This window comes from Patiria miniata, unplaced genomic scaffold, assembly GCF_015706575.1.
Source record: "Patiria miniata isolate m_02_andy unplaced genomic scaffold, ASM1570657v1 HiC_scaffold_7, whole genome shotgun sequence".
Taxonomy (NCBI): domain Eukaryota; kingdom Metazoa; phylum Echinodermata; class Asteroidea; order Valvatida; family Asterinidae; genus Patiria; species Patiria miniata.
The window spans coordinates 48,106,154-48,250,332 of NW_024037074.1; the positions used below are offsets into that span (position 1 = coordinate 48,106,154).

Below are 144,179 nucleotides of genomic sequence, written 5' to 3' on the forward strand. Positions count from 1 at the left end.
CTCTTGCGTTATTTCTTAAATGTTTTCTTGCGTATGTCTGACTAAACGCTTACCGTAATCAAAGGGCCCATGCAAAGTAAGTTTTAAATGCAAACATTTAAAATACATCTTTGTGTCACATTTAACCTTATTTGCAAGTTTAATTTTCCATTTTGAAAGGTGTTTTGGTGCCTTTTCTGTTTCTATGCTATTAATGCAAAGTTTCATATTCATTTGAAAACATATAATGGCATTTCAGCACAAAAAGTTGCTAGAATTTTGGATATTTTGCTGTCAGAATTTTTGGATGAATGAAATGAAAGAAAAACCCCTAAACTGAATAGTGTCTTCCTGAAATGACATCACAATTACAACGCGCTCATACGTAGTCCGGAAAAGCATATACCTCTGGTTCTTTTCAGAACCATTCTCTTAGTTGAGAAATTATTCGCACATGGTGTTTCCGCAAACCTTTCATTATTTAGTATCTTCACCATGCAAAGCCTCAAATCTTAAAAAAGCATGGACACTTTTAAATGTTTAAAAAAGTGCACTTTTGCAATAAGATTTAACAACAAAATGTTGTCAAATGTGTAGTTTCCTTACATTTCACAGTAGTAAAGAGTTGCACAAAAAAATCCTGAGAAATATTCATTGCACCATACCCTTTAATTAAGAAAGAAAGGTATCTACGGATTGAAGACATCAAATATGATTTTAATACGCTAAGGAATACGGACACGTATATGAAGTCCTAAAAGATGTTTGACAAAATGTGTAATATGTTTGCCCATTAATGAAAACGAATGAACAATGCGATGCTTTTAATATGAATGCATCTTTGATAGGGACGAGTGAAGCTTAAAGGTGATAGAATGCTCGGATAGTGAAATTGAATGATTCCTTTTTATTGTCGAGTGCCCATCTGCGTGATCTTTCAATTTCAATCTAACTCGAATGAGCCAGGCGTTAAATTGAATGAAAACTTGGTGAAAGTGGCCGGGAAAACCTATATTAATTATATTAAAAAAAATAATAATAATAAAAAAATAACCAAACAAATCGCCAACCTTTACAGAATTATATACATCAACATGCCTAGGCCTACCACCACAGTATATGCTTTGACTTATGAAAACTGTAGGAAATGACAAATTCGTTTTTAATTTTTTTTAATTTTTTTTTATTCACTTCTCAATTCACGCCCATCTCTCTTAACCCCCCACATTTTCTCTGCCAAACCTCTTCCCTAGTCAACATTCGTTCCCCAACCCATTCCCTGAATATAGTTTTTAAGTACATTTTCTGGTGTTTTATGTTCATTGTAGTTTTAGTCCAGTCTTCACACAAAATTAAGCGTTGTGATAATTCAAGAAGGTATGATTAATACCAGCTGTTCAGATAATTGCACTAGGTTGGATTACTCTTACAACTACGATGTTCCAACTCAATCATTAAAACACAGTATTTGTGTTTAATACTACATTGTACAATGTTTGAACTTTACCGTTATATCCAGTATTACAGTTCGGTAAAAGAAAAGACGGCAATATTTTTCGGTCAGCTAGCTCAGTAAGTCTTAAAGTTATGTACGTCACATTGACGTGACACGACAATTTGGAGGTTACCACTAGAGCAAGAGGCTACCGCACAATGTTGACGCTTGAAGACAGACATCACGCCACGTAGGCAGGCATCACGCCGCGCATGGTGTCCGTACTCGGAGCAGGACCACACACCTGCAGAAGCACAGAAAGAACAGTAAAAAGGACTGAGTACATTGTTCAGGGTACAGAGCTCAGAATGAGGATTACAGAGTCCGGAGTTCTTGGGGAGGAGTTGTTGGGCATCTTTTTGGGCAGTTGATGGGCCGTGGTTGGGCAGTTGTACAGCAGTTTTTTGGCCGTTGTTGGTCAATCAACGTTGTTGGGCAGTGACAAAAAGAACAGTGAAGAGGACAGAGTAAATGGTGAAGAATGAAGTGTACGAAGTACAGATGGAAGTTAAGAGTACAGGTTGAGAATCAAGAGTATAAAGTGATTTACAGAGGGTGAGGGGTCAGAGAACAAAGTTTAGAGTTCAGAGTACAGAGCTCAAGAGTTCTTGGGACAATTGTTGGGTATTTGATTGGCAGTAAAATAGGAAGTGGTTGGACGGTTGATGGGAAGATGTTTGAGTGTTTTGGGGCATTCATTGGGTAACTACCCAGTTATTGGGCAATTGTTGGGGAGTTCTTGGGGCATTTAGTGTTCTGTTTTTGGGCAGTTGATGGGAAATGGATGGGCAGTTGTCATGGGGAGTTGTTGAGCAGTTAACGGGCAGTTGTTGGGCATTTACTGGGCAGCTGTTGGGCCGTCGTGGGCTGTTCTTGGGCAGTTGATGGTCTGTTCTTGGGGACTTCTTGGGCAATAGTTGGGCCGTTGTTGGGCAATTGTTGGGTTGTAAATGGGAAGTGGTAGGGCAATTCTTGGGCAGTTGATTGAGCAGTTATTGGGCAGTTGAGATGGGCATTCAATGGGATAGTGGGGCAATTGAAGAGCAGTTGGACAGTTGTTGGGCGGTTTATGGGCAGTTGTTGGGCTTTTTTTGGGCAGTTGTTGGGCCGTTATTGGTAAGTTGTTGGACAGTTGATTGGGAGTTTTGCACCACTAACTCCGGCAAACTCCGGCATTCAGTACTCCGTACTCCTCATTCTGAACCACCTTTCTGCACAGTGCACTCAGTGGCTTTTGCTCTCCTCAATCCGAGCACTGTACTTTTGTTCTGCAATCTCTGTTATTCCTCCGACACAGTGTACACCTCACACAGTACTTTGTTCTCGCAACTCCACCTACCCCAACAACTACCTATAAATTTTCAAACAAGTGACCAAACAACTTCCCAACATATCAGCAACTGCCCAACTACGGCCGATCAATTGTTCAGCATCTATCCAACAACACCTGCCCACCGACCCAACTTCCCATTAACCTGCCCAACCTCCCAGAGTGAATAGTGTAGAATGAATTGTACATTGTGAAGTGTGAACTGCCCAACAATTGCCAATCAACTTCCCATCAACGGCCAAACGGCCCAACAACTACCCATCAACTGCCCATCAACTTTGTTCAACAACTGTCAAAAAAAACCAACTTCCCAACTGCCCTTCAAATGCCCAACACGTGCCAAACAACTTCCCATGAACTCCCAACAACGGCCCTTCAATTTGCCCAATACCTGCCCAAAGCCCAATACCTGCCCAAACCTGCCCAACAACTTCCCAATCAACGGCCCAATACCTGCTCAACGACTGCCCAATACATGCCTATGAGTTGCCCAACACCTGCCCATCAACGGCCCTTTAATTGCCCATCTTCCCATCAACTGCGCAACAACTGCCTTACAACTGCCCAACACCTGCCCAACAACTTCCCATCAACTGCCCAACAACGGCCCAACAACTGCCCATGAACTGCGTTACAACTGCCAATCAACGTCCCAACACCTGCCCAACATTTTTCAATCAACTGCCCAACAACGGCCCTTCATTTGCCCTACACCTGCCCAACAACTTCCCATCAACTGCCCATCAACGGCACAATACCTGCCCAAACCAACAACGGCCCTTCAATTGCCCAACAACATCCCATCAACTGCCCAACAACGGCCCAACAACTGCCCATCAACGGCCCATGAACTGCATTACAATTGCCAATCAACGTCCCAACACCTGCCCAACATCTTTCCATCAACTGCCCAACAACATCCTATGGGTTGCCCAACAACTTGCCAACAACTTCCCATCAACTTCCCAACAACTGCCCTACACCTGCCCAACACCTGCCCATCAACGGCCCAACACCTGCCCAACAACGGCCCAACACCTGCCCAACAACTTCCCATCAACTACCCAACATATATATATACTGCCCAACACCTGCCAATCAAATTCCCACCAACTCCCAGCAACTGCGCAACAACTGCCCATAAAATTGTGTTAAAATTTGAAAATGTTGTCAAACTGTTGGTCCCCAAGCAAGATTTACTGCCGAACAATTGCCAATCAACTTCCCATCAACGGCCAAATGGCCCAACAACTACCCATTAACTGCCCATCAACTTTGTTCAACAACTGTCCAAAAAAAAAACTTCCCAACTGCCAAACAACTGTCCATCAACTGCCCTTCAAATGCCCAACACGCAGTTGGGAAGTTTCCCATCAACTTCCCATCAACGGCCCAATACCTGCCCAAACCTGCTCAACAACTGCCTATGAGTTGCCCAACACCTGCCCATCAACGGCCCTTTAATTGCCCATCTTCCCATCAACTGCGCAACAACTGCCTAACAACTGCCTAACACCTGCCCAACAACTACCCATCAACTGCCCAACAACGGCCCAACAACTGCCCATGAACTGCGTTACAACTGCCAATCAACATCCCAACACCTGCCCCAACATCTTTCCATCAACTGCCCAACAACGGCCCTTCAATTGCCCAACACCTGCCCAACAACTTCCCATCAACTGCCCAACAACGGCCCATGAACTGCCCAACAATTTACATTTGATTGGCAATTGCCAAACAAATTCCAATCAACTCCAAGCAACTGCGCAACAACTGCCCATCAATTAACTGCCCAACACCCGCCCATCAACGGAACAATACCTGCCCAAACCTGCCCAAACCAACAACGGCCCTTCAATTGCCCAACAACTTTCCATCAACTGCGCAACAACTGCCTAACAACTGCCCAACACCTGCCCAACAACTTCCCATCAACTGCCCAACAACGGCCAAACAACTACCCAACATCTGCCCATCAACGGCCAATGAACTGCGTTACAACTGCCAATCAACGGCCCAACACCTGCCCAACAACTTCCCATCAACTGCCCAACAACTTCCCATCAACTGCCCAACAACGGCCCAACATCTGCCCATCAACGGCCCATGAACTGCGTTACAACTGCCAATCAACGGCCCAACACCTGCCAACAACTTCCCATCAACTGCCCAACAACGGCCCAACAACTGCCCAACATCTGCCCATCAACGTCCCATGAACTGCCTAACAACTGCCAATCAACGGCCTAACACCTGCCCAACAACTGCCCTACACCTGCCCAACACCTGCCCAGCAACTGCCCATCAACGGCCCAACACCTGCCCAACAACTTCCCATCAACTGCTGAACACCTGCCCAACGACTTCCCATCAACTTTCCATCAACTGCCCAACATATATACTGCCCAACACCTGCCAATCAAATTCCCACCAACTCCCCGCAACTGCGCAACAACTGCCCATAAACTGCTCCAAAACTGCCCGAACAGCGGCCCATGATCTGCCCAACAACTTCCCAACAGTTGCCGATCAGCTTCCCATCAACTGCGCAACAACTGCTCCAAAACTGCCCCGTCAACTCCCAAACTGCCCATCAAGTGCCCAACAACTGCCCCACAACTGCCCAACAAAATCAACTTCCTTTGGGGAGTTGATGCCCAATAAATGCCCAACAAGTGCCCAACAAACTGCCCCTGTGATAGTCTCCACTGTAGTCGTTGGTCCATGCAACTTTAGGGTTTGTTCCCTTATAATTATCCAATTATTGTGCTAAAAATCGTTTTGAAATGTTTAATACTTTCCTTGAAATTGGATATTTTTCCAATTTCAACGAAAAGCCTGGTTATGTGCATTATTAAAAGTTGTAAAACCGACGTTTGCAATACCTGTCAGTCTTTTCAAGCCTAGGTTACTAATCCATTATGTGTTTGCAGTAAAAATGTGCAAACGCGAAGTCACGCCGAGTCACACTAATGGATATGCTAATATGCGCGTCGTCATTATTGCCCCAATATCGGCCAACCTGAAAACCATGCATGTGAGTTTGTGGCAAACAGTTTAGCTGAAATGCGGAATATAGTTAGTGTTCAACTACTCGTGAAATAACAACTTGTGGGGATTCCTAGAAATTTAGATATATACATATATTTGGGGGACTTTTCGATCGATTTCTACACGACTTTATAATTTCAGCTTTACCAGTTACCAGTATTAACGTTTTGTCATTAAATGAAGGCGATTTTTTCCACTGACATGAAGTTTAGATTTTCTTGTTCGTTTTAATTGAACATTTCAATCATACTGAGCATATTTTTCGAGAAACACAAATTTCAAAAAGCCGTGTGTTTTGGGGGGCATGAATTTCATTGCTCTGTCTGTAAATCAGATTAACTTTGTCTAACAAAGCTAAGGCCCCCACAACCAAATGGCTGAGTGAGGTTGAGCCAGCGGTGGCGGAACTAATGGATATGGCCTGAGTCGATTTGACAGAGTTGGTTTCTACGGCGAGCTCTTGCAGCAAGAAGCTAATAAGCAAGTGTTACCGTAAGCTGCTTGTTTCAATGGAGCTTTGGCAAAAAGGACCGTACCTTGATCACACGTTGATAATAAACAAATGAGTAATAAACATTCGGAAAAAACGTTTTCTGTCTTTATTTAAACCATAATGACCTTGACCTTTGGCCCAAGGGGTCCAAACGTGTCAGGTAGAAACGGGATCTTTCCAGAAGGAAAGATCCCCAGACTACCTCCCCCCCAAAAAAACAGCAGTTGGTATGATAAGTCTTGTTTGTAATTATTGTGGGAAAACTGTGAATGAACGAATGAATGACTGATTGGTTTATTAAAGCAACTACATTGTTGCGCGAAGGCCAAATTGGATATTGAATTTAAAATAAAAACATAATATAATAAACATATTTAATAAATCATTGACAACAAAATTTAAAATAAACTAATAAAAAAAACCCACATAACTAACTAAGTTACAGTTTAAAAAGGGTGGAGAAAAAGAAAACACGTATAAAACAGTAAATACTCTACCAAAAAATTACACGTTTGAGCGATTAAAATTCGTACATGTCCTGATTTGGTTAAAAAATGTTTAAAAAAATAAAAAAAAATTTAAACCAATGTTTAAAGCGTTGTTGTTGAAACCCCTCAGCCAGAGTCAAGTTATCATCCGGAAACCATTAACCTAACTCACCACTGTGACCTTGACTTTGGGACCCCCCAAACCAACCTCGACTTGCCTGATCCCAAGGGCAACCCCTACTGAAGTTAGAAACCAAAATCTAATTTCTAATTCAAGTTATCATCCGGAAACTAAGCTGCCCGGAACGACGGACATACGGACGCCGCCGTAGGCGATGACAATACCCCTCCAGCCTCTCGACTGAGGGGTAAAAATACAATGTTAAATGGTTTTAACCATAATGACCTTTGCCTTATTTTATGGGGTCCAAACTCATTCAGTTACTCTAAGCTTCCACTAGCAAGCTGCCTATCAAGGTTCATGACATTCATCCAACATGAGTTATCACTATGATGCATTACACGCAAGTACACCAACAGACAAGGCGGGGCATACACAATTGTGAAATCCCTTTATTTTTTTTTTTTTTTTTTAAATACCATGGCAAGTGCATTGCCTAATATGGCGATTAGGTATTTGCGTTATTTGACGTATTTTATTCTTGAAACATGACCAAGCCAGAACGGAATTGAATTGGACTGAGCACGGGAGTTGGGAAGGCACAATGTGTCTTCGAGGATACACGTTTAAGATCTTAACTTATGATTCCAGACTTGAAATTACAACTCCAAAATTTAGAGAGATATTTGTCAATTTGTCAGTCTCTTGTAATGTAAACTGAGCTCAAAAGGACATTGAGGCGTGTTAAGACTTGGCGAATGAGCAATTCCTGTCGGAGTGTTTCGCTGTCGGAATGTAAATTTACTTTATTTAGCAATTTAATCGCAAAGAAAATAAAAATCACAAACAGTCAACTACTGAGGCAACACACATTTTCCCTTTTAATTCTCATACATGCAAGACATTTTAAACTTTTTGTTATCATGTTTACATCACTGCTATAAAACAAAACAAAAGCAACCAAATGATAAAGTTAAGAAATTACACAATTAAAACAGTGAGAATTGTATAATAAAGTGTCAGGTAGTTGTTACTAAGGCCGCATTCACAAAACTGCTCAGCAAGTAGATCACTGTTAACAAAATAAAAATCGTTGATAAATAAAATCCAGTCAATAATAGTTGGGAATAAATGTGCAAAGCAATTTGTCTTTGAACTCCAAAAGGGAGAGAATAATGAACTATTTACACACACAAACTAATAATATCAAATACAGATTGTGAAATTATACTGACTTCGTTTTAATTCAGAGTAATTGTTTTAACTGAAAAAGTCCCCTCTAAAAACATTTTTAAAATAAGTATCACAAAAATAATTCAGAAAAAAAAATTGAAAAAAAGAAGGAAGTAAAGTACTATCAATAACTACTACAAGTGACCATGGCGATTAAAAATATAGAAACATTCTTAATTCCAGAATCGACAAAGAAAGTTTACAATCACGTTACTACAACACAGCCACAGTATTTTAAGGTTTACTTTGATTAAAAAGGGATTGTCTCGTGGAAGGACATGACCGAGGAACACATCTGCTCAAATGTGGAAACCAAAACTTCTAACTCGATGCAGAAAACAGACCTTTAGTTAATGGATTTGTAAAAATAGCCCTTCGCAAATTCAAGACGAATCCTGAACATATAGAAACATAGAGGGTCCTTTTAGCAAACAATTCCGTCGGGTTATCTGTTCTTGAAAGAATGAAAACAGTTACGTCCACTTTATGACATTTCACACTACGAAGACCTCACTTAAATCTGCTGAAGCGTGCCGGACTCAGAACTACTGGTTAAAAAAACCTTACTTCTAGCCTTCAAATTTATTAACACATTTACTGGTGAGATATTCAATAAAAGTCGAGGAGATACCTTGGTTAGAATATTATTTGCCAGAGCAGGAGAATAAACTTGACCAGTTTCCACACATAAAAAACCTCTGTACAAGCTGATCATAGAGACATATAAAGCACTCTGACAAATTACTGATGTCCAACAACAAGTACAGTACTGTGGCAAAGTTCCAGTTGAAGAAGGTCCCTCCTCAATGAAACTCCTGTTTTCCTGCTGATGTTGTGTACTTTAACTATCCATCTGGAAATGAATAAAAAATGCAATAAGACATAATTAAAATTGTTTAAATAAGACAAGGGGGGGGGGGAGTGTCTGCACACCATCTGACTACGGGGTTTGCAGGACTGTAAAATAGACCCAAAATTGCGTATGCCAGACAAATCAAGATTTGCTATTAAAGCATTTTGTGGACCTTGAACTTGAGGGTCCGTAAAGCAAAAGGTTGGCCATTGTGCAATCGAGTAGTGTGTACAAATTAAAATTTGATAAAGCAATTAAGGCAAAAAAACCCCCCGTCTTCGGCTTCTGATATGCGCGCGCATCGCCGTAGCTGTTGAGGTCTCAAAATCGCCAAACTCACTGGTTTGACTGGAATCCTGCTGTTGCACAATTTTAAATGTGATTGAGTGTAATAAGCTTATGTTGTCTCTCTGGGCTGCCATATATTTTGCACTGAATTAAGTCGGGCTCTATTATATAATTGTGCGTCTACAAGCCAGACCGAGGGAGCGATGGTCGTGTATCTGGAACGCGTAAACGCTTTTTAATTAGCGCATTTTTTTTTTTTGAAAAGTATATTTTGGTGATTCCACTTACACATCCCTTCTTCAATAACATTTTCTAAAGCATTTAAGAATGACTGGATAATTATGAGGACACAGTAACGATTCAAAACGGCTACTATTAAACTCTAAAATTGCGCGCATTAACCCTGTCTCCAGATATCATATGGTAGTCATCAATACCTTAGTTTTTGATGGGCTTCAAAATCACCACAGTTACTCGATTAAGTCTTTATGGAAAATTATGTGAACAATGATAAAATTGTGATATTAAGGCCAGAAAACAAAAACGGTGAACTTGATCAACTCCACCACGTTCCGGCAGGCTTCGCCTAGTTTTTAGTCCAATTTACGGACACCTAATTTCCCCCCCCCTTTTGTTTTTGTGGGCTAAATATCTAGATGATAGACAATTTGTTCACATGATTTCCCATTTATTTTTGTTAGGGTAACTGTGTCAGTAAGTAATTTTGGGAATTTGAAGCTGAGGTTTCGCAAGACTACTTGATGATATCTGAGGGAAAAGGAATGCGCGCTACTTTAGGGTATGATGGTAGCCATTTTGGATCTTTATGATGTCCTTAAAATCTTTAAGTCTCCGATATGCTCTAGAAAATGTTATTTAAGTAAGGATATGTAAGTAACATCCCCAAAATAAGCTTTTCACAAAATAACAAAAATAAACATCTACCGAATTATGGGAATAAATATATTACACGGCAGGGATTAAGGCTTTATGCAAATTAGGCACCCGTCCCAAAAAAAATTCAGGTGTCACCCCTTCTAAATATCTTCTCTGGGGCTATAAGAATCTATCTGCTAAGTTTGGTGCTTTAAACCAGTCGGTCACGATTCCAACCGTATGCCACCTGACTATATCCAAATTTCACGACGAATGTTCGTGTCGGTCGAGATCGTAAGTGGGTGCAGAATTCTCCTGCCTTTATGGCCTTACTGAGGTCACCTCAAGCTCCACTCTGAAGGATATTTGTGAGAGTTTTAGGGGATCGAAGCGTCATCTGCAACATCAGCCGACAAATTAGAGGAAAAAACACACACAAAACGCATCACCGCACCACTTTTGGGGCAAGCTCCGTACCAGAACCTCAGCCTCACTAAATTAAGCAGTTAAAGCATGAGCAGTCTTTAAAAAAATTCCTGACCAACCTACCCTATTTTGAAATGACATGTTTCAATTCTTCGTGAAATTTGGATAGTCAAGACAAAAATCAGTATATCAACTAAGTCATTTCCAAATTCTCACAACGATATCAGAGATAGTGTAGTCTCAAGCATTTGAGATTGTGTAGTCTCAAGCTATTTAGACTCAGCAGTACAAAATTAATCTGAATAATCATGAGTGTTAAATTAATTTCTGTGACATCACATTAAGGTCATTCCGTGTCAAATCACTTTTTTTTTAAAACTTATGCTGTGAGCCATCAGAACAAACCTCTCATTGTTCTGAGAGTCTGCTAAAACAAAATGTATGCCACTAAGCACAGAATGTAGGGTCCATAGAAAGGCCACACTACCAGAGACCATGATGTGGAGCGTGGGCTCCAGGGTATACCATTGTACCGGATAGCTTAGCGTGAAGTGCCTACATGTAATTTTCTAATTTAACTTTTGTTCCAAATAAACATTTTAATTTCAATGTAGGGACGTACTTATTACATTCAACAACATAAAAACTTGATAAAATACTTTACCTGGATTCAATTAAATGAGAAAATGCGTTAAAAGGGGGTACGTTGGAGATTTTGTAACGCCATGTTGTCCATAAATAATTAATCATTCCAAAGATTGTTTTTCATCACAGGCTAGCAATCCAATTTCAAAAGTCTTTCAAACATCGCTTCCAATGGGCCAGTTGGGCCAACGCCCCAAGCTACGTTTGAGTACAATTTTGCATAAGGTAGTTATTATTTTAATGAGTAAACTTAAAACATGTAAAAAATGATTGATTTAATCATGAAACATGGTATTTCATTTATGCTTAAACACTTTCAACATGTCTTTCAACACCTAATCCACTGCGACTGCAATGAAAGAGTTGCCTGCCCGAACACTTTGCGTTTGCAACTGAACAAACACAATAGCTCTAGTTTACATGTATTTGACATTGTCTAACTCGGTTGTAAATATGTTTACGCGGACGTTGAAGAAACCAATGTTTTGCATTGGTGATTGGTCACCGCGCGCTGTTCCCGAGACACAAAACATGTATGGTACACTGAGAACGACACGAAAAACGTATTCGTACTCCGTCATGTCCGATGTAAACAAGCGTTGTTTTGGTGTCTTTTCTCGGGAACGGCAAGACATTGGGTTGGTTTCCTGTCAACCAGATGTTAGAAATAAGTAAACAATCCAAGGCTAAGTAAACAATCCAAAACATAAAATGTTCGGGGATTTTAGGACCTAGTGCCCTTTTAAGCAATTATTAATTTGAAACTAATGCATCCTTTAGGGATAAACTGATCTCAAAACCCATTTTCTTTACATGTTACGTCCGGTTTGATGAAGACATCAGTTAAAAATATGCATAATAAATACTGATGTAGTTTTTGGTCCACAAAGGTGTGGGCTGATTCTACTAGCGAATCGTAGAGTAGAGTATTGCTACACATGCGTTATTCCCTAGAGGGTGTAAAGCCATTCGCTAAGATTTATTACCCACAGTACTTTGCGGCCTGCCCGCCACCTCTCTCTTTTCTCGAGCGTAAAGGCGCGTAAGCACTCTATGGGTAAGTATTCGTGAGTAGAATGGAACCACACATTTGAGTGTGGGTGTGTGTGTGTGTGTGTGGGGGGGGGGGGGGTTCTACTACGCTCTACTTAAAATCCGTAGAGTATTTCTATATGTAGAATAGCACTGTTTTAGGTAGGTGGGTTCGCGTGCAAGTAGAGCGTAGTAGAACCCCCCCCCCCCCACATACACACACAAATGTGTGGTTCCATTCTACTCGCGAATACTTACCCATAGAGTGCCTACCCGCTTCCCCACTCTCGCGTACGTGTACACACGTACGATGTTGAAGGCGGGCCTCAAGGAAGCGTTAAGCCTTAAGCCAACCAGATTAAACCCACTAAAGTAAACCAGTGGAATCGGCTCTCACCATAAATGAGGTAAGCCGACACTGGTCGGTACTGCGGGACGCCAGCGGAGGAGGAACCGGATCCGGTTGCACCATTGGGACAAATATTCGTGGGCAGCTCGACTCCAGGTAATGGAAAGCAACAAGGTATGAGAGGACACAAAAAAGCAAGCTTGGGAAAAACAAACAAACCAACCAACCAAAAAACCGCATCACCACACCAATTCCGGAACTTTGGTCTGACCAGAGAGCGACTATTCTATTCTTTTGCCTTATGAATACAGCCTGGTGTTCAATGCGGATTGGGCAGCTACCACGTGAGGGCCCCTACAGGATACCAGAGCTTGTCCTCCGGAACAGAGGAGCACTTTAAGTCAGGAACGAAGATATCAGGCGGGAAAATCATCGCTGACTAGCTCTTCCTAACGCCAATGTCCTAGACATATGGTCAGGGTGTGGAGTTCACTCATGCGGCGTGCTATGGCTAACGTCAGGAGGAAGACCCTTTTCAAGGGAACGTTAACAGTAGCGTGGTCCAGAGGTTCAAACGGGGCCAGGCGAAAGCTTGCAAGACCCGCCTAAGATCCAATGATGGTAGTTGTGTCCGTTGGGGGTCATGAAACATGCATGGCTCGTATGAGGTAACCGCCGCAATTGTGGAGCGATAGTTTTTGAAAATGTGAACTGCAAGACCATTTGCAGGGATTGATAAATTGACCTCTTTCATAGCCTTCAGCCTGCATGCGAGTCTGAAACTGGCCAGCAAAAAGGTCTTGCCCTTGAAAAGGAAGGAACTCAAGATGCTTGCGAGAACAGAAATATGGCATCAAGAATTGCTGCCCGTCGTGCCTCAATGTCGTGACGGCAAACTCGAGTAAGCTCACTGAAAACTGCCCGAAGTGAGGTGTCCCGACAGCGAAAGGTTGAGCCCTAGCATGTCGGCTGGAATGGTGGGATCGGTTTGACACCCTGAAACAAGTATTCAGCCTGTGCAAAGCCTCAGGGACACGGCCTGGTAAAGCCGTGTAACGGGAGTGAGCGACCGGCAACGTGTGCTGTGCTTAAAACTCACTCCCGAAAATGTACCAATAACGACCAAAGAACTAGATGTATGTTTGTTGACAAACATATGGCTGTTTCGCTATTGTGTTTTTTATGTCATGTTATAGACTACGGGAGATAATAGATGTGAAGTCGAAAGTTGCAAAATCATGAGGACAAATGGTACAAAGACATATGCTTAAAAATGCAGATTGGATTGAATGTCTATTCTTATCCGATGACGTCATCATGACACGGCTGATATTGTGATCGATATCAATTTGAGGTTTAGGTAGAATCTATATTTGTCAACTGAATGGAACTTGTTGCATGTAGTCATATCAACAGAAATTGTAAACAATTTTGCGAAACCATTTTTCCAATCATAGGTATTTAGCCTCCAAAATATGCAACTTTACTATGACGTCATATGTCACGTGATGACGTCATCATGACGCCACTACAATGTTCATCTATAACGCATCCCGGTCTAGGTACAAACCAACTTTTAACCAAATCAGTCATGTAGTTCAGGAGATATATGCCGTTAAAATATGTTTATTGACTATGACATCATATGTCACGTGATGACGTCATCATGACATCATTTTTTGAACCAAATCGGACCTGTAATTCTTGTAATACCGGCCTTCAAAATATGTATTTTTACGATGACGTCACTTTAATTTTCATCTATAACACATCCCGGTCTAGGTACATACCAACTTTCAACCCCATCGGACTTGTAGTTCAGGAAATATAGGCCTTCAAAATATGTTTCTTATATGACGTCATATGTCACGTGATGACGTCATCATGGCGTCAAGTTAATTTTCATCTATAAGACATCCCGGTCTAGGTACATACCAACTTTCAACCCAATCGGACCTGTAGTTCTGGAGATATATAGCCCAATCTGTCAGGTCTAGCCGAATTCTGCTAGAAAATGATCACAACAGAAAAATCGCATATAATGTGACGTCACGTGACTCATGATGACGGCACGATGAAGTCAATGTTCGGCATTCGTCCCGTACGGGGTCAATCGTCTTCATACTATCCTCACGCGCTATGCACATATGCATGTAAAAATACAGCGCGAACAGCGACCTCACGCGGCCACTATTTTTATGCAAATCAGTTGGAGACGATCTCGAGCCTTGGTTCAATCGTCTATGTGAGGTTTTGGGGGTGGTGCTCATTATGTTCATAGCCTTAGCTGACCTTAAATGTCGTTTTCTTATTGGTCGATCGTTGCGTGGAAACTTGCATAGTGAAACGTGGCACCATACATAATCCATACACGTACACTGCACACGGCACCAATGCACAAAAACTGTGGTTCCTGTCACGTCCGCAAAAGGCGGAATAGCTGCAAATAATTTGATGACGTCCGGATTTACCAAGGTGTGATTGGACACTCCACATATTAGCCCCGCCTACATTATCTGTATTCGCATACGAGGTCGTGCGCTGGAAATCTAGCGCAAAGTAAAGAAAAACATAAGCTTTGGCCGACGATTAAACCAAGGCTCGATATCGTCTCCAACTGATTTGCATAAAAATAGTGGCTGCGTGAGGTCGCTGTTCGCGCTGTATTTTTACATGCATGTGCATAGCGCGTGAGGATATATGCCGACGATTGACCGCGTACGGGACGAATAACGACGAGAGCATTGACCAAGGCTACTTACATGTACCTTGGTCACATGGAACGTTCATTGACACATTAGTGTTTTCTGTAGGTTTTATATGAATTAATCCCTAAATCCCTATGATCTCAGAATAAATACAAGATTTCTATTGTTTAAGCCACTGTGACCTTGACCCTTGACCTTTCGACCCCCAATGCGATAGGCCTATTTGGATTACCAAGAATGATCCACAATCCAAATTTGTAGTTCACATGTAAATTATTTCTCAAGTTATCGCACTGACAAAATTTCTTGTTTTAGCCACTGTGACCTTGACCCTTGACCTTTTGGCCCCAAATGCAATAGGCTTCTTAGGATTGCCAAGGACAATCCACAAACCAAATTTGAAGTTCATATGTAAAGTATTTCTCAAGTTATTGCACTGACAATATTTGTCCAGACACACCCACCCAAGGACAAGGCGGAAACAGTATACCCCTTCGGCTTCGCTGCGGGGGCATAAACATTGTGTATATACCTGTTACCTAACAAACCAAATACAGAAGGGATTTTGAATTTTGAATGCTGCGTTCGTGAGATACGGCTTAAAGGTTAAAAAATTCGAAAATTCATATAAAATCGCACGACTGCGTCATCATGACATCACCTCATTTTTTAACTATAACACATCCCAGTTTACCGACACACCGAGCTTCAATCCAATTGGACTTACTGTTCTGTAGATATAGGACTTCAAAATATGCATGTTTGTGATGACGTCATGTGTCCCATGATGACGTCATCATAACAACACCTGTCAGTGTACATATTTTTTATTGTGGTCTTGATGTGCACCAAGTTTGACGTTAATCCAATGAAACAAAGTGTACAATTTTGTAAATGTAATAAAATTTTAAATTTTTAACAAATCATAAAAAATCAACCGATGACGTCATGGTGACGTCATTTCAGATTTTGCATACTTGTGACACCATCTACCTATCCACTAAGTTTCATGACGATTGGGCCTTCCCTTATATGTGTTTTTAAAAAATGACATTTTTAATGATGTCATTGTGACGTCACACTTTTTTTCTAAATTTTGGGCAAACACGTATTACCTAACAAACATAATACAAAAAGAATTTTCAATTTTGCATGTTGCGTTCGTGAGATATGGCTAAAAGCTACAAAAATTCAAAAAATTATATTAAATCGCACGACCTATAACACATCCCGGTCTACCAACATACCGAGTTTCAACCCAATCGGACTTACATTTCTGTAGATATAGGCCTTCAAAATATGCACGTTTGTGATGACGTCACGTGACCCACGATGACGTAATCATGATGTCACTCTTCGAGACACAATTTCACTATAGGGTCTTTACCTGAGATAAGTTTCATTGTAATAGGACTTTGTTTTAGGTCAAAAGTGGGTCACACCACAAACGCCTACAAAGTCAATGGGATTTGGGGTGGACCCAAAAAGATCAGAACAAAAACAAAGGCTTTTCTGCTGCTCAGCGGAAAAGCCAAACAAAAACCTTTTACGAAAACAAAGGCTGTTTCGGCAACCAGCCGAAACAGCCAAAAACAAATCAGGTGTGTTTACAAACACAAATGCCCCGCAACCGTGACTGTTCCCATAACATAACGCCATTCTTTTAACATCGACTTACATGTACATGTACTTGGGTCACATGGAACGTTCATTGACATCATTAGTGTTTTCTGTAGGTTTATATGAATAAATCCCTATGATCTCAGAATAAATACAAGATTTCTATTGTTTTAGACACTGTGACCTTGACCCTTGACATTTTGGCCCCAAATACAATAGGCTTCTTAGGATTACCAAGAACAACCCACAAACCAAATTTGAAAGTTCACATGTAAAGTATTTCTCAAGTTATTGCGCTGACAAAATTTCTTTCGTTTTAGCCACTGCGACCTTGACCCTTGACCTTTTGGGATTGCCAAGAACAATCTACAAACCAAATTTGAATTTCACATGTAAAGTATTTCTAAAGATATCACGCTGACAAAAATTCTTTTGTTTTAGCCACTGTGACCTTGACCCTTGACCTTTCGGTTCCCAATGCAATAGGCTTCTTAGAATTGCCAAGAACAATCCACAAACCAAATTTGAAGTTCACAGGTAAAGTATTTCTCAAGTTACCGCGCTGACAACATTTCTTTCATTTAATCCACTGTGACCTTGACCCTTGGCCTTTCGGCCTTCAATGCAATAGGCTTCTTAGGATTACCAAGAACAATCCACAAACCAAATTTGAAGTTCACATGTAAAGTATTTCTCAAGTTATCGCACTGACAAAATTTCTTTTGTTTTAGCCACTGTGACCTTGACCTTTGACCTTTGGGCCTTCAATGCAATAGGCTTCTTGGGATTACCAAGAACAATCCACAAACCAAATTTGAAGTTCATATTTTAAGTATTTCTCAAGTTATTGCGCTGACAAGATTTGTCCGGACACACACACCCACCAACCCACGTGTGTAAATGCCGGCAATCGTGGACGCCCCATTCTCCCTAATCCTTTTTCCTTTTTAGCGACAGCTCTCATTGGTTTTGTACACCAATGTTTTGGCTGGTTGCTGAAACAGCCCAAAAAAACCCTTAATCTTAACGAAAACAAAGGCTATTTTGGCTTGTTGCCGGAACAGCCAAAAAACACTAAATGTCACAAAAAGTCACTCAACTTGTAGATACAACAACAGAAGACAAAATAGTTGAATAAAACCTTGAACTTAGCTGTAATGAATGGCTGGAGAAAGACAAAGTTTTAGCAAATCGAGAGCTCGGTAAATATACGTCTTTCACGTAGTGCCGCTAAGAAAAAATAGGAAGTATGGCGGGCGGGCCGTAAGGTACTGTGGGTAATAAATCTCAGCGAATGGCTAGGCTCCCTAGGGAATACTCTACGGTTAAGTATAGAGCGCAGTAGAGTCTGGTTGTTTTAATATTCACGTTTCTTTCGGTAATTTGAATGAAGCAACTTTGACCTTCCGTTTACCCCAGAAGTAAAGGTAAAGCGTCAAATCACAATGTGTAACCATGATTCTTTGTTTTGTCCACGAGCTATGATTGAAACAAAAGTCTTTTATTAAACTAAAATTGCTTGTAATTTGATACCTTGGCCCAATTTCATGGCTCTGCGAAAAAATTCCTGCTTACTTCAGCTGAAAATTGTACACTTACAGTAAGCATATTTTATGGGTTAAGCCCGGTTCATACTTCATGCGAAAGCGAATGCGAAGCGAATTTGACGTCATAAAACATTCGTTGCAAAATTCGACCGAGTTGAAATATGTTCAACATATTTCAACTCGGTCGAATTTTGCAACGAATGTTTTATGACGTCAAATTCGCTTCGCATTCGCTTTCGCATGAACTAAATAGAGTATCGTGCTCGTTTTTTTTCATGAGGTTGTAGACTATGCCGTGAGAAACATTTCTTGTTCCCGGACACAAACCGCTTGACCTTTACTTCCGGTGTTTAACCGGAAGTGCAATGAAAACTGAATATAACGCAAAAGCGGAAGCATTTTACTACAGACATATATTATGCAAGTGTTTAGTGCGAAATGCAATCACAAAAAACAGTGTGATGACGTCATCATCCGAAAGAGCGCCCCCTAGTGGCACATTAAATGTGTTTGTTTTCTTTAATCTGAAGAACATCGGTTCCCATTTTACCAAATCGCCCCTTGATATTCTTTGATTAACCACAGATAACTTGGCAAGGTTTCAAATTCATGACGTCATCAGACCGGAAGTTACGTCGATGAGAATTTGAAAACGATCATATTTTAAATTGAATTCTGTCATTTGATACATGTCGTACATGTATATCTTCTTAGCCCAAATAACGATACCAAATCAATTAATGTTAACCTTTTGCTTCCAAATACTAGTGACGTCATGAAACCGGAAGTTAGGTGTTTATTGTCCATATTTCCATACGTTATTTAACTTCACAATAAACATTTATCCACTCCGAACTAAATCAGTATTCACTTCCCGTTTTTTAATAATAACGTCATCAAGCCAGAAATAACTCTTATGTGTACATAAAATGTTTACGGAAATTTAGCACATGGTTAAAGATGCATTTTTAAACAAAATAATTTAGTGTGATGGAAAGGATTTAATTTCGTGATCCTTTGTTGTTACATAAACATATTCATAACTTAACTCGGCAGTGTTTTATGAAAAAATTGCCTACCCGACCACTCTGCGTTTGTAACAAAAAATGCGAACCTCTGGTTTTAACCCTGATTTTGGTAAAAGTAATACCTGAAAATAAAGGTAAGAAAATAAGGGACTTTAATGTTTAAAAATCCTTGAAGTTGCTTCCTGGCGGTGTTAAGGTGTTTTTCAGGGGGAGGGGGGGGGGGGGGGGGAGGGGGAGGGGAAGGGGCAGGAATGGCAATCACAAGCTCCGTTCATAGAAGTGGCCCATGAACATGGATAGCAATATAACGTAAGGCCACAAAAAAAAAACAAAGTTGGTCTCTGGTCGGCTTTTGATCGTGCGCGTCAATTTGTTTCCCCCAACATTTTCCGCGCTAGCTACAACAGCGCCCTCTGTTACTGCACCGCCTCAAATGTTCGTGGGCAGCTCGTACCCAGTAATAGATCCGGTACAAGGTTGATGTTGAACAAATGATAGCAGACCATGGGTACGAAGTTGCTGCCAGCTGATCAACAACAATGGCGGCTAGCCAAGTACGTGTATCAACACGATGACATGCGATGAGCAATTGTGATTGTGAGGCCATCCTAAAATAAAAAAGTGCTTCCTGTCCAGTGGGTGGGGAAAAAAAAAATCCAGTCGGGGGGGGGGGGGGGAGGATTTTGTTTTTTTGTTTGCATGTTTTGTTTTGCCCTTGCAGTCTCAGTGGTAAGCTCTGAACTTCAGCCTTTGCTTATTATTTATAAGGTTATGTTTAAGTCAAAACCGTTTTCTATTCACAGTGTGAATATGTAACAGAAGGTACAAATAATAAACAAAGATAGAAAAATTACAGGTTATAAAAAAATGCACAGGCTATCATGCAGTTTGGGGAAAAAAATTGTGAGTTCATTGGTGTGCAAAGTACACTGAATAAGCACCTGTTAAAAAAAAATGATAGTCTCTTTTTTATCATATAAACCAATAAAATATTTCAATACAATTCTTGTCTGTGTCTCGGGTGGTCTTATTTTATGAAAACAATTCATGTTTTATTTAAACAATTAGCGTTCATGAGTCCAAAATGACGTCTGACACCATAGTGTTTCCGTGTACAAATGTACAAAGTCATGGAGGCCATCACAAAATCCAACATGGCGGCGCCCATAGAACGCACAAGTTTTGAAAACTATTAAAAGTACCGAGTAAAAGCTCCCCCAGCATCGATTACAGCTTGGCACCGCCGGCTCATTGACCACAACAGATTGGCAAGGATCTGATTATCTAGGCCATATCAAATCCGCTGAAGAATTTGGTACAACTCAGCATGATTCCATGGCCGAACTTACAGAGGCGAAATGAGAAAATTGTGTACAACGCTGGCGAGACATATTGTGTAGCAAGCACCGGACTGATGGTGTACTTCCGTATGCACATTGTATGCAGATGGAATTGGTCCATTGCCAGAATTAATATGGCACGCGGTTACACAGCAATAACATGTGCACGCATGTTCCGTGTTGCTAGCTGCATTGTACGTGGAGTGGGATCGGAGCTGCATTTTACCCGTGCCTAGACAGCGAGCCATCTGACCATTGTCTGGGTCGCACTGCGGTGAAAAGTGCGATGGTCCAGGGGAAAAAAATCATAACTTTTTTGTTATGAGCGATAAAAAGCTGATTCAAAAATCATGTTATCGTTTATTTAATGGGGATTCCTATGATATCAAACATTTTGATAAGTTTGGAAAATTAAAAAAATGAAAGTCGTTGGAGTCTGGACTCCGTACCCAGAGTGCAGTGGCGTTGCATTGGCGCAGTTTCGCGGAGCTTTTAGAAAGCATTGGCATGAAAATTCTAGTTTCAATATTTATTAATGGTGGCAGCATTTGACCTGCTAAATATTCATTAAACGGCCCAAAAAAATGGTGCCAAACGGCCCCAAAACAGCACGCCTTTCCCCCATTGGTAGTTTAAATGCCAGCTTAATGATATTCATGACCTCATGAATACATAATGAAGCAATTCAAGATGGCGGTTTCAAATTGTCGTAAAGTGGTGTCGCGAAGCGGTATGTTCCTTCCTCCGTACGTCCATGTCCATGAAGGAGAGGATGTTTAGTGTTGTAAACTTGACTATTACCGACTTAGATAATGACACAAGACACAGCTTTGAACATTTATTTAACATCTGTGATATTTTGAAGTCAAGCTTGATATTGAAAATTGAACAACTGGTGCATAAATACTTTTGCAGGCCAGTTCAGTGTACACACGTACACGTGCAGGGCAGCCGTACATTTGGTAAAATGGCTCCACACAGCACGTGAGTACGAGCACAGGGTCTAGTTTGCGCGCCCCACATCCCTTCCAAAGTCTTCCGTGCATGGTGCATCGAGTCAGTTCTATCATAGAGAGAGCAAGGTTGGTTTGGAATTCACAAGCGATGTGGCATCACTTCGTTGTGTTTTACCACTTTTTTTTTTTTCACCAGACGTCAAAGTAACACTGGAAGAAGAAGGATAAAAAAAAATTAGAGGTCTATGTCTGTTTCCAACAGAACATAGGGCTTTTCCACATTATGTTTGTTTTTTTAAATTGAGGTCATGTTTTTCTGTTGTGTGCATTTACCTTTTGTCTAACAAACCTAATTTAAAAAGAATTTTGATTTTGGAATAATGCATTTGTTAGATACGGCAAAATGTTCAAAATTAAAAAAATATATATATGTAATCACAAGATGACGTCATGATGACGTCACCTCAATATTTATTTGTAACACATCCCGGCCTACCCCCAAACCAAGTTTCAACCCAATCTGACTTACTGTTCATGAGATCTAGGGGCTTAAAATATACAAGTTAACGATGACGTCACCATGTCTAATGATGACGTCATCATAACAATACTTGGCAGTGCTCATTATTTTATTGTGGTTTTAGTCTGTACCAAGTTTGAAAACAATCGGATTAATAAGAGTGTTAAATTTTGTAAGAAGGATAAAATTGGCAATATTAAAAAAATTGTAAAACATCTACCGATGATGTCATCGTGACGTCATTCAAAATTTTGTGTACTAGTATTATTATCTACCCACCCACCAATTTCATGACGATCGAACATTCCCTTATATGTGTTTCAAAAAGCGCATTTTTGATGACGTCATCATGACGTCACACATTTTTCAAAATGTTGTACCTATACCTATTGCCTAACAAACCTAATACAAAAAGAATTTTGAATTTAACATATTGGGTTCGTGAGATATGGCTTAAAGGTCCAAAACTTCAAAAAATCTATATAAAATCACACGATGACGTCATGATGACGTCACCTCAATTTTCGTCTATAACACACGTGACCCATGATGACGTCATCGTGACATCACCCTTCGGGACACAAGTTTCATTAGAATACGAGTTTGTTTTAGGTCCAAAATGCCGCGGTGAATAAACGTGTACAAAGTCTATGGGATTTGGGGGTGGAACAAAAAGAAAAAAAAAAACTAGAGCTATGCCTGTTCGATGAACAGGACACAGGCTTTTCCGCATTTTTAAAATAATACGTGTAAAGAAATACTTTAAAAAAAATACTTTGACACATTTTTGTATTAGGAGAAAATGTAAAAAAGTTGATAAACTAATAAAACTAGAAATGTGTTTGTGGACAAACACTGAGCTGTTTCGACCGTTTTATTAATGACTGCCGTAAAAGAGTTTCATCCAGGTTGAATGGACAAGTACATGCGTATTCCATACAAAAAGTGTCCATCCTATGTAAAAAAAAAACATTTTTCATGACGTCATGATGACAGCACACATTTTTTGAAAATTTTTTGTATCTATCTACGACCTAACAAACCTTTTTGCAAAAAAAGGATTTCGAATTGAGACATGAGTAAAAGGTCCAAAAATTGAATAATTTATATAAAATGACATGATGACATCATCGTGACGTCACTGCAATTTTTGACTATAACACTTCCTGGAATATCTGCATACCGAGATTGAACCCAATCGGACCTCAGGTTCTCTAGATATAGCGACTTAAACTATTCCGGTTTAGGATGATGTCAACTGACACGTGATGACGTCATTATGACGTCATGATTCGACCTCAATCTTCAGATGGTGGTCTAAGTGTGTGCCAGATTTGAAGTTGATCGGACGGTATTTTACATAATTTTTGAAAAAATTTGAAGAAAATATTAAAATTTGAAAAATTCATAAAAAATCAGACGATGATGCCATGATGACGTCACTTCAGTTTTTGAATGCTTTTATCTACACCTACCTACCCACCAAGTCTCATATCGAACACAAAATCACGTTTTTGATGACATCATGATGACGTCAAACATTTTATGAAATTGTGTGCATCTATCTTTCACCTAACAAACATGTTACAAAAAGAATTTTGAATTTACCATGTTCCATTGATGAGATTTGAGTAAAAGGTCCAAAAATTGCATAATTTATGTAAAATCACAAGATGACGTCATCGTAACGTCACTGCAATTTTTGTCTATAACACGTCCCGGAATACTTGCATACCAAGTTTGAACCCAATTGGACCTCCGGTTCTGTAGATATAGGGCCTTAAAGTATGCACCTTTAGGATGACGTCATGTGGCATGTGATGACGTCATGATGACGTCATGATTCCGCATACATCTTCAGATGGTTGTATAAGTGTGTGCCAGGTTTGAAGTCGATCGGACCGTAATTTATATAATTTTTACAAAATTTGCAGAAAATATTAAAATTTGAAAAAATTCATAAAAAATTAGATGATGATGTCATGATGACGTCACTTCAGATTTTGGATGCTGTTATCTATACCTACCTACCCACCAAGTTTCATAACGATCGGACATACCCTTATATGTGAATAAAAAAATCACATTTTTGATGACGTCATGATGACGTCACACATTTAGCGAAATTTTGTGCATCTATCTATGATCTAATAAACCTGTTACAAAAAGAATTTCGAATTTACCACATTCCGTTCATGAGATATGAGTAAAAGGTCCAAAAATTGAATAATTTATATAAAATCACACGATGACGTCATCATGACGTCACTGCAATTTTTGTCTATAACATGTCCCGGAATACTTGCATACCAAGTTTGAACCAAATCGGACTTCCGGTTCTGTAGATATAGGGCCTTAAAGTATGCTCTTTTAGGATGACGTCACGTGACACGTGATGACGTCATGATTCGGCGCACATTAATAATAATGCTACATATTTATCCTTTAATGTTGCTTAATACTTATATAAGGTGTCAACCCAATCAAATTTCTAATTCATTAGATATGCTAATTAGGGTCTTACATTATAACTTCCGGTGACACCGGAAGTAGAGGTCACATGACCCGGACATACCAATTTTTATCTGTAACACTTCCCAGTGTGTATACCTGCCAGGTTTGAGATCAATCGGTCAAATGGTTCTATAGTTATAGGACTGTAAAGATTGCCTCATTAAATATTCATGACATCATAACATCACAATAATTAAGTGCACAGTAATAATGATACAATATAATTATTTGTCAATATAGCTTTGTATTAATGTGAAGTTTCAACCTAATCAGATTAATAATTCATGAAATATGATATAGGGGTCTAAAATTACCACTTCCGGTAAAACCGAAAGTGAAGGTCACGTAACCTTGACATATCAATTTTCATCTATAACACTTCCCTTTCTGTATACCTACCAAATTTGAGATCAATCGTTCAAATAGTTCAATAGTTATAAGGCTGTAAAAATTGAGTCTATCAATACACACATTTGCTATGTACTTGTGAAAATAACCATTTTTGAAGATTCTGTCAGAAATCTGCCAAAAATATCCATTCTGTCAAATATTCTGTCAAACTTGTTTTTTACAAAAAAATTCTGCCAAATTTAGCCGAAATTCGGCTAAAACGGTCACCCTGTTGGTCAGTCCGCTCCCTCATGACCACGTGCGTGTGTGGTGTATGGGAAGCGGGCGATGCCGAATCTGGTCGATGTATACGCACACACTTGCGGCTTGCATTGGTTGAGTCGGCATTTTTTATTTCAACTTGCAAGGTATTTTTTTGCTGACGCCGCGTCGACTGTGTGAACAATTTGACAAGCTGGGAACTTGGCACTGTTGAGGCAAATGTTTACGCTATCATTTAAGGGGCAATTCAACATTATATCTGTACGGATTGATTTATTAGCAATTTTTGAAAAAGGAAAGGTCTTTTCAATGGAACTTCCGGTCTGATGACGTCATACGCCTAAAACTTTGCACACCTCTTAAGTGGGTCAAGGTCATCATATACACCAATATTTAGGCGATTCCGACAAACTTCGCCACAGACATCTATTCAAAATACATTTTTGAAAATTTTCAACCTGTCGCTAGAGGGCGCTCGAAGATAGCATGACGTCATCAGTAGATGATTTGAAGAATACTATCAGCCAAGAGACTAACACCGTTAAAAGCAAGTTCATATCTATTACCACTTTTAAATAATAAGCCACTTCCGGTTTTGGCCTTTTTCGACCGGAAGCAAGGGTCACGTGATTGCACGCACACTGAATGAAATAAAGACCTCAACCTACTCTACCAATTGCCGGCAACAGAATGCTGGGGACGCGTACGGTTGATTTCTTAAGCATTTTTAAATATTAAAAGTGTCACAATTTAATTGCCTATAAATAAACACCGGATGACGTCATCATAACGTCATCATTACACAATGTTGTTTAAATTAGGGTCATTCTTTGGACAAAGATTGGTGTAAATGAATTACTGGCAAAGTGTCGAAAATGCCCTCTGAAAATTGACATTTTTTTTTAAATTTCTGTGTACAAAGTCTATGGGAAAAATTAAATATTCAAAATTCTATAATAAATCACATGATGACATCAGCATGACGAAAAGTTTCAGCGCACATCTTCAGATGGTGGTCTAAGTGTGTGCCAGGTTTGAAGTCGATCGGATTTGAAAAAAAGCCAAAAGTGACTTGTAGAACGAAAACACGTGTTTTCCTATGAGAAAAAAGTCTAAAAAACAAAAGAGAAAAAAAAAATAACAGAAACAAGAGCTGTTTCGGTGTGTACACCGAAACAGCTAAAAATTGGTGATGACGTCATCATGACTTCAACTCAGATTTTGCATACTATTAACACTATCTACCTACCCACAAAGTTTCAAGACAATTGGACTTACCCTTATAAGTGTTTTTAAAACTCACATTTTTGATGACGTCATCATGACGTCACATATTTTTCAAAAAAAAAATTGTGCAGATACCTATTACATAACAAACCTAATACAAAAAGAATTTTGAATTTAGCATGTTTGAAGCCAATCGGATGAGTAATAGTGTTTAATTTTGTAGGCAGAATAAAATTGTAAATATTTTAAAAATCGTTAAAAATCTACCGATGACATCATCGTGACATCATTTCAGATTTTGTGTACAAGTACTGTTATCTACCCACCCACCAAGTTTCATGACGATTGGACCTTCCCTTATATGTGATTTAAAAAAGTGTATTTTTGATGATGTCATAATTACGTCAATCAATTTTCACCATTTTGTGAATATACTTGTTATCTCGCAAACATAATACAAAAAGAATTTTGAATATAACATATTGGGTTCGTGAGATATGGCTTAAAGGTCCAAAACTTCAAAAATCTATATAAAATCACAAGATGACATCATGATGACGTCACGATGACGTCACGATGACGTCACCTCAACTTTTACATATAACACATCCCGGCCTACCTACATACCGAGTTTCAGCCCAATCGGACTTACTGTTCTTTAGATATATGGTCTTAAAGTTTGCATGTTTAAGATGACGTCACGTGACCCATGATAACGTAATCATGACGTCACTCTTCGGGACACAAGCTCACTGTGGGGTCGTTATACAGGGTAAGTTTCATCAGAATACGAGTATGTTTTAGGTCAAAAGTGGCGTGGTTAATAAAACATGTACAAAGTCTATGGGATTTAGTTTAGAATAAAAAGAAAAGGGGGGAAAAAAGAAATATAAAAAATCAGAACAAAAACAATGCTTTTCTTCTTTTAAGCAGAAAAGCAAAAAGAATTAAAAAAATCGGAACAAAAACAATGCTTTTTCCGCTTTTAAGCAGAAAAGCAAAACTTCAAAGTGCAGGCGGCCCGGTGGGTAAAAAAATCCACCTGGCCGCTGGACTGGAAACAATCAATCTTTTTATTTTGGCCTGAACTAAAGCATGTCTCAATACATGAAATATGCCACTTATTTCCGTGTCCGTTGTTTGTGGAGTGAAAAACAAAACAAAACAAAAAAACCACATCGCCGCATCAAGTCTGGAACTTTGGTCTGACCAAAACATTGTCAAAACATCGTCGGAACTTCGTCATGTTTTCCTACTCTTTTGAAGTTTTTGACCAAAAAGGTATTTATGAATGGGAATAGTAATGTGGCAGAGCAGTATTAAACGTCTGCTTTAAAAGTTGGTAGGGCCTGGTCGCCAGTAATGGTCCGAACCCAATTATTTGGACCAGGCACCTACCCGGTTTTAAACCAGACATTTCAAACTGCTCCACCACATTATTATTCTCTTAATATAAGATGAATTAGTAAAAGACTTAATTACAACTTAAAATCATTAGAATCTGTCCCATTTACATGTAAACTGCAGAAACTCACTTACCTGAGCATTGTATGCGTCTAACTGCGCATCTAACTCCTCCGCAGTGGGAGTCGGTCCTTTATTGCCGCCTCGGCCACGCCCTCGGCCACCGCGTCCCCTGAAGCCACCACGCCCCTGGTTACGCCCACCTCTCATGTTATACTGGTTGCGCCTAGCATTTGAAAATGACAAAAAAAACATTCATCACTCACCACAAAAGTGAACTTGATGAGAACAAAATATTACCCTCTTTTAATCATCTGTTAAAATTCAATTGCAATACACCATGGGGTCTTAGACTTGCCAATAAACAAATATTTTTCATGGCCACATGTCAACTAACCCTCCTCCAACTCTTCCCCGTTGTATCCTTCCCTGGTTTCCTGTCCTCTGGGTTGGTGGTCTCATCTGTTGTTCATACTCAAGTGGTGACGTAACCAGCTCAATGTTCATGGGGCTACCTGCAAAGAAGATGATTAAAAAGAAAAGGGCGGTGATCCTACGTTGTTTATTATTAGGCCCAAATACTGCAGTTTTTGGTCTTGTGCAATGCACATGACCATCGAAAATTCCACTGGAATTTCTGTGATTTGTTTTACTTTTATTGGCGAGGCATGTACCTTTAGTTCATCGCCGTTATAATTATGTGTGCAAAGGGTGTGTATCCAGTTCGTACATGGGGGTACTTAAACTTAAACATGGGTATTGCACACGGTGAAGCATTGCAACTTGAGTGTTTAGCCAATGGACTGATTGGCTTGTAATCAGCAGTGCATGCACGTGTATGACAAAGTCACTTACGAATGCGAAAAGCCCTATGTTCTGTTCGAACTGTTCCACTTTTCCCATAGGTTTTGTACACGTTTATATTCTACAAGCCACTTTGGGAATTATTTTAAATCCGATCAACTTTAAACCTGGCATATAATCATTAACCATTATCTGAAGATGTATGCCGAAACCTTTCGTCATCGTGATGTCATCAGGGGTTACGTGACATCAATTTAACTGTTCATTTTTCACAGTCTTATAACTATAGAACTATTGGACTGATTTATCTCAAACTCAGTAGGTACATGTACATAGATGAAAATTGGTATTCCAAGGTCATGTGACCCCTACTTCCGGTGTTACCCAAAGTGTTAATTTCAGACCCTTATTATCATATCTCATGAATTATAAATCTGATCGGGTTGATAAGGCCAAACAAAAAAAATGGTGTGTTTATGGTAACCCGAACGATCTGGAATTTGTATGGCCAAATTGCCGACCTCAAACTTTTTATTGCCATTTTGAAGGTTGATATTAATAATTCTTAAATGAACAAATTTCAAACATTTCAAGTAGCCTACTTTCAATTATTTGCCACGAACATAAACCATTTTCCACACTTGAAACTGACCATGATTTGACACAAACATACCTGTGTTAAACGTGCGAAAATCACGACGATCTCAAAACTTGAATTCTCAAACTACATAAAGTACGATTATTTTTGCACAAATGCATCGGGGTGAACTAGTGCGCCTGGCTGACGGACGGCAGGGCTCTCCCCACATACAAACATGCGTATTGTGTATTGGCCCGATATGCTGGAATTGCGGCCCGATACGCCGACAAAAATGCTGATCACATTTTTCAGCCCCCGATACGCACAATATAATTATTATACACGCCATTAAAATGCACAAAAATCCTGTTTTTCTGATGCATGTGTGATCAAAATGCACACGATGACGGGTTCTGTCGACCCCCAGCATCCAGGTCTAGCAGCGCATACAGCATGGTACACTGGTTCCCTTCGCGTGCTAACGGAATCAATGCTATGATGAAGAAACAGAACCAGCGACTACAACCTATACATACATCGTACCATGATATGATGATGTAGTGCAATCGGCCGAAGTTGGATTGTAAAAATACCAAACAAACATCGATGGAGAAAGAGAATTTCTGTGAATTAATTCACAGAACGTGATCTTTATTTTCTGTGTATGTGTTTTCCATTAAAATGACGAGATTGCAAAGCTCGAACCTGTGGCCAAACATCGTAGCGTGTTTCTGTAGTAGTGCAAGATTTTCGGCCACGTGGGATGGGCCGTACACAGTGCAGTATAATGCACGGCGCGATGTATGGCCGGCGAGACTGAATGTTGGCGGTGCCAGCAGCGGTGATGTCATTAAGCATATAGTGGAATCACCGACCTCAAATATATTTTTAATTAGGTGAGGCAAGTTTTAATCACTTTTGATAACCAGTCTTGATAATTTTCATGGCGCAATTGAAAATAATCAAGGTACAAAATAAACATGATTCCTTGCTCTAATATTATATGATGCTCCATTACTCAGCACCCCAAAAAAATTGGCGAAATAATTTTTCCGACCTACCAACGCTAATTTGAAAGGTATGTAATCGGAAGCAAATGTGATTTTTTTTCTTCACCTTAATTTCTTAATTTGAATTTTACTTGTAATCCATACTTTTCTAGTTCAGAGCTTTAAACAGGTTGTGAAATGTTTTTTTTTTTAAAGTTAACAATTTGGTTTTTTTTTCTTTAATTACAAAAATATTAGGGGCCTACAAGATCTCCTCTGAATTTTAAGGAAAAATCTGGAGTTAAAGAATCCCCAGATTTGCTCTAAAATGCACCAGAGAGCTTCCAAAGTTCAAAATTTTTAGGGGCCCTTAAGCGGGCCCCAAACCCCACGCCATGGCTTTGCAGGTTGTTGAATCACAGCAAAACTTCCCCCACAGGTTTGAAAAATCCTGGGGAGAACCCTGGGATGATACGAATTAATTTGGAATGAAATATATCGATTGAATATCTTGAATGCTTGCATAATTGAATAATGTTTTTATACAATTTTTTTTTGCGAAAGAACACGCATGGGCATGCAGAACTGAAATGAAAAAAAAAAATTACAAAATAAAATTATTTCCCTACCTACCTACCTGGATTTTTTTTCAGGCCGTTACCGTAAACACACCATTCTTTGTTTGGCCTAACTAATAAAAGTAAGAAGCAACATTCAAAGATTAATATGTTGCATTATTATTACTGAGCAGTTTATTATTCTCATGACGTCATAAATATTTAATGAGGCAATATTGTGACCGCCATATCTCCACAATACAATAAGTTATGATTACAGTTCTTTGCACATTTCCTCATATTGGACTGAAAATGCACCTCCTGGAATGTCAAGGTCATGCGACCCTTACTTCCGGTTGTACCAGAAGTGTACTTTTTAAAGGTATTGGTAATAATTTCAATTTTTTTAGATACTTTTTTTTGGAAAAATCATTTGATCATTTTGTTTACGGTCCAACAGACAATCAAAATTGGGAACAGCTCTGTGGTTGTTCACAACCACAATCTCTAGTTTCTTTTTTTTCCCCCCACTTTTATCATACGTTTTGTACACGTTTTCATTCTACAAGCCACTTTGGGAACTTATAAAAATACGATGAACTTTAAACTTTGCATAGTCATTAGCCATCATCTGAAGACGTACATGTATGCCGAACAATTTTGTCATCATGATGTCATCAGGGGTCAAGTGACATCAATTTAAAGGTTCATTTTTTACAGTCTTATAACTATAGAACTAATGGACTGAATTATCTCAAGTTGGCAGGTATACCAAAAAAAAAAAACAAAAAAAACAAAACCCAAATGTCGGGACCAAAACAATTCACATAGGGATGTTTGTGAATTGTTTTCATTTTGCTGAAAGACCACTTATATGTACCTTCCATGGACAGAAGTTTAAAACGGTGCTTATGTTTAAAATTCCAAAACTTGAAAAGTACATGAGTGATTTGAATGATTCTTGTACTAAAAGAAAGCTTATGATTGGGATTGTAACTTTCATATCCTAGATTTTGAAAGTGCTACACAGACCTTCACTAAACAAACTAATCCCGACATTTGGGTTCAGGTTTTTTTTTTACTCACGGTCCTGCTGTATAGACAGTGTTATAGATGAAAATTGATATGACGTCGTCATCATGACGTCATTATACATGTATGTTGCATCTAGGCCTACTCGTATATATCTTGAGATCGGTTTGGCCTCAAACGCTACATATACAGGGTGGACAAAAAAAAAATAAAACCCATAAAAAATCTGATAAAATGTGATGAAAACGATCTTTTACAAGAAAAATCAGTTCATACATAAGGATGTGCATAATCAATATTTTTCTTGCTTTAAATTTATGATAAAATACATGTACATGTAACTTTTTATGGTCAAAAGCTCAAATCCCTCAACATGTGCCCACGGGGTCATCGCCATTAAAACTGTGATTTTATTAGGAAATTTAGGGAGCCTCTGATTGTCTTAAAACTTGATGGGTAGTAAGTTATGTGAATATCATCACTTAATTTTATTCAACTGAAACTCTCTAGGCATTTTTGCTAGGATGTAACCTAAATCCTGCAACATCCTCCAACTGCCTCCATGTAAAAATTGCATACAACCTCAAACCTGCAAAATCCTCCATTATTTCTTGAATGTGGTCCTTGGAGGGGTGACCACTGCCTCAATCCTGCAAAATCCTCCAGCAATCACTGTCAATATATTGAGGCAGAGCTAGTGACATTCTGGAGCAGTGTGGATGATATGAAGTGTAATCTGGGCCTAAATTATGCATGGCTGAGCATGAACACCAGTGTCAAGACACAGTGCAACCTCCGAAATCAGCAACACATTTGTGCCATTTTGCCTCAATCCTGCAAAATCCTCCATTTTGCAAAGAGGATTTTGGAAGATTCAGGAAGGTTAGGGTTAAAGTGTTCCATGTTTCAATAAAAAAATGTTTACAATGTTTTGAATGATTTTGAAATAAAATATATTCATAGGTCTTCAAAAATCAAAAATCAATAAACAACCTCAGGCAAAAGCAAGTTGCACTGTCCATTAAGAACAATCAACAAATTCTAGTTAAATTTAGCGTGCTATTACAACTCCAGATAACTGCTGTCATTTTCTTGGTCTCATAATAACCAGTTGATAAAAGACAAGATCACAATTACTTATTTCAGAAGTAGTTATTTCCCATCTGCTAGTTAAGGCTGTGCATCGGAACCGGGTAACTGTTGATGTCAGGAACTGGTTCCGGATTATGGGATGGGGGCCCGTAACCAACTTTACAAATTACGTAATAACTTCTCAGAAAAAGGTTTAGAATGTCAATTGTGGGAAATTTTCAAAATGCAAACAAGGCTACAAGAGAAAACAAAACACATTTCATGCATATGAAGCTCGCGTACGTTGCAGTTTACATAGTACATTATAAAACTAAAGCTCAGTGTACACTATTTTGGGGTTGGGTTTCTTTTACGGGTTCCCGTGTTTTTCTTCAATCGGGTACCCGGTTTCCATGCTACAGGTACAAGTATATACACACCCCTACAACTGGTAGTTCTAAACACAATACATACATGTACCAGTAGTTAATGTTGATACATGTATTATGTCCCCTATCGTCATAAACCTATGCAAACATACATTCTGAGCCAAGTTGTCCTTTGAGTCAAAATCAGTCAGGTGACTGTTTGTAAACTCTTTGGAATTCCATGCATATAACACCACGATTGACTTGTAATGATTGTTTAAGTAACTAGCTATGGGAATGATTTGACAACCTGTGACTCATAGAACAGTTGTTTATGTTGAAATTTGCATGTTGAAATTTGCAATTTTTTACTGTCTGTGACTGTTTAAACAGTAGGAGGGTTAAAGCATCTTATTAGGGCTCGCACACACGCTGGTTGCAACTGGTGATCATTTTGTGTACAAAATGAACGCCCGCAACAAACACGTTAACAGCGTCGCCCAATGATTTTGTTTTAAAAAGTCAGATTTTTCATTTCTCATTTCAAAGTTAAATTTTAATATATTCCTCGTAATTTGGAAAATAGTTGAATCATGTAATGCACTTACATATTTCCCATTTTGATAAGGATTGATGTTGAAATTACACTGGTTTTTGCTGTTTGAAAAGTCTTACTTTATCTCCGAGTACGACAAATGTTGGGAGCACAACATGTTACGTTCACGGGCCATGCGGCGACATGACAGACCGATCTGTGTTCAAGATCGACGGCAAGAATCTTCTGCCCTGGTGACTGTGTTTAACTCGGTCGCGATGGTAGTATCGTATTGCAGACATCAAGAAGCTTATGAAAAGTCCATGATTACTGTGACCATGACCCTCGACATTTCGGCCCCAAATACAATAGGCCTTTGAGGATTGCCAAGAACAATCCACAAACCAAATTTGAAGTTCACATGTAAAGTATTTCTAAAGTTATCACGCTGACAAAAATTCCTTTGTTTTGGCCACTGTGACCTTGACTCTTGATCTTTCGGCCCCCAATGCAATAGTCTTCAGAGGATTGCCAAGAACAATCAACAAACCAAATGTGAAGTTAACATGTAAAGTATGTCTCAAGTTATCGCGCTAACAAAATTTCTTTTGTTTTAGCCACTGTGACCTTGACCCTTGATCTTTTGGCCCCAAATGTAATAGGCTTCTTAGGATTACCAAGAACAATCCACAAACCAAATTTGAAGTTCATATGTTAAGTATTTCTAAAGTAATCGCGCTGACAAGATTTGTCCGGACACACACACCCACCCACCCACGGAAGAACAAGAGGGAAACAGTATGCCCCTTCGGCTTCGCCACGGGGCATAATTAGTAACATTATCAAAGCTTGAATTTCCTTTTTTTTAAGCTGTCAAAATACCATTTTATTTTAGAGTTATAGACAAATTTGTATCGCTATGGATTTTCATCATGGCGCCTTTTGTCGGACATCGCATCCTGTGTCAAAAGACCGATAGTCAAGCTTGATTGAGTTAAAATTAGTTCACCAGCTGATCGTTAAATGTAGACACAAAAACACTAATGTTCGTGTTTGAGCACACGATAATGAATCAGGTAACTAAGAAAATAGAGGTTTCCGGAGCACAAATTTAGGCAATTGTGTAACTTTATGACACCTCTATCTAACGACCTTCCGACTTGTTTGAATGGCAAGGCGCAGTAAAGTGTTGCGGTTGTGCCCAGCGGGCAAAGATGATGTAAACGAAAACAGAAAATTATCACGTTTGAGATCAAGTGCAGCCGAATCATTGTCATGTGATGCGTATTTAACGTGATGCATATCCTACACTAGTCTGAGTATCACCCGTTATCCACGGAGCCAAGTCTCCTGTATAACGTCTGATATGTCAAAGCATGCAGATTTATGCGATCTCGTGCCTCAGCCAATCAGAGTCGACTTTACTAAATCGTGACGTCATTTTATTCCCAAATCAGGACTAAAACTGTGATTGGTCAATTCGAATGCATTGTTTTGTAATACAACACAGCCGGGCACGTTTTGCGTAACATAATACAGAGCGCGTGACCACAGCCTTTGTTGCTGTGTCTGTTTTTTTTAAATCCATGTCTATGACGTGCCAACAGTGAATGACCGAAGACCCTATATAGAAAGCGCCCGCTGATTGGTCAAAATCTAAAGATCAAGATGCGGTCGTCTTGCATAATTAACCAGCAAATCTGCTCAAACGTAATAGGCCATGGCTTTCGACATGGTCTATTACATAGACTAATCCTACACTGGTTCCCCTCTATAATCAGTACGGTCAGAATTTCTTAGTGGATACCAGTTGAAATCGATCTCGAAAGACATTCGCTATCAGCGATCATGTTGTGAACACTGGGACAACTACAGTAACGTCACTGCGCCTTGCCATTGAACGGGAAATTTCACTTTTCGCCCACATCGTAAGTAAACCTTAGTACCTCGATCTTAATCATTGATCTCCCCTTGTATCTCAAGTGGTGTACCGGTACATGTACCTAATTATTTTGTGGCCGTTTTGAGGGTTAAATCTGATGTTTACGCCGTTTGACATGTGTGCGTGTACGTATCATAAACTGTGGCATTTGAGAGGCCCATGTGGTGTTGCTTAATTCATTGGTCTATTTGACTCACTTTTTGAAAATGTAAGAAGGATGAAACTTTATAGTATTATTGTTCTGCAGCTTTCAGAATATTCCAATTTAAATTGTGCCAATTTTGGTTGAAATCAGTTGTGGCTAATTACGCATACTAATGAGATTTGCACCAAAAATTGGATAAAACAACCAAAAATTAAGGAATCTTTGTTTTATAACCTAAATGTATTTCTTACTACCAAAATTATTTTTGTTTATTTTTTTTGTCAAATTTGGGCATTCAGAATTGGACTTGTGACATTTATGCATTTTAATGAGCTATATTTGTCCATTTTGGCCAAAATTAGCTTAAAAAGTAGGTTTTTTTCTAGATTTTTGGACCAATAAAAAGACAACCCAAAAATATTTCAAAAACATACAAGACTTTCTAGACACCATGTTTTCCCACTCCTTTTTGCCATTAATTAGCAAACCTACAAGAATAACCAGCTCAACAGCCACTCTAATCGACAATATCTGTACAAACATCCCACCTCCTCCTAAATCAATCAAACTAAAGAATAAGTTGTATCGCAAATTCATAACTAATCGTAGTGAAATCAATCGACTAATCTATACCAGATACAAAAATATCCTCACTAATGTACTGCGGACTGCAAAGAAAAACTACTTTAGCCTTCAGTTCAATAATGAGAAAAAAATTTCAGGAACACTTGGAAAATTATTAATAAAGTGCTTAATAAAAAATCGAAGTCAAATAGTACTACGTCAATCTTGATCAACAGGAACTGTACTGGAAACCCAGCTGAAATTGCGGATCATTTTAACGATTATTTTTCAAATATCGGGTCTAATTTAGCCAAAAATATTCCTCCATGTACTACTAAATATACAAATTTCCTAACTGACCCCAATCCTAACTCAATTTTCTTTTATCCTGCAACTAGCCAAGAAGTGAACAATGTCATATCCAATCTTGATGAGCAAAGCAGTGGCCATGATTCTATCACATCGTTTGTCATTAAAAATACGGCTCCCAACATACCGGTACTTCAGCCCCTCATTTATATAATTAACCTTTCACTATCATCCGGTACTGTCTCAATTAACAATGTAACCTCGTCTCAGTGCACCCTTACTTGTGGAGTTTCTCAAGGTTCTATTCTGGGACCTCTACTTTTTCTTATTTACATTAATGACTTCACTAGGTTTTCTAATCTCTTGTCATACATTTTATTTGCTGATGACTCAAATTTATTTTACAGTCAAAGATATTGATGTACTAATTAATATTGTAAATTCCGAATTAATTAAAGTATCGGACTGGATCAAGTCCAACAGATTACCTCTAAACCTAAAGAAACCAAGTGTATGTTATTTAGCCGCATTCTCCAACAATTACCAAGAATTATTGCTATTGATAACGCAATGATTTCTGAAACTACTAAATTTTTAGGTATACTCGTTGATAGTAAGTTGTCATGGAAATATCACATTGACCATTTATGTAAAATTGTCTCAAGAAATATAGGTGTTATTAATAGAATAAAAACATTTATTCCCCATTATATTTTGTTTACCTTGTATAATACTCTAGTTTTATCCTACTTAAACTATAGAATACTAGCCTGGGGAAACGCATCCCGGTGTCACCTAAACAGACTCCTTGTACTCCAGAAGAAGGCTTTGCGTATTATAAACAATGCAAATTTCCGAGCCCTTAGTGATCCCCTGTTCTATTCTCACAAATCATTAAATATATGATCTTTACACCTTTCAGCTCGGTATCTTTATGCACCAAATATCTCAGAATGTTATTCCATGTTGTCTTGCATCGGTTTTCACTAGAAACATCGCCACTCATTCTCATGCAACCCGACAATCTGCCCATTATCATCTCCCAAATGTCCGTACCACACTTGCCGAAAAAGCCATTCCCTTCCAAGGTCCCAAGCTATGGAACTCCCTCCAGCGGCCCTTGCAAAATACCAAATCTGATATCATATTAAAAAAACTTCAAGCAATTCCTTTTAAATAAATACGCCTAAGCCTTGTTCACTATTTATCTTGTCATAGTTTAATATATGCTCCAATTAATTCGTGACCATTTCATTCTAATAAAATCATCGACATGTACGTATTCTTTCTTTTCACTTTATAATGAAATCGATTTTCTCTTGTTTAGTTCAACTTTGAGTCTTCTTCACTATTTACATGTAACTCTTAGCTACTGATCAGAGGTTCTTCTTGATTGTGTTAATGATTTTGTTCTATCATCATTTTTACATACATATTATTGTAATTTATTTTCATTTATTCCGGTTTGCCTTCCATCCCCATTGTCTTGTTTCGTTCATGTTTGTTGTGTTTATAATCCATTTGTCTGTGTATATAATCATGCCAATTATCGGGGTCCATACCCACAAGCTAAGCTTTCTTATGGATTCCACATCTCTATTACATGTATTTTATTATCTGCTTATTATCTTGTACTCGTGTGAATCATACTGGCCATAACTTTGGATTGCACTGGTCAATTGTGGCCATTTTATCATCATTTGTTTTCTTTTTTTGGGTGGGCTTTACAATGAAAGCAATTTCGTAAACAAATAAAACCTTAAAAAAAAAAAAGTTCACTACCCCTTATGTTATAACAGCACTGCCATGTGTCATGGGGGACACTTGCCCCCGCACCTCTTTTTGAGCCAACCCCTGACCTGACTTTTGAAATATATTAAGTATTTAACAATCTAAAAACATAAAATGTCAGATATTTCAGGAATATCAAAGGACAATGTGTAGTTTTAAAAAGACATGCTTGGAAAGCAACTAAAGTGGCTAGGAATTGACTTAGATTGCACCACAGACCATCTATAGGCCTTTTCACACTATCTCCGTTTCGAACCGTGTTGAAACCTACCCGGATCCAACCCGGTTCAGCCCGAGTATTTTTCGACACGGATCGGAGAGACGCGACGTTCACACTGTCCTTTACGGGAACGGCCGCTACGTGAACCGTGTAACGTTCAATCCGGCTACGGCCCCTGTGAATTCACACTACAAATTCTCGACACGGATCGCATTCGGCACAGGGCGCTGCGATGATTTTCTCAATCCCATAATGCATTGCGACGCACGAGGCTTACGGACAGGCCGGTGTGCAGCGTGAATTTACTACTCTGTGCAATACGGACTCATTGGTAGTATTGCGCATGCCTATTGGGAGAAGGACCTGTCACGTGAAAGGGTTTGACCAATAATAAGAGAGTAAACGAATCCGATTTGGGAGTCCGATTTTTGTACGACACCAGCGCAGCTGTGTGCAATATTTCCAAAATGGCTCCGGTCATTTCGTTAGACGATTCGTTCTATTTAACATTAGAAATGTACATTTTGGGGGTACATTTTGCGGACCTAATACAAGCCCAGACTCGGTAAAGGATGCTCCATACACCGATACATTATTCGATGATAATTAGGGAGCGATTGTTTTGGGATCGGTGTTTGTGACGGCGATAGTGGTGGAGGGAAATATTATGCTTGGCGTGTCAGATTTTCGGTAAAATGTCGGCCTCAACTCAACACGGATCGGCCGTGAGTGACTCAACCCGGGGCGGTTCACACTGTCATTTTCGACACGGTTCACGCCGAAAAATGCAATTTCGATCCGGGTTGAGATTTTCAACCCTGGTCCCTCCCAGGGTTGATTTCGATCCGGCTAGAGCACTCTACCCGGGTCGGAACCGGGTTGAAACTTTAGAAGTGGGAAAAGGGTTGAAAAAAATCTCGTGGTTGGAACCGGTTCCAACCCGGAGATTTTGGACAGTGTGAAAAGGCCTTATAATCCAAACCTTTCTGTGGCCTTGAGATACAAAAATGGCTTTAAATGAAAAAAAAATGTTTCTATTCCTTCTTACCATCTAAGGGTACATTATTATACTGCTTCATGGCTTTGATGGCATCTGCTTTCCTCTGAAAGACCACATCAGCTGTGCCTTGACTTCTGCCTGATTGGTCGTAGTGGACAGCCCCATGAAGTAAGACCCCAAAATCTCCAAATAATTCCTGCATTAATACAAATAAAGAGATATATTTACTGGACGTTTGGATTGTTTTTGTTCCAAAATTCAGGGTGATCAGGCATGAAACTATTTCATTGGCCATTATCCATTTCAGTTTTGGATGTTTCTGTTAAAACAGAAAAAGTATGATGTAATTAGCTGTTTCGGCAGACACCGAAACGGCTCAAGTTTTTGTTAAGTTTTTTTTTCTTTTGGGCTTTTTCAACATTTTGAGAAAAAAAAAATTCCATAAAGATAAAAAATAGTATCAAACACTTTCGATCACCAGTGAGCAATTTTACACAGGGCCGAGTTAAAAGGGTTAAAAGTGCATTTTCAATGGCCTATATCTAGAGAACTACAAGTTGGATTGGCTTGAGGTGTACATACCTTATACATAGACAGGGACGTGTTAAAGATGAAAATTGAAGTGACGTCATGTGAGTTATTATAGCTTTTTGAATTTTTGAACCGTAAAGCCATATCTCACAAATGCAACATGCTAAATTAAAAATTCTTTTTGTATTTTTGTTAGGATATAGATAGGCCTAGATGCATGAAATTTTGAAAATGTGTGACGTCATGTTAACATCATCAAACATGTGATTTTTCAAAACACATCTTCATGAAATTTGGTGAGAAGTTCGATAATGTTAAAAATATGCAAAATCAACTTTACTTTGAGCATCAGAGCACTCCCTGACCTCATGACAATCAGAACCCTGTATCCATGAACCGAATGATCAAATTCCAGACTCGGGCACAGGACGCGTGATCAAAGTTTTGGAGATGTGCTTAGCGGCAACTGTTCTAAGCTTAGGTCGCCAAATAATTCCGACATGATTGATATGGCCAATTGGAGAAATGGCAAAAGGACAATTCTAGAGATCTTTACCACTCATGAGCAATAAATCAAGCATTGCTTTAGCACGAGTCTGAAACTCAACAATTTGGTGTACATCATTACCTCTGAGAATAGATTGTATATTCATGCGATTGAAATCACCTAAAATCAAAATAGCATTATCCGGATACAATGTTCGTAAACGGTCCATACTGTTCAACAGATGCTCCGTTAATTGAGTTTGACGAGGAGGGTTCGTTGTTATACACTGCACAAACAGCAACTGCCGATAGATCTTGGGAGGTGTTTAGGTCTTATTTTGACCCACACACATTCCAACCCGTCTGGTACGTCAATAACATCCAGCTTGGCTATAAAGGACATGTCATTGTTGACATAGATGGCGGCGACTCCTCCACGTTGACCTTCTCGACATTTGGAGGAGAAATTGAAGTTGGATATTTGAATTTGATTCTCAGGGATATCTCTGGAGAACCATGATTCAGTTATTACCCCGACATCAACTTTATTTTGCTGGAAGACTACTGCTGCTTCGTCAAGTTTATTGACAAGAGATTGAGCATTTGTCAAGTAGAAAACTGGGAGATCAGAACGAGAGGGAACACTCTGGTGCTGTTATGGGTCATCATCAGATCGACGAGCAAGAGACACATCCGGACAAGATGGGATATTAGTCAGTATTCTAGGTCTCCCATTCGTTCAGCAATATTGAGGTGTGGTACGTTGTGGCAATCTGCTGACCCGGAAGAAAATATAGCAGATATGAACTACAACAACTGAATCAAGGACACTGAGCTCTGATCTCTCATGTACTTGAGGAAACTCTAAAAAAAAAAAAAGGTATCTATCACAGATGTAGGGGACGACGAAGTGGTGCTCATATGCATAGGAAAATCACTGTGAGACTGTACACCTAGACTTGTACCAGTCTTTTGCTTACTTTCGTCCAAAAAGGGGAAAACAGTGGAAATCCGGAAATCTGGATCGTCTCAAGGAAATTCCGGTTCGTCTCACATAAATTCCAGAAAAATCCGGACAAATCTCACCCCTGATTTGAAAAGAAAATCAAGGTAGGAACAAATATATCTGGGGGAGACAAATTTAGAGATTGACCCTTGGTTAGTTAGAAAGCTCATCTCTGTAATAAAATGTATGCCTCTTGGTTCCAAGCGCAAGTGACCTGCAGCTAGAGGGCATGAAGTTCACTTCTTCGACATGCTGCAGAGGCTGCCAACAGAAAGGCTGTTTTAACCCTCAGACACAAAAGGCTCAAAAGGGGGCTTTAGCCAACTTGTGAAGAATAGTACCATGGTCCCAATGTGGAGTCAGTGTCCTTATTGTGGTTTCTTGATGAACATACCTTTAATGAGATAAGGGAATTAAAGGTTGGAACTATCGTTAAAGCCCTTATAAATACTCCAATAGCCAATTTGTAGTCCCAAATTAAAGCCATCTGGAGATCAGAGTTTTATAGTTGGACGAAGAAACCCCCAGCCATTAAAGATGCAGAACTGACATTGATAGTTTTTCTGGGAACATCATTTGACATACCATGTAGTGTTGTAAGTGATTGTCTGAAGTACTTCTTGTTGAAGCCAACTTACCCTTTGCAGCCAAGGCTGCAGCGGCCTCTGAAAAGCCTGTTGATAGGAGGGCAATTTGATAGCATCTAGGCAAAAAGATAAGGACTGTCTGGATCTAACCTCAACCAACTTCATGGCTCATACCAAGTTACAATGAGTAATGTATTTGAATATAATATAATTTAAACATTTTGTTCTGTATCTCAATACATGAAATGCTGACTTTACAACCAGTTTGTGGTGGACAGCCATGTTATTTTCATTTCAAAAACAAAACCAGCCATCTCCCTTTCCTACCTTATCAGCTCTGCTTTTAGCTCTCTGGTTCCATTTCACTTGCAATTTGCCGTAAATATAACACTAAACATAATACTATAGTACCGTAATTTTCGGAATATAAGCCGCGGCTTATACGTTGATTTTGCCCAAGAAAATGTTTACTGCGGCTAGTTATACGCAGGGCGGCTTATACGCCGAGCCTTGAAGAATAAAAATAAGACGTGTAGTTAAGGCCAAAAAAAAGAATAGTTCTGCTTCCGGTTACCCGACCGACCCTATTTTTAGGCTGCGACCCTAAAAAATTTTATCGGCAATTCCAAAAACAAAAACAAACAAAAAAGATTAATAAATAAAAATAAAAACCTTATGTCTTGTCTGTCTTCACAAAATACCTCTCAACAACCCTTTTGCATCAAAAAATGCTTGTATTTATTGTTTTCTTACTTACATTCGCTATTTTTTCAAAAGAAACCTCCGTTATTTTTACAAATTCGCTGCGCGATTCAACTACTTCGCAATTCGATGTCTATAATCACGTGCGTAATAAGCGCAATGCGGCGACGACTGGTTCCCGCCGCGCCGCGCAGGAGCCAATTATGAAAATGCGGTAACTAGTCTGTGCAGGGCTATGCGATGTTAGCGCTAGCATGGCTATGCAGGCGCAGGCACGTGCTCTGTCAACTGGTCGGAATCGACATCATAAAAATGCTGAGAAAGACATCGTAAAAATGCCAAGAAAACACCGATGGAGAAAGAACATTTTTGCAAGTTAATTCACAGTTTTGATCTAGCTTGTCTGTGTATGTATTTTCCGTGTTCAAGAGTTCATTTTGAGATCGCACTACTCGTATTTGGAGTGATACAATGCAGCGTGTTTCCTGAAATGTTCGACCCGTTGGCCGCGGGCCACACATGTACAAATGTACATGTACAGTGCATCACACACTTCGGAGTTTTGGCCAGCTCCCGTTCTTGACTAGCGTTGTGCCTATGGTGCGAACGACCTGAATTTCCCACAATTTTTTTTACGAATTATCGAACTTAAATATATTGACAATAATTAAGGTAGGTTTTATTCACTTTTTGTGGCCATTTTGTGTATAGCTTTCGTAGTGCAATAGAAATAGTTCAGGCTAAAACTTCGCATATAATTGAATACCCCATTCAATCTGTATAAAAAAAATTGGCCAAAAAAAAAAAAATTCTGACCGACCGACCCTATTTTTGAAAGACATGTAATCGGAAGCAGAACTATTTTTTTTTTTGGCCTAATGTACTGGTATAAGAAAAGAGATGTTGCTGAAATGAATTATCAATTAAGAAAGTCATTAACACACCGGAACTCAAAAGGTATCGAGCGGTAAAAAGTACGGTAAAAAGTACGGTGAAAGCTGTCTTCGACGCTTGCCACTTAGTCGTACGTGATATGGAGGAATCCTCCATGGTGATAGCGCAGCTGCATGATGCATGTGCTTTCCCCAGCGGACCACACCATTTGTGGTAATGAAGGGGTGTACTTTCTTGGGAACAATAATTACCAATATTTCCGCTGTTAAAAAAAATTAAAAAGACGACCAATACTTTTTATGGTGTTCAAAACATTTCTTTATTAAGTAATCAGTTGTTCAACTATTATATTGAAATTAAAAGTATTAAAATAAAACTGCCTATGTATAATGCACAAAGATTTCTATTTTATTATCGCGGCGGTGCGGCACGGCGCGTTGCGGCCATGGTGCTCTGTCTTTGCAAAAATTAAATAATTGTCAACAGAGGGTGCTATCGTTGAAGTGCGCTCCCTTGATGCGATCCTTGCAAAGACGTCTTTCTGCGGCCGAATTGAGAACCCATGACGCTCAGGAAGACTCTAAATAAGTTCTAAATACTTGCTAAACTGTTATATTGATTGTACATGAACATAACTCCACTGTTTTCCCTGATGTCTGGGTCAGGTAGGGTTTTAAACCACTGTGCTATGGGTCTTTACATATGAAGTTTCATTAGAATACAGGGGTTGCCCTTAACTTTTTTTTTGACTGGCCAGCCGGACCAGTTGGCTAGAATTTTGACTGGTCCGCCAAGTTTTTGATTGGTCCATCTTATACAGCGTGTACCCACCAGTTAATCAGTTTCACATAAGTCATAATTAGACTATAGTCAACACCCATGTCATCATGTCACCTGAGAAATTAGAGGTCTATTTTCTGCCTCCATGATCTGAGGCCGAAAATAAAAAATATAGTTCTGCCTCAGATTACATGCCTTTTAAAAATAGAGTCGGTCGGTCGGTCGGATTTTTTGGGGTTTTTTTTGCCAATTTTTTTATGCAGATTGAATGGGTTATTCAATTAGGCCTCAGTATGCGAAGTTTTAGTCTGATTTATTATTATTGCACTACGAAAGCTATACACAAAATGATGGCCTCAAAAAGTGAATAAAACCTACCTTAAAGGGAATATACAACATTTGCAAACATCGAAAAATAAAACTACCAAGTTTTTGCGAAATACCTTAATAGGATGTTGGTAAATGACAGTCTAAAGCATCCTGTAAAATTATGGCACCTGGTATACTGTCATTTTCAAGAAAATTGGTATTTTTGTATCAATTTCCAACGCTGATCGGCCGATCAGCGTTGGAAACAACTGGCTTTTTTTCAAATACTGGCCACAATTGACCATTGCACTTGTTTGCAATCGATTACAAACCTATGAACGGGTACGGGCCAGCTAGACTGGTTCCCTGACCTTACTATTCACCAATGTATGTAAACTGCTCTGTTTCTTCTTATATGGAGTCAGGGAACCAGACTACAGGAAAATGATCGTTTTTCTTGGTTTTTATAGCATTTTCGAACCCAAAACCTCCAAAAAGTCAGTGTAACTATATTTGCTTCATATTTCCAACCCCCCAATTCCATCCATTTCTGAAAATTACAGCAAAAGCAAATGATGTATATTCCCTTTAATTAGGCCAAAAAAAAGTTTTGCTACCGATTACATGCCTTTCAAAAATAGGGTCTGTCGGTCGGAAATTCTTTCTTTTTTTTGCCAATTTTTTTTATGCAGATTGAATGGGGTACTCAATTATAATAATGCGAAGTTTGGCAAGATTACAATATGCGAAGTTCACTAATTTTCCTCTGTATTGACTAACAAGCCCCCAGATAGCAATTTCATGTCATCAAAGTCAATTTGAGCAGTGAGAAAATACAAGCATTTTCTTAGAAAACACTTAGAATTTTTCAGTCCACTCTCATACGGTTTGTACACAGAGTGTTCATGAACTTCGTATATGGAAATCTTTCCCCTTTAATTAGTGTCAATATAAATATATTGATTACGTTCGATAATTTCAAAAAATAGCCTAATGGAAAATTCAGGTCGTTCGCACCATATGCACAACGCTAGTCAAGACGCGGGGAGCTGGCCAAAACTCCGAGGTGTGTGATACGTGCGTGCGTGGCGAGCGGCCCACCATGGGCCGACCATTGGCCGACAGACCCGTTTTTACGGGCAAACATTTCGGGAAACACACGGCATGTATCCATCCAAATACGAGTAGTGCGATCTCAAAATAACTCTTGAACACAGAAAATACATACAACAGACAAGCTAGATCAATTCTGTAAATTAACTTGCAAAAATTTTCTTTCTCCATCGGTGTTTTCTTGGCATTTTTACGATGTCGAGTCCGACCAGTTGACAGTGGCCTACACTGCTAGCGCGCTATGGACTGGTTACCGCATTTTCATCATGTCTTCTAAATTGGCCCCTGCGCGGCGCGCGCGCGGCGGGAACCAGTCGTCACCACGTAATTATAGTCACCGTGACATCGAATTGCGATCGCGAAGCGAATTTGTAAAAATAACGGAGGTTTCTTTTGAAAAAAAGCGAATGAAAGTAAGAAAACAAAGAAATACAAGCATTTTTTGATGCAAAAGGGTTGTTGAGAGGTATTTTGTGAAGACAGAAAAGACAACAATATTTCATTTTTATTTATTCAATCTTTTTTTTGGGGGGGGGGAAATTGGCGATAACATTTTTAGGGTCGCAGCCTAAAAATAGGGTCGGTCGGGTAACCGGAAGCAGAACTATCCTTTTTTTGGCCTTATTGTCAATATATTTACATTCGATAATTCGTAAAGAATAATGGAAAATTCAGGGTGTTCGCACCATAGCCTATGCACAACGCTAGTCAATACGGGAAGCTGGCCAAAACTCTGTAGTGTGTGATGCACTGTGCAGTGTGTGGCGCAGCCAACAGACCTTGTTTTTATGGTCGAAAATTTCGGGAAACACGATGCATTGTATCACGTCAAATACGAGTAGAGCGATCTCAAAATGAACTCTTGAACACGGAAAATACATACACAGACAAGCTAGATCAATTCTGTGAATTAACTTGCAAAAATGTTCTTTCTCCATCGGTGTTTTCTTGGCATTTTACGATGTCGAATCCGACCAGTTGACAGAGCACGTGCCTGCACAATGCATAGCCGGGCTAGCGCTATCGATCGCATAGCCGTGCACAGACTAGTTACCACATTTTCATCATGGCTTCTAAATTGGTGCGGCAGGAACCAGTCATCGCTGCATTGAGCAGGGTTTACGCACAGTATAGTCACCGTGACATCGAGTTGCTTGCGAAGTAGTCATATCGCAAAGCGAATTTGTAAAAATAACGGAGGTTTCTTTTGAAAAAAAATAGCGAATGTAAGTAAGAAACCAAATAAATACAACAAGCATTTTTTTGACACAGATTTTTTCAGCTGGCCAGCCGGACCACTTGGCAAGGTGTTTCAGCTGGTCTGCCGGCAATTCAACTGGCATTTGGCCAGCGGACCACTGCTAAGGTCGAACCCTGGAATACGAGTTTGTTTTAGGTCCAAAGTGACGCGGTCAATAAAACATGTACAAAGTCTATGGGATTTGGGTTAGAACAAAAAGAATAGGGGGAAAAAAAGGGGAAAAAAATCAGAACAAAAACAATGCTTTTCCGCTTTTAAGCGGAAAAGCAAACAAACAAACAAACAAAACAAAAATAAATCTTAACGAAAACAAAGGCTGTTTCGGCTGGTTGCCGAAACAGCCAAAAAAAATCTTAACAAAAACAAAGGCTGTTTCGGCCGGTTGCCGAAACAGCCAATTAATAATAATAATAATTTGGGAGGCTAATGAACCTTACTTGCAGCTGAGAAGCTGAATTGCGAAGGATGAGGCTACAACGTGGTTGAGCTGCTGGCATGTAAAGACGCCTCTGGCAGCCAGCCACATCGACCCATATACGGTATGACCACAGAGCACAGCCTGAGAGCAAAAGTGTTCAATTTTTCCGGAGGAAGGAAAACCGGAGGGCCCAGAGAAAAACCCTTATGGCACAGGAGAGAACCAATGCACAACTCTACTCATGTATAGCATGTATGGTCCGTGGACGGGATTCAAACCAGGGCCACAGTGGTGAGAGGCAAGCACTTTGCGCACAAGCCACCCATGCCACCCAACAAACAGGCGTTTAGGTTATTAAAGGTGAACCTATTATGAGAAACTCAGTTTTGTCTTAACTCAGTTTTAGTTTGTTACAAGTCATCCATGATTTAATATCTGACATGCATATATTCAAGGTTTCAAAGGCACGAATTCGTTCATTGGGAGATTTGGGATGAAACGAAATATAAAATTGTGTGTTGTTGGCATAGCAATGGTGTGACACACCATACATTGTAATGACGGGCTATGTCTCCAACAGTGAGTGTGTAAATGGAATAACCAAGTGGCCCCAAAAACAGAACCCTGTGGTAGTCCAACACAGACTTGAGTAGGATTCGATTTTTTACCCCCTAAGTTCTACTCCGGTTGACCAGTCTGCAAGATATGACTTAAACCAATTCAGTGCAACATCACAAACACCAATTCTGGATGAGAGACGAGATGTTTATCTATGGTGTCGATCGATCTGCTGCTGAAAGGTCAAAAAGTACCAGGAAGGTAACCCAATTTAAATCAAGATCAGTCATAATGTCATTTTCACTTTGATGAGTGTGGTTTCTGAACTGTGGTGTGTCCTGTATGCTGATAAAAACGGGATAATCCGATTAAAATCGAAAAGGTTGGCAGGTGTGAAAAAGTTACCAACTTCCAATTATAACTCTTGAACAAAATAATCAATGTTTGTATTTTGTAATCCGATAGATCATTAATTAATTGATCAACATTTTTTATCCGTATGTAAAGTCGCTTGACCTTTACTTCTGGGGTTACTTTAAGGTTAAAATTAGGTGAATTCAAACTATAGACATGAGCCTTGTATCAAAACTAACAAATAGTTCTTCAATCCTGTTTATGGGATGATGATGATAAAGCCTGGTATGAACCTGAATTGTGATCGCAAGGTTTGTTTTTTTAATGTGATGCATCATGACGTCATCAGGTATCAAATTACAAGCGATTTAAGGTCAAAATTTGAAGAAATAATTTATACGCTAGCAATTTAGGTGCAAGATTTTTTTAAATGCGGAAATCCGTGGAAAGTTGCATGCCTGACTGGTAAAACTTGCAATTGATAGCGCTCTTTTCTTACCTTGATGTCATCATCAGAGACTCCATAATCTAGATTGGAGACAACAAGCCGTCCTTGCTGGTTTTGGCCACTGATGGTGCCACTGGTTCTGTACCTGCCAGAGCCAGCCCCCTCATACATGTCATGCTGCCACTGGTCTGGTACCTGTTTCGGCTGTGGATAGAGTAACAATTAACAAAATGCAACAGTTAGGTACAGGGAAAGATTATGGTGACTACAGTGTACATGTATCTCTGATAGTGGAAACAGTTCTACACAGTAGAGTATTGGAAACGCTATAACAAATTATTCAACTGCATTTGAATTCCAAGTGGACATGACCATCAACATTTCAAATGGACTTTATCGTTTTGTACACATTTTCTTATCGAGGTCTTCCTCAATTTGCTTCCTGTCCTCGATTCACCGATGATTTTGCACGTGTGTGTCCTCGATTTACACCATAAACAAACGCACACACACACACATACACACGGACAGACAAGGCGTAAACAGTATGCCCCTTCGGCTTCGCCGGTGGGGCATAAAAAAATTCACCCGGTTACCACTAATAAAATTGACAAGAAAAATGTCCAGGGGGTCGCAATCTTTAATTTCCAGAAAAAAAATAATGCCACCTTGCTCCTGAACCATCACAAGGCGGGGCTCTTTGCGTAGGATATTGCGTTGTTTCCCTATTGCATGTATTAGGTGTGGTGGAACCTTCGCCTGTGGTATATGGTTTGCATAAGTAAGTACATCGTACGGCTAGCTGGCGGACCGTACATGCATGAGGGCGCACTATACCTGAAGGATTCACTGAAGGTAGGCAACAGCCACCGGGCATGCGGCACGCAGCATCACTGACAGGTGAATGATCCATGTATCACTATCCCATCATGTATTGTCTGAGGGCATTGTTCAGCTGGAACACGGTTGCAATTGAGTTACACACAAACTGATGCCAAGAAACATCCACATTTGGCTGGAAATTATGCAAAAGCATAAATCAACTATGCATGCAGGTCTGAATGTGAAAATAAATTTGGTAACAAGTCCTCACGTTCTGAGTTAATTCTTAAAGTGTGGCCTTTATTTACAGAGGTAGTCCAGTAAATTGGCCAAATTTATGGGGCTAGTGTAGTACTAGTATACATGTACATGTAAAATAGTAGTAGGGCCTAGAACAACCAGTAGAAGTAGTGAGTTCAGCGTAAAACGTAAACATGACGAAAATAACTGAAAGCGCGTCAAAAATGGCTGAAAATTATTCGCGTTATTTAAAATAGTTCCTGTTGCTCCAATTCGACTTAAAAATGATTTCTGAAGATATGGAGGATTTTTTTTCAAACGATGGCTAATAATATGGTACCAGATGCTATGTTTAACATTGTGAAATTTACTTTCCAATTTGACATACTTCGCTGAAGTCTTCGGACATTGTTTTTGTGAGCTGCCACAGGGAGCGGCCAATTTGCTTAATGACGTACTGGAAGGAGGTCATAAAAGTGCCTTTGACTTATGACCTTTAAAAGACCCGATTGTGCAGATTATAAAACCCACTATCCATTGATACCTTATTTGGTGCATATGGGTGGCGCTACACCGTTGATATATTCCGTTGAACTTGCACAAAAAACAGGTAAATTTTGTACTCAAGTTGTCAGGAAAATGATAAATTTTAGCAATAAAGGAGTTACACCATCTCACGGCATTATGAATGCAAAATATGGATATTTTTAGTTAAGAATGACATATAACATGGCAGTTTAACGCTGGTGAGAAAAGCCGACACAGGAATTTGTATCGGCATGCCTATTTTAGTCTGGCACGTGGCAACGGCGATTAAGCGTACGCATGCATGTTCCGTGAAGCTGCATTGTGTGTAGCGTGAATAGAAAGCTTTTACCCGTGTGTTACGGCGGGCTGTTTGGTGTAGGCCCAGATATGGCTCAGACATGTCGGACAATCGTGCGGCGTTAAGGAAAACAAATAATAATATTCGTCATCATTACATTTTTTGTAATGAGAGATAAAAACTGATTCAACAAGTCAGGTGTGTTTACAAACACAAATGCCCCGCAACCGTGACTGTTCCCATGACATACAATGTAACACAATTCTTTTAACATCAACTTACATGTGCATGTACTTGGCTCACATGTAAGTTCGAAATCATTAGTGTTTTCTGTAGGTTTTATATGAATTAATCCCTATGATCTCAGAGTAAATACAAGATTTCTATTGTTTTAGACACTGTGACCTTGACCCTCGACATTTCAGCCCCAAATACAATAGGCTTCTTAGGATTACCAAGAACAACCCACAAAAAAATTGAAGTTTACATGTAAAGTATTTCTCAAGTTATCGCACTGACAAAATTTCTTTAGAGTTGTAAGAAAAAATCTACTCCTGCACACTAGTTCTACTCCCTAGAGTAGAACTAATCACTAGTCTGCTAGTTGAACTCCTTTTTTAGAAAAAAAAGAAGAAATTTCTACTTCTAGTGCCCAGTTAATGGAAAAAAATGTTGCAACCTGACGCCACTTTTTCTTCATATCATCTCAATGAAGGTCAGTCATTGCAAAAAATGACGATAAGACATGAATCTGGGACTGAGAAACATTTCCAATTTTGTTAGGAAATACAAATTTTTTTTGACTCTCCATAGACTTTGTACACAACCGCTGAAGTGGCGTCAGGTTGCAACATTTTTTTTCCAATACCAGTGGGTCTACATCAAACTAGAACAGCGAAGCCGCCATGGCTCGCTGTCCAAGGCAGGAAGGGAGGCTGAAGGTAGGGTTGGGGATGGGCATGATGGAAGGGGATCAGGATTCTTGTTGATGTGCCTAGGTGTAGGGGTCAGTTTACTTGAATTCCAATATCCCGCCCACCCCATTCCCCCACCCATACATCCCCACCTGACCCCATGCAACCCCTACTCTGATCCCTATATACTGCCCCCTTCCCTTATCCAACCCCTACAACTATCCAACCCCTACAACAACCCATCCCTACCCCTCCCTACACATCCCCAACCCAACCCCTACTCCGATCCTATATCCCGCCCCCTGCCCAACCCCCTCCTAACCCAACCCCTACATCCATGCCCATCCTCTCCCTACCTGTCTCTCCCTACCTGTCTCCCCCTACCTGTTCCCACCCCACCCCTACAAATCCCCACCCCACCCAAACCCAGTATTCCAAACCCTCTCCCCACCCCAACCCACCCGCCCCACCCATCCTAGCTCCCCTACTCATCCTACTCACACAAACCCTAACTCCAACCCTATCCCCCAACCCACCCCTACCCTACCCCATCCCTACTCCAACCCCATAAACTAAAAGATCAAACCAGAAGCTCATGCTCATCCCCAAAATGCATAGTGTACATGTACATGTTATACCGGTATACACACACGTACATGTTATACCAGTATACATGTACATGTAACAATTAAAAACTTTAACATTTCCTTGAATAAAAAATTCCTCAATAAAATCATAAAATTTACTGCAATGATATGAACCTAACTGAAGTTATAAAGATGATACATGACAACTGCATTTAATTTTTTTCCCCAAGTTAACTAGAACCAAAAACTTCAACATTTTTATCTGAACGCGGACGTCCGGACGGACGGACGGACGCCCGTACCTCCCAGATGGACTTCCGGGGTACCTCCATTGTTGTCCCATTGTCCCTATTTCTAAAGATTTCAGTTGCGGGGTACCCTATTTCTAAAGATTTCACTTGCGGGGTACCTCGAACAAAGGACGGGTACCCCACAAGTGGTCCTGGTCAGAACGGACAGACGGACGGAAATTGGTATTACATAGGCTCGCATCTGCTTCGCAGCTCGCCAATAAGCACCATTTATATATCGATATTACTCAATTATTCGATATTGTTTTGATATCGATATTGCTGATATCATTTTTTAAATCATATCGAAATATCAAAAATTTGGATATTGAGGAATAATATCGAAAATGTCAATATTGAGGAATGATTTCGACAATGCGTTAGATTATCGTCAAAATAAATCTCCTGTTTATGCTTTTACAAAGGGAATAAATGAGTGCTTGGGAGGTGTTAAACACTATGTTTAAGACTGGTTGGAGTCTGGAATGCTGATAATTACCCGAGGCGAATACCTTTTCGGTATAAGGCCAAAAAAAAAAAAAAGTCGGTCTCTGGTCAGCGCGCGCGTCGATTTTAAGCATGCGCGTCGATCTTTTTTTTTTCCAAAATGTTCCGCGGTAGCTCCAACAGCGCCCTCTATTTCCGCACCTCCTCAATTTTTTTTACCAAAGAGCACCAAGGAATGGGAAACTGCACCAAGGCAAATGATCGAAAGCACCAAGGCAAATTATGGAGGCCACCAATGTACATGAGGACACAAACAAAGCAAAATAGTACCCACCTTGTCTGTACAATCCAAGCTGAAGGAAAAAAAAAAAAAAGGAAAAAAAAAAAAAAAAGCCGTGTGGCCGCGTCAATTCCGGAACTTTGGTCTGACCAGAGACTGAATATTTTTTTTTTTTGGCCTAATACTTCATTGACTTCGCCTTTTGCTACTTAAGTATTCACTTTCTTAGAGTTTAGGCACTCTCCTGAAGACGGTCAGAGCATACTGACCAGAACGTCGAGTTTATACCTCTGATTCTTTTCAGAACCATTCTCTTAGTTGAGAAATTATTCGCACATGGTGTTTCCGCAAACCTTTCATTATTTAGTATCTCCACCATGCAAAGCCTCAAATCTTACTTAATACCTTTTCGGTCCAAAAAAAAATAATCTTTTCGGTCCAGACGTTTAAAACAAGTCAAAAACTAGACGTTGCCAACCATTTTTGTTCCACAATATTAGGCCTACTTCATGTTTTATGAAACGCCCCTCTGACTTTAATATGGAATGTCCCTCTACATCTCCTTACCTTATAAGGAGATTGGCGTGCGTCTCGCGTACTGTGCGTGTACGATGTCCCGCAAAACGCAGCTGGGCTGGTGTAGTGTGAATTTCAGACTCTGAAATACTGTTTCACTGGTAGTATTGCACAATCACGAGGCGCCTCGTGATTGGCCCGTCTGACGTCACCCTTGATATGCACTATAGACAGTGTTTGTGGTCGGTGTCCAGACCAAAAGACTCTGACTATTCTGACGTCACGCCAACAACCCAACAAAGCTTTGTGCACGTAAAAACGTTTAAACTCAAACTGTAGCTTCGGTACGGAAATGGGACTGTTTTCATCATTTTTTTGCACCATCGGGATCGATTCAACACTTATACTTTAAGCGAACTGAACATCAGTACCGGTATGTCAAGAAGTACTGGGCATAGTCTTGGGGTAAAATATACAGCGGCCGCTCCAAAACTCAACTCTAGTTTTTTCGGTCGTTGACTGTATATTAAGGAGAGAGTATACAGCATGGTTCGCGTTGATATGCCTATCTATGGGTATTGTGTAGCAAGACCCATAGTTCTAGGGGTAGCTGTACGTGTGTAATACTACTACATGTAGTACTATACTAAACACATACACACATCGTATACATTGAAAGAAAACGACAGGAAACATGTATCATAGTACTCCGTCGTGTCCGATGTAAACAATCAGGGTTTTTTTGTTTTTTCTGAGTAACAGTAAGACATTAGGTTGGTTTCCTTTCAACCAGATGTTTGAAATAGGATTCATAAGTAAACAATCCAAACATGAAATTGTCGGGATTTCAGGATGCAGTGCTCCTTTAAAGTACCCTTTAGGGTAGACCTGTGAACGTGGCTTGTAAACTACGCCACGCTCCATTACCATTTCGAACCTAGTGAAATCGTCTCTTCATGACACAAACTGAACATTATTTTACCGTATGATAAGCACTCACATATGAAACTTTCTTGAAATCTGTTATTCCGGCAAATCTTGCATTTGAACGATCATTTTTTACTTCAAGGACCTGTGTAGTGGTTATGCCAGGCAAGGTTTGGGGCGAGTTCCAGTTGAAATTAGTGTGTTACAGGGACAAAATTGCACATTTTCGATTTTTTTTGGGGGGGGGGACCTGCCAATGCTGCAGGTTCAAGTGAAAAACTTCCTCCAGCCCTAAATGACAACCCAATGATAAAATTTAGGGCTGGGTAACTCCAGCTACCGGTAGGCCTATCATTTACCCCTAGAGCTATGGGTATTACTCGTAATACCCATAGATAGGCATATCAACGCGAACATGCTGTATACTCCACGAATATTATTCAATCAACATGCCAGCATGTTAGCCTGTGAGTTTTGGAGCGACCCCAGTATATTTGTACCCCAAGACCTATGCCCAGTACTTCTTGACAAACTCACGTTCAAAACGCTAACAAGTATAAGGGTTGAATCGATCCCGATGGTGCAAAAAATGATGAAAACGGTCCCCGTTCCGTACCGAAGCTACAGCTTGAGTTTTAACGTGCACGCGAAGCGTTGTTGGAAGTCAGAGTCTTTTGGTCTGAGAACCGACCACAGACACCCTCTTTATAGTGCATATCGCAGGCGTCGTCAGACGGGCCAATCACGAGACCACGTGATAAACGCTGCTAATAATTTGGAATCGCACTTACGATCAGGACATGAGGAGCCCGGAGCGTCAGTGCGATACCAAATTATCCACAGCATTTATCACGTGGCCTCGTGATTGGCCCGTCTGACGCTGCCCGCGGTATGCACTTCAAAGACGGTGTCTGTGGTTGGTTTCCAGCACCCGATTTCATCAAACTCTTCGTAACTTACGATGCATCACAGCGTTACGACGCATCGTATCTCTACGATGCGTCGCAGCTGCGACGCGTCCTACGATCCATTTCACAAAACGCGTTGTAAGTGCGACGCGTAGTAGGTGTATTTATAGCACAACTTGGTGACTGTTTTATGTATTTAGTCAGCGTACAGTAAATAGTCGTCTGATATCCAACAAAGAGTCGTCGGATCTCAGCTCGAAATTTGTTCAAACGTTAAACAAAATGGCACCCGTGCGACGGGAACCATCGAATATACGCTGGGCATGAAGACCACATCACGTCGTTAAAACATTAACACGAATCGGAAATTTAACGTGTTCACGATCGCGAGGGGAGCTCTCGGAATTGAACGGGAAATTTCACTTTTCATCCGGATCGTAAGTAAACTTCAGTACAACCATCTTAGTTATCGATGTCTACTTGGACCTCAGGTGGCATATCTAGTAATTTGGAGGCCGTTTTGAGGGTGAAATCTGATGTTTTTGTTGGGCAATGTTGGGTTTTTGGGTCAATGACAGAATTGTGTTGCTCGGCATATACCCATTAGTTTGGACCCCACTATCGCCAGACCATGTCCGAATGTTAAAAAGGCGACAAGTTGAGTCCAAGTTACTCGGACTACCTATAAAGAGGGTGAGTATGCTTCTTAAGCAAAAATAAACTAAGCCTAAATGTGAAAATCAAAATTTGACAAAGTTCGACATGTTTTTGTACAGGGTGGAAGTGTGGCCTTTATTAACGGAGGTAGTCCAGTAAATTGGCCATATTTATGGGGCTAGGGGTAGCCTATCATGGGATAGGTCCTACTCGATATTGGATTTCGGATATATTAATATTGAAGATTCTTATATCGACGTAGACCCGTGAACGTGGCTTGTAAACTACGCCACGCTCTTGTACATGTTCGAACCAAGCAAAATCGTCCTTCCGTGACAAAGACTGAACATTGCCTTACCGTTTGATAAGTATTCACATATCAAGCTTTCTGTTAAAAACTGCTTTTACGCCAAATCTGGCATTTAAATGATAGTCGAGGTAAAATCTGGCAAGATCTCGACGTCCTGCAACCTCATCCTGATGCATGTGATTTACCACGTGATAAATGCTGCAGATAATTTGGTATCGCACTGACGCTCCGGGCACTCCTGATGTCCGGATCATAAGTGCGATTCCAAATTATTAGCTGCGTTTATCACGTGGTCTCGTTATTGGCCAATCAGACACCGCCTATCATATGCGCCACAAGAAGCAGACGGGTAGCTCGGAGGGCTCCGATAATTTTGCACGCAAATAACCCTGGGTACTCATCCAGGGTCATTTGTCAGGGTCACTTGGGGCAGTTTCACGGGAAAGGTTGCAAAATGAAAAATAGGAAATCGATGCTTTAATTCATAGGAAGACTTGGTTGGAATTTGCTGGTTTTTGTCTCACAAGGACCGTCATGTTGTAGCAGTCTCCAGAAAAAAAATTGCAGCTCTACGCATTATGGTTTTCAAATTATAAGCTCACATGGGTGCTAAAAGACAAGATTTGGAGTCTCATTCACATTTTCTAGAGACTGCAATTGATGAGAATTAAAAATAAATGCCATGGGAACCACCCAGACTTGCAAGGACATTGAAGTATGTCCCAAAAATATGTACACCAGATTTCATTAGGATTGACCAACTCGTTCTTTTGTAATGCCGTTTTGAGTGAGACATTGATGTGTTTGTTAAACGTTTTTTCAAAATGTCCTTTCCTGAACATGGTATTTTTTTCCAGAATTAAAGAAAGAATACACAACTTATTGTCTGTCAAAATGATGCTACACACTCCAGTAATCAAGTATAAAAAGATGGGAATTGGATAATCACAAGTAAGTTTGATACAGCAGCAGTCGCATATATAGGCTATATATGCCATGGAAATGTTTGTTAAAAATGTCCTTTCCTGAACATGGCCCCCCTTTTTTTAAAGGAAGTCAGAGATAAAACTTTTTTGACATAAACATGTACCTAGGGGTGTACTTACTAGATTTAACAGACTACATAAAGAATCAGACTCGAACCTTGCTTGTTGTCATGACATTGTCGTTAAACTGCATTGTCCTCTCCTGAACATATAGTTTAACAGAGTACTTGGCAATGTTGCTTCATAAGATCAAACTTGACTGAATGTAGTAATTGTTAAAATTTTTGTCCTTTCCTGAACATAGTAAACCCTTTTCATAGCAATGATAAAGACCATGGCTACTCTGTAACGCAGCACACTATAAACACAATTTTTTTGCCAATTGTTCTACCATGTACACAGCCTTTGGACAAAAGTGCAAATAATCAGCAGGCTGCATGGTTTTCTGTAAATCAGAAATGAAAGTTTGTGTTTCAAGTAAAAGAGAGCTATAAAATTGAATTTTCCGTCAGTATATGAAAAAACATGGCATTTTTCATAGCCTAGAGTGCTTTAATATTCAAGACATGACTACTGTGATGACTATCAATCATTTTAAAGCAACTCTAAGCATGTTTGAGATGTGGAATTAGCAGCTTATGATACCTACCTTTATTTGACAAATTTTATGGTCTGCAAAGTGTAAAGTGCCTTAAAATTGAAATGAAAACATGTTTAAGCCTTAACTTTAACATTTTCTAGTACCTTTATGTATGTACTTTCAACAAATAAACATGTTGTATCCATACAACAAGTTTCATTTTTGACCCCCCGTGAGACTTTTTGGCAACCTTTCACGTATCGGGGTTTCTTTATACGGTATCGGGACAACTCGTACCCGGGACAACTCGTACCCGGGACGACTCGTACCCCAAATTTGTGACCCGGGACAACTCGTACCCGGGGCGACTCGTACCCGGGACAACTCGTACCCGGGACAACTCGTACCTTGTACTTTTCTTACCATTTACTTTTCTGTTCCTTTTTAGTTAGATGTAAATGACAAATCCGAAGATGTGGACAACCAAAAGCCGTTGAGTTTTGGGGAATTGCCAGTGGTGACAAGCAAGAGATTGTTCTGGAGAGATTAGTGCATAGAGATTAGTGTCAATAGTGCATGAAACAGTCATCGGGTGTTACGCTTCCGCGTGACGTCATGCGCCAACAGCCAGCGCAGCCGGCAAAAACGAGTAGTTGACAGCGATCGCTCTCTGTGCCTGTTAATCGACCGCCATTCATTGTACACAATTTTTTTTGTGCACAAACCAATTGCGGTCCTGGCCAATCCAGCAAGGTTGTCAAGTTAGCGGTTATTCCTCCTGTTTTCACTGCTTTTGTAGGCTGAATCTTCATCGTGGATCGTTTTTTACTTCAAGGAACTGTGTAATGGTTATTCCAGGCAAGTTTGGGGTGAGTTGCAGTTGCAATGAGTGTGTAACGGGGACAAAATTGAACATTTTCCAAAAAATTTTGCCTATACTACAAGTTACGAGAAAAATTCGCTCCAGCCCTAATAGACAACCCAATGATAAAACTCAGGGCTGGGTAACTCCAGCTAATTTATTGTGAAAACTTATTTCTAAAATAAGTGGACCGATTCATTAAAATTATAAAAATGTTACATATGTCCCCTTCTACACTTTTTATGACATTAATTTTGATAACCATCGACAATCCCAGTAGCGTGTCAGTCTTTTGCATAATTCCCAAAAAGAGATTGCATCAGAGTTTCTGAAACGGAATGAAAATAAAACAGTATTAAAAAAAAAAAAAATCTTCAGGCCAACAACAGAGAGACCTATTTAAATGAAAAACTTCTTCTCTATTTAAAAATGAAAAACGGAAATAAAATAATTGAATAATAATTGTTTGAAAATAAGTATGATAACAGTCGGCACAAGTAAGGCACAGATACGAGTACGCTGCACAGTGTTTTATTTTCAGATGGGTACGAGTTGTCTCGGGTACGAGTTGTCCCGGGTACGAGTTGTCCCGGGTACGAGTTGTCCCGGGTACGAATTGTCCCGGGTACGAGTTGTCTCGGGTACGAGTTGTCTCGGGTACGAGTTGTCTCGGGTACGAGTTGTCCAACATTCCTTTATACGATACGCTTTGCGATACCTCGTTTGGTGTTTTGCACAAATTCAATTCTAGAAATTAGGAAAACTATTTTTTTTTCCAATTAAAAATTATGCAAAACTTGGTCACGGTACTTGGCTAATTATTTGAAAAATATGCCGACTGACACTGTTCACAATGTCTGCCAAAAAATCCCAATGCAAAAACCAAACGAGGTATCGCAAAGCGTATCGTATAAAGAAACCCCTATGCGTGAATGGTACACTCCACGCATGCGTAGTATGTAGATCTCAAACAAGATGGCGGCCCCTAACCGAAAAACCCGTCGTAGATTTCGCACTGGAAAACCACTTTTTAAGTAGCTGGAGTTACCCAGCCCTGAGTTTTATCATTGGGTTGTCATCTAGGGCTGGAGCGAATTTTTCTCGTAACTTGTAGTATTTGCAAAAAAATTTGGAAAATGTTCAATTTTGTCCCCGTTACACACTAATTGCAACTGCAACTCACCCCAAACTTGCCTGGAATAACCATTACACAGGTAAGGCTTGAAGTAAAAAACGATCCACGATGAAGATTCAGCCTACAATTGCAGTGAAAACAGGAGGAATAACCGCTAACTTGACAACCTTGCTGGATTGGCCAGGACCGCAATTGGTTTGTGCACAAAAAAAATTGTGTACAATGAATGGCGGTCGATTAACAGGCACAGAGAGAGCGATCGCTGTCAACTACTCGTTTTGCCGGCTGCGCTGGCTGTTGGCGCATGACGTCATGCGGAAGCGTAACACCCGATGACTGTTTCATGCACTATTGGTTGCGGTTCCAGTACCAAAGCTGTGATGCGAGTGGTAAACCTCATATTAGTGCATGAAACAGTCATCGGGTGTTACGCTTCCGCGTAACGTCATGCGCCAACAGCCAACGCAGCCGGCAAAAACGAGTAGTTGACAGCGATCGCTCTCTCTGTGCCTGTTAATCGACCGCCATTCATTGTACACAATTTTTTTTGTGCACAAACCAATTGCGGTCCTGGCCAATCCAGCAAGGTTGTCAAGTTAGCGGTTATTCCTCCTGTTTTCACTGCAATTGTAGGCTGAATCTTCATCGTGGATCGTTTTTTACTTCAAGGACCTGTGTAATGGTTATTCCAGGCAAGTTTGGGGTGAGTTGCAGTTGCAATTAGTGTGTAACGGGGACAAAATTGAACATTTTCCAAAATTTTTTGCAAATACTACAAGTTACGAGAAAAATTCGCTCCAGCCCTTATAGACAACCCAATGATAAAACTCAGGGCTGGGTAACTCCAGCTACTTTTTAAGTAATTTTAACTTAAATTGATATGCAGAAGATGTTCATTATTGCTTTTTCTACCATATAAAGCTGTTTTTATTGTTCAAAAGCCTATACAAAATTTGTTGACGCTCATTAACAACCATTAAAACTTGTTGACGCTTGTTGACGCGCTTTAGTTAGGACCGTCTAGGTGAGTACTCAACATCCATACGAAATGGCGGATCGATTTCGCTAGGTTCGAAAATACACAACAGCGTGGCATTGTATACAACGCCACGTTGACGTTCACGGGTCTAATAATTAATATCGACGGTGCTTAACATCAACAAAAATTTCCTACCCGTGAGTAAGGAGTAGGGCGGGCACCACCCCTGTTCTGTCGTCGGATTGCTCCACCAACTCCAGCCCCACTGCCGCCTCTGGTCCGTCCACCAACGGCACCGCCACGCGTTTGTCCACCGGCGCCGCGTCCACGTCCGCCACGTCCTCGCCCTCCTCCTCTTTTGTTCGTCTTGTTCATCTTTATGATGTCCTCCAGGCTCATGTCTATTTTCTCCGTCATGTTGACTTTGAACGGACTGTGTTTGGGCCGGGAAAATTATAGGAAATAACTCTTCTGGCTACGAAACCGTAGTACTAGTAGTACAAGCAATAAAGCAATTATGCGTGTTCGTGAAGATATGGATAAAACGCGCGTACCCGTAATATAATTGAGATACCCCGCGCCGCTAGCTGCAGAACCGGAATGTTGTACACCACGCGATAAAAAAAAAACCATGGTATCTTGACGATTAATAAATTGCATTCATCGCTTTGTTTAAGGTGTTTTTAAATCCAATGGAGTAGGGTACCCGACTTATCGGGTGAATGCGCAAGCCCGCCCTCTGTTGGTTCTAATTAAATAATCATTCCAGCCTCGACCCCAGGGTTTACTTTCTTTTCAACCTCGTGTCCAATGGTAAGCTAGTCCTTGGGATTCGCTCGTACCCCTACCTCGTCCCCAGGGTGTCGAACAGTACGCGCCCATCACTACCTGCTTTCATTTGCATGTGCAAGATTTTTGAACACGTATGCAAATGAGCAACAGTCTGGTGCCTGGATATGCGTTACATTGGCGTTTGTTTTTGTATGAGGTGTCTGGGGTAAAAACAGAGTCAATTCGTCGCAGCGCGAGCATGGCGTGAGTTACGAAAACACGATTTTTAAAATTAAACTGTTACGATCTTATATCGAGACAACATGCAGTATCATATTTCATATTAATATGAGCAAATTGGAAAGGAAATTAGTATTTTCGAGAAGGCGAGTGGACGAATGATCGCGAAAACACGTACTGTACGTTGCGAATATAGCACCAAGTACACGATAAAATCCATTACTAGCCAATTGCGGTATCGAATCAGGATACAGGAAGAAAGTTTGCTATCCAGGGTTTACTATTGGAAACAAGGTTGGAAATAAAGTGAGCACTGGGGACGAGGTTGCTCGTACCCTAACTGGAATGGTTGGGGGGGGGGGGGGAGGGCGGATCCAGGGGGGGGCAGGGGGGCAGGGGGGCCATCCCCCCCCCCAAAAAAAAAACCCGAAACCAATTTTTTTTTTTTTATGTGACGTCGCAATAAAGGCAGGCAATGAGTACACCACCATCTTTTCCTCAAAAAAAAAATGGCTAAAGTGGTCAGAAATTGCCTCAGATCGCACCACGTACCACAGAGCATCGAGAATCCAAAACATTTTCGGGGCCCTTAAAGCGGGCCCTGAACCCCACGCCGTAATTTTTTGACCCACTTTTTGGGAGAAACAATTTTTTTTTTGGCCCCCCACAAAAAAATTGGTGTTTTTTCTCGTTAAAAAGCGTAATAATGTAGGAAATTCTGTAAAACTTATCTGTGTTGTAAATTTACATTCCCGTCACTCGCTCAGACTCCGTTTAGAATCACGAACGGTCGGATTGCATTATGCGACGCTGAAAAGTTTGTCCACATGGTCCGCAATGAAACAGAAATCACATCCGGTATGGAATATGCGCAATTCTATTGGAAGTTTTCGGATAGCATTTGCGCACATTGTTTTGAACAGCTGCAGCAAGATGCTTTATACATAGGTCATAGACCATTTCCTTCACAAGATTCTGTGAAGCTCGTCAGAGTAGCCCAGCGTCCTGTATGATATATGCAGGGCGGGGGGGGGGGGGGGGGGGGGGGGTACGAGCGAAATTCGGCCGCGCATTCACCAAAAGTAAAAAATCTATACTACATGCTGCAAAAGGTGTTCTATTTGCCAGATAGACAATTTATTTTATTCAACGACTTTCCTCAATTTTTCAAAATTAACGACAAATATCAATATTTTCTGTATCAAAACTCATACTATAAGCAACCATTTCATCGACGATTTTTGAAATGTTGATGCAATAATTACTTATAATAAAATTAGCTGCTTAATGGGAATCATCACATTTAACGTTATTTATCGACGCTTTTAGAGATGTTGAAAAGTAAATGCATCATTTGAAACAAAGTGTACCTCAAATATTGTCAAAAACTCATAATTTTATTGCATAATCTACGAGATCATGTGACTGGCCACACATGATTTTGGTATTGGCTCGAGCCGAAAACTAATTAGTGCCTAATTAGCCCGTTAAAGTGACGCCATTTTTACTGCACTATTGTAATACGTTCTTTTCAACTGCGTATATCACTGCTTCTTTAAAACAAAGTGTACCTCACAAGTTGTCAAAAACTTGTAGTTTTATTTCATGATCTACGAGATCATATCACTGGACACACTTGGTTTTGGTATTGGCTTCATCCGAGCACTAATTAGTGGGTAATTAGCCCCTTAAAATGACCCCATTTTCCCGGCACTATCAGACTGCATTCTTTTCAACTGCATATATCACTGCTCCTTTAAAACAAAGTGTACCTCACATGTTGTCAAAACATATAATTGTATTGCATACTCTACGAGATCATGTGACTGGGCACACTTCATTTTGGTATTGGCTCGAGCCAAAAACTAATTAGTGCCTACTTAGCCCGTTAAAGTGACGCCATTTTTACCACACTATTGTAATGCGTTCGTTTTACTACACTATTGTAATGCGTTCGTTTCTGCTGCGTATATCACTACCTCTTTAAAACAAAGTGTACCTCACATGTTTCCAAAAACTTGCAGTTTTATCATTTCATATTCTACGAGATCATTATTTCTGGGCACACTTAATTTTGGTATTGGCTTCATGCGAGCACTAATTGGTGCCTAATTAGCCCCTCAAAGTAACTGGACACACTTGGTTTTGGTATTGGCTTCATCCGAGCACTAATTAGTGGGTAATTAGCCCCTTAACATGACCCCATTTTCCCGGCACTATCAGACTGCATTCTTTTCAACTGCATATATCACTGCTCCTTTAAAACAAAGTGTACCTCACATGTTGTCAAAACATATAATTGTATTGCATACTCTACGAGATCATGTGACTGGGCATACTTCATTTTGGTATTGGCTCGAGCCAAAAACTAATTAGTGCCTACTTAGCCCGTTAAAGTGACGCCATTTTTACCACACTATTTTAATGCGTTCGTTTTACTACACTATTGTAATGCGTTCTTTTCAACTGCGTATATCACTGCTCCTTTAAAACAAAGTGTACCTCACATGTTGCCAAAAACTTGCAGTTTCATTTCATAATCTAGGAGATCATTTCACTGGACACACTTAATTTTGGTATTGGCTTCATGCAAGCACTAATTGGTGCCTAATTAGCCCCTTAAATTGACCCCATTTCCCCGGCACTATCAGAATGCATTCTTTTTAATTGCGTATGTCACTGCTCCTTTAAAACAAATTGTACCTCAGACGTTGTCAAAAACTCATAATTTATTTCATAATCTACGAGATCATATCACTGGGCACACTTAATTTTGGTATTGGCTTCATCCGAGCTCTAATTCGTTTCTAATTAGCCCCTTAAACCGACCCCATTTTCCCGGCACTATCAGAATGCTTTTTTTTTTCAACTGCGTATATCACTGCTCCTTTAAAACAAAGTGTACCTCACATGTTGTCAAAAACTCATACATTTTTTTCATAATCTACGAGATCACACTACTAGGGAAATTTAATTATGGTATTGGCTTAATCCAAGCACTAATTAGTGCCTAATTAGCCCCTTAAAGTGACCCCATTTTCCCGGCACTATCAGAATGCAGAGTGATAAATACCGACCGAGCACATATTTATTCCCATTCATAAATACCTTATCCGTAACGAAATATCAAATAATTCGTTAAAAAAATCCCGATTTTGTTCAACAAGTTCACTTCATGCTTTTTGAAACATCCCTCTAGCAAAATAATGGAGTGTTCTGCTGGCGAGTAAGATGTAAACAACCCTTTTATGGAGATTGACGCGCGCGTAACATGTTCTGCGCGATGTCACGCAGAACGCACCTGGGGCGTTGCGTTTTGAATTTAGAACTACTAGTGCAGTGCCCGTCTAAAATGTGCATGTTCGGGAAACGCAAATTGCTTTGCCGCTGATATAGGTTGCATACTTGCAGAGTTTTGGAGAACTGCTCGTGCAAACAACGCACGCGATTCAATGGTGTTATTTTCACAGGTTGAACGCACACTTACTTCAAAATGTTTGCCAAGTTTGAAGTTCGACCACCTACAATGGTCGCTCAGTCGACTGCAAAAATAATGTGCCCGTGTACATACGAAAACATGGCATGCACATGCGCGTGCCCGTCCTTTTTGCATTGTTTGCGTCATATTGAGCACGCGCGCTTTAGCTTAAACATGACGTAAACAATTGAAAAGAATGGCAGTGTGTGCGGGTGTTATGTTCTAAGCTATATACTGCCACGTTTGCCTCAGAAAATACTGCTTTTTGCAGCTTTTTCGAGAACCGCTGGTCCAAACAACTTCAAACTTTGCACTGCACATTCTGTTGTCCCGAAAAATATACCCGCTGATTTTCAACTTCATGCGGTGCCCGGTTCTGGAGATAATCGACGGACAGACAGACAGACAGAGATTCCTGGAATTATAGTAAGACTAGTGCAGTGCCCGTCTAAAATGTGCATGTTCGGGAAACGCAAATTGCTTTGCCGCTGGTATAGGTTGCATACTTGCAGAGTTTTGGAGAACTGCTCGTGCAAACAACGCACGCGATTCAATGGTGTTGTTTTCACAGGTTGAACGCACACTTACGTCCAAATTTTTGCCAAGTTTGAAGTTCGACCACCTACAATGGTCGCTCAGTCGACTGCAAAAATAATGTGCCCGTGTACATACGAAAACATGGTATGCAGTGCTATTCACCCATTGATCCATTAGTATTCACCCATACTGGACAGTGTATCGCCCTACAGTGCACGTGCGCGTGCCCGTCCTTTTTGCATTGTTTGCGTCATATTGAGCACGCGCGCTTTAGCTTAAACATGACGTAAACAATTGAAAAGAACGGCAGTGCGTGCGGGTGTTATGTTCTAAGCTATATACTGCCACGTTTGCCTCAGAAAATACTGCTGTTTGCAGCATTTTCGAGAACCGCTGGTCCAAACAACTTCAAACTTTGCACTGCACATTCTGTTGTCCCGAAAAATATACCCGCCGATTTTCAACTTCATACGGTGCCCGGTTCTGGAGATAATCGACGGACAGACAGACAGACAGAGATTCCTGGAATTATAATAAGACTAGTGCAGGGCCAGTCGAAAATGTGCGTGTTCGGAAGGGGCAGTTGAGAACTGCAGCTCGTGCAAACAACGCACATTATTCAATGGTGTGAACGCACACTCGCAAGTTAAACTCACAAAATGTCGCCTCCCCCCTGGCACTGATATTTACCCCTACTGGACAATATGGTATCGCCCTACAACTGTAGGGCGTAGTTGTAGGGCGATACAATATTGTATTAGAGTTGCTCAGTCGACCGCCTATACATACAGTGTAGTGATGGTTGCTCAGTTGAGTACAAAATGCATGTGCCCGTGCATGCCACTCATGTATATGTACGTACGAAGACATGGTGTGCAGTGCTATCGCCCTACAATGTGCCCGTCATTTTTGCAGGGCCCGTCAAAAAATTCACCTGTTCGTTAGGGGCAATTTCAAAATGCTCATATCATGCAAACAACGCACACGATTCAATTGTGTTGTTTTCACAGGTTAAACTCACACTCATAGGTTGAGCGCACTTTGTACATGTCGCCAGGCTATCCCCGGCACTGATATTCACCCATACGCCCGTGCAGCTACTCACCTACGTGAGTAAGGTTGCTCAATCCACCGCCTACAAAAGTGGTTCAATCGACTGCAAAATGCATGTGCCCGTGCAGTCATCACGTACGGAAACATAATTATGGTATGCAGTGCTATTCACCCATACTGTACAATGGTATCGACCGCCTACATACAGTGCAGTGATGGTTGCTCAGTTGACTACAAAATGCATGTGCCCGTGCCCGTGCATGCCACTCACGTACGAAGTCATGGTGTGCAGTGCTATCGCCCTACAATGTGCCCGTCCTTTTTCCATATTAAGCACGCGCGCTCTTGCTCAAACATGACGTAAACAATTGAAAAGAACATCAGTGCGCGGAGTTCTAGGCTATATTCTGGCGCGTTTGCCTCAGAAAATACTGCTTTTTTACAGCTTTTTCGACAACCGCTGGTCCAAACCACTTCAAACTTGGCACTGCACATTCTGCTGTCCCGAGCAATACGCCCGCCGATTTTCAACTCCATACGGTGCCCGGTTCTTGAGATAATCGGCGGACAGACAGACAGACAGACAGACAGACGGACAGACAGACAGAGATTCCTTGAATTGTAGTATAGACTAGTGCAGGGCCAGTCGAAAATGTGCGTGTTCGGAAGGGGCAGTTGAGAACTGTTAAACGCGCACTTTGTACACGTCGCCATCCCCTGGCACTGATATTTACCCATACTGGACTATGGTACCGTCCTACAGTAAAGGTTGCTCAGTCAGTCGCTTACAGTAATTGTTGCTCAGTCGACGACAAAATGCGTATACCCGTGCAGCCTCTCACGTCCTCGTACGCGTACAACCGTGCTGTGCCGTCTAAAATGTGCTTGTTTGGGAAGCGCAAATTGCTTTGCCGCAGGTATTGGTTGCATGCTTGCAGAGTTTTTGAGAACTGCTCGTGCAAACAACGCACGCGATGCAATTGTGTGTTTTCACAGGTTGAACGCACACTCACGTCAAGGTTTGTGCCAAGTTTGAAATTGTTTGGGCGAGTGTTTCTTAATAAAAGGCTCCAAAAATAGCGCAGATATTACTCTCCCCTACTGGACAATGGTATCGTCCTGCAGTAAGGTCGCTCAGTCGACTGCAAAAATAATGTGCCCGTGCAGCCACCACGTAGGTGTACAAACGGTAACATGGTACGCAATGCTATATATTCACCCATACTGGACAATAGTATCACCCTACAATGCCCGTGCGCGTGCAATAGAGTTATGGCGCGTGCCCGTGTCTTTTTTGCATTGTTTGCGTCACATTGAGCACGCGCGCTTTTGCTCAAACATGACGTAAACAATTGAAAAGAACGGCAGTGCGTAGTGTTATGTTCTAAGCTGCCGCGTTTGCCTCCGAAAATACTGCTGTTTTGCAGCTTTTTCGGAAACCGCTCATCCAAACCACTTCAAACTTGGCACTGCACATTCTGTTGCCCCGAGCAATACACCCGCCGATTTTCAACTTCATACGGTGCCCGGCTCTGGAGATAATCGGCGGACAGACAGACAGACAGACAGACGGACAGACAGACAGACAGAGATTCCTTGAATTGTAGTATAGATAAAATTCTGACTCGCTTGTAGTGTTGCGCATGCCTACGTGAGGATTGTGAACGTTCAACCAATGAAACGGTAAGAGGCACTGGATTTTTAGGAGTCCACATTTTATTGTGACACTGGAAAAGTGTTTAAGACCAGCTAGCCATGTCTTTATCATCCGTTTAAGACCGGCCACGTGACGGGCTCTCGACCAATAGGAATAGCTAAACTGTCTGAGGTATTTATGAATGCTCCTTTAAAACAAGGTGTACCTTACATGTTGTCAAAAAACTCATAATTTTATTTCATAATCTACGAGATCATACCACTGGGCACACTTAATTTTGGTATTGGCTTCAGCCCAACACTAATTAGTTCCTAAATAGCTCCTTAAAGTGACATCATTTTCCTTGCACTATTAAACTTTGTTTTAAAGGGGCAGTGATAATACGCAGCAGAAACTAACGCATCGCGCGCATTCTAATAGTGCAGGAAAATGGGATCATTTTAACGGGCTAATTTGGCACTAATTAGTGTTCGGCTGAAGCCAATACCAAAATTAAGTGTGCCCAGTGATACTATCTCGTAGATTATGAAATAAAATTGTGAGTTTTTGACAACATGTGCGGTACACTTTGTTTTAAAGGGGTAGTGATTTACGCAGTTGAAAAGAACGCATTCTAATAGTGCAAGGAAAATGCGGTCACTTTAACCGGCTAATTAGGCACTAATTAGTGTTTGGCTGAAGTCAATACCAAAACTAAGTGTGGACAGTAGGAGTATCTCATAGATTATAAAATAAAGTTGTGAGTTTTTGACAACATGTGCGGTACACTTTGTTTTAAAGAGGCAGTGATATACGCAGCAGAAACGAACGCATTCTAATAGTGGAGGGAAAATGGCGTCACTTTAAGGGGCTAATTAGGCACAAATTAGTGCTTGCATGAAGCCAATACCAAAATTAAGTGTGCCCAGTGATACGATCTCGTAGATTATGAAATAAAATTATGAGTTTTGACAACATGTGAGGTACACTTTGTTTTAAAGGAGCAGTGATATACGCAGTTGAAAAGAATGAAATTTGATAGAACCGGGAAAATGGGATCGCTTTAACGGGCTAATTAGGCACTAATAAGTGTTTGGCTGAAGCCACCACCAACATTAAGTGTGACCAGTCACATGATCTCGTAGATTATGCAATACAATTATGAGTTTTTGACAACATGTGAGGTACACTTTGTTTCAAATGATACATTTACTTTCCAACATCTCTTAAAGTAAAAGCGTTGAAAACTTACGCGAAATGTGATGATTCTCATTATGCAGCTAATTTAATGGTAATTATTGGATCAAAATTTCAGAAATGGTTAATGAAATGGTTGCTTATGTTGTGTATTTTGATACGGCGTGGAAAAATATTGTTATTTGTTGTTCATTTTGAAAAGTTCGTTGAATAAAGGAAGTTATCTTTCTGGAAAACAGATCACCTTTTGCCGCATGTATTATAGATTTTTTGACTTTTGCCGAATGCGCGGCTAGAATACGCGGCCAGAAATCCGGCCGAATCCGTGGCTACCTTGAGCCGGTGTCAGGTCAACTCGCCCCCTGGCCGACTCGCCCCTTGGCCGACTCGCCCCTTACCGACTCGCCCCTTACCGACTCGCCCCCTGACCGACTCGCCCATTACAAGCTCGCCCCCTGCCTGACTCGCCCCCTAGCCGACTCGCCCCCTGGAAAATTATGCACCGTACGGGGACATCGTGAAAAAAAAAATTAAAGACAGTGTCGGGGAACACCGTTTGCCCGGTCGCAAAGGTCAAACAATCTTCTTAATGCGAGCGGGGCATCTTTTTGAGGGGCAGTTTTGCATTTCAAGGGAGGAGAATAATTTCACAGGGAGTTTAGTCCCCTTATTATCCTTCAACCTGTTTTTTCAACAATTATTACGTCAGTTACTTTTTGGATAGCTGCAAATGATGGATAGCTTTAAGGCTGGCCCAAGGTAAATAACAACAATTCAAACAAAAATGCCTCGCCCTCCACATAACGCGCGGGGAAAATCCGATATCTGGATCAACTCCCTAAATTCGTTAACTCCATTCGCTTAGTCACCTCAAAGAGTTTTATTTGGACGTGCATAAAAAGTTTTCTTTTCGCAAAGAAAAAGGTTTTCTAAAAGTTTGCATTTACTTAATATGTTATTCTTGTTTAATGCAGCAGGACGATTTGATTTTTCAAATATATATCATTCATTCTGAAAATATTTTTTAATGAAACTGAGGACCCAGAGTCGAGATTTAATGTCATTGACAAACGATGAACGCGGGTTAATCCTTCATACTGGCGTTTGAATAATTTGGCTTCATTAAGTTTCACGTTGGCCACGTTGCGACCGGGAAACGTGTTCCCCGACACTGTCTTTATTTTTATTTCACGATGTCCCCGTACGGTGCATAATTTTCCAGGGGGCGAGTCGGTCAGGAGGCGAGTCGGTCAGGGGGCGAGTCTGCTAGGGGGGAGTCAGGCAGGGGGCGAGCTTGTAAGGGGCGAGTCGGTCGGGGGCGAGTCGGTCAGGGGGCGAGTCGGTAAGGGGCGAGTCGGTAAGAGGCGAGTCGGCCAGGGGGCGACTTGACCTGCAATCCTTGATCGAGCCGTCTTGGATCGACGATTAAATTTGAAACAGGGCGAACTGTTCGCGGGTTCTGTCCCCATTTTAGCCTGGGCCTAAGTTGTATTTAAGTCGTCCTTCATATTGTTTCTTCAGCAAGTAGGCCTGTTTCTTCAGCAGATATCGTCATGGCTTATTCTGCGCGACTGTCACTGTCGTTACAAGTAAGATTCTTCCACAAATTCGACGTCATTGCAAGTATTAATACTACTAGCTTGAGTAATGTGGCCTATTTACTGGACTGCCTCCGTAAACATAGGCCACACATCCACATGTACAAAAACGTGTCGACTTTGCCAAATTTTGATTTTCACATTTAGGCTTACTTTGTAGGTTTTTTTGCTTTAGAAGCATACTCGCCCTCTTTATAGGCTAATCAGAATGTGCTGCCTTTTTCAGATGTCTAATTTTTGTGAAATTTCATGTTGAAATTTTGATAGCAAACGTGTGCAAATGAATCTGGAAATTTCACGAAAAATAGACATCTGAAGTGAAAAAGGCAGCACTTTCTGATTAGCCCATAAAGAGGTAGCCCCATAAATGTGGCCTATTTACTGTCCAGTAAATAGGCCACATTTATGGGGCTAATAAAGAGGGTGAGTATGCTTCTAAAGCAAAAAAAAACCTACAATAAAAAGTACAAACTAAGCCTAAATGTGAAAATCAAAATTTGGCAAAGTGCGACACGTTTTTGTACATTGTGGATGTGTGGCCTATGTTTACGGAGGTAGTCCAGTAAATAGGCCACATTTATGGGGCTAGAGTAACTCTAGACTCGACCCGTGAACGTGGCGTTGTATACAACGCCACGCGCTTCCGTTGGGTTTCCACTAGTAGTAGCCCCATAAACATGATAAATGTGGCCACAATTTACTGGACTACAGTACCTCCGCAAACATAGGCCACACATCCACTAGCCCCATAATGTGGCCTATTTACTGGACTGCCTCCGTAAACATAGGCCACACATCGTGCGACACGTTTTTGTACATGTGGATGTGTGGCCTATGTTTACGGAGGCAGTCCAGTATTAAATAGGCCACATTTATGGGCCTACACATCCACATGTACAAAAACATGTCGCACTTTGTCAAATTTTGATTTTCACATTTAGGCTTAGTTTGTAGGTTTTTTTGCTTTAGAAGCATACTCACCCTCTTTATAGGCTAATCAGAAAGTGCTGCCTTTTTCAGACGTCTAATTTTTGTGAAATTTCATGTTGAAATTTTGATACGTAAACGTGTGCAAATGAATCTGGAAATTTCACGACAAATAGACATCTGAAAAAGGCAGCACTTTCTGATAAGCCTAAAAAGAGGGTGAGTATGCTTCTAAAGCAAAAAAACCCTACAAACTAAGCCTAAATGTGAAAATCAAAATTTGACAATGTGCAACACGTTTTTGTACATGTGGATGTGTGGCCTATGTTTACGGAGGTAGTCCAGTAAATTGGCCACATTCATGGGGCTAGGTAAATACAAGCAACAGCATTCTATCTTTTGATCCGCTACATATAACCATGTATAATTTTGCCCATAGGTGAATCACTTACTTGTTGGGCCTCCTGTGAATTTCCGCGAGTGTTGTATCTGGCATTGCCAAGAAATTTGATGTAAAGTACGGCACAACTTTGTCACAACGAATGTTTTCAAAATGATCAGAAAATCAAAGACAGGCATGACACTCTGGTATCCCGAGTTCCACATGCGCAAAACGGAAGAAGTATCACCAGCGGGTACCTGACTAACCGTCTTACATGGCAGATTAACCGTAATACCATGTAAAATTCTGCTAAATCCACTTTGAAAGTCTGCCAAATCACCCAGTTTATATTGCTGTTCCATTGTGCAAGGGTTTGTTTTAAGGATCTTTCAAAAAATGAAAGTTTTTCAACCAAATGTGCCATATTTCTTTCCAATCTTTTTCATTTTCCTTCGTAATTCTCTTCATAATTTTCTTCATAATTCTGCCGAAAAAAATATTCTGCTGATTTTCTGTACAACTAATTTTTGTATGCAAATATTCTGTCAAATGTAGCCGAAATTCGGCTAGAACGGTCACTTAAATTTAGTAACCGCTGATCACAATCAGGGCTCGATTTACAAAAAAAAAGTTGCATGCACTGGTGCATGTAGACCAAAAAACCTACATTGTACATGCACCAAGAAAAACCCACATGCACCATAATTGACTTACACCCGTCTGCTTCTCTGAAGGCATTCTTTCTCTTTGATTTATCAAACTTTCTACAGACAGTACAGTAAATAGCCTTTTTTACTCGATCGCGCTCAAGGCAAGCCTAGACCCGTGAACGTGGCGTTGTACACAACGCCACGCTGTTGTGGCATTTCGAACATTGCGAAATTGATCCGCCATACATAATTTTGTACATATGTTGAGTACTCACATAGAAAGCTAAATTTGCCTTCCCGTGTGTTCAGGATGTGTCATTTCGACGAAATTTGCCGTCGATGAAAACCCATATGAACGTAGAAATTGGATTTCAACCTGACAAGTGACACAAGTTCCCAGGGTCATTTGCGTGCAAAATTATCAGAGTCCTCCGAGCTATACCCGTCTGCTTCATGTGGGACATATGATAGGCGGCGTCCGATTGGCCAATAACGAGACCACGTGATAAACGCAGCTAATAATTTGGAATCACACTTATGATCGGGACATATGAATGCGCGGAGCGTCAGTGCGATACCAAGTTATCAGCGGCATGTATCACGTGGTAAATCACGTGCATGATCGGAGGCGGTTGCAGGACGATCTTCCCAAATTCTACCGCGTACTCTGAATCTGCCGCGAGGAATAATTTATGGATATATAAAAGAAATAACACGTTTGTACACTATCTGGTCAAGTATTCAACAAACTTTATTCTTATTCTCACTCATTTGTAAACAGTAAATATATGCATGAAATGAGTATTTTGGCGGCTAAAAAAGTTACATGCACGTTGTGCATGCTCAGTAAAAAGCTACGTGCACAAGCAAAAATCTACATGCACTGGTGCATGCGTGCACCCGGGTAAATCGAGCCCTGATCACAATAGAGTGTTTTTACTATAGACTGAAGCGTGGCTATGTATATAGCCACGTTCACGGGTCTAGAGTAACTCCAGCTAACATGCTCCATATTTATTCACATGTAACGCTGGAGGCATAACCTGTTCGTTAGAATGTGGTAGCAAGAGACCCTAAAAAAATGGCCTCTCAAAAATTGTTCATTTTCACCTCTAATATCCCACCCCAGATTTCATTTACATACCTCATACATTCAGCAGTCATTTATGAAGCCTAATGATCGACTTGAAACAGATCACAAAATAAATTGTGAAAAATCTTGACGATTGCGGTGGCTTGTCCGTAAAAAACCTCCAGTTCCAACGGCTGTCGTCCATTTTGTTTTGCTAATTATGTGAATGTATGCATCACGTGATGACATCGAAACAAATCTGCGCGCGCGATGTATGTGGGTACCACACCACTTTCAGGCGCCGCAAGTGAGTTCAATTTTCGTCTGGTGCGTTGTCCTGGAGAGCATTCTCGTTGTCTTGCTTTCCGTGACAACGCACCAGACGAAAATTGAACTCACTTGCGGCGCCTGAAAGCGGTGTGGTACCCACATGGTACTCCTAGAGCTATGAGGCTCCACGTAGTGGAGCCTCATAGGCAGCTTACCCTGCAAAACTGTTTGCCTCTACAAAACACAAACTAAGTACAAAAACGTCCATCACAACCAAGCTATTTCCCACAGAACCGCTGCACAGTTTGCCCCTAAACTCCGTACAGTACCTCATGACATACTCACGTTATGTGCACCAAACAAACATCGGTGGATTCTGTCGGTTTTTCGGCAAAAATGATGAAAAAATATGCCCTTTCCGCACTGAGCCAACCTGACACTTGAAAGGTGCACACGTGCAGAATGATCGCAGTCATTTTCGGTTCGATCGCTTGGAGCACGCCGTGGGGGTACGTACTTGCACTTGTACGCATGCGCATATTATCGTTCCGCTCCTACCGTACCAAGCACCGACAAGCCACCAAAATCGTCAAGATTTTTCACATTTTTTTTGTGTGGTCTGTTTCAAGTCGATCATTAGGCTTCGTAAACGACTGCTGAATGTATGAGTATGTAAATGAACTCTAGGGTGGGATATTAGAGGTGAAAATGAACAATTTTTGAGAGGCCATTTTTTTAGGGTCTCTTGCTACCACATTCTAACGAACAGGTTATGCCTCCAGCGTTACATGTGAATGAATATGGAGCATGTCAGCTGGAGATACTCAAGCTAGCAAATAACGGCTATCATTGGCGATGGGTCCTACTGTCATGACTGTTGTGCGCTTTCTTGTGATTTGCGCAATCATAAGAATGGCCGCCATCTTGTTTGGATGGCGCTGTACACTTCGGGCATGCGTAGTATGGCTCTGTACACTTCACGCATGCGTAGTGCGGCTAGCTTCACGTAAACAAAATGGCGGCCAACACTTATCGACAAATTTGTCGTACATTTCACGTAAAAAAACCCCAAGTTTTAAAATAATTTTAACTTTAATTGATATGCAGAAGATGTTCTTTATTGCTTCTTCTACCAAATAAAGCTACTTTTAATGTGCTTTTTGACGACCATTGACGCTTGTTGACGCTTGTTGATGCTTGTTGACGCAGTTTAGTAGGACCATTGGCGAACGTGTACTAATGCAGGGCCCCTGTTTAGTTTCGACCGAATTAGAGTCAGTGGTGTTTTCTTAATAACAGAGCGTTTGTGCACAGGGTGGCAAGTGATGGCCAGATATGGGAATCTTTCCATGACATTGCCAACTAAAGCAGACTTCTCTCAATATAATGACACTTTTTTGTAATTTTTGAACAGTTTCTGGCGATCGTATATCTACGGGCCCAGTTCCTATAAGGGAACAAAATCCAGTTTTAAAGTATTTGACCTAAGTCTACCAAACTAGTTCGCGACATTAAGAACATACAGGTATGTCATAGATAAAGGGTAGGGTTTTAAATTTCCAAAAAGGTGTCATTACATTGAGAGAAGTCTGCTTTAGCTTGAGTAACTCCAGCTGACATGCTCATATTCATTTACATGTAGCGCTGGAGACATGAATACGTTGGAAAAGTTAGATCTTAAGAGGCCCAAAATCCAGGGCCTCCACAAATTGTCCCTTTTCACCTCTATTATCCCATCCCAGATTCCCATAACATACATGTACCTCATACCATTTAGCAGTCATTCACAAAGCTACTGATTGACTTGAAACATTTTGAGGCATGTTACTACTCTTGAAAATTCCAGCTGTCCTATAAGCCAACATTGTGGCTACCAGTGCTGGACGATACGACGATAATATCGCCGCGATATGATTTTCGTAAAAAATAATCGGAATCGCATACATTTTGATAAAATCGGAATATCGCGATATCGGCAAAATCAGTTTTAAATCGCCAATTTTTTTCTCAACCCACATATTTCAAAAAAATATCGGCGATGCTTTCGTTGTTTTTCCCCACAACTTTACTGATTACTGTCGAAAGGTGCAAAACTTTTACCTCATGTTGCTGCAATACATGTACATGTACTGTACGTTTGTAAGTCATAACCAGGCCAAGTCCAAATGTCAGGATGGCTCCTGGCGATTTTAGAAATGTTAAACGCCAAAATAGCTCTAGCCCGCCGCTGGCGAATTTTCTTTTCCCAAACTACATCGATCATCCGCATACGTGGTTGTTTAGCGCCCTCTACGATACTTTTATGATGGGCCTATTTTATGATACGTACATACGCAGGTATATAATTATTTTTCCCTCGCAATTTGTCGAGCAGAGCGATAGCTCCGTCGGTATAAAGTCTGATTTTGCACCGCGAGGTTGCGGGTTCGAATCGCCATTTTTGTACCCGAATTTTGTTTCTTTTCTAACCTGAGGATTCGGAGGATTTTTTAAAAAGGGAAATAAAGTCAAAATTTCTTACATTCGAATTCATGTTTTTCTTCTAAATTTATTATTTTCTTCACATGTTTTTAGAAAAGTAAAGTCCAAAACGCCATGTAGCGTACACCCATATGCGGATGTCGTTTGGGAGAAACAAAATTCGTAGCCCGCCGAGCAGCTACATGTATACATACTCTTTTCAAAAAGTTGGACCATGGTTGGACATGTACCAGTCTAGTCTTTAGCCTCATGTTGAAATCACTTGACTTCCCTCTCATGTGCAAAATATTGAAGAAAAGTCTCCTTTAAAAATTGAATTGAGTCTGCAAACTTGGTTGGTGAAATTTTGAGGACCTTTTCTTTGCCCAGTGGAATTTTTGGAGAAATTTGCTGGCTAAAGATTGAGTAAAGGTGGCCTGATTTAGTTTTGCACGTTTCAGAGTAGCCCTGTCTCTTACGGGCCCCACTTAAGTTTCAATCAAATTAGAGTAAAGACTGTTTTTATGCCCCGGCGAAGCCGAAGGGCATACTGTTTCTGTCATGTCCTTCCGTGTGTGGGTGTGTGTGGGTGGGTGTGTTCCTGCATGGCATTACGCCTGAGGACAGACAACAAAAGGAGCACAAAGGGGCCATTGATCCTCGAAGGAAGGTGCCTATTGTCCTCGAACGCAGGTTTGTGTGCTTAGTCTATGGGAGAGTGTTATATTACAGGGACAAAGGAAAACACAAAGCCAATCCTCGGAAGCATAGCAAAAAACGACTGTGTGTGGGTGCGTGAGTTTGTCTTACATACGCAGTGTGGACTTCCGAACAAAAGACGTCCACATAATGTAGGTAGCACCGACGTTGTGTGGACTTACCCCACGTCCACACAGTGTTTCCCCATTTCTGGAAAACAGGTTTAAAGACATTTTTGGGTTAGGTTTATCCGTAGCAGAATGAAGAGAAACACTAAAGGGAATCATAGAAAAAAAATTGGGTTGAAAGAGTTTTCACAGTTTGAGAAAAATGAGTTTTTTCACTGGTTTTTCTTAACTACACGAAAGCAATGGAAAGTCCACACTAGTCATGTGAAACAAGTATGTGTGGGTGGGTGGGTGTGTGTGTATGTCACACTTTTGCTTTCATCACGATAGCTCAAGATAGACTTGATGGATTGTCATGAAACTTGGCATTTAGTTTGATAGTGGATTCCCCAAGAAGCCTATTGAATTTGAGGGCTACATGTACAAGGTCAAGGTCAATATGGCTAAAACAAAAGAAAATGCTTTCATCAAGATAACTCAAGATAAACTTAATGGATTGTCATGAAACTTAGCAGGTAGTTTACTAGTGGGTTCCCAAAGAAGCCTATTGAATTTGGGGGTTACTGGTCAAAGGTCAAGGTCAATATGGCTAAAACAAAAGAAATGCATTATGATAACGTAAACAAAAGAAGTGCTTGTCATCACGATAACTCAAATTAGCATTGATGTATTGTCATGAAACTTTAAAGATGGCTTGCTAGTGGAACCCTCGAGAAGCCTATTGAATTTGGGGTTACAGGTCAAAGGTCAAGGTCAATATGGCTAAAACAAAAGAAATGCTTGTCATCACGATAACTCAAGGAAGACTTGATGGATTGTCATAAAACTTGACAGGTGGCTTGCTAGGGGTACGCCCAAGAAGCCTATTGAATTTGGGGGTTACCAGTCAAAGGTCAAGGTCAATATGGCTAAAACAAAAGAAATGCATTATGATAACGTAAACAAAAGAAATGCTTGTCATCACGATAACTCAAATTAGCATTGATGTATTGTCATGAAACTTTAAAGATGGCTTGCTAGTGGAACCCCCAAGAAGCCTTACTGAATTTGGGGGTTACAGGTCAAAGGTCAAGGTCAATATGGCTAAAACAAAAGAAATGCTTGTCATCACGATAACTCAAGGAAGACTTGATGGATTGTCATAAAACTTGGCAGGTAGTTTGATAGTGGATTCTCCAAGAAGCCTATTGAATTTCGGGGCTACAGGTACAAGGTCAAGGTCAATATGGCGAAAACAAAAGAAATGCATTATGATAACATAAACAAAAGAAGTGATTGTCATCACGATAACTCAAATTAGCATTGATGTATTGTCATGAAACTTTAAAGATGGCTTGCTAGTGGAACCCCCAAGAAGCCAATTGAATTTGGGGGTTACAGGTCAAAGGTCAAGGTCAATATGGCTAAAGCAAAAGAAATGCTTTCATCACGATAACTCAAGATAGATTTGATGGATTGTCATGAAACTTGGCAGGTAGTTTGATAGTGGATTCTCCAAGAAGCCTATTGAATTTCGGGGCTACAGGTACAAGGTCAAGGTCAATATGGCGAAAACAAAAGAAACGCTTGTCATCACGATAACTCAATTTAGACTTGGTGTATTGTCATGAAACTTGTCAGGTAGCTTACAAGTGGTACATCTCTTTCTACTTCATTCTGTAGGATCTTGTTGTTTTTCACTTCACATTTAATTACACAACACCTACCCTGTGAAACCAGTTTTAATTCAGAGGGAGGGGGGTGCCACAGGTCAAGATCAGTGTTAACTAGACAAATCAATGGTTATGTAACTGAATAGTTCCACAGAACCAGATAGCTCGTATAAATTATCATATCAAGAGGGTGGCAGTGTGTCAAGTTATGGGACAGTTATGGTGGAGGGGCATTTGTGTTGGAAGACACACTTTTCTTGTTTATCATTCAAAATGACAATTTCAACCTAGTCCAAGTAACTTTGACCCTACTTACCGCCTTTTTTAACATTCTGACATAATCTGGCGGCAGTAGCTTTAGGGAAGCACGAGACTTATGAAGGAGATTTTCGCGTAGGTAATGAATTCAATGTTTTTTGCTATTAAAGAGCTTGTGGAATGCTCGAAGACATTTCCGTCATTTTTCGGATATGTAGCCTAAGGTGTGATGAAATAAAAACGACTATCGTGTCTGTAATGAAATGAATACAAAAGGTACTTTTGAGAGCTGTTTTTCAGGTCCTGTTTCAACCCAAACGTGCAATTTGTGTAAAAGTCGTCGTTGGGGGGCAGCAAACAAAACATAGTAAATCGTCACGTAATAAACAGGACTCCCGATGCAGCGTAGTATAAACGAGTCCTGTTTCACGACTAGTCGTGAATAAATTCAAGACGTCGCAAAAATATTTACGACCGGTTATGTCCCTTCAAGGCCACCATAGAAAACGGCTTTGCACCATTTTGTACACGACACGGCTGATGAAGGTTGTACCTTCGGATTTGCACTAAAAATACCCTTTTTTCAGGTTCAGCTTGATAATTTTGTCATTTTGACAGGATCCTCTGCTGCACAAAGGATACATATTGTGTCATACATGTAGGTGAGTTCTTGCTTGTAATTTGAAGGGAAATTTTAAAAATCGGCAAAAAAACGTGAAAACCTCCTTCTAAGTCTCATGCTTCCCTTTGATGCTACTGACGCCAGATCATGTACGAATGTTCAAAAAGGCGATAGGGTCAAAGTTACTTGGACTTATTTCAACCTAAAGCAGACTGGTTGGTAATCCTTATCAGGACACCTCTATTTTTTTACGAGTTCTGTTCAAAACTCAATTTTATTGACTGTCCAGTACCAAAGTGTCTAAAGCAGTTGCTTTTTATGCCCCGCGGCGAAGCCGAAGGGGCATACTGTTTCCGCCTTGTCCTTCCGTGGGTGGGTGGGTGGGTGGGTGACTACAAATTTGTATCCTTGTGGAGACACACACACAAAAGGGAACAAAACATTGTAAAGGTCTCCACAGGGCAATTTCTATAGATGAATAGGTCTCCACAAGGTTTTCACGAAATAGATATATGGGTTTTACTCAAAAACTAGGAATTTCCAAGGTGGGTTGATCCGTCGCAAATGGAAGAGTTTTAGAAAAGGGATATTAAGTCCAAATTTCAGCCAAGGAAACTAATTCTGGTTAAAATAAGAGCATTTTGAAACTTCACTTTCAAAATTGAACACTTTACTACACGAGAACAAAGGAATGTCTCCACAAGGATACAAATTTGAGAACGTGTGTGTGTGTTCCTGCATGGCATTACGCCTGAGGACAGACAACAAAAGGAGCACAAAGGGGCCATTATTCCTCGAAGGAAGGTGCCTATTGTCCTCGAACGCAGGTTTGTGTGCTTAGTCTATGGGAGAGTGTTATATTACAGGGACAAAGGAAAACACAAAGCCAATCCTCGGAAGCATAGCAAACAAGTCAGGTGTGTTTACAAACACAAATGCCCCGCAACCGTGACTGTTCCCATGACATAACACCACTCTTTTAACATCAACTTACATGTACCTTGGTCACATGGAACATTCATTGACAGCATTAGTGTCTTCTCTAGGTTTTATATGAATTAATCCCTAATCCCTATAATCTCAGAATAAATACAAGATTTCTATTGTTTTAGCCACTGTGAACTTGACCCTTGACCTTTTGGCCCCAAATTCAATAGGCTTCTTAGGATTACCAAGAACAATCCACAAACCAAATTTGAAGTTCATATGTTAAGTATTTCTCAAGTTATCGCGCTGACAAGATTTCTATTGTTTTAGCCACTGTGAACTTGACACTTGACCTTTTGACCCCAAATGCAATAGGCTTCTTAGGATTGCCAAGAACAATCCACAAACCAAATTTGAAGTTCACATGTAAAGTATTTCTCAAGTTATTGCGCTGACAAGATTTCTATTGTTTTAGCCACTGTGAACTTGACCTTTGGCCTTTTGGCCCCAAATGCAAAAGGCTTCTTAGGATTGCCAAAAACAATCCACAAACCAAATTTGAAGTTCACATGTAAAGTATTTCTCAAGTTATCGCGCTGACAAGATTTCTATTGTTTTAGCCACTGTGAACTTGACCTTTGGCCTTTTGGCCCCAAATGCGAAAGGCTTCTTAGGATTACCAAGAACAATCCACAAACCAAATTTGAAGTTCATATGTTAAGTATTTCTCAAGTTATCGCGCTGACAAGATTTCTATTGTTTTAGCCACTGTGAACTTGACCTTTGGCCTTTTGGCCCCAAATGCGAAAGGCTTCTTAGGATTACCAAGAACAATCCACAAACCAAATTTGAAGTTCATATGTTAAGTATTTCTCAAGTTATCGCGCTGACAAGATTTGTCCGGACACACACACCCACACACCCACCCACCCACACACCCACCCACACACCCACCCACCCACCCACCCACCCACCCACGGAAGGACAAGGCGGAAACAGTATGCCCCTTCGGCTTCGCCGCGGGGCATAAAAACGACTGTGTGTGTGTGTGTGTGTGTCCGGACAAATCTTGTCAGCGCGATAACTTGAGTAATACTTAACATATGAACTTCAAATTTGGTTTGTGTATTGTTCTTGGTAATCCTAACAACCCTTTTGCATTTGGGGCCGAAAGGTCAAGGGTCAAGGTCACAGTGACTAAAACAAAAGAAATTTTGTCAGCGCGATAACTTGAGAAATACTTTACATATGAACTTCAAATTTGGTTTGTGTATTGTTCTTGGTAATCCTAAGAACCCTTATGCATTTGGGGCCGAAAGGTCAAGGGTCAAGGTCACAGTGACTAAAACAAGAAATGTTGTCAGCGCGATAACTTGAGAAATACTTTACATATGAACTTCAAATTTGGTTTGTGTATTGTTCTTGGTAATCCTAACAACCATTTTGCATTTGGGGCCGAAAGGTCAAGGGTCAAGGTCACAGTGACTAAAACAAAAGAAACTTTGTCAGCGCGATAACTTGAGAAATACTTTACATATGAACTTCAAATTTGGTTTGTGTATTGTTCTTGGTAATCCTAAAAAGCCTATTGCATTTGGGGCTGAAAGGTCAAGGGTCAAGCTCACAGTGGCTGAAACAAAAGAAATTTTGTCGGCGCGATAACTTGAGAAATACTTTACATATGAACTTCAAATTTGGTTTGTGGATTGTTCTTGGTAATCCTAATAGGCCTATCGCATTGGGGGTCGAAGGGTCAAGGTCACAGTGGCTAAAACAATAAAAATCTTGTATTTATTCTGAGATCATAGGGATTAGGGATTAATTCATATAAAACCTACAGAAGACACTAATGCTGTCAATGAACGTTCCATGTGACCAAGGTACGGTACGTGTAAGTTGATGTTAAAAGAGTGGTGTTTTGTCGTGGGAAAAGTCACGGTTTGTGTTTGTAAACACACCTGACTTGTTTAAATTCAGATTAACTTAGCTTGAGTAACTCTGACAGCTGACATGCTCATCAGGAATTTGACATGTTGCACTTTGTATCCCTTCAATGCGCATCCTGCAATTCATTGAAAAAAATATGTCGTAAGTGTGACGCGGCATAGGTGTATTTATAGCACAACACAATGACTGTTCAGTATTTATTCAGCGTACAGTAAACAGTCTTTTGATATTCAACAAAGTGTCGTTGGATCTCCTTTTGGAAAGTTTTTAAAGCGTAAAACAAAACGGCGGACGTGCGATACAGTTTTAAAGGAAAACAAGCTCACGGTGGACTGTATAGCTACATCTACGTAAAGGATTCTCTAGCAAAGTGGTTGATCTGCATCCCACTGGAGTTGGTGTGTGGGGAGTAAGAACATCTAAATTTGGTATTCCCCTTGAAGTATGTGGTCAGCAACGGCGGTTTTGAATTGGTCTTGATTGGTAATGTTGATGGTCGATTTCGGTAGAGCATTCCAGTGAGGTATGTATGGTTGATGGGAAGAAGCTGATGCTGTACATCTTGGTTTTTGCATGAAGATGATGGAAGGAATACTGATGTGATCTGTGATATGTTCTTGTCTGTACGGTGAAGTCCATGGGGGATTTTATAAAACATTGTCAATTTGGATGTTATTCTTTTAAGTTCAAATAGTGGCCAACCTAGCTCCTGTAACATGGCAGTGACGCTTGCTTTTCTGGTATAGTTGTTGCAGCACATTCTTGCAGCAATTCTCTGCTGTTTCTTTTCCTCTTCTGTAACATGTGTAAATGGGGCCTAGCCGCAAACACCATGCTTGGGGCGAACCAAAAACTGCTACCTGAGATATTACTTCTTTGCTCCAGTTCCGCCGGATGATACAGCAGTTGTCTGCTTGGCACTAGTTAGTAGTTGTGATTTTGTTTATAATTGTGAGATGACCAGCTGCAATCACTGCTGAAGGTGATTCCTAGGCATAGATGGTTGGATGTTGTTTGGAGTGGCTTTCCATTGATATTATACTTACGAAGAACTGGGTTTTTCTTGGTTGTCATGTGCATGATGAAGCTTTTATCTGTGTTGAATTTCATTTCCCACTCACTTTCCCATGTACAGAGAGCATCCAGGTCACTTTGAAGCAAGGCAGCATTGGGTGGTGAATTTATTTCTCGATACAATAAGCCATCGTCTGCAAAGAGACTGGTTTTGGAAGAAATGTAAAATGGAATATCGTTCACATATATAGAGCTTAACAAAAGTGGTCCTAGAACCGTGCCTTGGGGTACGCCAGATATACAATGTAACATCGGCAGATGTAGAGCTTTCATCTTCCTGTATATGTACTACTCTCTGTGTGCGTAATGTTGGGAAGCTTGAAAATCTATTGTAAATGTTGCCAGCAATCCCAAAGAGCTTTAGTTTAAGAAGAAGCCTTTGATGAGGAACGCTATCGCATACTTTTGAGAAGTTCAATAATATGGCGTCGATCTGTTTTCCTTTTCCCACTGATTTAGCAATGTCATCCACTGTGATGAGTACAGTAGCTGGATATCACAGCCTCTATTTTTCCTAACACCGCTTTGGCAGTCGGTTAGTATTTGGTGACGTTCAAGGTGAAACATCATGACAATGGATGACATGTTCCAAAACTTTGAACAGGACAGACGTTAGTTAAATGGGTCGCTCTTGCTGCCTCTTCTTAAACAACGGAGTAACATTGGCAGTAATCCAATCATCTGGGAGTTGGCCCGAGATGACAGATTGATTGAAGAGAGCTGTCAGTAATGGTGCCAGTTCATTACTCATTCACTGAGAATTTCTGATGGATTTAATTCATGGAGAAGTTTCTGGATACCTTCAGATGTTACATCATGTGGCTCAATATCAGGGAAGATCTGCTGAAAATAGGGAAGAGTTGTAGTGTCCTCCTGCGTGAAGACTGACTTAAAAAATGAATTTAAGATGTTGGCTTTCCCGGTTTGGTCAGACACTGTCTCACTGTCGCTCTTTAGCGGGTGAAAACCAACATTGTATGCGTTTGGATTTCACATATTTCCAAAACTTCTTTGGGTTCTTCTGAAGATTCTCATACATCATGTATTGATCATGAGCTTTGTTAAGGTTACTCTTGTATGCTTTACGGGCGCTCTTGAAAACCTTTTGGCTTTCTCTGCTGGTTATACAATCTTTGGAGCCTACTGTTTTGTTGGCAAAGTGTGGGAGAGAACCAAGGCAAATTAAACCATGTGATGGAATTTTGATGAAATATGTTGTTCAGTAAGCGACATGAGTCAGAGTGTACTTCTCAAGCGAGTCCAGTTCTCATTAACAGATCTTGATTGAATTTTCCTGTAGGAAGCTCACCCCGAAGGTAGCCAAATCTTTGCGAAGATCATCAAATTTTCTTTTTATATACAAGAAAAACTTTCTGCGGGATGGCTTACATTTTGACATCCAGTGTTAACATGAATTTTCACAATACTGTGGTCTCCTAATCCAGGCAAAATTTGGAAAGAATCAAAAATAGTAGGATTGGAAACAAGAAGCAAATCCAGGATGTTGTCATAAATTTCTTGCACTGGGTGGCAATGTTGCTTCCAGCAGAAACGGATTGATCAGACCAATTTATGTCCTTATGTCCAATTTATGTCAATTTATGTTGAAGTCTGCACCCAACCAGACTTTACAGTTTCCTTTCGTTGTCTGGTGGAGCTTAGATATCGATGAGTTAAGCATATCAATGGGTCGATGTGAAGAATCAAAATGCTCCAACTACACCTTCTTAGGGCCGAACTTAACGCGAACCTGTGCATTTGGAATCAGAGTTTAGATTGTCAACAAGATGAGCAGAGAGGTTTTTGATAGCGATTAAAACCCCTTCATATCCATCTGGGCAAACTTTCCTGAAGACTGCATATTCGGGGGAAATAACTCGGCATCAAGGATAGAATTGTTGAGCCAGGTTTCTGAACCAAAAACGATGTCTGGTTTTTGGTCTTGGAGAAGTGCCAAAAATTCAATTATTATTTTTCAAACTTTGGAAGTTGATATTGAGGATTGTAAGCTTCTTTGCTCTTGTATGACGAGTGGTAGATGCGCGCACATGATTTGATGCTCCCTCGGCCCGTCTTGGGGAAGACGTTGCAAGTAAAGAGGATTTTGGAGAATTTGGGGAGGTTAGGCCCCCCAAAAAGTCTCCAGTTACTGGTCCGTAGCCATCGTAGTCCGTAGTCCGTCGGCAAAAATAAAAAGGGTTTTTTTTTTCAATGTAAGATGATTTCTCAAAACCACCAAACTCACTGGTTTGATTGGAATCCTGCTGCTGCACAATTTTAATGTGTTTTTGGATGGGGTTACGATCGAGTATAAGCTTTATGTGGCCTCTCTGGGCTCCCATATATTTTGCACTAAATTTAGTCAGGCACCACTTGCAGACGGTGTTGTTATTTTGCAAATGTGCGTCTGGAAGCCAGACTGAGGGAGCGATGGCCATGTATCTGGAACCTGTAAATGCTTTTTAATTAGCGCAATCTGTAAAGGAGCAGACTAATGACCAGCCTGGCAGCTCATGCTCTGATTTTTGTCTTTATCCAAATTTCCCGAAGAATGTTCGTGTTGGTCGAGATCGTAAGTGGGTGCAGAATTCTCCAGCCTTATGGCCTTGTCACGCCCCAACTATCGCATCGGTCCCAACTATAGTTGGGACTGTCCCAACTATAGTGCGGCAGTTGGGTCGGCCCAACTATAGTTAGGACTGGAGTTGCGCCGGATGCTTCATGCTTGATCTAGATCTTGTTGGATTAAATGTTCCGCGGCGCTGGCACCGTGTATTCGTCGTGCATGCATGCCGCAAGGCTGGCCGGTCACGTGGTACTGCCTAGTTGGATGAGTTGTCCAGCTGCTGGGTTGATTGTCCAGCAACATTTTGCAAAATTCATTGCCATGGCCGGCCAACTAGTATAGATGGGCCCCACCCATAGCTAATGTCAAAGGTCCCAAGTAAAGTCGGACAGTATGTAACAGAGCTGTAGGGAATGTTTTATAGTCGTCGTACATCAATGTAAACTATAGTTGGGACCGCCAAATAAAAATATTGCGGTGGCCCAACTACAGATGGTCCCCACCCATAGATAATTTCATTGGTCCCAAGTAAAGTCAGATGTGTATTAGAGTTGTAGGGAACGTTTTATAATCGTACAACAATGTACACTATAGTTGGGACCGCAAAATAAAAAGATTGGAGTGGCCCAACTATAGATTCGCCCCATCAATAACTAATTTCAGTGGTCCCCAGTAAAGTCAGACGTGTATCAGAGCTGAAGGGAACGTTTTACAGTTGTACATCAATGTAAACTATAGTTGGGACACCGCAAAATAAAAAGATCGGAGTGGCCCAACTATAGATGGGCCAGCCCAACAATGGAACTTACAGTTGGGACCGTCCCAACTATAGTTGGGACAGGCCCAACTATAGTTGGGACAGGCCCAACTATAGTTGGGCCAGCCCAACTGTGGAACTACAGTTGGGACAGGCCCAACTATAGTTAGGACAGGCCCAACTATAGTTGGGACCGATGCGATAGTTGGGGCGTGACAGCCTTACTGAGGTCACCTCAAGCTCCACTCTGAAGGATATTTTTGAGAGTTTTAAGGGGATCGAAGTGTCATCTGCAACATCAGCCGACATTTGAAGAAAAAAAAAGTTGGGGGAAAAAAAAACACACGTCGCTGCACCACTTTTGGTGCAAGCTCCATACAAGAAACCGGAGACTTTTTGGGAGGCCATAGGGTTAATGGAACATGTACGTCCATGACATAGCCAATTAATCATGATGATCCAAACTTGATGCTGGATGTATATGATTTGAAAAATATACTATCAGTTTAATTCCCAGTGCAAAGTTCAAAACATGGTCTGAGTCAGTTTCCTTGATGCTGGAATCACCCAGGGGTAATGTAAATCCTTCAAAACTGCTTTCAAGAAACTTTGGAGGCTTATTTAAACTGATGAGAAGTACACATAAAATGAAACCTGCCTTACAAGCATCATTTCATTATGAGGTAATCTACAATATAAATAGATGAATACCTTTAGTTTCTCGAGCAAAGTGGCATGGACCAAACTGAAATGGGACAAAGTAACTGATGCATGTACCTCCAAACAGACAGGGTCTATATGAAGATCCAGTATGTCATCTTGGATGTCAGTGGACTGACACAGTAATACTGCAACTTTCCCCCAGACTTTCCTCTGTTGGCAAACCTTTTTGTTGATGAACTTCATACGGTATTTGTTCAATCAAATGTTATTACCTTACCCCTATACCTGCTCTAGAAATGCAACAAGGTGCATCGTATAAAGTACGTAAAAGTCTATGGGACCTTGCTGTATTAATTGTATTGAGCTAGTGCAATAACAGCCAATTCTGAGACAATGGGAGCTATTTTGGCCTTGAGATTTAATTTTTGAACTGATGGATCTTGCTACATGGGGCAGGTTTCTCATTTTGACATGTGTTGCATGGTTTTGTGTTCAGGGTTTTTAGGCAGTTATGTACCTCATAGGGTTAGGGGTTATGATAATGAAATTTGCCATGGAAATTTATTGAACAATTGTAATGTCATGATTATTAGTCTGCAAGTTAAAAATATACATGTAGGTAAGGTCTGAAAAGGGCATACAATTATGCAGAGGTTGTCTTAGTTTTATGCAAATTTATGGTTGCCCTGAAAGGACATTAGATTTTTTTTAAATTGCAGTTTTCTCTTATGACATACTGTAGGATATTTCTTTCACAACATCGCATTTTTTTCAAAGACTTCAGAAAATTGGTAATTGATCAATTGTGTCCTTTCAGAGTCACAATAAATATTGTACCTGCATTGTTTTGAATGCCAGCACCAGTAACTACATTTGTACAATCCCGGCCAAACTCACTGGGCCCCCATCCCCATCCCCATCCCCCGGCCCCGGCCAATGTTGTCTCTCATTGCGTGGTCTGTGCTCAAGTGCGAGATAACAACATTGACCAGGGGAGCGGGGACTAGGGGAGGGTATGCTTATTGTTTGGATGTGTCCCAACCATTTTGGCCGGGATTGTAGTTTGTAGTTTTTGTGGTGGAATCTTGGGTCATGTTGTGGAAGGTTTTTGCTCGATATCTACAGTCGCATATCATGTCCAAATGTTAAAAGAGGCATTTATGTTTGGTCCAGTCTATCTGCTGGTTCTGAACTTCACAATTACTTTGTCATTAATTCATGAACATACTTTGAATATGACCAACATTTGAATTTGTTGCCTCCAAACTGTGGACTGGTGACTGAAAAGTGTTTTTTTTGTGTTTGCCACTGCGCAATTACTTAAATGTACCTGACCACTGAAGAAGTACTAACATTATTTATGACCAATATTTTGTTAATATGGAACCCTGATACCAGGGTTTGTTTCCGATAAAAAAGATTCCCATTGCACAATAAGATTAAAGCATTAGTTTGTGCGTTTGGTCTGACATACATGTGCATGTACATGTACAAATGCATTTTCCTGTTTTAAACAGTACGTTCAACAGCCTCAGAACTCTTTTTTACCCTAATTGACAACAACATGTAGTCTTCCTAAATGGTGCTCTAACCTGCTGATTTTGGGTTGAAATTCATTTTATGTATTAAAATCTGATTTCCAAACATATGTATGTATGTGTGATATTTAATAACAGATGCAGTTTGCCTTTGCAACGAGGCTTCAAGCCAGAATGCTTCAAACTACAACCAATGCATGCCAACGGGCAAAGGTAAAGTAAATTGACGTGTGTACACAACTCATGTGTACACATGAACTGGTACTACATTTTATCCTCTAAATTTTTCAATAATTTCAAGATCTTGTTACTATTATTTTTATGAAATCTTCAAAACTTCAAAGCATTACAACCTCAAATGTGCTATCAAATTAACGGATAACAAGTCCTTTCATTTGAGTGGTGTGCCAATGAGATGGAATTTGGTGAAGTGTTTTGTTTGTCCCCAAAATAGGGTTTTTTTTGGGGGGGGGGGCCTAAAACGATGGATTTTAGGTAGTCATTTTGACACCTTGTTTTTACATGCAAAATGCAACTTTGTTATTGTGAGTTTTCAGTGTTGTTTTCTCTCTGGTTAAAAAAATGAAAAGAATCATAATAATACTTTTTGAGATACGTAGTTTTCAAAATGGTTGATTTAATTACTGTGTTTTATTGATTAACTCCTTTAGACTGAAAATACAGGGTGAGTCAAAAAGAAAGTGACCTGCATTCATGATATTTTTCTCTTAAAAAGCAATCAAATTTGATACACCAATGAAGTATGTCTTAAAAGAGGACAAGTGTTCTTCCATTCATCTGGATTTTTTAAACTGAAATTGATCTGCGCATGCTATCAGAAGTTATGCTTCACTAAAATAATTCATTTATAGCTGACCATGGAATGCCATTGAGCTGAGTGAGAATTTCAGATTACAGCACACACTGCCTTTAAAATACTAATGTGAGATTTTAATCATTTGAGGCAAGACAAACATTATTTCACTGTCAGATTTTGTGTTTTGAATATGAGGAACAAGTCAACTTTTTTTTCTGAAATATTGTTGGCGATTTTTATCTGTTTTGCTTTGCAAGTTTTCGTTCATTCATGGACGTGCGAAAACATCCAAGTTTCATTGTATAATGGTATTCATCAGTTCATAGAATGGTAAATGATCAGTGGTGGACAGCTGAATTTGTAATGTCTTTATCAAAATAAATAGGAATAGAGTATGCAAATTACGTGAAATTTTCACAGTTACTAGTCAGTGACATGTACTTTATCCCTGGGTTATTTTTATGAAATACTGCGAGCCACACATTTTTAAAATCATTTTTTTCTAATTCGGTCACTTTTGTTTTCTCACCCTGTACCAGCATCTCAGGGAGCTTACTGTAGTGCTGCTCTCCAGGGCATTAAGTTTCATTTCAAGCCATTTATTAACTATACTTTAATAAGGGAATAAATGTGTGTTCTGGATGTATTATAATACTCTGTTTAAGACCAGTGGGAGTCTGGAAAGAAGCTGAGGGTAATTATCACCCATCCAGACTCCCACCAGTCTTAAACAGAGTGTTTAATACCGACCAAACACATATTTATTCCCATTCATAAATACCTTTTCGGTCAAAAAAAAATCTTTTCAGTCCAAAAATCAAAACACGTCAAAAACTAGACGTTGCCAACCATTTTGTTCAACAATTTTACTTCATGTTTTACGAAACACCCCTCTGACTATAATATGGAATGCCCCTCCACAACTCGTTACCTTATAAGGACATTGGCGTGCGAGTCGCAGCTGGGCTGGTGTAGTGTGAATTTCGGACCATGAAATACTGATTCACTGGTAGTACATTGCGCATGCATACGTGAGGAATGTGAACGTTCAACCAATGAAACGTTAAAAGGCACCGGATTTCATGGGAGTCCAAATTTCATGTGACACTGGAAAAGTGTTTAAGTCCAGCTAGCCATGTTTTTATCATCCGTTTAAGACCGGCCACGTGACGGGCTCTCAACCAATAGGAATGCGTAAACTGTCTTAGGTATTTATGAATATAAATGAACAGTATGTTGTAGCTATTATAATCACTTTGCTCTTGTATTTCAGCATAATTAAAGCAATGCTTAGCAGTATGATGTGTAACGCTCTTAAATAATCTTGATATTTTTCATATAGGTTGCTATTAGTCGGTTTGATGAAGACAAATTTATCAACTATGATGTAATGGACAGCAAATTGAAGATTGTGAAAGACCGTCTCAGGCGTCCTTTGACACTGTCTGAGAAGATTGTTTACAGTCATCTTGAAGATCCAGAAACACAGGTACACAAACAAGTCTGCAGTATATGGATAACGGTATTTACTTTGCGTGTTTGCATGGAGTACTCTTAGGCAAGCAGTGATTTTGAACTTGAGAACTTGCAAAGAAACTACTCACTGGTAGTCATGTACTCGTGAGTAGTTGGACCAATTTCCACAAAAAGAGAAAAAATGCCAATTACACACGTTTATTATGGTGTTCATGTGAAGTAACTACCGTAATTTTCGGAATATAAGCCGCGGCTTATACGTTGATTTTGCCCATGAAAATGTTTACTGTATTTATTCTTAGGACAAAACAAATCAGCATCTGTTGCCACAAAGCAAGATTTGTAGTGCCCCAGTCAGACGACACATGGTTGGTTGCATACTCTCTCAAGTGCTGCGGAAAAATGGTGTCATTCGCCGGCACAGGCTGCCGGGCCAAGCACTAACTTTTAGGCCAGGAACAGGCCGAGCCAGCCGGCAGCAATTCCTGGTGTTATTTCTCATCATCAATTTTCATTTTTCTTTTTAACAAGTATCGACCGTAAATGTTTTTATATAACTTTTGTGGCTCTTTTTATAGCTTTCGTAGTGCAATTGAAACGGGTCCAGAGCTTTTTGACTTTAAGTCTTCAGAATTTTGGAGGCCTTACAAAATTGAAACTGCCTCGGTCGGTGCGGCTTATACACCGGTGCGGCTAATACGCCGACGTCAAATTTTAATTTGCAGATTTTTGCGTGCTGCGGCTTATACTCCACGCGGCTTTTATTCCGAAAATTACGGTACATGCAAATAGCATGCGAATCACAAGATATTCTGCAACAATTTGGTTTCTTTACCATGTGAGCTTATTGCTTTCTGGGTCAATTCACCTGAAACATTTATTGTTGAGGGGAAAAGTATCAAAGAGCTTCCCACGTTTTTAATTTTCAGCCAAAGCATAATATGATAGATGATACATGTAAGCTAGTAGTGCTAGCATATACAGGTACGCCAACTTTCCTTGAATGTAGCCAATCAAATCAAAATAAGTGAGAATTTCTTACTCAATAAAGATAAGTGGCTTTAATTCTGAATCCATAAAGTTAAAAGTAAAAGACAAATATGCAATCAGATTGACCTTTCAAATGCCATGGAATTGGGTGTGCATACAAGCAATACAGATGGACAATCCTCGGCCAATATAGGGACTTGTGGTGTTAATGATGCGGTGCCAAGGTGTGTGCCTCAAACAGACCACCCTAGCTCCCATGCATGCTGTTCAGAGCCTGGAACTGTGCCAAAGCAGGCATGGCCAGTAGGTGTTCTGTGGACCACTGCACCACATACAGTTTTGTTCCGTAGTTCTGAGGACATACAATCGTCTGTGCGAGGTATTTGTGGGGACAGCAGAAAGTCCCCCCAACTCGGTCCTAATTACCGCAACAATGAAAAACTTCCCCACAACGCGGTGTAGGCCAGGGCATCCTTTCCCACATCACACACACATGCTTATGCCAAGGTTAACCTTTGGGTCATTCCGTGTCAGTTCAACACTATTTTGAACCCATCATATTGTACATCATATTAAACTAAGCTCTTTTTTTAGCATGTTAGTTTATGATGTAAGCAACAGTCTTGGAAAATTTTGTGATGGGCGCTCTTAATGTTTTCAAGTTATAATTTTTTAAAGATAGCATGTCCACAGGGGTTGCCCTTAACTTTTTTTTTGACTGGCCAGCCGGACCAGTTGGCTAGAATTTTGACTGGTCCGCCAAGTTTTTGATTGGTCCATCTTATACAGCGTGTACCCACCAGTTAATCAGTTTCACATAAGTCATAATTAGACTATAGTCAACACCCATGTCATCATGTCACCTGAGAAATTAGAGGTCTATTTTCTGCCTCCATGATCTGAGGCCGAAAATAAAAAATATAGTTCTGCCTCAGATTACATGCCTTTTAAAAATAGAGTCGGTCGGTCGGTCGGATTTTTGGGGGTTTTTTTTGCCAATTTTTTTATGCAGATTGAATGGGTTATTCAATTAGGCCTCAGTATGCGAAGTTTTAGTCTGATTTATTATTATTGCACTACGAAAGCTATACACAAAATGATGGCCTCAAAAAGTGAATAAAACCTACCTTAAAGGGAATATACAACATTTGCAAACATCGAAAAATAAAACTACCAAGTTTTTGCGAAATACCTTAATAGGATGTTGGTAAATGACAGTCTAAAGCATCCTGTAAAATTATGGCACCTGGTATACTGTCATTTTCAAGAAAATTGGTATTTTTGTATCAATTTCCAACGCTGATCGGCCGATCAGCGTTGGAAACAACTGGCTTTTTTTCAAATACTGGCCACAATTGACCATTGCACTTGTTTGCAATCGATTACAAACCTATGAACGGGTACGGGCCAGCTAGACTGGTTCCCTGACCTTACAATTCACCAATGTATGTAAACTGCTCTGTTTCTTCTTATATGGAGTCAGGGAACCAGACTACAGGAAAATGATCGTTTTTCTTGGTTTTTATAGCATTTTCGAACCCAAAACCTCCAAAAAGTCAGTGTAACTATATTTGCTTCATATTTCCAACCCCCAATTCCATCCATTTCTGAAAATTACAGCAAAAGCAAATGATGTATATTCCCTTTAATTAGGCCAAAAAAAAGTTTTGCTACCGATTACATGCCTTTCAAAAATAGGGTCTGTCGGTCGGAAATTCTTTCTTTTTTTTGCCAATTTTTTTTATGCAGATTGAATGGGGTACTCAATTATAATAATGCGAAGTTTGGCAAGATTACAATATGCGAAGTTCACTAATTTTCCTCTGTATTGACTAACAAGCCCCCAGATAGCAATTTCATGTCATCAAAGTCAATTTGAGCAGTGAGAAAATACAAGCATTTTCTTAGAAAACACTTAGAATTTTTCAGTCCACTCTCATACGGTTTGTACACAGAGTGTTCATGAACTTCGTATATGGAAATCTTTCCCTTTAATTAGTGTCAATATAAATATATTGATTACGTTCGATAATTTCAAAAAATAGCCTAATGGAAAATTCAGGTCGTTCGCACCATATGCACAACGCTAGTCAAGACGCGGGGAGCTGGCCAAAACTCCGAGGTGTGTGATACGTGCGTGCGTGGCGAGCGGCCCACCATGGGCCGACCATTGGCCGACAGACCCGTTTTTACGGGCAAACATTTCGGGAAACACACGGCATGTATCCATCCAAATACGAGTAGTGCGATCTCAAAATAACTCTTGAACACAGAAAATACATACACAGACAAGCTAGATCAATTCTGTAAATTAACTTGCAAAAATTTTCTTTCTCCATCGGTGTTTTCTTGGCATTTTTACGATGTCGAGTCCGACCAGTTGACAGTGGCCTACACTGCTAGCGCGCTATGGACTGGTTACCGCATTTTCATCATGTCTTCTAAATTGGCCCCTGCGCGGCGCGCGCGGCGGGAACCAGTCGTCACCACGTAATTATAGTCACCGTGACATCGAATTGCGATCGCGAAGCGAATTTGTAAAAATAACGGAGGTTTCTTTTGAAAAAAAGCGAATGAAAGTAAGAAAACAAAGAAATACAAGCATTTTTTGATGCAAAAGGGTTGTTGAGAGGTATTTTGTGAAGACAGAAAAGACAACAATATTTCATTTTTATTTATTCAATCTTTTTTTTTGGGGGGGGGGGAATTGGCGATAACATTTTTAGGGTCGCAGCCTAAAAATAGGGTCGGTCGGGTAACCGGAAGCAGAACTATCCTTTTTTTGGCCTTATTGTCAATATATTTACATTCGATAATTCGTAAAGAATAATGGAAAATTCAGGGTGTTCGCACCATAGCCTATGCACAACGCTAGTCAATACGGGAAGCTGGCCAAAACTCCGTAGTGTGTGATGCACTGTGCAGTGTGTGGCGCAGCCAACAGACCTTGTTTTTATGGTCGAAAATTTCGGGAAACACGATGCATTGTATCACGTCAAATACGAGTAGAGCGATCTCAAAATGAACTCTTGAACACGGAAAATACATACACAGACAAGCTAGATCAATTCTGTGAATTAACTTGCAAAAATGTTCTTTCTCCATCGGTGTTTTCTTGGCATTTTACGATGTCGAATCCGACCAGTTGACAGAGCACGTGCCTGCACAATGCATAGCCGGGCTAGCGCTATCGATCGCATAGCCGTGCACAGACTAGTTACCACATTTTCATCATGGCTTCTAAATTGGTGCGGCAGGAACCAGTCATCGCTGCATTGAGCAGGGTTTACGCACAGTATAGTCACCGTGACATCGAGTTGCTTGCGAAGTAGTCATATCGCAAAGCGAATTTGTAAAAATAACGGAGGTTTCTTTTGAAAAAAAATAGCGAATGTAAGTAAGAAACCAAATAAATACAACAAGCATTTTTTTGACACAGATTTTTTCAGCTGGCCAGCCGGACCACTTGGCAAGGTGTTTCAGCTGGTCTGCCGGCAATTCAACTGGCATTTGGCCAGCGGACCACTGCTAAGGTCGAACCCTGGTCCAGGAAAAAATCTAATTTGTATATAATTTACACACGTACTTGTACAACAAGTGCACATTGACCTGTACATACCGGTACTTGCCCTTGACAGCCCTAATGTGTTGTGTCAAATGTTTATATACAGCATCTTGCTAGCTCTAGATAGTGGTGTAAATAGGGGGGGGGGGGGGGGGGGGGGTGTCATTGGTGGGGACACGTGTCCCCCAGTGGAAGTCCATATCCCCCGGTAGCGCCCCCCATCCCCCAACACAGTGTGAACAAGTTTTCAAAGAAGGCACTTAAAAATTATATATGGCACAATGGATATATGGGCCAAATGATTGGTTTTTTTTTCAATTCAAGATTTTTAAGGGGGGAGGGGGTTGTTAGACACCTCAGGGCAAGGACATCTACTGGGGGACATGTGCCCCCCACCCCACACCCCTACCCACTCCCCCCCCCCCCCCTCCGCCCCCTCCCTGCTACCCCCATAGTTACGGTGCGTCTTAAGAAAATTTAAATTAGTAGTTCGTTTTGTTATTCGGCGCAGCGCGCGCAAGCATTGGCACAACGCACAGGCGCGCGCAGTTGCTATAATTCGTCGGATCAGTGCGCGACATCGCGTATAGCTGCAATTCAAAACAATTCAAAACATGATTCAGCAACTTTTGATTTGAAATTGAGATCCTAGAATGCTGTTTTTCTCGGAATATACAGCTGAAGCTGAACTGAAACTTCATCAGGTTAGTTGTTCAGTATCCTTCATTAGATTTTGATCACTTTTGTTGCTTCAAACGAACAAAATGCACAAATTACAAATGATGGACTATATCTTTAAAATTGTTGACCTTACACGTTCTATTTTGAATGAAGTCCATACGGTGAAGTTTGCAGTAAGAGTACCTGCACAGACATCAAAAAGTTGTGTCTGTGTTCGCATTTGTACCAAGTATGAAGCAGCTTTATTTGATAATGTTGTTATTGCTAGTGATGTACATGTAATGTGTGACCTATGTCATTGCAGGACATCGAGCGTGGTGAAAGTTACCTGAAATTAAGACCAGACCGTGTTGCCATGCAAGATGCTACAGCACAGATGGCTATGCTACAGTTCATGTCTAGTGGTTTGCCTCAGGTGAGTTATTTGACAGGCATTTGTTCTGTTTATAGCGGCAAGCTTGCTTGCTGTCAAACAGCCTTTACTACATGTATGTCTCTAAGTATGTCTTGAAGCGCACAATATTTGTAAGTAGAATGTTCGTACGTAGGTGGCCATATTTGGAGAATCAAAGTGAACTGGTCAAAAAGCGACAAAAGTTAATGTACAGCGTATGTCAAGATCAGTGCTTGTATTTCACACACCGTAGGGGATATGATGAACCCAAGGCAAATCCATAGCAGCCAGTTGTTTGTGGAAAACCCATGGACATACTATAGTGTTTTGTATGGTTTTGGGAATCTTTGAATGTTCACCAAGCTTATTTGTTAAAGCAGTGTCGGTTTATTAGTTTGAAGCCATGCATTTAATTCTTTTGTTTGTGATAAACACTAGGTACTTTCAGAAATATTTTTTTATATTGCAGGCTATGTTCTGTACTTGACAATTTCAAACATGGTTTTAAGAAAACTTATTGATAATCAACAAAAAAGCCAACTAATGCTATCAAAACATTCCCATTAAAATACTTTTTAAAATATTCTGTGTCGGATTTCATAGTATTCATTGAGAGCTTAAACAGAATGATTTAAAAATTAAACGAAATGAAATATAATGTAATTGAAGTTTAATTATAATTCTACCGAGTCTATACCTAGCACTGAAGGACTTACGCGAGATTGCACCTGTCACCGGTATGTTTCTTTAGGTTGAGAGAACCCATTGTTAAACAAATGGTTTCCCCACTATATAACCACACCCGAGGCCCGTAATCCTCCGTGCATTGTTTGTGCGAAGTTGTCCGTCAGAAAAACGGGATGGGTAAATATTATGGTCACATCTCCAAAAGTTTGGGTGGGAACGTAAGTCCTTCAGTGCTAGGTATAGACTCGGTAGAATTATGATTAAACTTCAATTACATTATATTTCATTTCGTTTAATTTTTAAATTCTACCTCGCTATCCCTAGCACCTCGTCCTTACGTGAGATATTTAGAGACCACCCGACGGACAAGAACAAAAAGTCACCAAAATCATTCGGACTCGTGAACTTCAAAGATCATTTAATCTCTTTAAGCTGTATGTTTCTTCTCATACATTCTTACGAAACTACTTATCGTCATAACTTAATACTCAACCACTCTTTTGCGTGGTATTTACTTAAAACAATTCTGTTTCTCGTCTCTATGGACGGTTTGCTTACAATAAAGTAATACAGAATCTGGTGTGTTCCACCATTCTACAATTTTTTAGTCATGAGAACCGATTCAGCAAACTTATTTTGGCAAACTATCGGTTTTGTGTAAAATTTTGCAAAGGTGGCGGACTGTGTCCATCCAGCTGATTTCATAATAATGTTCAGCGGTGTTCCATGACTTAACGCAGCACTGCAGGCTGCAGCACGAGTACTATGGGCCTTAAATGTCCCTGTGTCAATGCCTGACATCGTCAGTGTGGACATGACCCACCGAGAAATTGTCTCAGTCCCTACAACTTTGTGAGGTCGAACATAACTGAGAAATAAATATCTCTTATCTTTCCTATGTGGGCGTGTCTTTTGCAGGTAAGTTTTCAGAACACGCATTACACAAAGCAAGTTGTCATGAGGATAAGCCTCCAATACAACATTAACAGGAGCTTTCCCTGCTTTACTAGTTTTAGTCAACTCAGAAATGACACAGGTTACACCCTTGGCAGTAGGATAAGCATTATCTAAATTCATTAATGCCAGTGTTTGACAACGCTGCCCTGAAATCAGGGATATAAGCATGACCAGTTTCATTGTTAGGTCCTTAAGGCTAAGGCTATTATTTAGCCCTAGACTTTTAAGGTAATTTAATACCACAGTCACATCCCATGTAGATGAATATCTTGGCTTTGGTGGTCGCAAGTTGAACGCGCCAGTCAAAAACCGTTTGACGAGTGGGTGAGATCCCACGGTGATTCCATTCTTGGGAAGCACCACAGCTGATAACGCACTTCTCAGAGTGTTCAGGCTGCTGTATTGTGAACCATTATGAAATTGTTCATTCAGGCAGGCAATTACAGATGTGACATCAGCTCGAATTGAATTCGTTTTTGTGTGAGCATAGAACTGAAGCCATGTGCCCAGTGCTGTTCTGTAGCATCTCTGGGTAGAAGTTCGCCAGGACGCGATGATGACATCGGCAGCCCTTCCTGATATGCCCTGCTGTCTGAGTGTTTCCCTGACAATAGGCATACTACCAGTCATAGATGATCCCGCAAGGGATGCAGTCTATCTGAACAAGGGAGAGAAAGTAAATCAGATTGCATTGGCAATATAACTGGTGGATGAGCCAAAAGTTTAAGCATTTTTGGAAACCAAGACTGCGTGTGCCATAAAGGGACAATCAGTAACCCACATGCATTCTCATATTCAATTTTAGTGAGAACTTTGCCAATTAGGCAAAAAGGTGGAAATGCATAGAACCGAAACTGTTCCCAGTTCAGAGTGAATGCATCAGTATATGCAGCCCCTGGTTCTGGGCGCCATGATGCGTATCGGCATACCTGATGGTTAAGCCGTGAGGCAAACAAGTCAATATCGGGAACAAAGAATTTTTCTGTGATTCTTTTAAAAATGCCAAGATTAAGTTCCCACTCAAAGTCGTCATGAAAATGACGGAATGCAAAATCGGCCACAGTGTTTTCTGTGCCCGTTAAATGCGAGGCAGTGAGCCAAATTTCTCGGTCAATGCACCATTGCCAGATCTGTCTAGTCAACATATTGAGTGATTGGGATTGTGACCCACCAAAATGTTGTATGTATGCCACTATCGTGGTGTTATCGGATTTCACATGAATGTGAGTGTTTCTTTCACTCGAGAAAAATACCTCAAGGGCAAGAAAACATGCCTTCAATTCCAAATAGTTAATGTGATGTTTGGCCTCATCACGGGACCATCGCCCCCCAATTGCTTGTCCATTAAGGTTAGCTCCCCAGCCCTCATTTGAGGCATCGGTTTCAATCATGAACCTGGGTAACTGACGGTGTCAATTACATGGCTAGCCTTAGAAGGCGGTATAGAAATTGTCATGTGAACCGAATGCAACACAAACCTGAGAAATGTGATCTCATGGGAGGGTGTGGTTACAGATTTATCGGTATTGACTGTGAAACCAAGTGCTTCAGTGAGCATTATTCTTGCTTGAACATTGTCTAAGCATTCTTTCAAATTTGTACCAAATAGTAATGAGTCGTCTATGTAATCACAAGACTCGTGCCCCATGCGCCTTAAAGACGCAATTAAAGGTTTCATTACCTTGGTAAATACACGTGGAGCGCATGAGAGCCTGAAAGGTAGGCATGTAAACTCGTACACTTTTGTGCGCCAGACAAAGCGCAGGAATTGTTTGTGTTCTCTGGCTATAGGCACTGAAAAGTATGCGTCCTTTAAGTCAATTGATGCCATGAAGCATTTAGCACGGATTAGCTGCAATGCAGATTGAATGGTTTCCATTTTGAAATGCGTATATTGTACAAACGCATTCAGCCCTCTAAGATTAATTATGGGCCGGAATGACCCGTCCTTTTTGGGTCTGAGAAAAATGTTGGAAATGAATTCGCCATCACTGTGGCATGTCTCAACAATGGCTCCCTTTTGGAGCATTTTCTCAATTTCGAGTGAAATAATGGCTGCCTGGGATGCTGAATATTGAATTTCCTGTGGGATGCATGTTTGAAAAGGCCATTTTTCGAATTCAATATGATAATTTTGGATCGTGTTGAGAATCCTGATATCATTAGTAAGCTCTCGCCATTTGGCGACAAAGTGTGCGAGTCTACCTGCCGTTTTAAGAGCAATATCACATTTGTGAACGCTTGGGTTTATGTCGCTCGCTTGGACGGAGTGGAAACTGGCTTCTTTTTCTGGTATTTGCCCTTGTGCCAGTTGGGGCGTTGGTAGTTGAAACCTTTCCCCTGGTAATGTTGGCGTCTCTCGTTGCGCCATCGAAATTTGTCGTCCTTTTGCCCCGGGTTGTGCCCTGAGCCAAAACGATAACTGACCTTGTGGCCAAGTTTGTTAGTCTCTTGGATATTCTTGCACTGTTGGGGCAAGTTTTCCCCAAAAAGCAACTCTGTGACTGGCACTTGTGCCGAGCAGAGGCTCCCAAATTGTTGGTTGAGGTCTGGTTTTATGAGTTCTCTGCGTCGGAGATTTAACTCATAATTTGCGTGGCCAATAATGGCTACCGTGTCTAGTAATTGTGTGATGCGTGCTTTGGCATCGGCATCTTTGATACATGTACTCATTTGAGATTCGATGCAGGAGACTATGGGCACTGGGGCCTTAAGAAGAGCCTGCTGTACCTTTTGGAACTTGATGTCTGATGAGTGAGTTTTGGACTTGAGTGACGCCCATATTTCAGGGTTTACTCGTGTGCATTCCAATTGTGGAATGTTTGCAGGACGTTTGTAGTCCTTCAGTTTCATGCTGTTCTTTTCATCGGGGGCCTTGTGTCTCAGTATTTTGCCGACAACTGAGGCCAGTTTTTCGCCCACGGCAGTGCCGGCATCCTGGTCCGCGTACAGCTGTTCGAAGGGTTGTAAGACCTCCCCAGTCGTGTCTTCTCCTTCCCCTTGCTGTAGTAATTCACTTACTGCTTTGTCGATTTTGACAGAGCCCTCCCCGGAAGAGCTGCTTTCTTCTACCTTTTGTTTCTTTGCAGGTCGAGAAGTGAGAAGAGAGAGAAGTGAGTACAGCCGTTTGGATGTTATCCAGGGCGTCAGCCAGGGGTTTTCCTTAACTTTTTTTTTCACTGGCCAGCCGGGCTAGTTAATCAGAGTTTTCACTGGCCCGCAAGCATTTTCACTAGCCCGCATGTGCATATGCCATATATCTGTGTTTTCTAAGCAAATGGAACGCAGCGCCTTTGTTTACTTTAACAGATCAATACTCCAGAAAAAAACAGACGTAAAGAATACATTATCATTGTGTTGCTTTCTGAGATGTTTTATTTGAATCACTGCTTGCAGTCTTCTAACTTTAGTCAGAGTCTAGTGGCGCCTCATCCATCATGACATCGTCTTCATCATCACTGGGCTCCTCCTCGCTTGAGTCCCCTTGAACTTGACCTTCTTCATGCTGGGCCACTCCCTTATCTACACGTTTTGCTCGCTTACCAGTTTTGTTCCAAAGGTCAATGGCTGGCATTGGATCAAATTCTTCAATGCTGGGGGTATGAAGCATTACAACTAATTGGTCTGTGACGGAGTCATCAAGAAGACGTGTCCTCTGGTCTGTTTTCAGGAGCTTCAGGCGGCTGAAGCCACGTTCTGCATCGGCAGAGCTTGCTGGAATTGTCAGCATCAGGTCCACCATGCTGCTGATGTTGGGTAGCTCTTCCTGCACAGCTGGAATCACCTCTGCCCATTTGGAACTGGTGATTGTCTTGTATCTGTTGTTATTGACAAATAAAAGTATTTGAACATTATACTACAAACCCAGAGTTTCATTATTGATAACAAACTAATACTTGATGCAATTTTTTTTAGAAAATGTTATTTCTGCTTATAAAATTGTCATTTAATACAGAAAGGGCCCATAAAATTTACATATCTTACTTGGCATATAGTCTCTGTTTCAGGAGGTCCCACTCAACAGCTACTGCATCCGTATCCACTCCAGCCTCCTTCAAAACTGGCAGAAAGTGTCTCACCAGCTGAGATATATACTCGTCACCAAAGTCTGAAAAGAAAAATACAATTGTATTAATAAATAATAAGACTAGTTAACTTAATTAATAGAATTGTGGCTATCAATATCATGCAAGTTGAACCAATTCATTTTCCTCAACTTACCCTCTGCTGCCTGTAGCTCCATAGGCCAAAATGTGAAGCTAGCAATCCTGAAGCTAGACAGTACACCTCTGCTCATGTCTTCGAATCGGCCGTCAAGGCTTGTAACTAGGCCAGTCAGCACTTTGGCCATTGCTGCACTGATATCTCCACCTCCAGTCAGGGGCTCCCTTTTGAATATGCCAACATCACCAAAGTCCTGCAACTTGGGCGTCATCTTTCTATATTAATAAGAAGAAAAAACATTAATGAAAAGTTATCTGCAGTCAGGATGCTTTTTTCAGATCACCAAAACAATGAAGTGTTAGTTACCTTGTTTTGTATTTCAAAAGGGTTGCAACAGCTGCATCAATGGACGCCGCTACGTCCGCCACGGTGTTGTTTGACACTTGGGCTGTTAGGGACACTCGAGAGAGAACTGTCACCACATCCAACATGAAGTGAGCAAACTTCATCAGGTCATGTCGACAGAGAAATTTCGCGTACTGCTTGGCCTTCCCTCTTGCATCTGCAGACATGCCTTCTTCTACTTCAACCTAATGGAAAACAATTTAAAATATGTTAATACAAATTAGATTTTGTTAAACAAAGTGTATTATTTTAATCAAAAGTTTGATTGATCAATGTAGATCATGCAATAACTACAAACCTGTCGAAGGTGTGTCAGTAAGGCCTTATAGCCCCGTAGCATCTGCTGCAGTGCCCTCTGAAGATGAGGTAGCCATCTGGTGCCACCGACTCTGGTAGGTATGGCCACTGCTTGATGTTCCACCTCAGCTGAAAGCTTCAGTCCACTCCTTTTCTTTGAACTTTTTCGGTAGTACAGATACAGATTGAGGAGAAGATTGCTGAGTGTGGTGTATAAAGCTACTGGCTTCAAGGCATCTTTGAAGGCGAGCTCTAGTCTGTGTGCTGTACAATGAACTGCTTGCATGACTGGGCTGTATCTCTTCAGCAGGGTAGCCACTCCACTGTTACGTCCAATCATCACCGAAGCCCCGTCCGAGCCGAAACCAACCAGCTTCTTCTTCAAAATATCCTCATCAATTTCAAGTCGCTTCTTAACTCCGACTTCCACGATGCACTCCGTTATTGATGCCGCATCAGCTTTGGCTACACTGTGAACGCCAACCAGATTTGTATGTGGTGTTCCGTCGAGGCTGTAGCGCACATACAAGATCTCGGCTTCAGTAATTGATGCATCAGTAGTGCCATCCGAAATCAACGATATGTACTTTGCCTTGTCGATTGCCTGCTTCAGTTTGAGACGCTCAACCTGAAGAAGAAAAAAAAAAAATAAAACTTAGAAAATTATTTCTAAATCCAAATTAAGCCCAGGCCTAAATATAATTGCGAAAATATAACCAGGAAAGGACAGGTTTAGTAGGAACCCTATTATTTCCATTCCTCATCCTGTCTTACTAAGTGCATCTGCAATATTGAATCAGAAATTCCTGACCGTCAACTACAATTTACAAACTGTCTAGTGTCAAGACTAACCAGCAAAATCTGACCGGGCCCCGGTGTTCAGATCTAGTGTGAATTCATACCGCACAATACAACCCATCCAGCGGTCGTGGAGCCCCGAAATCTATTCACACAAACACGCACAAATATACTGTACATGTGCAATACAGTACGTACATGTATATGTACGTGTACATGTACGGGAGGAATTTCATTTCCACACGTGCACATTTCCATCTAGCCTGGGCCGCGTCCGAAATGATTTGGCTACGGCCAAAAAATAACACTTGTGTCTATCATCCATTTCCCGTAAAATTATTACTTCCTGGTTCGTCTGGTCCCCTTTTTAAAGTGTTTCACTGCAAGGTATTTAAGGAAAGGCACCAGTCTAATTCTCTTCATACATCATGCATAGCTCTACGTCACCCTGGATGTAACCACGGTCACCAATCCAATAGCGGCTAGCGGGAAAATATATGCATTATTCATATCGAAAACCCCCAACACAACTCGTCGACACAATCATGCACGCACCCAACCGACCACGCAATGTGTTTCGTATTCACTGCCCGATCACATCGGCCATGTGGCAAACTACTTTGATTTCATTAAAAACTTATTTTGTTAAGTAAAATTTACACAAAACAATATATAGAAATATAATAATTATAGGCCTACATTTAAAACAAACTTACCTCTGCTATGAAGTGCACGAATGTACGTGCTGATTTATTGGTGTGATACACCGAACCAACATCGAGCCCCTTCACGCTGTCAAGGCGGGCCATCCATCTGAAGTCCGTAAACGGCCGACAGTTACGGGCTAGAGCGTGGGCGTTGCGGAACAGAAGTTTCAGTCGGTTTACTGCCGCAGTGTTCATTCCCTTCAGCATAATTTCAGCTGGGCTGGTTCCTGGGGCAGCTTTTCTTGCTTTGTCACGATCTGTTGCAAGTTTGTGGTTTTCGCTCATTCCGTGTGCCTTAACCGACTCAATCTTGAAGGTGTCGCTTCCCTTGTAAAAGGTGTTTTGTTTCTTGCCGCGATCGCCCGTGACTTTATTGGCCCGGCATACCTTGCAAAACATAACACCTTCCTCTTCATCGAAGGCGAGCCACTTAAACTCTGTCTCCCATTCTTTTCGGTACGATCGCCGTCTTTTCGTTTTCTCATACTCTGGGTCACGATCACGTTTTTCACTAGATTTGATGTTCCAGCTCCAGGTTCCGAAACACCGGGGATAAATCGCCACATCTCGCCGATCGCTGGATTCGCTGGTGTCTCGCTCGCGTGTTGTTCGATTGCAAATCTTCGAAAAAGTGACGCTTCCGAGCCCAATATTGTCGCATTTGCACAGTATTTTCCTTAAGCTGATACATTTCCCCCTGATTTTCAGCTAGACACATCCTTAATACCCTGTGCTACATTAAACAGGTAGGCTGTACCGTGACGCTGACTGACGCCGTTTTTTAACAACCAATCTTGCTTGCGGTTTGTTGTGTATTCTTTCTCTGTGGCAATAAACAGTTGATCTGGGAAATCACATGTAATGAATTATCAATATTTTAACTCGCCCACTGGACGACCGAGGGAAGTGTTTTGACTCGTCCGCGGCTGTTTTCACTCGCATTTGGCGAGCGGGCGACCGCTAAGGAAAATCCCTGGCGTCAGCCATTGCTGTAAGCTGATTTTGAACTGCAGAAAATTCTTCTCGTGTAACGGCATTGGAACATTCCTTGCCTCTCTTGCCACGAGATTTGGGTGTGGCGAGAGGTTTGGGTGTTGCCATTGCCGCAGTCCTCGAGCCCGATGGTGTCGGCTCCGGGTCTGGTTGAGTAGCTTGCGGTGGTAGATCACTGTCCGATTGCACCGCAAGAAGTTCTAAGATGTTGACGTTTTCGTCGTCCATGGTAAAGTCGTGTGTACGTGTTACGTGCAACTGAAACAACCGGTCACAAAAAATGCACTGAGGATTATGGGCCTCGGGTGCGGTTATATAGTGGGGAAACCATTTGTTTAACAATGGGTTCTCTCAACTGTGAAGAAACATACCGGTGACAGGTGCAATCTCACGTAAGGACAAGGTGCTAGGGATAGCGAGGTAGAATCATATTTTGACATTCTCATCTTTTCCATGCTGTTACAAGTGTTTGGCTCATAGATATTTCATTTGTTTCCTTCTGAACTCCTTAAGACTGCAGTGCCGTCTACCATTCACTGTGATCACTTGATTGAAGCTCAGTTGGGAGGTGATAAAGATCTTGCAAGGGCAAAGGTTAGTAAGTTACAGATGTATATTGTAAAAAAAAATGCTTAGGGGAAATTCCATGCCAAAGTTGACATGACCCTCAAAATTTCAAATGGAACTTATTCAAATTGTTTCACTTTTGCAGGTGAGGGGGATACCTAAACCTTATGAATATGCACTAATATTGCCTAGATTTGTTCGTTTTCATTTTTTTTTTCAACGTCTGAATATGTATCCATGGTTACTTGTTAAATTTCAAAAATTTGGGGGAAAAATTGAAAAATTTTAACATTTAATAGCTAACCAAAGATGAAAACATTTTTGGAATTTATTAAATTTGAAATAGTCATCAGGGAACCTTCTCCAAAAAATTAGGAAAAAAAATGTGATTTGTATATGCATAAGTACACTATGAATAATCATATTTACGTGGGTTTTTTTCCGCGGCAACCGTAACGTCCGTAACGTTTTGAACATTTTTTTCCTCTACAGTCGTATCCAGTGAAGTGATTTTTTACAAACCACAAATTTAAAGCTAGTTTCTGAAGGGTTACCTTGTGCAGTATGAAACTTGAAATTCCAATAATTAGATCTAGGCTAACGAGCGTTACGGACGTTACAAAATTTTGTTACGGATGTTACGTTACGGACGTTACACATTATACTTGCATAAATGTATACGTTACGGATTTTACACATTGTACTGCATACAAATGAACCTTTCATGCACCCTCCACTATGCACCTTATTGACATCTCTCTTTTAAAATATGAAATGACCCCATGTGCACATAATCTAGGTCATTTGTAAAAATGTTCTGCCTCCTGGCCTGAATGTTATAATTACATACGAGCCATATATCTCAGGCATGTACATGTATACATGTACATACAGCTGAAGTTTGAAACTGACAAGCACACATGCAAAGTACATGTAAGTGAATTTTGGTTAATACTTTTTCAGAAGTTTTTATCTGGACTAAAGTGTCAGTGGGCTCCTTGCACCAGCGAAAGAGGGCGCCCTTTTACCTAGCACCAACGTCCCATGGGCGGGACATTTAGCTGGTTGGCACGCACCGTTCCTTGTACTTAGTGTGTGACGCACGTTACTGTACACAGGGGATTTGTACTACATACTCGCAGTGGTATGGTACAGCCGCGCATATCACGGCAAAATTGCAGTCAGGCAAGATGGCGTCGGTCGGTCACCCCCAACTGTACTCTCTTTGCCGGTGAGGGGGTATTTGTGAACGGAGTGGATAGCTTTTTTTAGCTGAGCCATTTCACTAAATTTTATAACTTATGATACAAACAACAGTTACTGTATTTTTCAGTACGGTAGAGCAAATTTGGAAGATTTCCACAATGTTTCTAAATGTGTTTGTTCACAATTCTTACAGACTGTTATAATGACTCGTCAAATCGCTCAAGTTGGCCGTCTGACTAAAGTCCCGATTGTCCGTAATGCATTTCCATTGAATTTTTTATTTTTAAGTTAAAAACATTAGCAACTGATCTTTTATTGAAATAAATTCACACATTTCTCCTACAACAATGCAAATTGTAAAATGTATTGAAATGTTTTCAAATTGGCACATGAACTGATTTAATACCAATATGTACATGTACATGTACCGGTAGGTATACCCTAACATTTAAATGACGGTGACCTGAATTGTTTCAGATGGAGGACACTCTTATTACTGCATTGCAAATACTAAAGGATACATGGTCAATGTTAATTTGAAATGTGCTACTCTCTGAAGAAAGATTATCATTAAAGCAATCACTGACATTTACAGGTACATGTATTTCAACAGGAAGTTTTATACCAAAACAATGATAAAAGTGACATTTTGACGTAATTCCTCACCACCATCACCATCGTCATCACCATCATTATCACCATCATTTTCTTACAAGAAGGTTTCTAGTCACATGTGGTGCTGGTGGTACACCATAAAAAGGATGAAAAAAGATATTTACAGCTGAAAAAAACATGACTGGTAATCTTGGAGCATCACGATTTCACACTCGTAACGTCCGTAACACTACAATGTAACGTCCGTAACGACAAACACTTGGGTTTTTCTCCAACATCACAGTGGATTTTTCTAAGTGGTCATCCATGTTTGTAAAGAGTGAAGTGACAACTGCTAGTGCATAGTTATTTCAAAAAGCTTTGGCAAGAAACTTCACAGAGTTTCACCAATACATTCCAAATGTTGAAAAGCCTTGTCAAAACACGTAACGTCCGTAACGCTCATTAGCAACAATTATGTCTAATTAATTAATTAGGTTACCTCTTAGTTTACTATACCATGTTATACATTTGGGCCTAAGTCTGAAATGTGCTCAGTGAATAAAATTTGTTTTGACCCCAAATATGTTATTTTGGTTTGTCAAAGTTTCTAGTCGCCTCTGAATGTAACGTCCGTAACGGTGGAATTGCCCTTAGGGTTAACAGCCACTCAAAGTTAAAGGTATGAGCTGCTAGAGTACAAAGAACTGAAAGGAATGTAAAGTTATTGTGACGAGATATCTCTTGACATTTCCACTGAGGAAGATTATAGGTAAACTGGTAACAAGATTCAGGTAGGGAGATTCTAGAGGATGCCTTCAATTTAACAGGGATGTGATTTCTCCGTTTTTTTCCGGAAATCCGTTTTTTTGGGCCTCAAAAGTCCACCAACGTGAATCGTGTGAATCCGTTGAGAAAATAGGGGGGTAGAATGTGCTGATTAATTATTCATAATGAGTTTTGCTTGCCGAAATATCCGAAATTTACTTAAGTTACGGACATAAACTTCGTTGATCGATATGTATGCCGCACGCACATATTGAACACCCAATGTGAGAACAAAGTTGAAGACCATGCGTTGCCATTAGTGCGATTATGTGATTGTTCGCTCGGGGCCGAGGTTGTGGTTATGTAGGTCTAGTTCCTGTGTCGGTACCTGAGATGCACGTGTTGCGCTGGTCAGGTGTGCAGACGAGTGCAGCATGGTACACTGGTACCCTTCGCGTGCTAACAGAATCAATGCTATGATGAAGGATCAGAACCAGTGACTACTGGAAGTACTCACAGGTTCGTTTTCCGTGCGTAATCGGCCGAAGTTGGATCGTTAAAATAGTAAAAATACCAAACAACCATCGATGGAAAAAGAGGATTTCTGCAAATTAATTCACAGAACGTGATCTTCATTTTCTGTGTATGTATTTTCCATTGAAATGACGAGATTGCAAAACTCAAACCTGTGGAGAAACATCGTAGCGTGTTTCTGCAGTCCTGCAGAATTTTCGGCCACGTGGGATGGGCCGTACACAGTGCAGCAATGCACACTGATACTGCGCCGGGCCGGCCGTGTGTACGGTGCGATGTACGGCCGGCCAGATTGAATGTTTGCGGCGCTAGCGGCCGTGATGTACGTTAAGCATAACTGTGGAATGACCCACCTCAAATATATTTTTAATTAGGTGAGGCAAGTTTTAATCACTTTTGATGGCTAGTCTTGATAATTTTTGTGGCACAAATGAGAATAATCCAGCACAAAATACATGAAATATAAACGATTCCTTGCTTTACTACAAATATAGAAATGGTGAAATAATTTTTTTCCAACAATACTAACCGATGCTATTTTGAAAGGCATGTTATCGGAAGCAGAAGTGATTTAAGTTTACAATTTTGATTTTTTTTTTACAAAAATATTACAAGATCTCCTCTGAAATGCTCTAAAATGCACCAGAAAGCTTCTAAAGTTCAAAATTTTTCGGGTCCCTTAAGCGGGCCCCGAACCCACGCCATGGCTTCGCAGGTTGTTGTATCACAACAACAATTCCCCCACAGGTTTGAAAAAATCCTGGGGAGAACAACATGGTTCTCAACTTTGAGTACAGAAAAAAAACTTTATTAGAACAAGAGTACATTTTTAATAACAAATTAAGGAAAATTCTTCATAAAATTAAAACAAATTCTGCTTCAGAATTTCAGAGGAAAGTGCCCAGTAATTGCATCAGATTGCACCACAGAGCATCTAAAATCTCTCGCTCGCCAGAGTTTGCACTTCATGCATAAAATTTTCAGTTTTTTTGTCACAGACTAATCACATCCCTGCAATTAGCTCTGCTGGGTCAATTTGGGTAAATGCAGACAAGTTAACCACGAAGGCCGGACTAATCGAATGCTCAAACGCGGGCCACAGTGACATTCACATGACGTCCGTAGTCACAGTCACATTAATAGTTGAGATATACTGCTTTCTGTCAATTTCAAAATGTAAGGATGTCGGACTGGAATAATTGCCTCTAAAGTTGCAATGACATCAATAATTGGCTGTTTCGGCAACAGCCTTTGTTTTCATTAAGATTTTGTTTTTTTCTATTTGCCGAAACAGCCTTTGTTTTGTTAAGATTTTGTTTTTCCTTTTTTTGTGTATGTGTTATAGATGAAAATTGATGTGAAGTCATGATGACGTCATCACATGACATGTGACGACACATTAAAAGTGCGTTTTTCTACAGCCTATGTCTACATAACTATAGGTCCTGATCACTCTGCATTTTTCTACTGTACATGTTTGTCCTACCAGTCTATAACATGACATAAATATACAAAAACAAAAAGGCCGAAACAGCCATGTGTTTGTTCACAAACATAGGTCTAGTGACGTGTAATTATGTTTATACTTCAAATAAAGTTGATATTTTGGTCCACTCGATCTTTCCCTCTGTCCAGCCGCCATATTTGTCAGTTTTTGGGAATGAACGACTCATGCATGTAATGTGTTTTTACCACACTGTGGTGGCTGACCCGAGTATGACATCAGAGCTAATCTAACGGCACACGGCTAATCCGAGTCAACCTGGGTGAGCTAATCAAACACACCCAGAGAGAGTCAGTATTACGAAAGACACTTGATTAATATCTCACAGTACTAGCCATTGGAACAATAACATAGTGTCACACTTAGCACCACATGATGGCAACAGTCAACACTCTTTATTTGGAATGCACACTTGCTCAAAGGGTCATCAGCTGCGTTTGTCATGGTATATGGCAATATAACATAATGGCCATGTAGCCAGAGATAAGATTGTGATCTTTTGGCCGTTAATTTCTATTTGCATTAACATCCATGCGACTTCTCACAGAAGATATGTTAAACAGCTGTTCATAAATACCTGAGACAGCATACATGTACAGTTGTCTCCTGTTTTAGCGAAATAACAAACGCATATCTTGTGCAAATGTGCAAAATTGTGCAAATTTCTATTGGGGAAAATTTGCTTAAAACGAAATCAGACATAACAACGAAAGGTTTTTGCAACCCCGTTGCATAAAAAAGCATCGTTAGCGACCCATTTATAACTAACGGTAGTACTGGCTCATGGCTTTTTCATTTAGACCCAATTTAAAAGCAACATTAGTCATCAATTGGTGTCTCTCGTGTGAGTTGTTTCATATTGCTGACGCAGAATCTATTAAGATGGAAGGTGCTCGTTAATTCTCGCGCTGCGGTTACCAACAATGGCCTGTCATCAGTGTTCCGATGACGTGTGCCAGTCACCCGCGCCACTTGCGTCCAAGATATAGAATGACCTTTGTGAACGGGCTTTCCCAATTTGTACCTTATTCTACCAGTTACAAACATTAAAGGCCCTTCATCAAAGTGTCTCGTTGACAGTGCCTTGGCGACAAGCAGAGGGACCATGTACATGTACGTCACCGTCCTACTTTGTGCGAACATGGACTGGTCCGAGAAGCTGAAGCCGGTCGTCATCGGGAAATTCCAGAACCAAGGTTCTTCAAAAACGTTGTCTAACTCCCGGCGACGTACAGTGCTAACCACAAGGCCTGGATGGTTTCGGAGCTGTTTAAGAAGTGGACAGGCATGTACCTGTCCAGCATGTAGGCAGCAAGGCAAGATGTCGCAGCAGAAGATAATAGGCTTCTTCAAGGTGTAACATCAAGTTCAAGATAAATCAAACTCAACAGCTTTTTTCAGATCCACCACATTACACGTATGTGCAGAGCCTATTGCCGGTGTAGTCACTTGGAGGTTACTTGCTGCACATGCGCAGTGTGAGACATCCACTAGTCTTTGCATGTTGGCGACATTTTTACCAACATATTCTGGTGCTCATCATCATGTCGGTTTTAAGGCCGTTGTCCAGTCTGTTCTGGGTTGGCCTGCTTTCTCCCTATGGCTCTCCTCCACTTGGCTCTGTCCGTCGCATCCCTCACATTGACTCCAAGCAGTCGCATGTCATCTGACACGGAGCTCTGCCAAGTCTTGCGCGGTCGGCCGACGGGTGTGGGCCCACCCACAATTACGTTGGTACACCTCTTGACCCAGTTGACATCCTCCTTTCTCTCCACATGACCAAACCACCTCAGCCTGTGCCTCCTCAATACGATGCCGATCCCCTCCACTCCCACTCTCCTCCTCAGCTCCTCGCTTGACAGCCTGTCAGCCAGAGACACCCCACACATCCACCTGATCATTCTCATCTCTGCTCGTTCCATCTGCTGGATGTGCCCCACCCTTGTGGGCCATGTCTCGCAGCCATACACCATACTGCTTCGGACACAGGCGGTGTAAACCTGGCCCTTCATCTTCAGGGGCGGCGCCTTGGATGTCAAAAATGGGGCCAGCTCCCTGAACTTCTTCCACCCACTCCTCACGCGTGATGTCACTGCTGCATCTGCTCCTCCCTCAGCACCCAGCATGTCACCCAGGTAGCAGAACGACTCCACCACCTCATACGTGTCACCGCAGACCTCCAGACCCGCTTCTCTCTCCTCTGGCCGTAGACCATCACCCCGACATCTCTTACAGACGAACGTGGCGCTAGCAGCCTGAAGACTACCCTTCAAGCCACTACATCGCCTGTGAACCCACTTCCTACACGTTGTACACTGGATTGAGTTGGCAGCTACACCTTTCCCACACACACCACACGGCCATGCACCAGAGCTCGTCATTGGCCCACCGCTGACGCGACTAACCATCACCTTGGTCTTCCCGGCGTTGATCTTCAGACCCTTAGATGCCAGACACACTCTCCATGCTGCCATCTTTGCATGTAGCTGCTCCCTTGTCTCTGCTATAAGGACTAGGTCGCTATGGTGGCATAAAATGTCCAAATTTCCATTATGTGAGTTTTCCCAAAGTTACACCCCTAAAAGATATACTCAAAATAAGTTTCCAATAAAACTCGCCATATAATCAACTGGGCTACATTTGGGCTACAAAATTGACTGTGAATCATACTGATAAGAGCAAATCAATAATAAGGGAATAAATGTGTGTTCGGGAGGTATTATAACACTCTGTTTAAGACCGGTGGGAGTCTGGATGGGTGATAATTACTCGAGGCGAAGCCAAGGGTAATTATCACCCATCCGGACTCCGGTGGGAGTCTGGATGGGTAATTATCACCCATCCGGACTCCCACCGGTCTTAAACAGAGTGTTTAATACCGACCAAACACAAATTTATTCCCATTCATAAATACCTTTTCGGTCAAAAACAAATCTTTTCGGTCCAAAAATCAAAACATGTCAAAAACTAGACGTTGCCAACCATTTTGTTCAACAATTTTACTTCATGGTTTACGAAACACCCCTTTGACTATAATATGGAGTGCTCCTCCACAACTCGTTACCTTATAAGGACATTGGCGTGCGCGTCGCGCGTACTGCGCGATGTCGCGCAAAACGCAGCTGGGCTAGTGTAGTGTGAATTTCGGACCATGAAATACTGATTCACTGGTAGTACATTGCGCATGCATACGTGAGGAATGTGAACGTTCAACCAATGAAACGTTAAAAGGCACCGGATTTCATGGAAGTCCAAATTTCATGTGACACTTGAAAAGTGTTTAAGACCAGCCAGCCATGTCTTATCATCCGTTTAAGACCGGCCACGTGACGGGCTCTCGACCAATAGGAATGCGTAAACTTTCTAAGGTATTTATGAATTGTGAATAAAAGAAAATGTAGCTCCCTATTTATCACCTGGAAGGGAACATTGACATTACTGGCTGCACTTCCGTAGGTCTCCTTTATTTCTAAAAACTCAGATTTTTAAGGAAAATAAAATAAACATCTTTATCAACGAAAATCACTGCTTGCGAAAAGACTACTACATCATTTGAATACGGAGCATCAATAGACCTATTGAAACAAAAATTAGAGTAAGAAAAGACTGATTATGTCATGCTGCATTTAAGCCTTTTTAAGGGACAAAGGCTGATGGCTTCGAGTGGGATACCTGGGTACAATAGACAAACTAAGTGGCAGGCACAAACATATGTGATTAGAGTTTGAATCACGAGTCAAATAAAAGTCATTAACCCCCTCCCCCACCCCTGGAACATTGCCTTCTGAGCCACTTTTCCAAAAATAAAAAGAACCTCCAAAAATAGAACCCCCCTAAATAGAACCCCTTTGACTAGAAAAAAAGAATAATTGGAAATTAAATAAATTAATCAGACAAACCACCCCCAAATAATTTTACAAAAAAAACTAACAAATCTGATCTTAGACTGTCCCAAAACTCTCCAAACGTAATTTCATTCCATATAATAAACGGCCCCTCCCATGAATTGATCCAAAAAAATCTGACCTTTGCCAAAATTGTCAATACGTAATTTCATTCGAGCACCAAGTACAACATACATTAAGATATTTGTTAATTTTTAAAAAGGAACCCACTGGGACTATCGCCTATAACACTGAATTATGCATGTAACGCAAACGATTATGGGTAAATGAACTGCTGCACGCCAATGAGCTCGTGTGCTTGCATGACGTAAACGTTCGTCAGACGTTAATATCCAACCACAATGTACGATTATGACTTCACCACCATGAGAACACTGACTCGTGAGGGCACTTGATCAATATGAACTTGACCCGAATCACGAACGTACAGACTGGACCAGTGTAAGAAAAATTAGAACAAAGTAAAAACTAATTACATGGAACACTGCAAGATAAAAGGACAGTAAAATTGAAATGTCTCTCCATGACACAATTTCTGCTGGAGAGATTACTTACTTTGAACATCGAAGTGATCCAGGTCATCCGCCATTCATGACGTTGACTTCATCCTCATCGATGATCAATCAATAAAACGTCGTATCTTTCATAATGTTTTTTTAATTTTTGTTACGTACATTTAAAAAAAAAAATCTAATTATATTTTTTAAAAATAATTGTTGTTGTTGATAAATCACATGCTAGAGAGCAAGTTCTAAATTGTTTTCAAATTGCAAAAGTCATTTGTACATCACGCACGTTCACATGAGTAGTGAAGATAATAAGAAATTCGGATACATCGAACATTTTGACTGGGTTCCGTGGATTTCGCTATAACGGTAGCTGACTGTACTTATTTCTGTTGGTCAAGAGCCTATCACATGGTAGTCCAAGTAACAAGGACTCTACAAATCACTGTTACGTATTTGAACGGGAAATTTCTCTTTTCTTTCGAACCGTAAGTTATGCTAAGTACCACCATCTTAATTCTCGATGTCGTCTGCATCCCGAGGTGGTGTATTTGGCACTTTGGAGTCTGTTTTGGCGGTAAAATCTGATGGTTTTGGTGGGCGATGAGTGTGTGATGATTTGTTTTTGCTCCAAGGAAAGAACCTCCCTAGGATTCCACTATTGCCAGACCGTTGCCCAAATGTGAAGAAAGGCAATTTGTAGAGTCCTATTTACTAGGACTAGTCACATGGGAGGTTTTAAACCACCGTTTAAACACCGGTCAATTTTTAAGACTGGTAGTGAGACCTCTCTAAGCCACTTGTGCTGCATGCAAGAGTACAACCAGAGCATGTTAAGACCAATAGGGTGCCACATTACATTGTAAGAAATGAATCTTGTTGATATTTACCCCCCCCCCCCTGGTTTAGAGTCATATACCTTGAAACCTTGAAGCTTTTATACAAGGTAATCCTACATGTTTAGATTGTATTCTGAATGTTTATTATTTTTACTCTAGGATCTCAACAAGGAAGTGTACAACTTTCTGTCTACTGCTGGCTCCAAGTATGGGGTTGGGTTTTGGAAACCTGGCAGTGGAATCATTCATCAGGTAACCAATCTTTGTTGTATTTATCAAATTTCCCATGTCACACCCAGTTACAAAAAGGTCAGACCTCCTCTTTTTTAATGTTTTGTGCCTCTGGTTTTGAATATACTAAAATCTGATTGCTCACATATAATTGTGTGTCCCCATCTCAAAAAATGGTGTCAAAAAGGTAGCAAAAATATACTTATGTTAGTTTTATATTAACAGACTTTCGTGATCTCACAATTTCTATGAAACCTTAAGACTCAGACTCTCAATACTTAATAAAGAAGAGGTAAACATTCAAGTGTACATCAAGTGCAACTTCCTAATGAACCTGTTGACATATGGATATTTTCCAGATTATCTTGGAGAATTACGCCTTTCCTGGTGTGTTACTGATTGGCACTGATAGTCACACTCCCAATGGAGGTGGGTTAGGTGGTGTTTGTATCGGTGTAGGAGGTGCAGATGCTGTAGATGTCATGGCAAATATTCCTTGGGAATTGAAGTGCCCAAAAGTAAGTCGTAGAAACTTTTCCCTTTAATATAGTTTCTACTAGTTACAGTTTGGTCATCTTATGTAGTTACAGCTTGGCTCTTGATTGTTCAACTGTTAGAATACACTGCTGGGACTAGCCAGTATGCTGTGGTATGACCGATCAATACAGGATAGACATTGTTGGGTAAAAACTAGCACTGTAGTTGAACCACTGACCTGTACTATAATTCACTAACTTGACTTTCTGAACCAAAACGAACCAAATTTGTTTGATGAGTTCAGATTGTTCAGCAACGTGTATTTTACCGCAGGGTCTTTTTTCTATTCGCTCAACCCAAACTATCAAAACTTATACGATATATTATTAAACTTTTCTTTTTAATTAAAAAGAAACAAAACACTAATCGTAAGTACTTGAGACAGTTTAGCCATTGCCATTTGTCAAGAGCCTGTCACGTGGGTGGTGTTAAGCTGCTGTTTACAAACCGGTCATGAGACACTGTGGTCCGCTCCACATGCGAGCTCCTACTACAACAGGGTGCTTAAGAACCTCTGATATGATCTCCATATAAAGAGAATGAGATATTGAGCAAACCATGCATGTGATGTGCACCATAGAAGTGGCCTGGACATAGAGTAAAATTGATTAACAATTTTAACAACATCATTGGAATTTTTCGACTTTTAACTTTTTGGCTTTTCCGCATAGTTGCAGAAAAGCCTTTCTTTTTGTTCTCATTTTTGGCTTTTCCGCATAGTTGCGGAAAAGCCTTTCTTTTTGTTCAGATTTTTTTTTTGGCTTTTCCACATAGTTGCGGAAAAGCCTTTGTTTTTGTTCTGATTTTTTTTTTTTCTTTCTTCTTCTTTTTATTCCCCGGCAAATCCCATAGAAATTGTACATGTTTCTTCCGCCCCTCACTTTTGCCATTCATCTTTGTCATACATCGTTCAAAGTCAGCATAGGCTTAGTCCTTATAGCATAGATGTGCCCCGAAGAGTGACGTCATGGTGACGTCATCAAGTGATTTATTATGGCATTTTGAATAATTAATTTTTCCCCTAGACTTTGTACACAGAAATTTAAAAAAAATTGTCGCTTTTCAAAGGGCATTTTCGACTCTTTGCCAGTTATTCATTTACACCACTCTTTGTCCAAACAAAGACCCTAATTCAAACAACATTGTGGAATGATGACGTCATGATGACGTCATCCTGTGTTTATTTATAGGCAATTAAATTGTGACACTTTTAATATCTAAAAATGCATAAGAAATCAACCGTACGCGTCCACAGCATTCTGTTGCCGGCAAGTGGTAGAGTAGGTTGAGGTCTTCATTTCATTCAGTGTTCGTGCAATCAACGTGACCCTTACTTCCGGTCGAAAAAGGCCCAAACCGGAAGTGGCTTATTATTTGAAAGTGGTAATAGAAATGAACTTTCAACGGTGTTAGTCTCTTGGCCGATAGTATTCTTCAAATCATCAACCGATGACGTCATATGTTCTGTTGCAAACAGACATAGATCTCTAGTTTTTTTCCTTCTTTTTATTCCCTGGCAAATCCCATAGACATTGTACACGTCTTTTCCACCCCTCACTTTTACCATTCATCTTTGTCATACATCATTCAAAGTCAGCATAGGCTTAGTTCTTATAGCATAGATGTGCCCTGAAGAGTGACGTCATCGTGACGTCACGTGACGTCATCACAAATGTGCATATTTTAAAGTCCTATATCTACAAAACTGTTAGTCTGATTGTGTTGAAACTTGGTATGTAGGCAGACCGGGATGTGTTATAGGTAAAAATTGAGGTGACGTCATCATGACGTCATCGTGTGATTTTATATCAATTTTTGAACTGTTGGACCCTTAAGCCATATCTCACGAATGCAATATGCTAAATTCAAAATTCTTTGTGTATTATGTTTGTTAATATTGAAAAATATTGAAAATTGTGTGACATCATTATGACGTCATCAAAAATGCGATTAACATATAAGGGCATGTCTGATTGTCATGAAACCTAGTGGGTGGGTAGATAATAGTACTAGTACCGTAATTTTCGGAATATAAGACCCGGCTTAAACGTTGAATTTGCCCATGAAAATGTTTACTGCGGCTTATACACAGGGCGGCTTATACGCCGAGACTTGAAGAATAAAAATGATATTCAAATGTATATTTAGTGTACTGGTATAAGAAAAGATCTGTTGCTGATATGAATCATCAATTAAGAAAGTCATTAACAAACCGAAAGCACGTCCCAAAAAAGGTACCGAGCGGTAAAAAGTACGGCTAGCGAAAGCTAGGTGTCTCTTCGACATCGACATTCGACAACCGGCCGTACGTGATTCTAGTGCTGCATGCATGCTGCATGCATGCTGCATGCATTCCCCATGGACCACACCATTTGTGGTAATAAAGGGGTGTACTTTCTTGGGAACAATAATTACCAATATTTCCGCTGTTTAAAAACAGAAAAAAAGACAACTAATACTTTTTATGGAGTTCCAAACATTTCTTCATTCAATAATCAGTTGTTTAATGTCACAGTACAATTTTTTTCTTGAAATGTATTCAAGAAACGATGTAAAACTTAAAACAGGCGCTAAAAATCACCCCTTACAAAATGAATGGATTCGTCCATAAAAATTTCAGCATCATGTTGACTGTTTTCAAAGAAAGTTACGATCGCAACTTGAATTTTGACGTTACTACTCGTTAGTAATCACAACAATTTAATACGTTTTGTTGTAAAAACGGACCTGTTTATTCTTGGGACAAAACAAATCAGCATCTGTTGCCACAAAGCAGCATTTGTAGCGCTCCAGTCGGACGACACACGGTGGGTTTCACAGTCTCTCAAGTGCTGGGGGAAAATGTTATCATTCGCCGGCGCAAGCTACCGGGCCGTGCACTAACGTTTAAGGCCGGGGACCGGACGGGGCAGCCGGCAGCAATTCCCGGTGTTTATTTCTCATCATCAATTTCCATATTTGTTTGTAAGAGTATCAACTGTGAATGATTTGATATAACTTTTGTGGCCCTTTTTATAGCTTTCGTAGTGTAAATGGAACTGGTGCAGAGCATTTTGACTAGAATTTGGAGGCCCTACAAAATTGAAACCGCTGCAGTCGGTGCAGCTTATACGCCGGTGCGGCTTATATGTTGACTTCAAATCTTAATTTGCAGATTTTTGCGTGCTGTGGCTTATACGCCGCGCGGCTTATATTCCGAAAATTACGGTACTCAAAATCTGAAATGACGTCACGATGACGTCATCGGTAGATTTTCTATGTTTTTTTTCAAATATTGACAATTTTATTCTGCTTACAAAATTTAACACTTTTATTCGTCTAATTGGCTTCAAACTTGGTACAGACTAAAACTACAATAAAATAATATGCACTGCCAAGTGACATCATGATTACGTCATCACGTAAAATCATCTAAAATCAACAGTGAGAGATCTGATTTTGTTTTTTTATGGGAATTGATAGAATAATTCATGGTCTTAATTTTGATATAACGTGCAAAATCACGTGACCCTTCTTTCCTGTTGAACCCGAAATTGCTTTGTTACCAGTATTTGCAATTGGTAAAAGATGTGAACTTGCTTTCCATTACAGAAAACATCTCACCTCTGTTTACCTACATTTGCATATCAGCCCGCATGCACACAAACATTCGCTGAAAAGATTAGCGCCCAAGCCTCACCCTCTGTGCCCACTACATGTCCCTTAAATTGCCCGTTACACAAAGACGACTCCTAGTTTTTTCAGTGACACGTAGCGTCAACACATACAATTTAACCGTACTCGCTGTGCTTGTAAAAATAGTAAAACTGTTACTGTTAGCTCAAGTCGTTCTTATGGGAAATCACCCTCCAACCAACACTCCAAGCGTGATATTTCTCTACTACGACCGGGTCTAATCCCCGGGTTCGACAGTAGGAAATACCCCGGGAACAGGCACTCCTCTCCAGCAAGAGTCACTGCAAGATTCCCGAAAAATCCCGCACATTCGACAGTCTACAACAAGAGCACATGCAAGCAGCAGACGTCACTCATGTGCTTGCGGGTAGGTGAGGCTTGGCGTTCGATACCCATAGGTCCCTCGGTAATTTGACCAGCCCGCCCGGTCACAGAGGCGGGGCACCACCCGACCACCACCATCTTCATCTACACTACACGCAGGTACACACACCATGATCAAGCTTTCCAGGCGAGCCCGAGATTTTTTCCATCGCCTTCAGCACCAAGTGGACTTTTGCGTGTATTTTATATATTTATTATGTTCTGACTTAAGAAATACAAGTAATAAGGTTTGATGTACTTTTATTGTGAACACTGGATTTAAATGAACTGAACTGAAATTTCAAATTTGAGAAACTTAACAAGGGCTAGACTGCATGCACTGCACTGCAATATCGACACATGGTGCAGCGTGGCCACACATCAAAATGGAAAATTCCCAAGAATTCCCAAGACAATGGAAAAATAATCTCAAGGAGTCGCCACACGTACATGGTTTTTACCCACCAGAGGGCGCACTTTCTTAGCCAGTTAAGCGACATTGCGTTACCGATGGGTACTCATCGTGGGATTTCTCCACTTTCTTTGAAGGATTTTGGGGTTCCTTTTTTAACTCCGAGACAACGATTCCATGCTACCGTGGATTTTTCATCCAATGTTCATATCGTTGTGATGTTTTCTCAACATGACTCCGGTGACTTAACCAGCTGCTCGACTGTCCACGGCGCTGGGGATCGACCCGGTGAGGACCGCCTCCCGAGCCCTCCCGTTCGCAGTTCCAACTTGCGATTTCAATTGGACGCGGACGGAGGATTGACTTCGGATGTTCGGGCTGATTTGATTGTGATTTCTTCATTACTCATTGGAGTCGTCTCCCATGTTCGAGATTGCCTTCTGGGTTTTCTCTTTTAGTTTTTCCATCCTATGACTGTGGGTTGGTCCTCTTGAGCATGTTCATAATACAGGCTCACATGTATCTACGCTCAAGCTACCGTTGGATAGTATGTTGCAACCTGATGCCACGTTTAGTTTGAAATCATTACAAGATTGGTAAAAAAATAAAAATAAATAGTCTTGACTCCAATAGACTTGTACTCAAACGTTGCTGGCGTCTGGATGCTGCATTCTTTCCCTGCTTCTTCCCAATAGATACGATCGTGTTGGGGAGTGTCGTGTATGAGTATTCCTTCTACAGATTCCTTGATATCACTTGAATAACTTGCTCAGCTGGCCTGTTTATATTCATCAGCCTGTTGGGATGGTTTGTTGATTATTTCAATAGACCAAGGATTACTGCCTTACTCTTCAATCCATCGATGCCACGGGGCCTTCACAGAATATTCTTCTTTTGTCTGGTGCCCTTGCAAGTTGCCATGATATCTCTCTTAACTGATGCAGTTTTTATTGGAGATTTTATCATTCTGCTTTATTGTCTAGATTGTTGGAATTGCATTGGGACTTGTTACAAATTCTGGCTATATGGCATTCTTGTCTTGGATGAATGTTTCTTTTGCATAATGTCAGGTTATGGCAAGACTATGGTGCAGGATTACATATTTTGAGATAGGTTAATCCTCATCAGTGCTTAGCATGCATGTACTTCTTCTACGTCGGTCTCCAACCGGGTCTCAAACCAGCATGATTCAACTGACTGAGATTAATTTCTTCAGCCAGGAGTTTTGTAGACCGGTCTTCTTCTTCATCCTTAGCTTACAGCAGAATCTGACATATCTTCACTGCTTCGAGTCTTTAGAACAAGTATTTGTCCTACAGAGTCTGGTCAGAGGTGGTTTTATGTAATTTCATACATACGGATTTCGTCAGACACTTCTTCAAAGCATTGTCTAGAATTCTCATCTACCTCGGTTCTCCCTGACCACGAGCTTCTGCCTCAACTTACACTCGTTTGTCGCTTTAGAGAATGATATCCTTTCTTTAGATCAGGATACTTCCAACTGGATTGGGTTTTGGCTTACTTCACCCTTTTTCTCAGTCGGTAGCAGTCTGACATATGGCGGCCCATTATCAAACTTTGACATGCAGCAAAGGAATTCAGATGGAAATGCTTTCTACTTCCCTCCAGTCTCTGAAGACAGGTTGGTTTGCTGTTTCCATCAATCATTGGGATACTAATGTCCTTGTACAGTACCCATATACGTGGATCATCAGAAGTTGGAGTTCTGCATACCTACAGGGTTTCTCTACAGACCTTTTTGATTTTCACAGCTCCTTTGGGTCTTTATAAGAATCGCCTATGTTGTGGCAACATTCCTTTTTACAGCAAAATAGATCAATTTGCTCTTGTACTTAGATGATAGGCTATAACAGACCTTACATGTATCTCCAGTATAGTCTTAACAGTCTGTCTAACTCGCACTTGATGTTGTTTTTCATCTTCAGTATCAAGCTCCTTCACGACAGCTGACCTACCTTGAAACATTTTCCAACTTGGTTTCAGTTATTACTGGGGAACGTTAGACACAACGTGATGGCATCGAAACCTTCTGGCATCTTGATGATAGACCTAGTTCCCTGGTGCATGACACACAGGCGCTCTGTGCAGCCTTTCCTTTGTCTTCCCATCTACACGTACGCTAAGAGTCATCTCCAAAGGGATTCCAGTTACCCATCTTAGCTATGACCTACTGCACTGATGGCCTTTTCAGGACAATGTACCGGGTAACTTCATCTTCTACCATCGCAATGGGTACCTCGGACAGGGTTTGAGATTCCATCTGGATGGTCATTTAGTACCAAGCACTTGGCCAACTAAAGAGAGCAAGTTGCATTCCTTCAACCAGAGCTATTGACAGTGCTCAAGGCCTTGCATTTGCTCATATCCAAAGTCCTAATCAAGCTTGTCTTGGTCCAGACGGACAATTTCACAGTTCAGATGCAAGGGCGGATCCAGAACACAATTTTTGGGGGGGCCAAAAAAAATTTTGGTCCCCCAAAAAAGTGGGTCAAAAAAATTACGGCGTGGGGTTCGGGGCCCGCTTAAGGGCCCCGAAATTTTTTGGATTCTAGATGCTCTGTGGTGCGATCTGAGGCAATTTCTGACCACTTTAACCAATGTTTTTTTGAGGAAAAGATGGTGGTGTACTCATTGCCTGCCTTTATTGCGATGTCACATAAAAAAAAAAAAAAATTGGTTTCGTTTTGGGGGGGGGGGGCCATGGCCCCCTTTGGCCCCCCCCTGGATCCGCCCTTGTTCAGATGTAGTGTACTACATGCTTCATCCGGGGAACTCGCTCTTTCTTCCTGCCTGTCCACTTCAGAGCCACCCAGTTGGCTGTTCCTCCTAACGTTCCACCTGGCCAGTAAGAAGGTATTGAATTCACTTCAATAGAATGATTTCTTCTCCCATCAGTATTCAGATACAGGTCCTCAACATTCTCAGAATGCTACTGGTACTTGCACCTATCTACATGTATTGCATCCCTTCCAGGCTACCAGCTTTCAATTCCAGCCTTTCGCCAAGTTTATACTCATCCTATGGTCCTCTGGTCTAGAAGAATCCTTCAGCTTCAACGCGACAGGAATTCATGCATTTGATTAGTTAAAGAGTTGCATTTGAAGAGTTAAAATGAAAACTAGAGGTTCGCGTTTGTTGTTACAAACGCAGAGTGGTCGGGCAGGCAATTTTTTTAATAAACACTGCCGAGTTAAGTTCTGAATATGTGTATGTAAGAACAAGGGATCACGAAATTAAATCCTTTCCAGTACAATAAATTATTTTGTTAAAAAAATGTATCTTTAACGGTGTGATACATTTCAGTAAACATTCTATGTACACATACAAGTTATTTCTGGCTTGATGTCGTCATTAGCAAACAAAACGGGAAGTGAATACTGATTTAGTTCGGAGTGGATAAATGTTCACTGTAAAGTTAAATAAGGTATGAAAATATGGAAAATATATGTATATGTAGTAATAATACCTAACTTTCGGTTTGATGACGTCACAGTATTTGGAAGTAAAGGTCAACATTGTAATGGATATCATTATTTGGGCTACGAAGATTTACGACATGGATCAAAAGATACAATTAAATTTAAAATTATGATCGTTTTCAAATATTCCTTAAAGTAACTTCCAGTCTGATGACGTCATGAATTTGAAACCTTCCCAAGTTATTTGTGGTTGATAGAGAATATCAAGAGGCGATATGGTAAAATTTGAACGGATGGTTTTAAAATTAAAGAAACCAAACACTGTTTTATGTGCCACTCGGGGGCGCCCTTTCCGATGATGACATCATCATACTGTTTTTTTGTGTCTGGCATTCCTCACTAAACACTTTCATAATTTATATGTCTGTAGTAAAATGCTTCCGCTTTTGAGTTATATTCAGTTTTTATAGCACTTCCGGTTAAACACTGGAAGTAAAGTCAAGCGGTTTTGTTCCGGCAACAAGACATATTTCTCGCGGCATAGTCTACAACCTCACGAAAAAACGAACACGATACTCTATTTAGTTCCAAAGATACCGGTATAGCGCAAACATGTAGTGGGCGCCGAGGGTGAGGTTTGGGCGCTATTCTTTTCAGCAAAGGTTTGTGCGCATGCCCGCTGATATGCAAATGTAGGTAAACAGAGGTGAGTGTTTTCTTACTAGAATGGAAAATCCCTTTGGATTTTAGGAATTCAAGGATGTTATTCTGTGGAAAGGGTGGGCTTTTCAAAAATCTGACCAGTAACGTCATGCATTTTCAAGCGCACTCTGGCGGCAAGTGACCACACGTCTTGTGATGTGGTCTTAAAGGTGCATATTAAAAACAGGAAAAACAAAAACTAGAGGTATGCGTTTGTGGACAAACGCAAGCTGTTTCGGCTGTGACGTGTGTTGATGACATGACGACATCACCTCAAATTTCATAGATATTTGATACGTACATTAGTTACATGCCAATGGAATCTCTAGTTATACAAATAGCATACAATATAGGCCCTGACAATTATCCCTTTAATGACGGCACATGACGTGATAATGTTTGAAGCAAATCTAAGTTTGAAGCCAATGGAACTAGCACTTTCAGAGATAAATGGTGTGAAATATAATAAATACCATAACTTGAATGTTTGGTCACATGGTATGCGATGACGTCATGAAGGCGTCATCATGGTGTGATCATGACGTATAATGTGGTTTTGTACTCATAACACACCCTGGAATGCTTGCGTACCAGCTTTGAACCCAATCGGACTGGTACATCCTACAGATAGAGAATCTTGAGAACTATAGCCGTCAGGTGATACTGTACAATCGTACGTACGTCATTGTGACGAAAATTGTTTTTGAGCCATCAGTGTGTGGTATTGTTAAATCTAATGTCGATCAGCTTTAGCAAACTGTCAAAATATAATTATTAGCTGAAGAAAACATGTACAAATCCAATGGAGAAAAGCTGCACCTTTTAAAGTGATGTCAGGTGACATCAACATCAATAGGATATTTGCATATGTTGCAGGGAGTTAAGGTGAAAATATGGGTAAGAGACGCGCTGATAAAACAGCACATTGGATCGGGGTTTGTTAAATAGCAAAAACGCTCTGAATCAAGTGAATATGTGATAAAAGAAAAAAAAATGTAGAGCATTGTGCAAAACAGGGTTCCAGAGCTATACGGGGCCGTCTATTGTAAGTCTGCTCATATGCCTATGCAAATAGCTAGACAATAGCGATAGAGAAGAGAGTGAGGTTTATCGCTGTAGTACTAGAAGTGTGGAGTTGGAGTAGTTGCTTTTTGGGCAATTTTCTTGAAATACTATGCAGGGCGTAAACCAATGTGTCGAACTGGAAGTATTAGTCAGCTTGTGGGACTAAATAAAAACTGACTATTTCAGGTAAATCTCAGGTCATGTATCTTTTTGAGCTCCATATCTTGATATTTGACGCGCCATTTTCAAACAGGAGGAATGCCTAGTCCTGTTGCCGGGAATGTTGGATAGTTTTAGTTTCTCAGCACCACCCAACCGTTACTAGAAATATCCTTTTCCACTGTAAACTGTTACAAATAAAAAGTGCATATTAGCTTTTATGACTGCCTAAACTCACAGTTGGCATCCAGTTTTGCCCTTACTTATTTTTAACCTATCTTACTTCAGTTCCCCACCATTTCCATTTGTCACATAGCATTCTTTGAGCCGCACACCTCCAATCCTGTTTGTATCCAGCCCCCTAAAAGCCATGGCTAACCTCCAACACGGAGTGGCCTGTCATGAAATTTGGCCTGCGTGTCATTTTGCTTGTGTCGATCTGTGATTTTGGCCTTATGTATTGTCCTGGCTATGGCCATGAGTGCCGGACCAATGCAATTGCACGTCACATACATTTTTGGGCATTTCATCAATGGAAACACTAGAGGGCAGCAAACAACTTTAACAGTAACATACATGATTCATGTTGGGAGTGAAAATACCAATAGTACTGAGCAGACGAGAAGGGAATTAAATTTAATCACGTCTTGGAAAGAATTCCATATACGGACTCCAGTTATTTTCCTAGATATGAATTGAAAAGTACCAAAAGTTGTAAATCTGACGAAGAAACGGAAATTTAGGAAGGGAAAAAATCAAGATTTTCTTTAAAAATACTTTGACGTTTCCTGTCATGGCCCATAGAGGTGGAGACTTATATGGAATTCTTTCCAGTGTTCCTAACGTGGCGCACTTGAACAAATCCCCGAAATTCCCACATTAAGATTTAAGAAATTCTCTAAAGTTGTTAACTTCTGATAAATCATGATTATCCCAACTCACATACCCAACTACAAGTTTGTCACATTTACGTAAGCCGCATAAATCTGTGGCATCATGACTGTACCGCGTAGAGTGCGCGGGGACCTGGCCAGCTGTAGGGCAGCAAGGCATGCACGCGCACGCTGTCAAAATGTCAAGTTGGATAACGGTCGAGTTGTCTGACCCCATGTGTACAAAGCCTATGGAGAAAACAACGTGCACAATGCCTATGGAGAAAAGAACATGTACAAACCCTATGGAGAAAAGAACGTGTACAAACCCTATGGAGAAAAGAACGTGTACAAACCCTATGGAGAAAAAATGCACCTTTAATGTTACGTAACTTGACACTTGATGACGTCATGATTACGAATTTCTTCTAGGACCATCTGTGGATGGTGGTCTAAGTGTGTGCCAAGTCTGAGGTTGATGCAATTTAAGAAAGTGCCAAAGTGCCCTTACGAAAGAAAAAAAGTGTACAAACCCTATGGAGAAGAGTCTGAAAGAGAAAAAGAAAAAAAAAGAAAAGAAAAAAAAAAAAAAAACTAGAGGTATGCGTTTGTGGACAAACGCAAGCTGTTTCGGCTGTGACGTGTGTTGATGACATGACGACATCACCTCAAATTTCATAGATATTTGATACGTACATTAGTTACATGCCAATGGAATCTCTATATAAATACCATACAATATAGGCCCTGACAATTATTCCTTTAATGACGGCACATGACGTGATAATGTTTGAAGCAAATCCAAGTTCGAAGCCAATGGAACTAGCACTTTCAGAGATAAATGGTGTGAAATATAATAAATACTATAACTTGAATGTTTGGTCACATGGTATGCGATGACGTCATGAAGGCGTCATCATGGTGTGATCATGACGTATAATGTGGTTTTGTACTCATAACACACCCTGGAATACTTGCGTACCAGCTTTGAACCTAATCGGACTGGTACGTCCTAGAGATAGAGAATCTTGAGAACTATAGTCGTCAGGTGATACTGTACAATCGTACGTACGTCATTGTGGCGAAAATTGTTTTTGAGCCATCAGTGTGTGGTGTTGTTAAATCTAATTTGATCAGCTTTAGCAAACTGCCAAAATATAATTATTAGCTGAAGAAAACATGTAATCCTGTTTGTATCCAGCCCCCTAAAAGCCATGGCTAACCTCCAACACGGAGTGGCCTGTCATGAAATTTGGCCTGCGTGTCATTTTGCTTGTGTCGATCTGTGATTTTGGCCTTACATGTATTGTCCTGGCTATGGCCATGAGTGCCGGACCAATGCAGTTGCACGTCACGAACATTTTTGGGCATTTCGTCACAGGAAACACTAGAGGGCAGCAAACAACTTTAACAGTAACATGATTCATGTTGGGAGTGAAAATACCAATAGTACTGAGCAGACGAGAAAGGAATTAAATTTAATGACGTCTTGGAAAGAATTCCATATACGGACTCCAGTTATTTTCCTAGATATGACTTGAAAAGTACCAAAAGTTGTAAATCTGACGAAGAAACTGAAATTTAGGAGGGGAAAAAAATCAAGATTTTCTTTAAAAATACTTTTCCTGTCATGGCCCATAGCGGTGGAGGCTTATATGGAATTCTTTCCAGTGTTCCTAACGTGGCGCACTTGAACAAATCCCCAAAAATCCCACATTAACATTTAAGAAATTCTTTAAAGTTGTTAATCTCTGATAAATCATGATTATCCCAACTCACATACCCAACTACAAGTTTGTCACATTTACGTAAGCCGCATAAATCTGTGGCATCATGACTGTACCGCGTAGAGTGCGCGGGGACCTGGCCAGCTGTAGGGCGGCAAGGCATGCACGCGCACGCTGTCAAAATGTCAAGTTGGATAACGGTCGAGTTGTCGGACCCCATGGGTACAAAGCCTATGGAGAAAACAACGTGCACAATGCCTATGGAGAAAAGAACGTGTACAAACCCTAAGGAGAAAAGAACGTGTACAAACTCTATGGAAAAAAGAACGTGTACAAACTCTATGGAGAAAAGAACGTGTACAAAACCTATGGAGAAAAGAACGTGTACAAACCCTATGGAGAAAAGAACGTGTACAAACCCTATGGACAAAAAATGCACCTTTAATGTTACGTAACTTGACAATTGATGACGTCTTGATTACGAATTTCTTCTAGGACCATCTGTGGATGGTGGTCTAAGTGGGTGCCAAGTCTGAGGTTGATGCAATTTAAGAAAGTGCCAAAGTGCCCTTGCTGAAGAAAAAACGTGTACAAACCCTATGGAGAAGAGTCTGAAAGAGAAAAAGAAAAAAAAACTAGAGGAATGCGTTTGTGGACAAACGCAAGCTGTTTCGGCTGTGACGTGTGTTGATGACATGACGAAATCACCTCAAATTTCATAGATATTTGATACATACATTAGTTGCATGCGAATGGAATCTCTAGTTATACAAATACCATACAATATAGGCCCTGACAATTATTCCTTTAATGACGGCACATGACGTGATAACGTTTGAAGCAAATCCAAGTTCGAAGCAAATGGAACTAGCACTTTCAGAGATAAATGGTGTGAAATATAATAAATACTATAACTTGAATGTTTGGTCACATGGTATGCGATGACGTCATGAAGGCGTCATCATGGTGTGATCATGACGTATAATATGGTTTTGTACTCATAACACACCCTGGAATACTTGCGTACCAGCTTTGAACCCAATCGGACTGGTACATCCTAGAGATAGAGAATCTTGAGAACTATAGCCGTCAGGTGATACTGTACAATGGTACGTACGTCATTGTGGCGAAAATTGTTTTTGAGCCATCAGTGTGTGGTGTTGTTCAATCTAATGCGATCAGCTTTAGCAAACTGCCAAAATATTATTATTAGCTGAAGAAAACATGTAATCCTGTTTGTATCCAGCCCCTTCAAAGCCATGGCTAACCTCCAACACGGAGTGGCCTGTCATGAAATTTGGCCTGCGTGTCATTTTGCTTGTGTCGATCTGTGATTTTGGCCTTACATGTATTGTCCTGGCTATGGCCATGAGTGCCGGACCAATGCAGTTGCACGTCACGAACGTTTTTGGGCATTTCGTCACAGGAAACACTAGAGGGCAGCAAACAACTTTAACAGTAACATGATTCATGTTGGGAGTGAAAATACCAATAGTACTGAGCAGACGAGAAAGGAATTAAATTTAATGACGTCTTGGAAAGAATTCCATATACGGACTCCAGTTATTTTCCTAGATATGACTTGAAAAGTACCAAAAGTTGTAAATCTGACGAAGAAACGGAAATTTAGGAGGGGAAAAAATCAAGATTTTCTTTAAAAATACTTTTCCTGTCATGGCCTATAGAGGTGGAGGCTTATATGGAATTCTTTCCAGTGTTCCTAACGTGGCGCACTTGAACAAATCCCCCAAAATCCCACATTAACATTTAAGAAATTCTTTAAAGTTGTTAATCTCTGATAAATCATGATTATCCCAACTCACATACCCAACTACAAGTTTATCACATTTACGTAAGCCGCATAAATCTGTGGCATCATGACTGTACCGCGTAGAGTGCGCGGGGACCTGGCCAGCTGTAGGGCGGCAAGGCATGCACGCGCACGCTGTCAAAATGTCAAGTTGGATAACGGTCGAGTTGTCCGACCCCATGGGTACAAAGCCTATGGAGAAAACAACGTGCACAATGCCTATGGTGAAAACAACTTGTACAAACCCTAAGGAGAAAAGAATGTGTACAAACTCTATGGAGAAAAGAACGTGTACAAACTCTATGGAGAAAAGAACGTGTACAAAACCTATGGAGAAAAGAACGTGTACAAACCCTATGGAGAAAAGAACGTGTACAAACCCTATGGACAAAAAATGCACCTTTAATGTTACGTAACTTGACAATTGATGACGTCATGATTACGAATTTCTTCTAGGACCATCTGTGGATGGTGGTCAAAGTGGGTGCCAAGTCTGAGGTTGATGCAATTTAAGAAAGTGCCAAAGTGCCCTTGCTGAAGAAAAAACGTGTACAAACCCTATGGAGAAGAGTCTGAAAGAGAAAAAGAAAAAAAAACTAGAGATCTATGTCTGTTTGCAACAGAACATAGGGCTTTTCCGCATTATGATTTTTTTTAATCGATAATACGTCTCTGACTATGCATGAACATAAAGTCTGTCAAAGTTAGCCGAAAATCGGCTAAAACAGTCACTGTGGTCAGGATTTGAACTCAGTAACACGTGCCCTGCGGGCTTACTGACATACGATGTATGTGCGTATGTATGGTGGCCCTGAAGGGACATCGCATATCGCAAACGTGTGCGCATACGTATGCGATGTCGGGAAATTTATCGCAAATGTGTGCGCGCACGTATGCAATGTCGTGAAACAATTCGCGAATATATGCGCACACGTATGCGTTGTTGAGAAATTTATCGCGAATATGTGCTCACACGTATGCGATGTCGCAAAATTTATCGCGAATATGTGCGCACACGTATGCGATGTCGTGAAACAATTCGCGAATATGTGCGCACACGTATGCAAATTTGTTTGCAATGTCGTGAATTTTGTTGCATACCTTGTCGCATACCTTTCAGTAAAATTCCTAATGAACTGGGGAGTTGTAGCAGCTAGTCTGGAATCTAGACGTACTGTTAGATATAAATAGGGTCTGACTAATAAACCTTCGCGCGCACGCTGTTCCTCGTGCAATCGTTACTACAAGTACTGTCGAGCACAAACTTGCTACTTGCGCAAGTTTGAAACTTGCGCGCGCAAATTTCAAAGTTGCGCAAGTAGCAAGTTTGCACCTCCTCAATTTTGTTGACCAAAGAGCACCAAGGAATGGGAAATTGTACCAAGGCAAATGATCGAAAGCACCAAGGCAAATAATGGAGGACACCAATGTACATGAGCACACCAAAAAAGCATAATAGTTCCCCACCTTGTCTGTACAATCCAAGCTTGAAGAAAAAAAAAAAAAAAAAAAAAAAAAAAGGGGCCGCGTGGCCGCGTCAATTCCGGAACTTTGGTCTGACCAGAGACCGAATTTTTTTTTTTTTGGCCTAAGATATATCAGTTTTGTATAGGGAAAGACTTGTGGAGAAAGCTGTGTACAAAGTCTATGAGAAAAATTAATAATTCATAAATCCATAATAAATCACTTGATGACGTCACCATGACCTCACTCTTCGGGACACATCTTGGCTATAGGGACTATGCTTATGCCAACTTTCAATGATATCTGACAAAGATTAATGCCAAAAGTGCTATAATACGTCACTGTCTATGCGCATGCATGAACATAAAATCTGACAAAGTTAGCCGAAAATCGGCTAAAACGGTCAATGTGGACAGGATTTGACCTCAGCAACACGTGCGCTGCAGGCTGACTGACATACGATGTATGTGCCTATGTACATGTACAACGTACGTGCATGTACATGTACATGTACATTGTGGACGTCCTGTCCTGTGCATGTTTTGAAGCAGAGGTATTGTCAACGTGAAGTTTTAAGCGTGTGCAGGGTATGTTCGAGTTCGCTTATCGCCTCGAAACTTTAAAATGTTTTAGACCTACCCTTAAATCTACAATTAAAGTAAAAACTAATATAAAAACTGCCATGGTTGATTTTTCAGGAATTTTCTAAGGAAAAACGGTCTTTTCATTATAACTTCCGGTCTGATGACGTCATTCGCCTAAAACTTCGCACACGTCTTAAGGTGGTCAAGGTCATTATATACACCAATATTTAGGCGATTCCGACAAACTTCGCCACAGACATCTATTCAAAATACATTTTTGCTAATTTTCAACCTGTCGCTAGAGGGCGCTCGAAGATTGCATGACGTCATCGGTAGATGATTTGAAGAATACTATCAGCCAAGAGACTAACACCGTTAAAAGCAAGTTCATATCTATTACCACTTTTAAATAATAAGCCACTTCCGGTTTGGGCCTTTTTCGACCGGAAGCAAGGGTCACGTGATTGCACGCACACTAAATGAAATGAAGACCTCAACCTACTCTACCACTTGCCGGCAACAGAATGCTGCGGACGCGTACGGTTGATTTCTTATGCATTTTTAAATATTAAAAGTGTCACAATTTAATTGCCTATAAATAAACACAGGATGACGTCATCATGACGTCATCATTCCACAATGTTGTTTGAATTAGGGTCTTTGCTTGGACAAAGAGTGGTGTAAATGAATAACTGGCAAAGAGTCGAAAATGCCCTTTGAAAAGCGACAATTTTTTTTAAATTTCTGTGTACAAAGTCTATGGGAAAAATTAATTATTCAAAAATCCATAATAAATCACTTGATGAGGTCACCATGACGTCACTCCTCGGGGCACATCTATGCTATAAGGACTAAGCCTATGCTGACTTTGAACGATGTATGACAAAGATGAATGGCAAAAGTGAGGGGCAGAAGAAACGTGTACAATGTCTATGGGATTTGCCGGGGAATAAAAAGAAGAAGAAGCAAGAAAAAAAATGAGAACAAAAAGAAAGGCTTTTCCGCAACTATGCGGAAAAGCCAAAAAAAAGAAAAAAAAAAGAAAACTAGAAATGTGTTTGTGTACAAACTTGAGCTGTTTCGGATATTTGAAATACTCTGTGCACGTGACGAACAATCAGTGACGTCACTGTAAATGTCATCTATATAACAGCACATTATAATACGTACATGTCAAGTTAAACCAAATCCAACATTATAGTTCTGTAGATATAGGCCTATAAAAGAATAAAATGCCTCTTTAAGCGACGTCATTTGACATTTGATGATGACGTCACTTCAATTTTCATCTATAAACCATCCCTGTGAATGTGCATACCAAGTTTTAATCCAATCGGACTTGTACTTTCGAAGTTAAAGCGATTCGAAGAAATGCTCATTTAATGTCACGGCACGTGACACATGATGACGCCATCGTTATGAACTCACTGGGGACTACCTTAGGCTGCTGGTCTTACTAGTGTCTGACAAGTGTGAAGTCAATCAGACATACATGTATAGAAGTAAAAAAGTGTATCAGTTTGAAGAAAAATGTATACAAAACCAATATCAAACAATGCATCTTTAATATAATGTAACCTGACACCTCATGATGCCACGATGACGACTTTCTTCTAAGACCATCTGTGGGTGGTAGTCTAAGTGGGTTCCAAGTCTAACATGGATCGCATTTACGAAAGGGCCAAAGTATAGTGTTTTAAAACGTGTACAATTAACTCTACGGGGAAAATGCATCTTTAATGTGACGTAACCTGAAACCTGATGACGTCACGATGACGACTTTTTTCTATGACCATCTATGGGTAGTGGTCTAAGTGTGTACCAAGTATAAAGTCGATCGAATTTACGAAAGTGCCAAAGTGGAGCGTTTTAAAACATGTACTAAACCAGAGGGGAAAATGTGCATCTTTAATGTGAAGTAACGTGACACCTGATGACGTCACGATCACAAGTTTCTTCTAGGACCATGATGGTCTAAGTGTATATTAAGTGTAACGTCGATTGGATGTACGAAAGTGCCGAAATGGAGCGTTTTAAAATGTGTACAAACCCTATGGGCAAAAATGTATCTTTAATGTGATATAATCTAACATCTGATGACGTCACGGTCACGAATTTCGTCTAGGACCATCTATGGGTGGTGGTCAAAGTATGAATTAAGTCTAAAGTCGATCGTATTTAGGAAGATGCCAAACTGGAGTGTTTTAAAACGTGTACAAAACATATGGGGAAAAATGCATCTTTAATGTGACGTAACCCGACACCTGATGACGTAACAATCACGAATTTCTTCTAGGACCATCTGTGGGTGGTGGTCTAAGTGTGTGCCAAGTCTGAAGTCGATGGCATTTACGAAAATGCCAAAGTGTATGGGTAGAAGAAAAACATGTACAAAACATATGACAAAAAGTGGACAAATAAGAAAAAAAAACTAGAGTTTTGTCCGTCTTATGCACGGAGCAAATGGCTTTTTCGCTGTAGGTGGTTTTATTAGGCGTAGGAAATATAGTATACCTTACCTACCTAAATTTTAAAAATAGAAATCATCATCAAAAATTGTACGAAGTTAAACGTGTACAAAGTCAATGGGCTTAAAATCCCACTGCAGAAAAACTGCAACTTTAAATACGTGATTTCATGACGTCATACTCTTGGCATTATTTTTGTAGGAAGGTCTTCCTTGGCTTTAACTTTGATGACGATTGAAGATTGCCAAGTTACCAAAATGGTGGTTTGAAAATGTGTACAAAGTCAATGGGCTAAAAATCCCACTGCAGAAAAACTGCACCTTTAAATACGTGATTTGCCTTTAAACTGAAACATTTTTATAAAATATTACTTGATATTCTGACTCTTGGGAATGTTTTTAATCAAATGACAAAGCGTAAAAATACGATTTCTCTTTCCTTCTCAAAGTAATTTTCGTCCGAAGTTCAGAACCACTCAGTAATCAGTGTTGTATAAGAAAAGACTTGTGGAGAAAGCTGCGTACAAAGTCTATGGGAAAAAAGTAATTATTCATAAATCCATAGTAAATCACTTGATGACCTCGCCATGACGTCAATCTTCAGGACACACCTTTGCTGTAGGGGCTAGAGTTGTTCAACAAGGGACATTAATATTCATGAGTTGACAATGTGGCGCTTGGTCCGCGCCCTCACGACCACGTGCGTGTGTGGTGTATGGGAAGCATGCGATGCCGAATCTGGTCAATGTATACACGCACACACTTGCGGTATATGCTTGCTTTACATGTGGATGAGACTCTCTCTGCAGCAACTTGCGCAAGGGTATAATTTGCCGACGCCGCGTCAACTGTGTGAACAATTTCACAAGCTCGGAACTTGGCACTGTTGAGGCAAATGTTTAAGCTATCATTTAATGGGCAAATCAATATTATATCTGTATGGATTGATTTGTTAGCAATTTTTGAAAAAGGAAAGGTCTTTTCAACGGAACTTCCGGTCTGATGACGTCATTCGCCTAAAACTTCGCACACGTCTTAAGGTGGTCAAGGTCATCATATACACCAATATTTAGGCGATTCCGACAACATTCGCCACAGACATCTATTCAAAATACATTTTTGAAAATATTCAACCCGTCGCTAGAGGGCGCTCGAAGATTGCATGACGTCATCGGTAGATGATTTGAAGAATACTATCAGCCAAGAGACTAACACCGTTAAAAGCAAATTCATATCTATTACCACTTTTAAATAATAAGCCACTTCCGGTTTTGGTCTTTTTCGACCGGAAGCAAGGGTCACGTGATTTCACGCACACTGAATGAAATAAAGAACTCAACCTATTCTACCACTTGCCGGCATCAGAATGCTGCGGACGCGTAAGGTTGATTTCTTATGCATTTTTAAATATTAAAAAGTGTCATAATTTAATTGCCTATAAATAAACACAGGATGACGTCATCATGACGTCATCATTACACAATGTTGTTTGAATTAGGGTCTTTGCTTGGACAAAGAATGGTGCAAATGATTTACTCGCAAAGAGTCGAAAATGCCCTTCGTATATCGACATTTAAAAAAAAAAATCTGTGTACAAAGTCTATGGGAAAAATTAAATATTCAAAAATATACAATAAATTAGTCGATGACGTCATCATGACGTCATTGTTCTAGGATCATCCTTGCATAAGGGTCCTTCATTGGTATAAGTTTGATGAAAATCCGAAGTTGCAAAAGCACTAAAGTCGTGTAGAGAAAAAACGTGTACAAATTGAATGGGCTTTTTGGAGAAGAAGAAGAAGAGGAAGAGGAAGAAAAAAAAAAAAAATCAAGACAAAAAGAATGCCTTTTTCGCAAAATTGCGAAAAAGCCAAAAAAAGAACTAGAAATGTGTTTGTGGACAAACACAAGCTGTTTCGGATATTCGAAATAATCTGTGCACGTGATGAACAATCAGTGATGTCACTAAAACTGTCATCTATAACAGCACATTATACGTACATGTCAAGTTATAACCAAATCGAACGTACATGTATAGGTCTGTAAATATAGGCCTATAAAGAACAAAATGCCCCTTTAAGGGACGTCACGTGACATTTGATGATGATATCACATGAATTTTCATCTATAACCCATCTCGGCATTGGGACGATCACGAATTTCTTCTAGGATTATCTGTGGGTGGTAGTCTAAGTGTGTACCAGGTCTAACGTCAATCGCATAATTTACAAAAGTGCCAAAGTAGAGTGTTTTAAAACGTGTACAAACCCTATGGGGAAAAATGCATCTTTAATGTGATGTAACCAAACACCTGATGACGTCACGATCACGAATTTCTTCTAGGACCATCTGTGGGTGGTTGTCTAAGTGTGTACCAAGTATAAAGTCGATCAAATTTACGAAAGTGCCAAAAAGTGCAGCGTTTTAAAACGTGTACAAAACCTATGGGGAAAATGTGCATCTTTAATGTGAAGTAACGTGACACCTGATGACGTCATGATCACAAATTTTTTCAAGGACCATTTGTGGGTGATGGTCTAAGTGTGTACCAAGTGTAACGTCGATCAGATTTACGAAAATGCCGATATGGAGCGTTTTAAAACATGTACAAACCCTATGGGGAAATAAGCATCTTTAATGTGACGTAACCTGACTCTTGATGACGTCACGATCACGAATTTCTTCTAGGACCATTTGTGGGTGGTAGTCTAATTATAAATTAAGTTTAAAGTCGATTTGATTTACGAAGATACCAAACTGGAGTGTTTTAAAACGTGTACAAAACATATGGGGAAAAATGCATCTTTAATGTGACGTAACCTGACACCTGATGACGTCACGATCACAAATTTCTTCTAGGACCATCTGTGGGTGGTGGTCTCAGTATGTACCAAGTCTGAAATCAATCGGATTTATAAAAGTGGCAAAGTGGACTGCCAGAAGAAACGTGTGTTAAACCTATGGGAAAAAGTTTGAAAAAGGAGAAAAAAAAAAAACTAGAGGTATGCGTTTGTGGACAAACGCAAGCTGTTTCGGCTGTGACGTGTGTTGATGACATGACGACATCACCTCAAATTTCATAGATATTTGATACGTACATTTATAGTTACATGCCAATGGAATCTCTAGTTATACAAATACCATACAATATAGGCCCTGACAATTATCCCTTTAATGACGGCACATGACGTGATAATGTTTGAAGCAAATCTAAGTTTGAAGCCAATGGAACTAGCACTTTCAGAGATAAATGGTGTGAAATATAATAAATACCATAACTTGAATGTTTGGTCACATGGTATGCGATGACGTCATGAAGGCGTCATCATGGTGTGATCATGACGTATAATGTGGTTTTGTACTCATATCACACCCTGGAATGCTTGCGTACCAGCTTTGAACCCAATCGGACTGGTACGTCCTACAGATAGAGAATCTTGAGAACTATAGCCGTCAGGTGATACTGTACAATAGTACGTACGTCATTGTGACGAAAATTGTTTTTGAGCCATCAGTGTGTGGTATTGTAAAATCTAATGTCGATCAGCTTTAGCAAACTGTCAAAATATAATTATTAGCTGAAGAAAACATGTACAAATCCAATGGAGAAAAGCTGCACCTTTTAAAGTGATGTCAGGTGACATCAACATCAATAGGATATTTGCATATGTTGCAGGGAGTTAAGGTGAAAATATGGGTAAGAGACGCGCTGATAAAACAGCACATTGGATCGGGGTTTGTTAAATAGCAACAACGCTCTGAATCAAGTGAATATGTGATAAAAGGAAAAAAAATGTAGAGCATTGTGCAAAACAGGGTTCCAGAGCTATACGGGGCCGTCTATTGTAAGTCTGCTCATATGCCTATGCAAATAGCTAGACAATAGCGATAGAGAAGAGAGTGAGGTTTATCGCTGTAGTACTAGAAGTGTGGAGTTGGAGTAGTTGCTTTTTGGGCAATTTTCTTGAAATACTATGCAGGGCGTAAACCAATGTGTCGAACTGGAAGTATTAGTCAGCTTGTGGGACTAAATAAAAACTGACTATTTCAGGTAAATCTCAGGTCATGTATCTTTTTGAGCTCCATATCTTGATATTTGACGCGCCATTTTCAAACAGGAGGAATGCCTAGTCCTGTTGCCGGGAATGTTGGATAGTTTTTGTTTCTCAGCACCACCCAACCGTTACTAGAAATATCCTTTTCCACTGTAAACTGTTACAAATAAAAAGTGCATATTAGCTTTTATGACTGCCTAAACTCACAGTTGGCATCCAGTTTTGCCCTTACTTAATTTTAACCTATCTTACTTCAGTTCCCCACCATTTCCATTTGTCACATAGCATTCTTTGAGCCGCACACCTCCAATCCTGTTTGTATCCAGCCCCCTAAAAGCCATGGCTAACCTCCAACACGGAGTGGCCTGTCATGAAATTTGGCCTGCGTGTCATTTTGCTTGTGTCGATCTGTGATTTTGGCCTTATGTATTGTCCTGGCTATGGCCATGAGTGCCGGACCAATGCAATTGCACGTCACGTACATTTTTGGGCATTTCATCAATGGAAACACTAGAGGGCAGCAAACAACTTTAACAGTAACATACATGATTCATGTTGGGAGTGAAAATACCAATAGTACTGAGCAGACGAGAAGGGAATTAAATTTAATCACGTCTTGGAAAGAATTCCATATACGGACTCCAGTTATTTTCCTAGATATGAATTGAAAAGTACCAAAAGTTGTAAATCTGACGAAGAAACGGAAATTTAGGAAGGGAAAAAATCAAGATTTTCTTTAAAAATACTTTGACGTTTCCTGTCATGGCCCATAGAGGTGGAGGCTTATATGGAATTCTTTCCAGTGTTCCTAACGTGGCGCACTTGAACAAATCCCCGAAATTCCCACATTAACATTTAAGAAATTCTCTAAAGTTGTTAACTTCTGATAAATCATGATTATCCCAACTCACATACCCAACTACAAGTTTGTCACATTTACGTAAGCCGCATAAATCTGTGGCATCATGACTGTACCGCGTAGAGTGCGCGGGGACCTGGCCAGCTGTAGGGCAGCAAGGCATGCACGCGCACGCTGTCAAAATGTCAAGTTGGATAACGGTCGAGTTGTCCGACCCCATGTGTACAAAGCCTATGGAGAAAACAACGTGCACAATGCCTATGGAGAAAAGAACGTGTACAAACCCTATGGAGAAAAGAACGTGTACAAACCCTATGGAGAAAAGAACGTGTACAAACCGTATGGAGAAAAAATGCACCTTTAATGTTACGTAACTTGACACTTGATGACGTCATGATTACGAATTTCTTCTAGGACCATCTGTGGATGGTGGTCTAAGTGTGTGCCAAGTCTGAGGTTGATGCAATTTAAGAAAGTGCCAAAGTGACCTTACGAAAGAAAAAACGTGTACAAACCCTATGGAGAAGAGTCTGAAAGAGAAAAAGAAAAAAAAAAAAAAAAAAAAAAAAAAAAAAAGAAAAAAAAAAACTTTAACCAAAACAAGAGCTGTTTCGGTTGTAACCGAAACAGCTAAAAAAAGAACTAGAAATGTGTTTGTGGACAAACACAAGCTGTTTCGGATATTTGAAATACTCTGTGCACGTGATGAACACTGATGAAGTCACTTCGAATGTCAAAAGTCAATCAGACAAACAGTGCCAAAGTACATGGTTTGAAGAAAAACGAGTACATAAAACCTATGGGGAAATTGCGTCTTTAATGTGAAGTAACCTTACACCTGATAATGTCACGATCACGAATTTCTTTTAGGACCATCTGTGGATGGTAGTCTAAGTGTGTACGAAGTCTAACGTTGATCGGATTTACGAAAGTGCCAAAGTAGAATGTTTTAAAACGTGTACAAACCCTATGGGGAAAAATACATCTTTAATGTGACGTAACCCAACACCTGATGACGTCTTGATCACAAATTTCTTCTAGGACCATATGTGGGTGATGGTCTAAGTGTGTGCCAAGTCTAAAGTACATCGAATTAACGAAAGTGCCTAAGTGGAGTGTTTTAAAAGTGTACAAACCCTATGGGAAAAATACATCTTGGATGTGACGTAACCTGACACCTAAATGACGTCACGATCACGAATTTCTTCCAGGACCATCTGTGGGTGATGGTCTAAGCATGTATCAAGTCGGAGGTCGATCGGATTGACGAAGAGGCCAAAGTGGAGTGTTTTAAAACGTGTACAAAACATATGGGGAAAAATGCATCTTTCATGTGACGTAACCCGACACCTGATGACGTCATGGTCCCGAATTTCTTCTAGGACCATTTGTGGGTGGTGGTCTAAGTATGTACCAAGTCTGAAATCGATCGGATTTTGAAAAGTGGCAAAGTGGACTGGTGGAAGAAACGTGTGTTAAACCT

The 144,179-nt window shown here is 40.5% G+C and overlaps 2 protein-coding genes across 2 annotated transcripts; one reads left to right on the forward strand and one right to left on the reverse strand.

Annotated features, from left to right (window-relative positions):
- Positions 1-8,103: 8,103 nt before the first annotated feature.
- LOC119744691 (THO complex subunit 4-A-like) lies at positions 8,104-62,460 on the reverse strand. The gene is made up of 6 exons (XM_038220758.1): positions 62,014-62,460; positions 49,604-49,756; positions 40,154-40,301; positions 28,596-28,713; positions 28,274-28,424; positions 8,104-9,046 (listed from the first exon to the last, which is right to left on the reverse strand). The coding sequence occupies exons 1-6, from the start codon at positions 62,233-62,235 to the stop codon at positions 9,035-9,037; spliced, it is 804 nt and encodes a 267-aa protein (XP_038076686.1). The 5' UTR covers positions 62,236-62,460; the 3' UTR covers positions 8,104-9,034.
- Positions 62,461-72,088: 9,628 nt separating this feature from the next.
- Positions 72,089-119,065, forward strand: LOC119745607 (aconitate hydratase, mitochondrial-like). Its single transcript, XM_038222091.1, has 7 exons — positions 72,089-72,319; positions 91,059-91,133; positions 93,080-93,226; positions 98,754-98,864; positions 108,365-108,445; positions 118,434-118,526; positions 118,865-119,065. Exons 1-7 carry the CDS (start codon positions 72,284-72,286, stop codon positions 119,048-119,050), a joined length of 729 nt encoding a protein of 242 aa, XP_038078019.1. The 5' UTR covers positions 72,089-72,283; the 3' UTR covers positions 119,051-119,065.
- The last annotated feature ends 25,114 nt before the right edge of the window (positions 119,066-144,179 follow it).

Excerpts from the sequence above, each read along its gene's own strand:
- LOC119744691 (XM_038220758.1), bottom strand. The coding sequence starts at position 62,235 with ATGACGGAGAAAATAGACATGAGCCTGGAGGACATCATAAAGATGAAC. Across the intron at positions 49,757-62,013 it reads GCCCTACTCCTTACTCACGG|CCGAAACAGGTACCAGACCA; the intron begins GTAGGAAATTTT and ends CTCTATCCACAG. Across the intron at positions 28,425-28,595 it reads CGGGGAAGAGTTGGAGGAGG|GCGCAACCAGTATAACATGA; the intron begins GTTAGTTGACAT and ends TTCAAATGCTAG.
- LOC119745607 (XM_038222091.1), top strand. The coding sequence starts at position 72,284 with ATGGCTTATTCTGCGCGACTGTCACTGTCGTTACAA. Across the intron at positions 72,320-91,058 it reads GACTGTCACTGTCGTTACAA|ATGCAGTTTGCCTTTGCAAC; the intron begins GTAAGATTCTTC and ends ATTTAATAACAG. Across the intron at positions 118,527-118,864 it reads GCAGTGGAATCATTCATCAG|ATTATCTTGGAGAATTACGC; the intron begins GTAACCAATCTT and ends GATATTTTCCAG.